The following is a 144,179-nucleotide window of genomic DNA, read 5'->3' as shown; positions in this document are numbered from 1 at the left end:
TCGCCCCATATCACCTCTCCCCTATGCCTCAAAACTCCTGGAACAACACATCCATCTTGAACTATCCTCCCACCTCTCTTCCTGCTCCCTCTTCGACTGCTTTCAATCTCTCTTCTGGCCACATCACTCCACTGAAACTGCCCTAACTAAAGTCACCAATGGCCTATTAACCCCTTTACCCCCAAGGGTGGTTTGCACGTTAATGACCAGGCCAATTTTTACAATTCTGACCACTGTCCCTTTATGAGGTTATAACTCTGGAATGCTTCAACGGATCCCAGTGAATCTGACATTGTTTTCTCGTGACATATTGTACTTCATGAAAATGGTAAAAATTCTTTGATAGTTCCTGCGTTTATTTGTGAAAAAAACGGAAATTTGGCAAAAATTATGAAAATTTCGCAATTTTCCAACTTTGAATTTTTATGCAATTAAATCACAGAGATATGTCACACAAAATACTTAATAAGTAACATTTCCCACATGTCTACTTTACATCAGCACAATTTTGGAACCAAAATTTTTTTCTTTTAGGGAGTTATAAGGGTGAAAAGTTGACCAGCAATTTCTCATTTCTACAACACCATTTTATTTTAGGGACCACATCTCATTTGAAGTCATTTTGAGGGGTCTATATGATAGAAAATACCCAAGTGTAACACCATTCTAAAAACTACACCCCTCAAGGTGCTCAAAAGCACATTCAAGAAGTTTATTAACCCTTCTGGTGCTTCACAGGAATTTTTTGAATGTTTAAATAAAAATGAACATTTAACTTTTTTTCACAACAAATTTAATTCAGCTCCAATTTGTTTTATTTTACCAAGGGTAACAGGAGAAAATGGACCCCAAACATTGCTGTACAATTTGTCCTGAGTACGCCAATACCCCACATGTGGGAGTAAACCACTGTTTGGGCGCATGGCACAGCTCGGAAGCGAAGGAGCGCCATTTGACTTTTCAATGCAAAATTGACTGGAATTGAGATGGGACGCCATGTTTCGTTTGGAGAGCCCCTGATGTGCCTAAACATTGAAACCCCCCACAAGTGACACCATTTTGGAAAGTAGACCCCCTAAGGAACTTATCTAAAGGTGTGGTGAGCACTTTGACCCACCAAGTGCTTCACAGAAGTTTATAATGTAGAACCGTAAAAATAAAAAATCATATTTTTTCACAAAAATTATCTTTTCGCCCCCAATTTTTTATTTTTCCAAGGGTAAGAGAAGAAATTGGACCCCAAAAGTTGTTGTACAATTTGTCCTGAGTACGCTGATACCCCATATGTGGGGGTAAACCACTGTTTGGGCGGATGGGAGAGCTCGGAAAGGAAGGAGCGCCGTTTGACTTTTCAATGCAAAATTGACAGGAATTGAGATGGGACGCCATGTTGCGTTTGGAAAGCCACTAATGTACCTAAATAGTAGATACCCCTCACAAGTGACACCATTTTGGAAAGTAGACCCCCTAAGGAACTTATCTAGAGGTGTGATGAGCACTTTGACCCACCAAGTGCTTCACAGAAGTTTATAATGCAGAACCGTAAAAATAAAAAATCATATTTTTTTACAAAAATTATATTTTCGCCCCCAATTTTTTATTTTCCCAAGGGTAAGAGAAGAAATTGGACCCCAAAAGTTGTTGTACAATTTGTCCTGAGTACGCTGATACCCCATTTGTGGGGGTAAACCACTGTTTGGGCGGATGGGAGAGCTCGGAAAGGAAGGAGCGCCGTTTGACTTTTCAATGCAAAATTGACTGGAATTGAGATGAGACGCCATGTTGCATTTGCAGAGCCCCTAATGTACCTAAATAGTAGAGACCCCTCACAAGTGACACCATTTTGGAAAGTAGACCCCCTAAGGAACTTATCTAGATGTGTGGTGAGCGCTTTGACCCACCAAGGGCTTCACAGAAGTTTATAATGGAGAGCTGTAAAAATAAAACAAAAATTTTTTCCCACAAAAATTATTTTTAGCCCCCAGTTTTGTATTTTCCCGAGGGTAACAGGAGAAATTGGACCCCAAAATTTGTTGTCCAATTTGTTCTGAGTGCGCTGATACCCCATATGTGGGGGGGAACCACTGTTTGGGCACATGGGAGGGCTCGGAAGGGAAGGAGCTCCATTTGGAATGCAGACTTAGATGGAATGGTCTGCAGGTGTCACATTGCATTTTCATAGCCCCTAATGTACCTAAACAGTAGAAACCCCCCACAAGTGACACCATTCTGGAAACTAGACCCCCTAAGGAACTCATCTAGATGTGTTGTGAGAGCTTTGAACCCCCAAGTGTTTCACTACAGTTTGTAACGCAGAGCCACGAAAATTAAAAAAAAATCTTTCCCCCCAAAATTATTTTTTAGCCCCCAGTTTTGTATTTTTCCAAGGGTAAGAGGAGAAATTCGACCCCAAAAGTTGTTTTCCAATTTGTCCTGAGTACGCTGATACCCCATATGTTGGGGGGAACCACCGTTTGGGCGCATGGGAGGGCTCAGAAGGGAAGGAGTGCCATTTGGAATGCAGACTTAGATGGAATGGTCTGCAGGCGTCACATTGCGTTTGCAGAACCCCTAATGTACCTAAACAGTAGAAACCCCCCACAAGTGACCCCATATTGGAAACTAGACCCCCAGGGAACTTATCTAGATGTGTTGTGAGAACTTTGAACCCCCAAGTGTTTCACTACAGTTTATAACGCAGAGCCGTAAAAATAAAAAATCTTTTTTTTTCCCACAAAAAATATTTTTTAGCCCCCAGTTTTGTATTTTCCCAAGGGTAACAGGAGAAATTGGAACCCAACAGTTGTTGTCCTATTTGTCCTGAGTACGCTGATACCCCATATGTTGGGGTAAACCCCTGTTTGGGCACACGGGAGAGCTCGGAAGGGAAGAAGCACTGTTTTATTTTTTCAACGCAAAATTGGCTGGAATTGAGATCGGACGCCATGTCGCGTTTGAAGAGCCCCTGATGTGCCTAAACAGTGGAAACCCCCCAATTATAACTGAAACCCTAATCCAAACACACCCCTAACCCTAATTCCAACGGTAACCCTAACCACACCTCTAACCCTGACACACCACTAACCCTAAACCCAACCCTATTCCCAACTGAAAATGTAATCTAAACCCTAACTGTAACTTTAGCCCCAACCCAAACTGTAGCCCTAGCCTTAACCCTAGCCCTAACCCTAGCCCTAACCCTAACCCTAGCCCTAACCCTAACCCTAACCCTAGCCCTAGCCCTAACCCTAGCCCTAGCCCTAACCCTAGCCCTAACCCTAGCCCTAACCCTAGCCCTAACCCTAACCCTAACCCTAGCCCTAACCCTAACCCTAACCCTAACCCTAGCCCTAACCCTTGCCCTAACCCTAGCCCTAACCCTAGCCCTAGCCCTAATGGGAAAATGGAAATAAATACATATTTTTAATTTTTCCCTAACTAAAGGGGTGATGAAGGGGGGTTTGATTTACTTTTATAGTGGGTTTTTTAGCGGATTTTTATGATTGGCAGCCATCACACACTGAAAGACGCTTTTTATTGCAAAAAATATTTTTTGCATTACCACATTTTGAGAGCTATAATTTTTCCATATTTTGGTCCACAGAGTCATGTGAGGTCTTGTTTTTTGCGGGACGAGTTGACGTTTTTATTGGTAACATTTTTGGGCACGTGACATTTTTTGATCGCTTTTTATTCCGATTTTTGTGAGGCAGAATGACCAAAAACCAGCTATTCATGAATTTCTTTTGGGTGAGGCGTTTATACCGTTTCGCGTTTGGTAAAATTGATAGAGCAGTTTTATTCTTCGGGTCAGTACGATTACAGCGACACCTCATTTATATCAGTTTTTTATGTTTTGGCGCTTTCATACGATAAAAACTATTTTATAGAAAAAAATAATTATTTTTGCATCGCTTTGTTCTCAGGGCTATAACTTTTTTAATTTTTTGCTGATGATGCTGTATGGCAACTCGTTTTTTGCAGGACAAGATGACGCTTTCAGCGTTACCATGGTTATGTATATCTGTCTTTTTGATCGCGTGTTATTCCACTTTTTATTCGGCGGTATGATAATAAAGCGTTGTTTTTTGCCTCGTTTTTTTTTTTTTTCTTATGGTGTTTACTGAAGGGGTTAACTAGTGGGCCAGTTTTATAGGTCGGGCCGTTACGGACGTGGCATTACTAAATATATGTACTTTTATTGTTTTTTTTTTATTTATTTAGATAAAGAAATGTATTTATGGGAATAATATATATATTTTTTTCATTTTTTAGGAATATTTTTTTAATTTTTTTTTACACATTTGGAAAATTTTTTTTTAACTTTTTTACTTTGTCCCAGGGGGGGACATCACAGATCGGTGATCTGACAGTGTGCACAGCACTCTGTCAGATCACTGATCTCACTTAGAGCAGTACAGCCTTCACAGTGCCTGCTCTGAGCAGTCTCTGTGAAGCCACCTCCCTCCCTGCAGGACCCGGATCCGCGGCCATCTTGGATCCGGGTCTGGAGCAGGCAGGGAGGGAGGTAAGACCCTCGCAGCAACGCGATCACATCGCGTTGCTGCGGGGGGCTCAGAGAAGCCCGCAGGGAGCCCCCTCCCTGCGCGATGCTTCCCTGCACCGCCGGCACATCGCGATCATCTTTGATCGCGGTGTGCCAGGGGTTAATGTGCCGGGGGCGGTCCGTGACCACTCCTGGCACATAGTGCCGGATGTCAGCTGCGATAGGCAGCTGACACCCGGCCGCGATTGGCCGCGCTCCCCCCGTGAGGGCCGCCGATCGCGCTGGACGCACTATCCCGTCCGTGGTCATAGGGGCCCACCCCACCTCGACGGGATAGTACGTCTGATGTCAGAAAGGGGTTAACTGCCAAAGCAAAGCAGAACTATTCTGTCCTCCTCCTCCTAGACCTGTCCTCTGCCTTTGACAGAGTGGACCATTCACTACTATTACAGACCCTCTTATCTCTTGGCATCACTGACTTAGCCCTATCTTGGATTTCGTCGTACCTGACAGACCGGACATTCAGAGTCTCCCACTCGCACACCACCTCCTAACCTCGCCCCTTATCTGTCGGAGTCCCACAACGTTCAGTCCTAGGGCCTCTGCTCATCTCCATCTATACCTTTGGCCTTGGAAAGCTCGTAGAGTCCCATGGTTTTCAGTATCATCTCTATGCCAACAACACACAGATCTACATCTCTGGACCAGATATCACCACCCTACTAACCAGAATCTGCTAATATCTGTCTGCTATTTCATTCTTCTCCGCTAGATTTCTAAAACTTAATATGGACAAAACAGAATTCACCAACTTTCCCCATCTCACTTTACTCCCCCAACAGACCTATCAATTAAAGTAAATGGCTGCCCACGCTCCCCAGTCCCACAAGCTCGCTGCCGCGAGGTAATCCTTGACACTGATCTCTCCTTCAAACCACATATCCAAGCCCTCTCCACTTCCTGCTGACTCCAACTCAAAAATATTTCCAAGATCCGTACATTCCTCAGCCAAGAATCTGCAAAAACCCTAGTCCATGCCCTCATCATCTCCCGCCTTGTCTACTGCAACCTCATGCTCTGTGGCCTCCCCTATAACACTCTCGCACCCCTCCAATCTATTCTAAACTTTGCTGCCCGACTAATCCACCTGTCCCCCACTATTTCCCAGCCTCTACCCTCTGTTAATCCCTGCCCTGGCTCCCCATTACCCAACAACTGCAGTTGAAAACCCTAATCAAGACATACAAAGCTGTCCACAACCTGTCTCCTTCATATATCTGGGACCTTCTCTCCTGGTACTTACCTACACGCAACCTCCGATCCACACAAGATCTCCTTCTCTACTCTCCTCTTATCTCCTTCCCATAATCGAATACAAGATTTCTCCCACGCATCCCACATACTCTGGAACTCTCTACCCCAACACATCAGACTCTCGCCTACCGTGGAAACCTTCAAAAAGAACCTGAAGACCTACCTTTTCTGACAAGCCTTCAACCTTCAGTAACCACCGATAGACCAAACCGCAGCACGACCAGCTCTACCCTCGCCTACTGTATTCTCACCCATCCCTTGTAGATTGTGAGCCCTCGCGGGCAGGGTCCTTTCTCCTTATATACCAGTCGTGACTTGTATTGATTAAGATTATTGTACTTGTCTTTTATTATGTATACCCCTCCTTACATGTAAAGTGCTATGGAATAAATGGCGCTATAATAATAATAAATAATAATAATAACAAAAAATATATATATTTTTTTAAATTCCTGCTTAAACCTAAAACAACTGAAAACAATACAAGATAAGTAAAGTATTTAAAAAGTTCCTCTCTGTTTTATTAAGGTTTTCATTTTAATTTGTAAAAAGAGCATAATTTTCCTTTATAAATAGATAATCATTTGTCAGTAACAGCTGGCAAATCCTTTAAAACACATTATTTTATTTTTACAGTTTTTTATGTGTTTTTTTTTGTTCTTGTCAGTCATGTAGTTTCCTTCCCCATTTGGGAATTTAAACTGCACTTATTGCTGCCTTCACACACACACACACACACACACACACACACACACACACACACACACACACACACACTTTAAAATAAAAATGACACTTGGCATTTTTCCTTTTTGATTTTTTGTCTCAATTTTTTGCAGAAAAAAATCACTGCAGCCAGATGTTGGCTGTAAGTATATAGAGAAATATTAAATGAAAACAAACAGTGCATTTTTTATTATTTCATTTTCTTTCAATTGCTTTGCATTTTTTGTGTGGCTTTTTTAACAAACACAGAACTTTTTAGGTTTAGAATTCTTTTACCATTTTTGCTCCATTTTCCTTACATAGATGTACAATACATTCTGTTTTTTACAAGGTGTGAAAATGAATGTGTTATGGTGTCTTTATGGTGGCTTTTTTTGATGCATTTTTCACATTAGAAGTCATGTGAGTCTAACAGAAATCTTTGAGGGTATATGCACAGGATCAGTAAACGCTGCGGGTCGGATGCTGCATACTTGTTTAGCGTCCAGATGCTACAGCATAGTGGATGGGATTTCAAGAATTCCCATGCCCACTATGTGGATCACCCATGGAGACTGACATGCAACGCGTCTTTCCAGATCGCAGCATGTCAATTTCTCTTGCAGAGGCTAGGCTAGAATGTATTGGACGCGGTCAATTTGCATGGATCATTGAACATATGCAGATTCCCCTGCATTCAACAGACAACAGTGCTTTGGACGCAGCGAACATGCGCTGCGTACAAAGCATTGACACTTCCGGATCGTGTACATATGGCCTTAATCACATGATTCACAAAACGCAAGATTTATATTGTGGAAAATATATTTTAAAAACTCTCCCAAACAATGCAAATAATGCAACACAATATTTGTGAATAACTCTACTATAAGCATAGAAAATACTAGGAAAATATAGCCTCTAATGTTTTTACATGCATTTTTTCTTTTACAAAAAAACGAGTATGTTACAATAGTTGTAAAGATTGTTTCTATATGCTTCATCATCACTTTCCATAGTACAGTTGTCCTGGTGACATAAAGCATTGTAAAAGTAAAGTTTTTTTCTTTTAGGCAACATCACCATGATGAGCTTTTGGTGAGTTTTTGGTGCTACGAATTTTTGTTGGGTCAAAAACGCAGCGTCTTAGACTATGTGCACACGTTGCAGATTTTGATGCGTTTCTGCAGCGTTTTTGGACGCACGGAATTGCATCAAACCCACAGTGTAGTGCCCCACCAATGTACAGTATGTCAATGGGAAGTAGAGAATTGGTGTGCACATGCTGTTGAAAAATACTCATGGATTTGCAGTGTTTTATTTTCCGCAGCATGTCAATTCTTTTTGTGGATCTGCAGCATTTCTGCACCCATTGACTTACACTGAGTCAGGTAAATCTGCAGCAAAACCGCAGGTTTAAAAAGATCTGCGGTTTTGCTGCAGAGTTGCGTGCTAGAAATGCTGCAGATCGGGAGGAGGAAGAGTGTGTGGGTGGAGACTATGTGTGTGGGAGGAGACTGTGTGTGAGTGGAGAACATGTGCGTGTCTGTGTGTGAGTGTCTGTGTGTATCTGTGTGCAGGTGTCTGCGGGGGTCTGAAGGTGTGTGCGCGGCTGTGTGTGTGTGTAGGGATCTATATGTGGGCAGGTATCATCCGATGGGACTACTTGTCCCATCTGGCTATGCCTGCTGCAGTGACAGCCAGCCAATGATGGGACAGTAGTAGTCCCATCATCCAGCTGCTGTGTTCAAGTGTAAAAAAAAACCACATACATATACAGTACATTCTCACCATACAGCTAATCCCTGATGCCCTCGATCATCTGTAAAAAATAAAATAATAAACCAACAGTATACTCCAACTTCCGACGTAATCCATTTAATAATGAGTGTCCCACGACAATCTCCTGTGTAGAGCTGTCACATCAGGAGATGTGACCACTCTCCAGGGGTTCCAGTAATACAATGACGGCGGTATCCTCCCTAAGTGGATCACTCTGATATCAGAGGTCACTGGAGTTCATGATGTCACTGGCAATGCTGTGTGGGAAAATTATCATGCAGTGGTGCCGTAAAGTGAGAGCCTGAACTCCATTGAACCTTCAGTGATAACACTGCAGGAGCCATTATCTCCTGTCAGTGTGTCACTGGAGGCCCTGTAGAGCAGTCACATCTCCTGATGTGACAGCTGTAAGGGGGTGTGCAGGCAGCTGGTTTGGGCCCTGCATTCCTGTACATGCCCACCTAATGAAACAGGGTACGTTTTGTGTTTACTGTGTGCCCTGTGTAATATACAGTATGATAGCTGACACTGTATAATATAATAATGGCTGACACTGTTCTGATATTTATATGTTAGGGACAAAAATAAGCACCGTCAGTGGCAGTGGTAAGTCAGCATTAGTAAGGGTTATGGCAGTGTAGTTGTGAGTTAGACACACTGGAGGGTACTATGGAGTTAGATATTAGACTGAGATAAGAACTGGTTTCAGCCGGAGTAGTGACAGTAGAAAAAGGGGGTGGGGCCAGTGTAGTGGTGGGAAGAGTGTCTCCCTGAAGTATTTTGAGTTAGTAGAGTTGAGCAGAGCTGTCAGGTTGTGAGAGGAACGAGCCTGCGAAGAAGATTGTTCTAGAAGATTAGAAAGGTGACACGTCTGTCTTCGTGACTGATGTGATCTGGGCATTTGGAGTGGTCAGCTGTTAGGCCTTTGAGAACTCTCGTGATGTCTGGGACATATGGTCCGACAAGGATTAGAAGCATAATCCTGTAATTTCACCCCAAGGAAGGGGAATGCGGATGGGGAGCACCAGGGATCAGCTAGACCGGTAATTCAGAAACCTGCGGTAATGGAGATCATGGTGCCAGATGAAGTGTTGTTAAAAAAGACCAAGGACAGCTTAGAAGGTGAAATATTCGTGATATGTGAAGACTAGTGTTGAATGATCACCCTAAAAATTGGATCGGAAAGGATCGGTCCAATCACACTTGAAAATCGGGAATCGGGAATTCCGATTTCCGATCCTCATTGAAGTCAATGGGGATAAAAAATTGGAATTCCTAAAACACCTATTTTACATTGTGGTGTTTTCTAAATGACTAAAAACGCCAAAATAACATGTAGAATTAGTAATCAGAGGCAGCGGAGCCAGAGAAATCAAATAATAATGGGTACAAGTAGGGTTGAGCGAAACGGGTCGTTCATTTTCAAAAGTCGCCGACTTTTGGCAAAGTCGGGTTTCATGAAACCCGATCCGACCCCTGTGCGGGGTCGGCCATGCGGTACGCAACTTTCGCGCCAAAGTCGCGTTTCAATGACGCGAAAAGCGCCATTTCTCAGCCAATGAAGGTAAACGCAGAGTGTGGGCAGCGTGATGACATAGGTCCTGGTCCCCACCATCTTAGAGAAGGGCATTGCAGTGATTGGCTTGCTGTCTGCGGCGTCACAGAGGCTATAAAGGGGCGTTCCCGCCGACCGCCATCTTACTGCTGCTGATCTGAGCTTAGGGAGAGGTTGCTGCCGCTTCGTCAGAAGCAGGGATAGCGTTAGGCAGGGTCCATTAACCACCAAACCGCTTGTGCTGTAGCGATTTCCACTGCCCAACACCACCTTCGGTGTGCAGGGACAGTGGAAGCTACATTTTTTTTTTTTTTTCCCCTCAGCGCTGTAGCTCATTGGGCTGCCCTAGAAGGCTCCCTGATAGCTGCATTGCTGTGTGTACGCCGCTGTGCAAACCAACTGCTTTTTTCAAAGCACAAATCCTCTTGTTCCTTCCTTTCTGCACAGCTATCTTTTTTGTTTGTACACACTTTTTATTTAATTTGTGCATCAGTCCACTCCTTATTGCTGCCTGCCATACCTGGCTGAGATTACTGCAGGGAGATAGTAATTGTAGGACACTCCGTTTTTTTTGTTTTTTGTTTTTTTTTTGTGGGAGATTAAGATTGGCATTTCTGCTAGAGTGCCATCCCTGTGTGTGCCATCTCTCACTCAGTGGGCCATAGAAAGCCTATTTATTTTTTTGCTTGATTTGGGTTATAAAATCTACCTGAAAAAATCACTACATCAATCAGTGGGAGAAAAATATTGGCCTCAGGGCTTGTGTGCCACTCTTGACTCCTGTCTGTGCCATCTCTCACTCAGTGGGCCATAGAAAGCCTATTTATTTCTTTGCTTGATTTGGGTTATAAAATCTACCTGAAAAAATCACTACATCAATCAGTGGGAGAAAAATATTGGCCTCAGGGCTTGTGTGCCACTCTTGACTCCTGTCTGTGCCATCTCTCACTCAGTGGGCCATAGAAAGCCTATTTATTTTTTTTCTTGATTTGGGTTCTAAAATCTACCTGAAAAAAATCACTACATCAATCAGTGGGAGAAAAATATTGGCCTCAGGGCTTGTGTGCCACTCCTGACTCCTGTGTGCATCATCACTCACTCAGTGGGCCATAGAAAGCCCATTTTTTTTTTTTTGCTTTATTTGGGTTCTAAATTCTACCTGAAAAAATCAATAAGTCAATCAGTGGGAGATTAATATTGGCCTTTGGGCTTGTGTGCCAGTCCTAAGCGTGCCATCTCTCTCTCTCAGATAGTGGGCCATAGAAAGCCTATGTATTATTTTTTTTATTGGGTTTATAAATTTTCCCTGGAACAAAAAAAAAAAAAGTGGGAGATTAATATTGGCCTCTGGGCTTGTGTGCCAGTCCTGAGCGTGCCATCTCTCTCACAAATAGTGGGCCATAGAAAGCCTATTTATTTTTTTGCTTGATTTGGGTTATAAAATCTACCTGAAAAAATCACTACATCAATCAGTGGGAGAAAAATATTGGCCTCAGGGCTTGTAACATAGTAACATAGTAACATAGTTAGTAAGGCCGAAAAAAGACATTTGTCCATCCAGTTCAGCCTATATTCCATCATAATAAATACCCAGATCTACGTCCTTCTACAGAACCTAATAATTGTATGATACAATATTGTTCTGCTCCAGGAAGACATCCAGGCCTCTCTTGAACCCCTCGACTGAGTTCGCCATCACCACCTCCTCAGGCAAGCAATTCCAGATTCTCACTGCCCTAACAGTAAAGAATCCTCTTCTATGTTGGTGGAAAAACCTTCTCTCCTCCAGACGCAAAGAATGCCCCCTTGTGCCCGTCACCTTCCTTGGTATAAACAGATCCTCAGCGAGATATTTGTATTGTCCCCTTATATACTTATACATGGTTATTAGATCGCCCCTCAGTCGTCTTTTTTCTAGACTAAATAATCCTAATTTCGCTAATCTATCTGGGTATTGTAGTTCTCCCATCCCCTTTATTAATTTTGTTGCCCTCCTTTGTACTCTCTCTAGTTCCATTATATCCTTCCTGAGCACCGGTGCCCAAAACTGGACACAGTACTCCATGTGCGGTCTAACTAGGGATTTGTACAGAGGCAGTATAATGCTCTCATCATGTGTATCCAGACCTCTTTTAATGCACCCCATGATCCTGTTTGCCTTGGCAGCTGCTGCCTGGCACTGGCTGCTCCAGGTAAGTTTATCATTAACTAGGATCCCCAAGTCCTTCTCCCTGTCAGATTTACCCAGTGGTTTCCCGTTCAGTGTGTAATGGTGATATTGATTCCCTCTTCCCATGTGTATAACCTTACATTTATCATTTGGTTATTGTTTCTGTGGCACACTGCCAGTGTGCTTGTTTCAGTTTTATTCCTGCTCTGATTGTAGGATTCACTGGAGTTGCAGATTTACGCTCCTACATCTTTTAGTAAAGATGTAGGAAGTTTTTGTATATTCTGCTGTGGATGTTTTGAAGGGTTTTTTATACTGACCGCACAGAACTCTGTCCTATCCTGTCCTATCTAGCTAGAGTGGCCTCCTGTGCTAATCCTGTTTTTCTGCCTGTGTATGTTTTTTCCTCTCCGACTCACCGCCAATATTTGTGGGGGGCTGTCTATCCTTTGGGGATTTTCTCTGAGGCAAGATAGTATTCCTATTTCTATCTTTAGGGGTATTTAGTTCTCCGGCTGTGACGAGGTGTCTAGGTGTGTTAGGTACACTCCACGGCTACTTCTAGTTGTGGTGTTAAGTTCAGGATTGCGGTCAGTACAGTGGCCACTTTCTCCAGTGAATGTTCTCATGCAGCTCCTAAGTCACCGGATCATAACAGTGTAGTAGGTCTGTTTGGCGAGGTGAAGGGCAGAGTTATAGGTCCCTCTGGTGTGCGAGTTTTCCTCCATAAGCGTTCAGCACACCTAGAGCATCACTGGAGAAATCGGGTTTGCGATGTGAGCCAGGGCTGTTTTACTCTGTGTTTGGAGGTTCTGAGGGTGAGGGGCGCTACTTGGTAAAGGTGGGCTTCTAAGAGTGTCATTGAAGTGATGTACAGCGAGATCAGGACAGCAAATAGAGGAGATGGGGACAATGATGAGTGTAGGGAGTCTGTGACTGTATGAGGGTTAATAACGTGTAGATTTCTGACTGAATGGTAGGTAGGAGTGTGCTGGGGTGGGCGAGGATTTGTGAGCTTGAAGGAGAGAATGTTGTGGTCAGAGAGGGGAAGTGGTGAGTTATATAGGCAGTAGATTGAACAGGGCCGGACAAAGACCAGGTCAAGGGTGTTACCATCCTTGTGTGTCTCAGAGGTTGAGAGCTGTGAGAGGCCGAGAGAAGTGGTTAGTGATAGAAGCTGGGATGCAGATGTGGAAGTGGGGCTGTTAATGGGGATGTTAAAGTCTCCCAGGATAAGGGTTGGAAGTTCTGAGGACATAAAGTGTGGCAGCCAGGCAGAGAAATGGTCCAGGAAGTGTGTGGGCGAGCCTGGGGCCGGTATATCACCGCTACTCTGAGTGAGAGGGGACGAAAGAGCCTGATGGTGTGGACCTCAAAAGAAGGGAATGAGAGTAACGGAACTGGAAGGATGACTTGGAAGTTGCATTGTGGGGACAGGATTATGCCGACTCCACCACTAGGTCTGTTTGTGGGTCTCGGGGAATGGGAGAACTGTAAGCCACCGTGAGAAATGTCAGTGGGGAAGATAGTGTCAGAGTCCTGGATCCAGGTTTCAGTGAGGGCCAACAGATTCATAGAGTTTTTCAGAAAGTAGTTGTGCTGGAAAGGATGCTTGTTACATACAGATCGTGGATTCCAAAGGGCACAATTGAAAGAGAGAGGTGAGGGAGTGCAAGTAATATTAATAAGGTTAGTATGGTTTTGATATGAGGTAGGGTAGCGGTTGAGGTTGGAGGATGGAGGACCGGGGTTGGGGGAGATATCTTCCGAAATCAATAGGAGTAAGAAGATAAAAGACAGGTATTTTTTTTAAGTGTATGAGGTTTTTTGCGCAGTGTGTTTGGGCAAGATGGGCTGAGGTTTTTCAGGAAGGTGAGAAGTGCATGGGAGCTGTACATGAGAGAGGGAAGTATAGTAACATAGTAACATAGTAACATAGTTAGTAAGGCCGAAAAAAGACATTTGTCCATCCAGTTCAGCCTATATTCCATCATAATAAATACCCAGATCTACGTCCTTCTACAGAACCTAATAATTGTATGATACAATATTGTTCTGCTCCAGGAAGACATCCAGGCCTCTCTTGAACCCCTCGACTGAGTTCGCCATCACCACCTCCTCAGGCAAGCAATTCCAGATTCTCACTGCCCTAACAGTAAAGAATCCTCTTCTATGTTGGTGGAAAAACCTTCTCTCCTCCAGACGCAAAGAATGCCCCCTTGTGCCCGTCACCTTCCTTGGTATAAACAGATCCTCAGCGAGATATTTGTATTGTCCCCTTATATACTTATACATGGTTATTAGATCGCCCCTCAGTCGTCTTTTTTCTAGACTAAATAATCCTAATTTCGCTAATCTATCTGGGTATTGTAGTTCTCCCATCCCCTTTATTAATTTTGTTGCCCTCCTTTGTACTCTCTCTAGTTCCATTATATCCTTCCTGAGCACCGGTGCCCAAAACTGGACACAGTACTCCATGTGCGGTCTAACTAGGGATTTGTACAGAGGCAGTATAATGCTCTCATCATGTGTATCCAGACCTCTTTTAATGCACCCCATGATCCTGTTTGCCTTGGCAGCTGCTGCCTGGCACTGGCTGCTCCAGGTAAGTTTATCATTAACTAGGATCCCCAAGTCCTTCTCCCTGTCAGATTTACCCAGTGGTTTCCCGTTCAGTGTGTAATGGTGATATTGATTCCCTCTTCCCATGTGTATAACCTTACATTTATCATTGTTAAACCTCATCTGCCACCTTTCAGCCCAAGTTTCCAACTTATCCAGATCCATCTGTAGCAGAATACTATCTTCTCTTGTATTAACTGCTTTACATAGTTTTGTATCATCTGCAAATATCGATATTTTACTGTGTAAACCTTCTACCAGATCATTAATGAATATGTTGAAGAGAACAGGTCCCAATACTGACCCCTGCGGTACCCCACTGGTCACAGCGACCCAGTTAGAGACTATACCATTTATAACCACCCTCTGCTTTCTATCACTAAGCCAGTTACTAACCCATTTACACACATTTTCCCCCAGACCAAGCATTCTCATTTTGTGTACCAACCTCTTGTGCGGCACGGTATCAAACGCTTTGGAAAAATCGAGATATACCACGTCCAATGACTCACCGTGGTCCAGTCTATAGCTTACCTCTTCATAAAAACTGATTAGATTGGTTTGACAGGAGCGATTTCTCATAAACCCATGCTGATATGGAGTTAAACAGTTATTCTCATTGAGATAATCCAGAATAACATCCCTCAGAAACCCTTCAAATATTTTACCAACAATAGAGGTTAGACTTACTGGCCTATAATTTCCAGGTTCACTTTTAGAGCCCTTTTTGAATATTGGCACCACATTTGCTATGCGCCAGTCCTGCGGAACAGACCCTGTCGCTATAGAGTCACTAAAAATAAGAAATAATGGTTTATCTATTACATTACTTAGTTCTCTTAGTACTCGTGGGTGTATGCCATCCGGACCCGGAGATTTATCTATTTTAATCTTATTTAGCCGGTTTCGCACCTCTTCTTGGGTTAGATTGGTGACCCTTAATATAGGGTTTTCATTGTTTCTTGGGATTTCACCTAGCATTTCATTTTCCACCGTGAATACCGTGGAGAAGAAGGTGTTTAATATGTTAGCTTTTTCCTCGTCATCTACAACCATTCTTTCCTCACTATTTTTTAAGGGGCCTACATTTTCAGTTTTTATTCTTTTACTATTGATATAGTTGAAGAACAGTTTGGGATTAGTTTTACTCTCCTTAGCAATGTGCTTCTCTGTTTCCTTTTTGGCAGCTTTAATTAGTTTTTTAGATAAAGTATTTTTCTCCCTATAGTTTTTTAGAGCTTCAATGGTGCCATCCTGCTTTAGTAGTGCAAATGCTTTCTTTTTTCTGTTAATTGCCTGTCTTACTTCTTTGTTTAGCCACATTGGGTTTTTCCTATTTCTAGTCCTTTTATTCCCACAAGGTATAAACCGCTTACACTGCCTATTTAGGATGTTCTTAAACATTTCCCATTTATTATCTGTATTCTCATTTCTGAGGATATTGTCCCAGTCTAACAGATTAAGGGCATCTCTAAGCTGTTCAAACTTTGCCTTCCTAAAGTTCAATGTTTTTGTGACTCCCTGACAAGTCCCCCTAGTGAAAGACAGATGAAACTGCACAATATTGTGGTCGCTATTTCCTAAATGCCCAACCACCTGCAGATTTGTTATTCTGTCAGGTCTATTAGATAGTATTAGGTCTAAAAGTGCTGCTCCTCTGGTTGGATTCTGCACCAATTGTGAAAGATAATTTTTCTTGGTTATTAGCAGAAACCTGTTGCCTTTATGGGTTTCACAGGTTTCTGTTTCCCAGTTAATATCCGGGTAGTTAAAGTCCCCCATAACCAGGACCTCATTATGGGTTGCAGCTTCATCTATCTGCTTTAGAAGTAGACTTTCCATGCTTTCTGTTATATTTGGGGGTTTGTAACAGACCCCAATGAGAATTTTGTTACCATTTTTCCCTCCATGAATTTCAACCCATATGGACTCGACATCCTCATTCCCTTCGCTAATATCCTCCCTTAAAGTGGACTTTAGACAAGACTTTACATAGAGACAAACCCCTCCTCCTCTCCGATTTTTACGATCCTTTCTAAACAGACTGTAACCCTGTAAGTTAACTGCCCAGTCATAGCTTTCATCTAACCATGTCTCGGTTATTCCCACTATGTCAAAGTTACCTGTAGATATTTCTGCTTCTAGTTCTTCCATCTTGTTTGTCAGGCTTCTGGCGTTTGCGAGCATGCAGTTTAGAGGATTTTGTTTTGTTCCAATCTCCTCACTGTGGATTGTTTTAGAAATGTTCTTACCTCCCTTCTGAGTATGTTTTCCTGGGTCGTCTTTGTTCGAGTCTAATGTTTTTCTTCCCGTCCCCTCTTCTTCTAGTTTAACGCCCTCCTGATGAGTGTAGCGAGTCTTCTGGCGAATGTGTGTTTCCCAGGTTTGTTGAGGTGTAGTCCATCTCTGGCGAGGAGTCCATCATACCAGTAATTCACACCGTGGTCCAGGAATCCAAATCCTTGTTGTCTGCACCATCGTCTTAGCCAGTTGTTTGCATCAAGGATCCTGTTCCATCTCCTGGTGCCATGCCCGTCTACTGGAAGGATAGAAGAAAAAACTACCTGTGCATCCAGTTCCTTTACTTTCTTCCCCAACTCTTCAAAGTCCTTGCAGATTGTCGGTAGGTCCTTCCTTGCCGTGTCATTGGTGCCAACATGTATCAGAAGAAATGGGTGGACGTCCTTGGAGCTGAAGAGCTTTGGTATCCTATCGGTCACATCCTTGATCATCGCACCTGGAAGGCAGCATACTTCTCTTGCAGTTATGTCCGGTCTGCAGATGGCTGCTTCTGTGCCTCTCAGTAGTGAGTCTCCCACCACCACCACTCTTCGTTGCTTCTTGGCTGTACTTTTTGCTGTCACTTGTTGCTGTGTGCCCTTTTCTTTTTTGCTTGCTGGTATTGCTTCATTCTTAGGTGTGCCATCTTCATCCTCTACAAAGATTTGATATCGGTTCTTCAGTTGTGTGGTTGGTGATTTCTCCATGGTCTTCTTGCTTCTTTTGGTCACATGCTTCCACTCATCTGCTTTTGGAGGTTCTCTGACACTTTTTTCACCTTCTGTGACCAGTAGAGATGCTTCTGTTCTGTCTAGAAAGTCTTCATTCTCTTTGATGAGTTTCAAAGTTGCTATTCTTTCTTCCAGACCCCGCACCTTTTCTTCTAAAAGGGCCACTAGTCTACACTTCTGACAGGTGAAATTGGATTCTTCTTCTGGTCGATCTGTGAACATGTAGCACATGCTGCAGCTCACCATGTAGGTTGTCACATCTGCCATGTTGCTCCTAGATCCTGCTGACTTGCTGTGTGTTTTCCTTCTTGTGTAATCTACTCAGCCAAGCTCTCTTGCAATAATGTCCTACAGGCAAAAATTCGCGCGCCGTAAGGCGCGCGGTTTGGTGATGCTTTCGAAGCAGCTGGTCCCGGCTGTACCCAACGATCTTCTAGCTTAGGGAGACTTCGCTTCTCCCAGAAGGCACCTGGAATATGCAAATTAGCCTCCTGAAGCTTGAATCCCTGGTTTGGTGATGCTTTCGAAGCAGCTGGTCCCGGCTGTACCCAACGATCTTCTAGCTTAGGGAGACTTCGCTTCTCCCAGAAGGCACCTGGAATATGCAAATTAGCCTCCTGAAGCTTGAATCCCTGGTTTGGTGATGCTTTCGAAGCAGCTGGTCCCGGCTGTACCCAACGATCTTCTAGCTTAGGGAGACTTCGCTTCTCCCAGAAGGCACCTGGAATATGCAAATTAGCCTCCTGAAGCTTGAATCCCTGGTTTGGTGATGCTTTCGAAGCAGCTGGTCCCGGCTGTACCCAACGATCTTCTAGCTTAGGGAGACTTCGCTTCTCCCAGAAGGCACCTGGAATATGCAAATTAGCCTCCTGAAGCTTGAATCCCTGGTTTGGTGATGCTTTCGAAGCAGCTGGTCCCGGCTGTACCCAACGATCTTCTAGCTTAGGGAGACTTCGCTTCTCCCAGAAGGCACCTGGAATATGCAAATTAGCCTCCTGAAGCTTGAATCCCTGGTTTGGTGATGCTTTCGAAGCAGCTGGTCCCGGCTGTACCCAACGATCTTCTAGCTTAGGGAGACTTCGCTTCTCCCAGAAGGCACCTGGAATATGCAAATTAGCCTCCTGAAGCTTGAATCCCTGGTTTGGTGATGCTTTCGAAGCAGCTGGTCCCGGCTGTACCCAACGATCTTCTAGCTTAGGGAGACTTCGCTTCTCCCAGAAGGCACCTGGAATATGCAAATTAGCCTCCTGAAGCTTGAATCCCTGGTTTGGTGATGCTTTCGAAGCAGCTGGTCCCGGCTGTACCCAACGATCTTCTAGCTTAGGGAGACTTCGCTTCTCCCAGAAGGCACCTGGAATATGCAAATTAGCCTCCTGAAGCTTGAATCCCTGGTTTGGTGATGCTTTCGAAGCAGCTGGTCCCGGCTGTACCCAACGATCTTCTAGCTTAGGGAGACTTCGCTTCTCCCAGAAGGCACCTGGAATATGCAAATTAGCCTCCTGAAGCTTGAATCCCTGGTTTGGTGATGCTTTCGAAGCAGCTGGTCCCGGCTGTACCCAACGATCTTCTAGCTTAGGGAGACTTCGCTTCTCCCAGAAGGCACCTGGAATATGCAAATTAGCCTCCTGAAGCTTGAATCCCTGGTTTGGTGATGCTTTCGAAGCAGCTGGTCCCGGCTGTACCCAACGATCTTCTAGCTTAGGGAGACTTCGCTTCTCCCAGAAGGCACCTGGAATATGCAAATTAGCCTCCTGAAGCTTGAATCCCTGGTTTGGTGATGCTTTCGAAGCAGCTGGTCCCGGCTGTACCCAACGATCTTCTAGCTTAGGGAGACTTCGCTTCTCCCAGAAGGCACCTGGAATATGCAAATTAGCCTCCTGAAGCTTGAATCCCTGGTTTGGTGATGCTTTCGAAGCAGCTGGTCCCGGCTGTACCCAACGATCTTCTAGCTTAGGGAGACTTCGCTTCTCCCAGAAGGCACCTGGAATATGCAAATTAGCCTCCTGAAGCTTGAATCCCTGGTTTGGTGATGCTTTCGAAGCAGCTGGTCCCGGCTGTACCCAACGATCTTCTAGCTTAGGGAGACTTCGCTTCTCCCAGAAGGCACCTGGAATATGCAAATTAGCCTCCTGAAGCTTGAATCCCTGGTTGGTGATGCTTGTGTGCCACTCTTTACTCCTGTCTGTGCCATCTCTCACTCAGTGGGCCATAGAAAGCCTATTTATTTTTTTGCTTGATTTGGGTTATAAAATCTAAATGAAAAAATCACTACATCAATCAGTGGGAGAAAAATATTGGCCTCAGGGCTTGTGTGCCACTCCTGACTCCTGTGTACATCATCACTCACTCAGTGGGCCATAGAAAGCCCATTTTTTTTTTTTGCTTTATTTGGGTTCTAAATTCTACCTGAAAAAATCAATAAATCAATCAGTGGGAGATTAATATTGCCCTTTCTGCTTGTGTGCCAGTCTTGACTCCTGGGTGTGCCATCTCTCTCTCTCTCTCTCCAATTGTGGGCCATAGAAAGCCTATTATTTTTTTAGCTTGATTTGGGTTCCAAAATCTACCTGAAAAAATCACTACATCAATCAGTGGGAGATAAATATTGGCCTCTGGGCTTGTGTGCCACTCCTGACTCCTGTGTGCCTCATCTCTCACTCAGTGGGCCATAGAAAGCCTTTTTTTGTTTTATTTGTTTTCTAAATTCTCCCTGAAAAAATCATTTTATTTTATTTGGTTTCTAAATTCTTCCTGAAAAATCATTTTATTCTATTATTTTTTTTTCCTAAAGTCTCCCTGAAAAAAAAAAAAAAATCAAATCAGTGGGAGATTAATATTTACATTTGTGCTTCAGTGACAGTCCTGCGTGTGTGGCATCTCTCTCATTTGTTGCCACCAACAACAGAGTGTGTAACATTGTGCCTGATTTTCGTTGTGGTCTCACTCACCTGTAAAGGGGTAGCTAAATCATACTGAAGTTATAGCTCACCGTGTAATTTGTGTGACAGCAACAAATACCGTTAGTTTGTTTACGTTTTTAAAACAATGAGGAAGTCTGGTGGAAGAGGTCGTGGCCGGGGGCGTTCATTGTCAGCTGGTAATGAGGGTAGTGGTAGTGGTGGAGCATCAGCTGGTCGTGGGAAAAAAAATATTGCACCTAAGTCTGGAGCTGTGGAGCCAGGTTCGTCGTCTGGCTACACAAGGCCTCGAACGCTCCCTTTTCTGGGAGTAGGAAAACCGCTTTTAAAGCAGGAGCAGCAAGAGCACTCAACACTGCACATGCTTCAGAGACTGTGCGAACAGAGGCGGGCTGTTATGTTTTTGTGGGAGGATACACATACATGGGCAGGCAGTAGGATGGCAGACATGGAGTTGTCAGGTGTGCAGTGGTCGAAGATTCAAGACATGTGTCAAGTCCTTCAGTGTTTTGAGGAATGCACACGGCTGGTTAGTGCAGACAACGCCATAATAAGCATGAGCATCCCCTAATGCGTCTGCTGATGCAAAGTTTGACGCACATAAAGGATCAGGCGTCTGCAGCTGAGGAAGAGGAAAGCCTTGATGACAGTCAGCCATTGTCTGGCCAGGGCAGTGTACAGGACGAGTTAGCGGGCGAAGAGGAGGAGGAGGACGAGGAGGATGATGGGGATGATTATATTTTTAATGAGGAAGCTTTTCCGGGGCCACTGGAAATTGGTGGCGCGGCAAGGCCGGGTTCTGGTTTTTGGAGGGACACAAGTGACGTGGATTTGCCTGAAACTGCCCCTCAACCAAGCACAACCGCAGATTTGAGAACTGGAACTTTGGCCCACATGGCGGATTATGCCTTACGTATCCTCAAAAGGGACACACGCATAACTAAAATGATGAACGATGACGATTACTGGTTGGCCTGCCTCCTTGATCCTCGCTATGAAGGCTAATTGCAAAATATAATGCCACATGAGAACTTGGAACTAATTTTAGCAACCAAACAATCAACTCTTGTTGACCGTTTGCTTCTGGCATTCCCTGCACACAGCGCCCGTGATCGTTCTCACACGAGCTGCAGGGGCCAGCAGACCAGAGGAGTTAGAGGGGCAGAAATCAGAAGTGGCGTTTGCCAGAGGGGTTTTCTGACCAGGTTGTGGAGTGATTTTGCTATGACCGCAGACAGGACAGGTACTGCAGCATCAATTCAAAGTGACAGGAGACAACATTTGTCCAGTATGGTTACAAACTATTTTTCATCCCTTATCGATGTTCTCCCTCAACCGTCATTCCCATTTGATTACTGGGCATCAAAATTAGACACCTGGCCAGAATTGGCAGAATATGCATTGCAGGAGCTTGCTTGCCCGGCAGCTAGTGTCCTATCAGAAAGAGTATTCAGTGCTGCAGGTTCAATACTAACAGAAAAAAGGACTCGTCTGGCTACCCAAAATGTAGATGATCTAACCTTCATTAAAATGAACCACAACTGGATTTCGAAATCTTTTGCCCCACCTTGCCCGGCCGACACCTAGCTTTCCTATGAAAAGGTCTTGCCTGTGGACTATTCTGAATGCCTTTTCCAATCTCGTAATTTTCTGCACCTGATTGTCCAGCATTCGACATGTTTACACCTCACTAAATGGCCAAACTCCCCACACGGGGCCGTGGTATCGACACTTGGCGACAGCACCCGTGAGAGTGCTGTTTGTCTGAAGAGGTGGGTGTGCCCGCTTTTGGTCGACGGCACTGCCACTGGGTCCCTCCTAGTACAATAAAGTGTCTCTGGCGGTGGTGGTGCGCACCCAACGTCAGACACACCGTTGTAATATGAGGGGCCCTGGGCCTGTACCGCCGGCCACAAGACAGTTCCCCCCCCCAGCTCAAACAGTGCTCTACCACTTGCAAAATTATCTCACAGCTCCACCAATGTTTAGTCTATGCGCTGACATCCTTCAATGCCTGCCACTGACAATACCATTGTATTGACATTTTTGTTATGTTAGGCCTTCGAAGCCTGTCTGCGGTCACTCCTTCCACTATGCCTCCACTGACCACACCACTGCTGCCCGTGTACCCCTGGAACCAATTTAAAATTGCCTACAGCCAGCCCAATTTTTTTATTTTAGGCCTTCGATGCCTGTCTGCGGTCCATTCTTTCCACTACTACTACACTGACCAGGCCACTGCTGCCCGTGTACCCCTGGAACCAATTTAAAATTGCCTACAGCCATGTGTTATTATTTTAGGCCTTCGATGCCTGTCTGCAGTCACTCCTTCCACTATGCCTCCACTGACCACACCACTGCTGCCCGTGTACCCCTGGAACCAATTTAAAATTGCCTACAGCCAGCCCAATTTTTTTATTTTAGGCCTTCGATGCCTGTTTGCGGTCACTCCTTCCACTAGGCCTCCAATGACCACACCACTGCTGCCCGTGTACCCCTGGAACCAATTTAAAATTGCCTACAGCCAGCCCAATTTTTTTATTCTAGGCCTTCGATGCCTGTCTGCGGTCCATTCTTTCCACTACTACTACACTGACCAGGCCACTGCTGCCCGTGTACCCCTGGAACCAATTTAAAATTGCCTACAGCCATGTGTTATTATTTTAGGCCTTCGATGCCTGTCTGCGGTCACTCCTTACAATATGCCTCCACTGACCACACCACTGCTGCCCGTGTACCCCTGGAACCAATTTAAAATTGCCTACAGCCAGCCCAATTTTTTTATTTTAGGCCTTCGATGCCTGTTTGCGGTCACTCCTTCCACTAGGCCTCCACTGACCACACCACTGCTGCCCGTGTACCCCTGGAACCAATTTAAAATTGCCTACAGCCAGCCCAATTTTTTTATTTTAGGCCTTCGATGCCTGTTTGCGGTCACTCCTTCCACTAGGCCTCCACTGACCACACCACTGCTGCCCGTGTACCCCTGGAACCAATTTAAAATTGCCTACAGCCAGCCCAATTTTTTTATTTTAGGCCTTCGATGCCTGTCTGTGGTCCATTCTTTCCACTACTACTACACTGACCAGGCCACTGCTGCCCGTGTCCCCCTGGAACCAATTTAAAATTGCCTACAGCCATGTGTTATTATTTTAGGCCTTCGATGCCTGTCTGCGGTCACTCCTTCCACTAGGCCTCCACTGACCACACCACTGCTGCCTGTGTACCCCTGGAACCAACATCAGAAAATATAAAAATAAGTATTTTGCTTATAAAAAAGAAAATACTGGAGAGATATCAAATGCAGACATTTTAACATTAAAAACAAACACATACAACAAAAATCTGGTACAGTACTAAAAATGGCCACCAGCTACAATAACTTTCTCCTGCAAGTAGTTAACTGAAAGTTTTTTTCAATTTAAAACACAGATATGGCATCCACCGAGTGTTGTCCTGTCGCGTCTTCTTTATATTATTGCCAAGAAGATGCAAAACAATGAAAATAATAAAATCATTATTTACCAAAAAAATAGAGTAAGTCAAAACCACATTGCAAATAAACATTCATTACAAATAAAGAAGCAGGGCGCGTCCGAGGGTGAGTATATACCTAATAAGAATATAATCACCCTCGGACGCGCCCTGCTTCTTTCCGACAGCCTTCCTTCCTAAGAATCAGCCCTTCCGTGGTGTAGAGAGAGGGTTTGTTACACTCCAAGGTGTTCCCCAGGTTGCCTTTCCTGAGCTTCGATCTTCCGGCTCTCATTTAGTAGTTGTAGAAAACTACACTGCATTAGGCCTAAAAAATGGGTATCGGGTGGAGAGAGATGGTGTGTTACACTCCAAGGTGTTCCCCAGGTTGCCTTTCCTGAGCTTCGATCTTCCGGCTCTCGTTTAGTAGTTGTTGGAAACTACACTGCATTAGGCCTACAAATTGGGTATGGGGTGTAGAGAGATGGTGTGTTCCACTCCAAGGTGTTCTCCAGGTTGCCTTTCCTGAGCTTCGATCTTCCGGCTCTCGTTTAGTAGTTGTTGGAAACTACACTGCATTAGGCCTACAAATTGGGTATGGGGTGTAGAGAGATGGTGTGTTCCACTCCAAGGTGTTCTCCAGGTTGCCTTTCCAGAGCTTCGATCTTCCGGCTCTCGTTTAGTAGTTGTCGGAAAGTAGGCTGCATTAGGCCTACAAATTGGGTATAGGGTGGAGAGAGATGGTGTGTTCCACTCCAAGGTGTTCTCCAGGTTGCCTTTCCAGAGCTTCGATCTTCCGGCTCTCGTTTAGTAGTTGTCGGAAAGTAGGCTGCATTAGGCCTACAAATTGGGTATGGGGTGGAGAGAGATGGTGTGTTACACTCCAAGGTGTTCCCCAGGTTTCCTTGCCATTGCTTCGGTCTTCCGACTCTCGTTTAGTAGTTGTAGAAAACTACACTGCATTAGGCCTAAAAAATGGGTATCGGGTGGAGAGAGATGGTGTGTTACACTCCAAGGTGTTCCCCAGGTTGCCTTTCCTGAGCTTCGATCTTCCGGCTCTCGTTTAGTAGTTGTTGGAAACTACACTGCATTAGGCCTACAAATTGGGTATGGGGTGTAGAGAGATGGTGTGTTCCACTCCAAGGTGTTCTCCAGGTTGCCTTTCCTGAGCTTCGATCTTCCGGCTCTCGTTTAGTAGTTGTTGGAAACTACACTGCATTAGGCCTACAAATTGGGTATGGGGTGTAGAGAGATGGTGTGTTCCACTCCAAGGTGTTCTCCAGGTTGCCTTTCCAGAGCTTCAATCTTCCGGCTCTCGTTTAGTAGTTGTCGGAAAGTAGGCTGCATTAGGCCTACAAATTGGGTATGGGGTGGAGAGAGATGGTGTGTTACACTCCAAGGTGTTCCCCAGGTTTCCTTGCCATTGCTTCGGTCTTCCGACTCTCGTTTAGTAGTTGTAGAAAACTACACTGCATTAGGCCTAAAAAATGGGTATCGGGTGGAGAGAGATGGTGTGTTACACTCCAAGGTGTTCCCCAGGTTGCCTTTCCTGAGCTTCGATCTTCCGGCTCTCGTTTAGTAGTTGTTGGAAACTACACTGCATTAGGCCTACAAATTGGGTATGGGGTGTAGAGAGATGGTGTGTTCCACTCCAAGGTGTTCTCCAGGTTGCCTTTCCTGAGCTTCGATCTTCCGGCTCTCGTTTAGTAGTTCTTGGAAACTACACTGCATTAGGCCTACAAATTGGGTATGGGGTGTAGAGAGATGGTATGTTCCACTCCAAGGTGTTCTCCAGGTTGCCTTTCCTGAGCTTCGATCTTCCGGCTCTCGTTTAGTAGTTCTTGGAAACTACACTGCATTAGGCCTACAAATTGGGTATGGGATGTAGAGAGATGGTGTGTTCCACTCCAAGGTGTTCTCCAGGTTGCCTTTCCTGAGCTTCGATCTTCCGGCTCTCGTTTAGTAGTTCTTGGAAACTACACTGCATTAGGCCTACAAATTGGGTATGGGGTGTAGAGAGATGGTGTGTTCCACTCCAAGGTGTTCTCCAGGTTGCCTTTCCTGAACTTCTATCTTCAGGCTCTCATTAAATTGTGGTTAAACCGAACAACTGCATTTGGCGTACTAGTTGGTTTGGGGCCTACTATCGGTGTCTGCCACTCCTTGCTGTTCTCCTGGTTTCCTGTCCTGAAATTCTGTTTTCAGGCGCTCGTTAAGTAGTTGTTAATGTTAGACTGCATTTGGCCTACTAGTTGGGTTGGGGCCTACTATCGGTGTCTGCCACTCCTTGCTGTTCTCCTCCACTGAACAAAGCTGTGCCGCCTGTTTACTACGGTTGCCAATTTTGAACTGCATTTCGACTACTTACTGATTTGGGCCTACTCTCTGTGTCAGCCTCTCATTCCAGTTGTCCTCCACTGCAATGCCCCCTGGTTATTCCTGTGTTACCAATTTTGAACTGCATTTAGCCAACTTTATTCTTTGGGCCTATATCTGTGTTTCCTCCTCATCCTGCCCATTGCCCAGCCAGTGATAGATGAGTCTGCTGGTACATTGACCCATAACGCAACATTCCCCGTGCACGCTACACAACAACATTGTGACCCTGCTGAAAGTCAGGTTGCTCTTCCCGCATACCATACCACCTTACACGGGGACAAAGAGGAAGGTGCAGATGAAAGTGCAGGTTCCTTCATCAGGTGGGGGGAGGAATACTAGTTGGCGACGTCACTGGCACAGGGCCTCTCATAGTACGCAAAAGTGTTGCTGCCGGTGGGAGGCGCCCCCGCCGTGCAAACACACCGCTGTACTTTGAGGGGCCCTGTGCCAGTGCCAATGCCAACGAGTGGGCCCCCACTGCTTGCTCAGGTTCACAGCACTTGCAAAGTTGAAATACTTACCTCTCCCTGCTCCACTGCCGTGACGTGGTCCAGATTTCCTGGGCCCACTAATTACTTGAACCAGCCCTACCCACCACAACTTTAGCCAAATGACCCCCAATTTCAAATGCCTTCCAATTATTATAAGGTAAATTACGCTTGACAAGCTTCATTAAGAAGAATGGATGGTTTTGACATTAAAATGGGCACTCTAGGTGTTTTCCTGGCCCCCACTCACTGCCGACTATGCTGCCCCATTGACTTGCATTGGGTTTCGTGTTTCGGTCGATCCCGACTTTACGTCATAATCGGCCGATTTCACTCGACCCGACTTTTGAGATAGTCGGGTTTCGCGAAACCCGGCTCGACTCTAAAAAGGTCAAAGTCGCTCAACTCTAGGTACAAGTACTGTTTTTAGTATGAATAGTGGTCATAATTGGGCACATTTGGTCTACGGGTCAAAATAATAACATAATGCTTGCCAAACTCTTTGGAATTTACTTTTTCTTCATTCATTTCATTTTATTCTTCTACGGTGGGCACGGCGTTGTAGATACCATTATCACGTCTGTGGATCCCCCAGGCCGAGGTGCCTGCTTCGCTCTTTTTTCCGCTAAGATCAAGGGCAAAAACGGTTCTTAAATGATTGTCTGTCGCTTCCGCTGCAATCTACGCCTGAGATGCAGGGTGGCCATACATTGGAACCAGCAGCAAAAGCCATAAAATTCACTATAGATACTGATGACCCGAAATCACATCAACATCTTTCTGACCCACGTCGCACACGACAAGATGCTGAAAGGCTCTAGTCTACAGCTAACGCCTAGTCGCCACAGTCAATAAAAATGTTGAAGAGATCTAAAGCTGCGCACCACAATCCAAAATAGAGTGTGCTGTAGCAAGAGTCCTGCCTATATTTATGTCTGCACATCATTCCGCAGCAGCAGCATTGATGCCATGTTTGGTGCTCCTTGCCCTGGGTACAATAAATGGTACCGAGTTCTACCCACTATTAATTTCAATATTTTTTTGTTACCTTTCATCCTTCTTTTTTAAATAGCTCATTCTGATAGCTTTTTTAAGAAAATGTGTTTATTGTTAAAACAATTAATTCATTAATAATAATCTTTATTTGTATAATAATCTTTATTTTTATATAGCGCTAACATATTCCGCAGCGCTTTACAGTTTTGCACACATTATGATCACTGTCCCCGATGGGGCTCACAATCTAAATTCCCTATCAGTATGTCTTTGGAATGTGGGAGGAAACCGGAGAACCCGGAGGAAACCCACGCAAACACGGAGAGAACATACAAACTCTTTGCAGATGTTGTCCTGAGTGGGATTAGAACCCAGGACTCCAGCGCTGCAAGGCTGCTGTGCTAACCACTGAGCCACCGTGCTGCCCTTTAATTAATTTTGCTTGCCCTTTTCCTCTGTTGTGTCGGAGTAGGTTTAAATATAAGAACTTTGCATGGCTTAGCGACATTTGAAAAATACACCTTCCGGGAGGCCTGTCTCAGGGGACTCTCACCAGGACGGATCCGCGTTCAGCTTGCCCTGCAGAAGCAGGAAGTCTCCAGGGGTACCACGAGGAGGAATGGATTCACCCCCATACACTGTTTCGTCTTCTTCTTCTACTTAGACTTATTTTTTTCTTCTTCTGCATTTTATCATTCTGCTTATTCTTATTCTGCTTATTCTTTTTTTTCCTGGTCTTATGGTATCTGGTTCTTCTGGTTCTGGTACTTTGGGTAATGGTGCTTCTGGTTCTTCCATTTCCTAAACCTTTGCTTCATCTTCTTCTTCCTCTGGTTCTTCTTCTTCTTCTGGGTCTTCTTCCTCTTGTACCAGTTCTTCTTCCTTTGGTTCTTCTTCCTCTGGTTCCAGTTTTTCTTCTTCCTCTGGTTCTTCTTCCTCTTGTTCCGGTTCTTTTTCTTCCTCTGGTTCTTCTTCCTCTGGTTCCGGTTCTTCTTCTGGTTGTTCTTTTTCTGGTTCTTCTTCTTCTAGTTCTTCTTGTTCTTCTTCTTTTGGTACTTGTATTTATAATTGTAATTTGTGAAGCATGTAGTTCAGGTGCACAGAGGAACAGCAAGAAGTACCAGTGTCCAAAAGCACATTCATGGACCAGCTGATGTTAATGGAACCTGGATACACAGTAAAGGAACCTGTGGCAAAGAAATTATCAAGAACCAGCTGGTGGTGCTGGGACTCTGTTATTAATCAGAAGGTATAAGTGCCATTGGCACTAGCGAGAACCATCTGGTGCTGCTGGAACCCTGTTACTAAACAGAATGTATAACTGCCATTGGCACTAGCGAGAACCATCTGGTGCTGCTGGAACCCTGTTACTAAGCAGAAGGTATAAGTGCCATTGGCACTATCAAGAACCATCTGGCGGTTCTGGAACTCATATTGGACTGCAGGGTTAACATGTGTTACTAACCCCTAAAATAAAGGACAGCTTCTGTTACTGGAACCCGGAGCCACATCAGGAGCCACCTGGACTACCTGCACTCTGGATACCCAGCTAACTCTACTGGGGCACAGAGCAGAAGCAGATCAAGTTGTACATCTCCCCGATTACCAGTCTACGTTACCAGAACCCGGAGCCAAGCTAGGAGGCAACTGTCCTGCCGGCACTCTTGAGAACCAGCTAACAGAGGAAACAGTGCAGGGCATCAGCGGGTGGTGCTGAGGCCCAGTGGTACAGGATTCATTGTAGGTGGACAGCAGAATTTGAATTGCCAGTAGCACAGCCAGAGTCCAGCTTGCATTGCTGAACCCAACAACACGGCAGCGGGTGTTCACTGTGTTACGTGCACTTCCGAGCAACAGCTAGCGGTGCTGAGGCCCAGGCAGACAGGATTCATTGTAGGTGGACAGGAGAATTTGAATTGCCAGTAGCACTGCCAGAGTCCAGCTTGCGTTGCTGAACCCCGGACAACACGGCAGCGGGTGTTCACTGTGCTACTGATACTTCCGAGCAACAGCTGACGGTGCTGAAGCCCAGGTGGACTGGAGTATTTGTAGGTGGACTGGAGTATTTGTAGGTGGACTGGAGTATCTGATTTGCCAGTGGTATAGCCAGAGTAAAGATTGCGGTGCTGAATCTTGTAAACAAAGCAGCGGCTGTTTACTGTGCAACTGACACTTCCGAGCAACAGCTGACGTGCTGAAGCCCAGCTGGGCGGATCAATCTAGTGGTGCCAGAGGGCCAAGTGTGGACCTGGAGACTGTTGCCAGACATGTGTTTGTTCAGTCTCATCTGGCACAGGGTTTGCAAAGTCTGGCGAGATCCAGGCCTGGTTCATCTTTATAAAAGTTAGGTGGTCAACGTTATCGGTGGATAGGCGCGTGCATTGGTCTGTTAGGACTTCACCTAGGGCTCTGGAGTCGGAGTCGTGGAGTTGGAGTCGGAGTTAGTTTTGCTTGGAGTCGGAGTCAGAGTCGGAGTCGGTAGAAATGTACCGACTCCAGCTTTAAAAAAAATGTTAAAATAGATAGGACAAAAACGCTAATAGAGACACATTATTTTCTCTCTCTCTCTCTCTGATGACAGAGACAAGCTCTCCCTAACTGAATTCACAGTAGAGTGAACACAAAATGGCGTCGCCAGCCTTTTATAGTGCCTGATCACAGCCAATCACAGTCATGCCAGTAGTTAAAATGCCTACTAGTGTTTCAGGATGTGCACACACTTCACAGGCTCTTCATTGGGTGGTTCATGTGTCAATCACAAGCATTGTGCAAAAAAAAAATACGCACTTCCGATTTCCAATCACATTCAAAGATCAGAATCGGGATTCGGAATTCCGATCATAGTGAAAATCGGTATAATTCCGATCTTACATGATCGGATCGAGCAATCCTAGTGAAGACATAGGATTCCCACATTCCAAAGTCATACTAATAGGGAATTTAGATTGTGAGCCTCAACAGGGACAGCAATGATAATGTGTGCAAAACTGTAAAGCGCTGCAGAATATGTTAGCGCTATATAAAAATAAAGATAATTTATTATTATTTATTTATTATAAGACTGTTGGACTGTGTCTGTAATGAAGCTGAATGAGCTCAGTAAAGTTCTCTTGAAAATGAATCTGGACTTTGAGACACTTTGTGTGTTGCTGAAGAAAGCTGGGACTCTGCAGCTTGAAGAAAACTCTGACCCACAGGTGGATGAAAAGCTCAACACACACAGCACACCAGAGAAAGGACATTTTATTAATGTAGCAGAGTTCTGGGGTGTGTTGGAAGTACAGATGCCCCTTGGCACGACTACCACCCTGGCACCCTTAAAAAATGGCGTAGTCAGCAGGATCCAGATGCCTTGCATTTGGAAAATGGAGAAACCGCAGAAACGGCAAAGATGGAGGCCATTAAAGACTTTAAAATGGCGGATGATGGTGCAGAAACTGAAGATAGCTCTGCCCATCGTGGGTGTTCTAAACTGAAAATTGTCTGGTGGGGAGGGTGCCTTGAGCCTCAGCCCCATCACCTTGGGAGCGGTGCCCGCTCATGGTGGGCACGGCAAAGAAAAAAGAATGCACCAACCTATTGGTATTGTGCTGTTAAATAATTTTTTTTGTATATATATCTAACCTATCTATCTATCTGTGTGTGTAAACATTATTCTTCATTAGAGTATGTAAAAGAAGAGGTTGGACAAGGAAATTATATCACAATTCTTTTTTTTTGTTAAATAATAGATCTTTATTTAGCCTATAAAAACGCATACAAATCAGCATGAAAAAAATGTATGAAAATCAGCATCAAAAACGCATTAAATCCGCACAGATTTTTACCAGCGTGTTCTGCCATGAGATGCAGAATCTGCGTATAAAATTCCACAAGCAAATCTGCAACGTGTGCACATACCCTTGGGGCATGTGCACACGTTAAATAAAAGTTCTACACCATTTCTGTATCTCTTGGCAGGAATAACACAGCTGCAAAACATGCGTTTTTGGTGTGTTTTTGCCGTGTTTATGATTAATCAGAGACAAGATAATGGTGAAAAATGCAGTGCAAGAACACACAGAGGATTGACATGCAGCAGATTATTTTCTACACCGAATCTGCAAGCTAGAAATACTCAACATGTGCATGACATGTCAGGTTTTTCAATCACTTTGCTGGCATTTGGCAACCATTAATAAAATCACTGACAACTGCCAAGGCATGTAAGTGCGAGTATTTCTGTGCATGTCGCTTATACCAAATGATGAATAAATCCAGATATTTTCAAATTTTTGTATTCATTTTTTCATCGTTTGCATATTATCAACAACTAGATGGAGGCCCGATGCTATCGCATCGAGAGGGTGGTAATGTAACGATGAGGGCAGGCTTCGCAGCGTTGAGAATCTCTCCCCCCATGCGCTTACCCACCTATCCACTCTCTCTTTCCCCATGTGCTGACTTCTCCCTTCTGTGCTCTCTTCTTGACCTGTCTATCCGATGTGCTATCCCCCTTGTCTGCGGTCTCTCTCCTTCCTATGCTGTGCTCTCCCCTCATGTGCTGTCCCGTTTGAGCTGTCTCCCCCTCTGCTCTGTCTCTCTCACCCCTGTGCGCTTTCTCTCTCCCCCGTGAACATAACATACCACAGCTCCTGGGCAGGGTAGGAAGCAAAATACAATACTGATATTACAGCAGGAGATCACAGAGGATATATTTTGTGAGGTAAAATAATGTTTAAAAACAGTCAGTGAAATATTTTACCTGGCAAAAGAAATCTTTTGTGATCCCCTGCTGTAATGTCAGTATTGTCTTTTGCTTCCTCCCCTCCCCAGGAGATGTGGTATGTTCCGTACAGGATCAGACACAGCCAGTTTTTAAAATGAACTTTCGTTCATGACCGGCTTCCTCTGCCTGTAGACACGTCGCACATCTGCCGCCGGGATCAGCCAAATGATTCACTGTGCCTGCGCGGATTTTGCGCAGGAGCAGTAAATCAGACTGCCACCCTCTTTGTGCAGACAGATAGTGGTAGTCACATTAAAACTGTGCATGCACTCCTCCTGTACAAAGGTGGCAGTGGTCAGTGAACCATTCAGCTGATCCCAGCGGCGGCTGTGTGTGTGGTGCATATGGCGTATACAGTGTGTGGTGCGCACGGCATTTACAGTGTGTGTGTGTGTGTGTGTGGTGCAATGGTGTTCCGCTGGTTGTACCGCACAAAAGGCTCGTACCACCAGCCGTTTCCATATTGAGACACCCATCACTTGGGTGTCCCAATGTGGAGGTCAGTGAACTTCCACTGCTTGGAATTCTGGGATCTGGACACATCTGGATGGAACAGATGTGAAGACATTAGAAGGTAAGTATATATTAATAACATACAATTTTTTGATGCTCTGATTTCTATAAATGACTTCATAACTTTTTGTTGGTGTTGCAATTTCCGTATTGAAGATTGTACACAGCTCTTTAATGTACGTAAGTTTAGTTTAGCAATCACTTGCGAGAAAACATATTGGCTGTAGTGCCTCACATACTTAAGGTTATGCTCACATCTGCATTGGCGGATGCACCAAAAATCTATGCCACAGATTGTTTCATATTAATGATGGGTCTAATGATCACTGCTGGAGTCTTGTATGCTTCCCTTTGCCGAAAAGATTATTTGAGATGGAAATGCCATTCTCCAGCAGAACTTGGCACCTGTCCACACGGCCAAAAGTACCAATTCCTGGTTTAAAAACAACAGTATCATTGTGCTTGATTGGCGAGCAAACTCGCCTGACCTTAACCCCATAGACAATCTATTGGTTATTGTCAAGAGGAAGATGAGAGACACCAAACGCAACAATGCAGATGAGCTGAAGGCTGCTATCAAAACAACCTGAGCTTCCATAACACCTCAGCAGTGCCACAGGCTGATCGCCTCCATGCCACGCCGCATTGATGCAGTAATTGATGCAAAAGGAGCCCAAACCAAGTATTGAGTGCATTTACTGAACATACATTTTAGTAGGCCAACATTTCGGATTTTAAAATCACTTTTTTAAGCTGGTGTTAAGTATTCTAATTTACTGAGATAATGACTTTGGGGTTTTCATTGGCTGTAAGCCATAATCATCAACATTAACAGAAATAAACACTTGAATTAGATCATTCTGTTTGTAATGACAGATTCTAATTTTTTGAGATGCACCTGTATATTAGGACCACTCTTGTTATTATCCTTAGGTTTTTTTATGTTTTGGTTCACTCACCAACACATGCTAAATTGTGTCCACTGTGTTGAAATATACAGGGTGGGCCATTTATATGGATACACCTAAATACAATGGGAATGGTTGGTAATATCAACTTCCTGTTTGTGGCACATTAGAATATGGGAAGGGGAAATCTTTTCAAGATGGGTGGTGACTATGGCGGCCATTTTTAAGTCGGCCATTTTGGATCCAACTTTATTTTTTCCAATGGGAAGAGAGTCATGTAACACATCAAACTTATTGAGAATTTCACATGAAAAACAATGGTGTGCTTGGTTTTAATGTAACTTTATTCTTTCATAAGTTATTTACAAGCTTACTACCACTTATAAAATGTGTTCAAAGTGCTGCCCATTGTGTTGGATTGTCAATGCAACCCTCTTCTCTCACTCTTGACACACTGATAGCAACACTGCAGAAGAAATGCTAGCACAGGCTTCCAGTATCCAATGTTTCATATGCTGCACATCTCGTATCTTCTCAGCATAGACAATTGCCCTCAGATGATCCCAGAGATAAAAGTCTAAGGGGGTCAGATCAGGAGACTTTGGTGGTCATTCAACTTGAGCTAAAATGGGGTTCAAGAAGTATTGTTTTTCCTTGCAAAGAAAGACATGTTAAGCATGCCGAGATGAGGAGACTTGAAGCCGCAATGCTCCTCTGGGAAATTTGCAAATTGTCTCTTCAGAGAGAAAGATGACTAGAACTTTAGTGCCACTTATAGGAAGTAGCAATCCTAAAAGTCAATGTCGACCCTTTAATGAGCCTTGCCACATGACTTAGGATAAAAGCGAGGGGGCAGCAACCCGAAACACAGTGTCTGCAAATTGAGAGACTGGTTTGGCTTTTAGCCTAAGTCATGTGACAAGGCTCGTTAAAGGGTCAACATTGACCTTTAGGATTGGTACTTCCAATACGTGGCACTAGAGTTCTAGTCCTCTTCCTCTCTGAAGAGACAATTTGCATGCAATAAAATGCTAATTAATTATGCAAAAATCATATGATGTGATTTTGTTTTTAAGTTTCTGTCTCTCACAGTTGAAGTGTATCTACAATACACGGCAGTGTATCAAATATTTATTTTCCCCACTGTATTTACACTTTTGCAAAATAGAAATATAGAACAATCAGCAAAGGTTCCAGAAAACTTCCAATACTAACTTCCAACTCAAATTACATTAAAGGAAACACAATTTTCCCCACTGACATATACAGCAGTTTTAGAGGTCTTACTATATCTTCATCCCATATATTCGTAGATCTTTGTAGAACCCCATAATCCTGTCGAATGTAAGCTCGCAAGGGCATGTCCTCTTAACTCTGTATCAGTCTGTCATTGTTAGTTTTGTTTACTGTAAGTGATATTTGTATTTTGATATAACCCTGTCTAATGTACAGCACCATGGAATTAATGGTGCTATATAAATAATAATAATAATAATTTTAAAAAATAAACAAAATTTTTCTAAACACTTGGAGAAAAGTAGGAACTGAAGGAAGCCAAGAGATGAGCTGTTAACATAGCACCTCAATGAGAAGGAACACGATACCTATGAGGTGCTACATCAGTTCTGGCTTAACCCCTTCATGACCCAGCCTATTTTGACCTTAAAGACCTTGCCGTTTTTTGCAATTCTGACCAGTGTCCCTTTATGAGGTAATAACTCAGGAACGCTTCAACGGATCCTAGCGGTTCTGAGATTGTTTTTTCGTGACATATTGGGCTTCATGTTAGTGGTAAATTTAGGTCAATAAATTCTGCGTTTATTTGTGATAAAAACGGAAATTTGGCGAAAATTTTGAAAATTTTGCAATTTTCACATTTTGAATTTTTATTCTGTTAAACCAGAGAGATATGAGACACAAAATAGTTAATAAATAACATTTCCCACATGTTTACTTTACATCAGCACAATTTTGGAAACAAAATTTTTTTTTCTTAGGAAGTTATAAGGGTTAAAATTTGACCAGCGATTTCTCATTTTTACAACAAAATTTACAAAACCATTTTATTTAGGGACCACCTCACATTTGAAGTCAGTTTGAGGGGTCTATATGGCTGAAAATACCCAAAAGTGACACCATTCTAAAATCTGCACCCCTCAAGGTACTCAAAACCACATTCAAGAAGTTTATTAACCCTTCAGGTGCTTCACAGCAGCAGAAGCAACATGGAAGGAAAAAATGAACATTTAACTTTTTAGTCACAAAAATTATCTTTTAGCAACAATTTTTTTATTTTCCCAATGGTAAAAGGAGAAACTGAACCACGAAAGTTGTTGTCCAATTTGTCCTGAGTACGCTGATACCTCATATGTGGGGGTAAACCACTGTTTGGGCGCACGGCAGGGCTTGGAAGGGAAGGAGCGCCATTTGACTTTTTGAATCAAAAATTAGCTGCACTCTTTAGCGGACACCATGTCACGTTTGGAGAGCCCCCGTGTGCCTAAAAATTGGAGCTCACCCACAAGTGACCCCATTTTGGAAACTAGACGCCCCAGGGAACTTATCTAGATGCATAGTGAGCACTTTGAACCCCCAGGTGCTTCACAAATTGATCCGTAAAAATGAAAAAGTACTTTTTTTTCACAAAAAAATTCTTTTAGCCTCAATTTTTTCATTTTCACATGGGCAACAGGATAAAATGGATCCTAAAATGTGTTGGGCAATTTCTCCTGAGTACACCGATACTTCACATGTGGGGGTAAACCACTGTTTGGGCACATGGTAAGGCTCGGAAGGGAAGGAGCGCCATTTGACTTTTTGAATGAAAAATTATTTCCATCGTTAGCGGACACCATGTCGCGTTTGGAGAGCTCCTGTGTGCCTAAACATTGGCGCTCCCCCACAAGTGACCCCATTTTGGAAACTAGACCCCCCAAGGAACTTATTTAGATGCCTAGTGAGCACTTTAAACCCCCAGGTGCTTCACAAATTGATCCGTAAAAATGAAAAAGTACTTTTTTTTCACAAAAAAATTCTTTTCGCCTCAATTTTTTCATTTTCACATGGGCAGTAGGATAAAATGGATCATAAAATTTGTTGGGCAATTTCTCCCGAGTACGCCGATACCTCATATGTGGGGGTAAACCACTGTTTGGGCACACGGCAGGGCTCGGAAGGGAAGGCGCGCCATTTGACTTTTTGAATGGAAAATTAGCTCCAATTGTTAGCGGACACCATGTCGCGTTTGGAGAGCCCCTGTGTGCCTATGCATTGGAGCTCCCCCACAAGTGACCCCATTTTGGAAACTAGACCCCCCAAGGAACTTATCTAGATGCATATTGAGCACTTTAAACCCCCAGGTGCTTCACAGAAGTTTATAACGCAGAGCCATGAAAATAAAAAATAATTTTTCTTTACTCAAAAATGATTTTTTAGCCTGGAATTTCCTATTTTGCCAAGGATAATAGGAGAAATTGGACCCCAAATATTGTTGTCCAGTTTGTCCTGAGTACGCTGATACCCCATATGTGGGGGTAAACCACTGTTTGGGCGCACGGCAGGGCTCGGAAGGGATGGCACGCCATTTGGCTTTTTAAATGGAAAATTAGCTCCAATCATTAGCGGACACCATGTCACGTTTGGAGAGCCCCTGTGTGCCTAAACATTGGAGATCCCCCAGAAATGACCCCATTTTGGAAACTAGACCCCCAAAGGAACTAATCTAGATGTGTGGTGAGGACTTTGAACCCCCAAGTGCTTCACAGAAGTTTATAATGCAGAGCCATGAAAAAAAAAAAAATTATTTTCTCAAAAATGATCTTTTAGCCTGCAATTTTTTATTTTACAAAGGGTAACAGGAGAAATTTGACCCCAAAAGTTGTTGTCCAGTTTCTCCTGAGTACGCTGATACCCCATATTTGGGGGTAAACCACTGTTTGGGCACATGCCGGGGCTCGGAAGTGAAGTAGTGACATTTTGAAATGCAGACTTTGATGGAATGCTCTGTGGGCGTCACGTTGCGTTTGCAGAGCCCCTGATGTGGCTTAACAGTAGAAACCCCCCACAAGTGACCCCATTTTGGAAACTAGACCCCGAAAGGAACTTATCTAGATGTGTGGTGAGCACTTTGAACCCCCAAGTGCTTCATAGAAGTTTATAATGCAGAGCCGTGAAAATAATAAATACGTTTTCTTTCCTCAAAAATAATTATTTAGCCCAGAATTTTTTATTTTCCCAAGGGTAACAGGAGAAATTGGATCCCAAAAGTTGTTGTCCAGTTTCTCCTGAGTACGCTGATACCCCATGTGTGGGGGTAAACCACTGTTTGGGCACACGTCGGGGCTCAGAAGGGAAGTAGTGACTTTTGAAATGCAGACTTTGATGGAATGGTCTGCGGGCGTCACATTGCGTTTGCAGAGCCCCTGGTGTGCCTAAACAGTAGAAACCCCCCACAAGTGACCCCATTTTAGAAACTAAACCCCCCAAGGAACTTATCTAGATATGTGGTGAGCACTTTGAACCCCCAAGTGCTTCACAGACGTTTACAACGCAGAGCCGTGAAAATAAAAAATCATTTTTCTTTCCTCAAAAATGATGTTTTAGCAAGCATTTCTTTATTTTCACAAGGGTAACAGGAGAAATTGGACCTCAGTAATTGTTGCGCAGTTTGTCCTGAGTATGCTGGTACCCCATATGTGGGGGTAAACCACTGTTTGGGTGCACGTCGGGGCTCGGAAGTGAGGGAGCACCATTTGACTTTTTGAATACAAGATTGGCTGGAATCAATGGTGGCGCCATGTTGCGTTTGGAGACCCCCTGATGTGCCTAAACAGTGGTAACCCCTCAATTCTAACTCCAACACACCCCTAACCCTTATCCCAACTGTAGCCGTAACCCTAATCACAACCCTAACCCCAACACACCCGTAACCCCAACACACCCCTAACCCTAACCACAACCCTAATTCCAACCCAACCCTAGCCCTAAGGCTATGTGCCAACGTTGCGGATTCGTATGAGATTTTTCAGCACCATTTTTGAAAAATCCGCGGGTAAAAGGCACTGCGTTTTACCTGCGGATTTACCGCGGATTGCCAGTGTTTTTTGTCCGGATTTCACTTGCGGATTCCTATTGAGGAACAGGTGTAAAACGCTGCGGAATCCGCACAAAGAATTAACATGCTGCGGAAAATACAACGCAGCGTTCCCGCGCGGTATTTTCCGCACCATGGGCACAGCGGATTTGGCTTTCCATATGTTTACATGGTACTGTACACCTGATGGAACACTGCTGCGGATCCGCAGCCAAATCCGCACCGTGTGCACATGGCCTAATTCTAAAGGTATGTGCACACGCTGCGGAAAACGCTGCGGATCCGCAGCAGTTTCCCATGAGTTTACAGTTCAATGTAGACCTATGGGAAACAAAAATCGCTGTACACATGCTGCAGAAAAACTGCACGGAAACGCAGCGGTTTACATTCCGCAGCATGTCACTTCTTTCTGCGGATTCCGCAGCGGTTTTACAACTGCTCAAATAGAAAATCGCTGTTGTAAAACCGCATTGAAATGCGCAGAAAAAACATGGTAAATCCGCCATAAATCCGCAGCGGTTTAGCACTGCGGATTTATCAAATCCGCAGCGGAAAAATCCGCAGAGGACCAGAATATGTGTGCACATTCCTAACCCTAACCCTACCCCTAACCCTACCCCTAACCCTACCCCTAACCCTAACCCTACCCCTAACCCTACCCCTACCCCTAACCCTACCCCTAACCCTAGTTCTTACCCCAACCTTAGTGGAAAAAAAATATATATTTTTTTTTATTGTCCCTACCTATGGGGGTGACAAAGGGGTGGGGGGGGGGTCATTTACTTTTTTTTTTATTTTGATCACTGAGATATAACCTATCTCAGTGATCAAAATTCACTCTGGAACGAATCTGCCGGCCGGCAGATTCGGCCGGCAGATTCGGCGGGCGCACTGCACATGCGCCCGCCATTTTGGAAGATGGCGGCGCCCAGGAAAGAAGACGGACGGTCCCCGGGAGGCCAGGTAAGTATAAGGGGGGGAGATCAGGGCAAGGGGGGGGCCGTCGGAGCACGGGGGGGGGGGGGGTGGATCGGAACACGGGGGGGTGGATTGGAGCACGGAGTGGGGGATCGCTGTGCGGGCGGGTGGATCGGAGCACGGGGGGGATCGCTGTGCAGGGGGTGGGATCGGAGTGCGGGGGGGTGTGATTGGAGCACGGGGGGTGTGATTGGAGCACGGGGGGAGCGGACAGGAGGACGGGGGAGCGGAGCACAGGACCGAGGGGAGCGGACCACAGATCGGGGGGCTGGGGGGGCGATAGGAGGGGTGGGGTGGGTGCACATTAGTGTGTCCAGCCATGGCCGATGATATTGCAGCATCGGCCATGGCTGGATTGTAATATTTCACCATTTTTTTAGGTGAAATATTACAAATCGCTCTGATTGGCAGTTTCACTTTCAACAGCCAATCAGAGCGATCGTAGCCACGAGGGGGTGAAGCCACCCCCCCTGGGCTAAACTACCACTCCCCCTGTCCCTGCAGATCGGGTGAAATGGGAGTTAACCCTTTCACCCGGCCTGCAGGGACGCGATCTTTCCATGACGCATATGCTGCGTCATGGGTCGGATTGGCACAGACTTTCATGACGCAGCGTATGCGTCAAAGGTCGGGAAGGGGTTAATGTCCTTTTCTACTGTGAAGTCATTGTTCTTGTAAATAAATTATGTGCACGATCTGTGTGAATCTCAGTCAATTTAACTCTCTGGAACACATTGAAGTAGGACTTACTCAAAGTTTTGGAAGCAGCCCAAAAAACAAATGTCACTTAATGTGCTACTGTAAAATAGTCTTTAGACCAGCAAGAGTTCCCCTAAAGAGCTGACAGGTAATGGATAGGTAGGAATCGCATAGACACCAGATGTTCAACATTTCAGTAGCCTTGTATGGCTGGAAAATAGAGACGAAACATTGTATTGTTTTACTTTTCTGATACATGTAACTTTTAAACATGAAAAATATTTAAATGAGTTTAAAATAATAAAGTGAATTTATGCCTTAAATTTAAGAAAAATACTTTGAATTTAAGCAAAATAACATGAAAAAGTTATATGACGTAACACAAACCAAATCGATGTAACGATCATTAATTGACTTTGCTGAGCTTACTGCCATTGTTCTCCATTATAGTTGTTATGATTTCCTTCTGTAGATTACTCTTTTGCCTTTTTTTGCTGGGTGAAAAGGTTTCTTTAAACTGACACCCAACAGCTTTATTCCTGCTAAGAATTTTCTAGACTCTAGAGCTATGTAGTTGGACTTGGGTTTTTATGAAATCATTGTTTAACTTTTGACAGATATATGAAAGGCTATAGGCACCTTCAGCATGGAGAAATAATGTTTACATACTGTACTGTATGTTAGTTTGTTACAGTCTGCAATCTTCATTTCTTTTTTCATTTTCAAACCCTTGATATATAATTTTCAGTCTGATCCAGGTTTTATATTTCTGTCTTATGGGATTATGGGAGTCTCTCCAAGTAATACATGCTGTATGTGTGTTTTATGTGTATTCAGGGTACTGCAGTCTCCTTCAGTTACTATATCAGTGGAACGCCCGCCAGGGCCGTGGGGTACTCGATACCGGGTCAGGTACTCACAGACGGCTGTCTCGGTGGCGGCGACCCAGTCCGTAGCCCTGGGCACCCATGTTAAAGGGATTGTCCTTAATGGGGTTTTGAATAAAGTTTTAGTTCGTGATGCCACCTGTGGTATTCGGTCAGTGGGGATCGACGCTGCTTAAAGGGGTCCACTGGGGTTATGTTAAGGCAGCTGAGATGGTATAACTTCCCACAGGGGAAGTATGTCCTCAGGGCTCCCAGTGTATGGATGAGGATGGTGAGTGGTGCAGTAAAGAACAGAGGACACAGGTTTTCAGTCTCTTTACCTGGTTTACTGAAGACTTCAGGCAGCCACAGTCCAGGGCACCAGATCACAGGGCAGGCAGGGTCCGGCCAGCTTGGAAGCAAATTCAGAGTCCCCCCTTACCAGGTGGAATTAAAAGCCTTCCTCAAAGAGCAGTGGTATTGTAGTCCCTTACTGCCTATGGCTTCTGGCAAGGTCTTCACAATTCTCTCTGTCCTCCATAAAGATGGGACATAAACCCGTATGACAGGTGGCTCAAGCCTTTTTACTTGGTCTCTATCACAACCCGGGCTCTAAGTGTCACTGTGTCTCCTGGGTATTAGGGCAGACAGGTTATGTGTAGTTCAGCTGTCCTGCTGGTTTCTGCTGTAAGTCTAAGAGTCCCTCACAACCTCGGTCTTCCGGCTACCGGTAATCTGCACTTCACAGGGAGATCTCAGCTGTCCATCCCAAATGTCACTCTCCTGTCACTCTCCTGTGCTTCGCTCTCCTGCACGCTCACTAAACAATATTCTTCCTTTCGTGTTCTCTCTCCAGGAGCTGTAGCAACTCTGGCTACACGGCCCTTTCAATCCTTCCGACACTCAATGTCTGACTGCTCTCTTCTCTGACAGACTGACCAACTTCCTTTCCCTCCAGACCAGAATATAGGGAAGTTCCCCTTATTCTGGGTTCAGAGTTTCCCCTTCTGGCCTGGAGTGTGTCATGTTGTGTGCATTGTGGTTACCTGATAAAAGGAATCCTTCATTGCTTCCAAGCGTGACATCACTCTCCCCGTAAGGAAAGCAATGCCACTGTGATGACCAGGACCCTGGGGCGTCAAATCAGCACATCTCCTGTTCTGCACTTATTTCTTTTTGATGCATATTCCATCTTTTCTATAGGATGTTTTCATTGCCTTCCCTGAGACTATAGATGCTTTCTCCATCCTCCATATTGTAAAGTTCTGTGTGCAACACTGTCCTTGCTGCTCTTTTTAAGGCCTCTGTCACACATCAGTGTGTCCAGTACATGTTCACACATACCAGAAACACTGACACACGTAGACCCATTCAAGTGAATGGGTCTGCGCACATATCTGTGTTTTCTCACGGACCGTGTGTCCATGTGCTGCACACGTTGGCATGTCTGTTTTTGTGCAGCAGCACGGATCACACGGACCCATACAAGTCAATTGGTCCGTGTAAACATGTACTGCACATGGATGCTATCCGTGTGCTGTCCGTGTGTTGTCCGTGTGCATTTTAAAGTTTCAAAGTTAGGTAAGTTACCCCATACCTGTTCCTTTTTTAAACTTAAATTGTAATCCTTTAAACATATGAAAATAGTGGTGATTGTGCTGTCTATCTGTCATGTTACATGTCTAACCAACACACACATTACCTCAAGTGTTTCTATCCTTTGTAGGTAAACCACATTATCATATCTAGTTATAATGACTAGTATTATAATGAGATCACTCTATTCAATATCCAAACAAGTCATTAACCAAGATTGTTAGAAATCAAAATAAATCGGCAGTGTGTGTCTGTGGCAGGATTTTAGTGCTGTTATGTTGCTTTAGGACTTTACAACCTTAACCCCTTTCTGACCTCGGACGGGATAGTATGTCCGAGGTCAGAACTCCCGCTTTGATGCGGGCTCCGGCGGTGAGAATGCGGTGTTGGATGTTTTGATCTCCCAGTGGTCATTCATCCTTATGTTTATAGTCCTTTTACTAGGCACTGCTCCTAATAGCCAGTTTCCTACTCCACACTGATGAGGGGCAAATACCCCGAAACAGCTGTCTGTGGATGGATACCATGTTTTGGCATAGGTGGTTTTCCTTTTTGGATGCTGCCCTTTCCGTGGTTGTTCCTTCCTGGTGAAAGACCTGGCTATTTATTGCTTGCATTGAGAAACACGTGATGGTGTCTCCGCGGCTTTTCTACATGCATTTGCATGTTTCCCATAAGGGATGGGAGCAGTGTTCTGGATCACTGCATTGAGAAACACGTGATAAACAGGTTAAACATATGTAAACTTGAGCTTCCCTTTATGGGAGGTAATTTCTTAAACATTACATTAAAGAAGTGCAAACATTTTTCAGGTGCACAACATTACATTAATTACATTTTTTCTTCTTGTTATAGGACAGGTCCTCAGGCCTGCATCCTCCTGCACTGGAGGCTAGCTAGCTCTTTTGGTGGCATTTGCATGGACAGCACAATTTTGGTTAAGGGCATAGTCCTGTATACTCTCCTGCACTCTTTGTCCACATCCAAAGAATCTCATTTTTACTATTGCTGCAGTGCGAGTGTCAAAAGTGTCTTTCAGTTTGGCTAATATTTGCTCAACAGTTCCATTTCCAATATCCGGCCAGGATTTTACTTCTCTTTGTGCCGCACCAATTAATCGGTCAGTTAGGATTTTGACTTTTTGTTGTTCCAACAGGGGGTACACCTGAATTAAGCTGCAGAGTCTTTCTTTAAAGTCATTGAGGATGTGGGACTCCCTTGAATATTGTGGAAGCCAGGCTGCTCCTGATATATAGGGCATGGATAGCGGCATTATTGGAGCTGTTACTGCGGTGGGGTCTGGCCTATTTGCAGGAGCTGCAGACACTGTGGGGACTGGTGGCATTATGGGACCTGCGGCTGCGACCACCGCTGGGCCTGGAGATTCTATGGGCCTGCGGCTGTGACAACTGCCAATCCTCCCCCTGGGGCAGACATGGCTTTTCCCTCCTGCTAACCTTATAGGGGCCAGCGTCTCTCTTCTGGAGGCTGTAGCGGTTCCTCTGGTGCGCGGTCTGAAGCAGTTCGTCTTGTCAGCGGTTGGACGCTTCTCCTGGCCCTCTGTCCAGGGCCTCCGGATGACATCTTCACTCGCCGCTCAGCTGCACAGCTGGTCTCCGCCCACAATGGCACACCCCTCTTTTTCTTGCGCTCCTCACGGCGCTCCTTCTAGCGGCTGTTGGTGGTTATTTTTAAAACAAAGTGCGCACACCGTGTGGTGCAGTTATGATGTGACACAGTTAGGGCGATGTTTTGATGGCGATGTTTTAGAAACCCATTAAAGTCTCTGGCATACAACTTAATAAAGTCTCTCTTTTAAGCACATAAAAACAAACAAAGAGGGGAGCGCACTTGAATGGTATCAGCCGGGAAAAGAATGCAGAAAGGTCATAGACCTACTCACCGCAGACAGTTATGCTGGACAAGCATAACAATGTGGAGTGGCTCGAAAGGATTCCTAGTCCTGTGGGGCAGATGAACGGCAGCTCCCAGACCTCGGCACAGTGATATCTGGAAGGAACAGGACGATGATGGACAACTGAAGTCCAGAGATGTGCCTGCGTGCAGAAGACTCTGAGTACTGCTTCCCACGTGATCAAGGACCTGCTGGTCACATGGTAGAAGGTCCTAGAGCAGCAAAGGTCAATTTGGGTTGTCAGCTGCAGCTCCCACCGAGATCCCTCAAGGAGGGAGCAGTAATGCAAATTGAAAAAAGTAAAGGGGTCTGGATGGAGTTCTGATGACAGAGGCCACCGGAGCACAGGTTAGGGATTTAAAATCTTTTAAAATCACTTTAAGCACAGTCTCTTAGGCGCACAAGACCCGTTTGCTGGGTGGGCCCATCCTGTTTGTGATGCCAAAATGAGTTGCCCTTCAGGGCCATGGGGTGCTCATTGCCCATTAATTTAAGGGGATGTGTCACGGCGGCAGCGACCCAGTCCGTGGCCCTGGGCACCCATGTTAAAGAGATGGTCTTTAAAGGGTTTTTTTTAAATAAAGAAAGTTTGTGATGCCACCTTTATCAGGTGGAGTTAAAAGCCTTCCTTCTAGCGCTGTGTTGTTATAGTCCCTTACTGTCTATGGCTTTGTAGCAAGGTCCTCTCAGTTATCTCTGTCCTTTGTGTAATGGGAAACAAACCCGTATGACAGGTGACTCGAGCCTTTTTACAGGGTCTCTATCACGACCCAGGCTCTATGTGTCACTGTGTCTCCTGGGTGTTGGGCGAATAAGTGATGTATAATACAGCTGTCATGTCTTGGTCTTCCGGCTACCGTTGTCTGCGCTCAATCAGGGATGTAACCCAGTCCCAGCTATTGTCCCCTGTTGTCACACTCCTGTGCTTCACTCTCTGGCACGTTAGCTAAAGGCTGTTCTTCCTTCTGTATCTCCCTATCTAGGAGCTACAGCACTTCAAACTGTATGGCCCCTCACCCATCCTTCTGCCTCAGACTGCTCCAGTCTGCTGTCTGGCACCAACTGTCTAAATCTTCCTAACTGCCTAGGAACTAACTCCTCCTCCCAAACAGAGAGAGCAGCTCCCCTGAAGTTGGGTGCAGAGCTCCCCCTTCTGGCCTGGAGTCAGAATGGTGCTGCATGTGCTAATTACCTGTCAAAAGGAATCCTTCATCGCTTCCAAGCATGACATCAATCTCCCCATGAGGAAAGCAATGCCACTGTGACATATGGACAGCACACGGATCACACATGGATGCTACATATGGACAGACGGATAGCACACGCATGCCACACGGTCGGTACACATGGACACACGGTAACACAGACACAGATATCTCCGATACCGTTTTTTCCGGTACTGGAAATATCAGGACGTGTGAAAGAGGCCTAAAACTGAGAAAATGGAATGGGAAATCTGAGAGCTATCAGGAGGAACAGCTCTAATGGACTTGTATCAGTTTTGCAAAAGCACTTAGGCAAATAAGGATTTACGGACACTCTACTGCAGCAACATAGTGAAAATATTTTTAAAGCTGCTTAACTTGGCAATAAAATAAAATTCTTTTTGAAGATGTACATATTATTTAAGGAACTGAAAGTGACCAATACTTATTCAAAAAGCTTGATTGATTATAGATTCTGTGTACAAAATACCTTGCTTATTTATGATGATATTCTCTCAAATTTTAACTGAGTTGTTTAAGACTAATAAACAGATTCTGCATGTTTTTGTAGTATAATGTCACGCTAGTCCATTTACTTTGACTTGGATTGCAACTCAGCCCAACTGAAGTAAATGAACCAGAGCTACAATATACTACTGATTTCTGGGGATAACTCTATAGTAAGCCCTGTCTTTCAAATTGGATACCAAAACCATTACCACTGCTAGCTGCCTCCAAAATGTGATCTTTAACTTTGAGTCAGCAAAAACAGTTAGTTCATGCATGCTGTCGTCATCACCCACCTACAACGTTTGTGGCTTTCTATGAATAATCTTTTACCATTCTATTCCATTCCAAACACCACTGCCTTTCTCTTCTCACATTTACTAGTTCCTTTCACTTTCGTCCGGAGAATTCACTTCAAAATACTAACCTAGATAATAGAGATGTTCATGACCTGTCCCTTCTATCCATTTCTGACAATCTACTGCAACCTCCAAACTCTTAATCCTCTTTCCTTACAAGACCTTCTTCTATGTTATTCGCATTTGTTGTTCCCCACTAAGTCAAGTGCTAGCTTTCTCCCATGCAATCCCCCTTACTGTGGAACTTGCTACCACAACTAGTCAGACACTCCCTGTTAGGGCTAGCGGAATGCACCAAGTAATAGGGTGATAGACACGAGGTGCGTTCGCAGCCCGGGGTCCACCGTGCAAAGATACCTGCTGCAAGCAATGGTGGATGGATACTGAGCTCACACGTGGGTTAAACTTCAACCCCGTGTGAAATTAAAGCGAGCTCTTTGCCTCACAGAGTCGCGCTGTACACAGGGACTAAAACCCTAACTAAAAGTTGTGCTTGTTCTAGAACTCTTCTGTGCTAACCGCACACATGAAGGAACCAGATGCTAAGCCAAGGCTAATTACCCCACTGATGCTAGCTGCCTGCCTGCCTGACTGTACAGCCCCAAGGCTAAACAGATTCACACCACTTATATACAGTGTGGCAGAGTATCCACTGGCAACTGCCAAACACAAATGATACTAGCCATGCGGCCATGCAAACCTTTTATAGCTGTAGCAGTTCAGGACCTTCCTAGTGGAGCTGCTACAGGACCTGAGCGTGTGACCCCCGTCATCCAATAAGAGGTCTTCCCATGGGCATGCTCAGGAGGGGAAAAGCAGGACTTAGTCCCAGGAGTGCCTGCTCACCACCGAACAGCACTAGTTATAATGGCTGAACCTTGAAGGGCAGCAGTAACCAAACTTGAATTATCTGCCTGGCCAGGCGCTGGGACCAATGTCTCCGCTGAGCAGGCTTCACTGCGGCTGGTGAAGAATGGGAGACCGCAGCGGACATGGCTTGAGATTCCCCCAGTGCAGCTGCAGAAACTCGACACCTAACATTATCCCTCCTCCTTGTGCCCCTCCCTCTTTGGGCCTTGCTACGCTCAAAGGCTGCAATGAGCAGCGGAGCCTGAAAGTGCTCCACAGGCTCCCAGGTTCTATCCTCTGGACCATGGCCCTTCCAGTCCACCAGATAGTATTTTTGCCACGTACCACCTTGCACCCCAAGATAGAGTTCATCTCGTACTCATCCGTGGACAAACCCGATGTCCCGGCAGATGACTCAGAAAACTGGTACATGTAGACGGGCTTTAAGAGGGATACATGAAAATTGTCGGTGAAACCTAGGTGCGGAGGAATAGCCAAATGGTAGACCACAGGGTTGACCTGCTCCAGAATCTTGAAAGGGCATATGTAGTGAGGCGTAAACAGTGAACTCAATTCGCAGCCTGATGTTACGGGCGGAGAGCCACACTAAGTAGCCAGGAGCAAAGGTCAGAATGGGGCGCCGAGGTGCATCAGCAGAAACACTCATTTTCTCCTTGGAGGCCCAGATAGCATCCTGTGTGCGGTCCCAAATGTCACATGCCTCCACCGCCCTGTCTGCCACCCTAGAATCGGTGGATGACATGGGCATGGGCACAGGGACACGCAGATGCTGGCCGTAATTAAGGGAAAATGGAGTCTGCCCAGTAGAGTCGGCTACAGCGTTGTTCAAAGCAAATTCCACCCAAGGTATCAAAGATTCCCAGTCATCCTGCCTGGCGGAGACAAAATGTGGCAACTATGTGACCAGAGTCTGGTTGGCCCTCTCTACCAACGGATTTGTCTCGTGATGGTATGCAGAAGAGAGATTCAGCTCAATGCTGAGATAGCGACAGAGCTCTCTCCAGAACTGAGATGGAAACTGAGGACCCCAGTCACTGACAATTTTGTCAGGCATGCCATGTAGATGGAAAACATGTTTAATGAACAACGCCACTAAGGCCCGTGCAGAAGGTAACCGTAGAAGCGGAACCAAGTACACCATTTTAGAAAAATGGTCGGTGACTACCCAGATAACTGTGCAGCTACGAGACTTGGGTAAGCCTACCACAAAGTCCATCCCAACCATCCCCCAGGGCCTGTCTGCCACTGGCAGGGGGTAAAGTAGCCCAGCAGGCCATTGCCGAGGAGATCGATTCTTGGCACAGGAGACACACGCCCGAATATATTCCTCAATGTCATGGACCATATGCGGCCACCAGTACATCCTCGCCAAAAGCTCAGATTTCCTCTTGTCCCAAAATGTCCACCCACCCTGGATGAGTGAGCCCAAGAGAGAACCTCCGGTCACAACTTAGATGGAATGAAAGTCTTGCCTGGGGGTACAGACTCTAGCGAAACCGGAGCTACAGTTCTCAGGCTCTCTGAAGGGACAATAAGCCGAGGCTCCTCCTCCTCCTCTGATGACAATAAAGAGCAGGAGAGAGTGTCGGAATGAGTGTTCATCTCCCCGTAGAGAAAATGGAAGGTAAAGTGAAACCGAGAGAAGAACAGGGACCATCTGGCCTGACGAGAGTTTAGCCGCTGGGCGGTTTGCAAATGTGGTCGGTGAAAACTTGGAAGGGAAAACGAGCCCCCTCCAGGAGGTGTCTCCACTCTGAAAAGGCCAACTTCATGACTAGCAACTCCCTATCCCCGATGGAATAATTCCTCTCTGCCGGTGTGAAGGTCTTGGAGAAGAAAAAGCAAGGATGCTTCTGACCTTGAGCATCCTTCTGGAAGAGGACTGCTCCAGCATCGACAGAAGAGGCATCCGCCTCCATGATAAATGGTTTATCAACATCGTGGCGATGTAAAATGGGAGCGCCAGCGAAGTGTGACTTGATAGAGAGGAAGGCCTTGGAGACCTCCTCTGACCACAATTTGGGATTAGCTCCCTTCTTGGTGAAGGTAACCAGAGGACCTACCAAAGTTGAGAAGTGGGGAATGAACTGGCGATAGTAGTTGATGAACCCCATAAAGCGCTGCACTGCTTTGAGAGAATGGGTTTCCTGCCAGTCCATCACAGCCTGTAACTTGGCGGGATCAATAGCCAATCCTTGGGCCGAGATGATATAGCCCAGGAAAGGCAAAGACTCCTGCTCAAACACACACTTCTCCAACTTGGCATAGAGGGAGTTTGCCCGTAAGAGATCAAAGACTTTGCAAATATCTCTCCGGTGGGAGTCTGTCATGATCCCAAAGGCAGGGGATCACAAAAGGACAAGCACAAAAACAAAACAAGCTCTAGGGTGATGGAACCTGAGCTGACCGCGATCCTGAACCTAAACACACAACTAGCAGTAGCCGGGGAACGTGCCTACGATGATTCCTAGACGTTTCGCGCCAGCCTAAGGATTAACTTCCCCTATTAGAAGAAACACAGACCTCACTTGCCTCCAGAGAAACGCCCCACAGAAATAGCAGCCCCCCACATGTAATAACGGTGAAATGAGAGGAAAGCACATACGTAGTTATGAAAATAGAATCAGCAAAAATGAGGCCCGCTAAAGCTAGATAGCAGAGGATACAAAAGTGAACTGCGCGGTCAGCGAAAAACCCTTCAAAAAACCATCCTGAAATTACTTGATTACATGTGCCAACTCATGGAACATGAGGAGTAATTTCAGCCCACTAGAGCAACCAGCAGCAAGGAATCACATATCTGCAAGCTGGGCTAAGACAAAAATTAAGCAAAACGTGGAACAGGAAAATCAAAACTTAGCTTGTCCTGAAGATAACAGACGCAGGGAGCAGAGGTAAAAAGACACACTGATTACATTGATAGCCGACGAGGAAATGACAAAAAAGCCAGGTTAAATAGGAAACTCCCATAACCTGATGGAACAGGTGGACACCAGAGACCACAGAGAACACAAGTCACCCAGTACCATCAGTAACCACCAGAGGGAGCCCAAAAACAGAACTCACAACAGGAGTCTATATCTGGAGAGTAGATGAGAATATCATCCAGGTAGACTACAACCGAGGTGGAGAGCATATCCCGTAAGATATCGTTCACAAAGTCTTGGAAAATGGCTGGGGCATTACAGAGCCTGAAGGGCATCACCAGGTATTCATAGTGCCAATCCCTGGTGTTAAAAGCCATCTTCCATTCGTCCCCCTCACGGATGCGAATCAGGTTGTAAGCACCCCACAGATCTAGTTTAGTAAACACCCTTCCTCCCCAAAGCCTATCAAAAAGCTCAGGTATGAGGGGCAATGGGTACTTGTTCTTAACAGTGATGGAGTTAAAGGGACACTGTCACCTAAATTTGGAGGGAACAATCTTCAGCCATGGAGGCGGGGTTTTGGGGTTTTTGATTCACCCTTTCCTTACCCGCTGGCTGCATGCTGGCTGCAATATTGGATTGAAGTTCATTCTCTGTCCTCCGTAGTACATGCCTGCACAAGGTGCAATCTTGCCTTGCGCAGGCGTGTACTATGGAGGACAGAGAATGAACTTCAGTCCAATATTGCAGCCAGCATGCAGCCAGCGGGTAAGGAAAGGGTGAATCAAAAACCCCAAAACCCCGCCTCCATGGCTGAAGATTGTTCCCTCCAAATTCAGGTGACAGTGTCCCTTTAAGACCCCTGTAATCTACGCATGGACGTAATTCTCCGTTCTTCTTCTGCACGAAGTAGAACCCAGCCTGTTATGATACGGTGGTCTAGGAGCAACATGGAACAAGCTCTGAAGGACGTGGTAACTGTATTGACCGCAGTCCCTAAGCTCAACAGAACACTAGAAGTAGCCGTGGAATGCTCCTAACTCTCCCTAGGCATCTCATCACAGCCTAAGAGCTAACTACCCCTAAAGATAGAAGCAGGAAAGCTATCTTGCCTCATAGAAAATCCCCAAAGGCTAGATTAGCCCCCCACAAATAAAGACTGTGAGTGGAGAGGGAAAAGACATACACAGAATGAAACCAGGATGAGCACAGGAGGCCAGTCTAACTAAATAGATAGGACAGGATGGAATACTGTGCAGTCAGTATAAAACACTACAAAAATCCACGCAGAGTTTACAAAAAATCTCCACACCTGACTAAAGGTGTGGGGGGCAAATCTGCCTCCCAGAGCTTCCAGCAAGACAGAATTAATTCACACTATTAAGCTGGACAAACATAGAAAGCACAGAATGGATAAGTCCACAATCTATGGACAGAAAAGGGCAAGCAAAAACTTAGCTTAGCTGAATTGGTCAGGATAACAGGGAACTCCAAAGAGATGTGAATCCAACCAGGAACCATTTACAAGTGGCACTGGCTGAAGATAGAGCCAGACTTAAATAGCCGAGCAGAAGAGAAGATAAGTGGAGGCAGCTGATGACAACTAACTCCAAGGAGCAGCCATACCACTAGAAACCACAAGAGGGAGCCCAAGAGCAGAACTCACAAAAGTGCCACTTACAACCACCGGAGGGAGCCCAAGAGCGGAATTCACAACAGTACCCCCCCTTTGAGGAGGGGTCACCGAACCCTCACCAGAGCCCCCAGGCCGATCAGGACGAGCCAAGTGAAAAGCACGAACCAAATCGGTGGCATGGACATCGGAGGCAACAACTCAAGAATTATCCTCCTGGCCATAACCCTTCCACTTGACAAGATACTGAAGCCTCCGCCTCGAAAAACGAGAATCCAAAATCTTCTCAATCTCATATTCTAACTCTCCCTCAACCAACAGCGGGGCAGGAGGGTCAACCGAGGGAACAACGGGCACCACATATCTCCGCAACAAAGATCTATGGAAAACATTATGAATGGCAAAAGAGGCAGGAAGAGCCAAACGAAAAGACACCGGATTAATAATTTCAGAAATTTTATAAGGACCAATAAACCGAGGCTTAAACTTAGGAGAAGAATCCTTCATATGAACATGACGAGAAGACAACCAAACCAAATCCCGCACACGAAGCCGGGGACCAACACACCGACGGCGGTTAGCAAAACGTTGAGACCTTTCCTGAGACAACGTCAAATTGTCCACCACATGAGTTCAAATCTGCTGCAGCCTGTCCACCACAGAATCAACACCTGGACAATCAGAAGGCTCAACCTGCCCAGAAGAAAAACGAGGATGAAAACCAAAATTACAAAAGAAAGGTGAAACCAAAGTAGCCGAACTAGCCCGATTATTAAGGGCAAACTCGGCCAATGGCAAGGAAGACACCCAATCATCCTGATCAGCAGACACAAAGCATCTCAAATAGGTTCTCAAGGTCTGATTAGTTCACATAGTTTGGCCATTAGTCTGAGGATGAAACACCGAAGAAAAAGACAAATCAATGCCCATCCTAGCACAAAACATTTCAAAAACCTGACCTGCACATCCAAACATAGACTGAGTGTGAACAGGTGCTGAACCCAGAGTCGCCAACTCGTATATAGTTAAATAAATAGGGCAGCACACTGCAGCGCCAAAACATGCAAACTTGAAAAAACGAAAATTGAACTGCATTACTGCACTAGAAATATGAAAAATGAGAGCTTTTAGCGCACAAAAATGGCCAATTTTATGTGTACCTCGTAGCCACGTTGAGGCATCTCTCTTATACGAGGTCCTACGCTTGACCTACCTCACTGAGAATAAACGTCTCCATCTGAATGGGTACATGTAAAAACCTCTTCTTGGACTCAAATTCTCTCTCTATGTGGAGGGGTATTGGACCTACTATAATTAAAACACCTGAAGCTAGGAGGCGGGGAGTGCACGATCAGAAGGCTAGAGAATACATTTCAAAAACCTGACCTGCACATCCAAACATAGACTGAGTGTGAACAGGTGCTGAACCCAGAGTCGCCAACTCGTATATAGTTAAATAAATAGGGCAGCACACTGCAGCGCCAAAACATGCAAACTTGAAAAAACGAAATTTGAACTGCATTACTGCACTAGAAATATGAAAAATGAGAGCTTTTAGCGCACAAAAATGGCCAATTTTATGTGTACCTCGTAGCCACGTTAAGGCATCTCTCCCCGCCTCCTAGCTTCAGGTGTTTTAATTATAGTAGGTCCAATACCCCTCCACATAGAGAGAGAATTTGAGTCCAAGAAGAGGTTTTTACATGTACCCATTCAGATGGAGACGTTTATTCTCAGTTTGCATGTTTTGGCGCTGCAGTGTGCTGCCCTATTTATTTAACTATATACTAGTTGGCGACTCTGGGTTCAGCACCTGTTCACACTCAGTCTATGTTTGGATGTGCAGGTCAGGTTTTTGAAATGTATTCTCTAGCCTTCTGATCGTGCACTCCCCGCCTCCTAGCTTCAGGTGTTTTAATTATAGTAGGTCCAATACCCCTCCACATAGAGAGAGAATTTGAGTCCAAGAAGAGGTTTTTACATGTACCCATTCAGATGGAGACGTTTATTCTCAGTGAGGTAGGTCAAGCGTAGGACCTCGTATAAGAGAGATGCCTTAACGTGGCTACGAGGTACACATAAAATTGGCCATTTTTGTGCGCTAAAAGCTCTCATTTTTCATATTTCTAGTGCAGTAATGCAGTTCAAATTTCGTTTTTTCAAGTTTGCATGTTTTGGCGCTGCAGTGTGCTGCCCTATTTATTTAACTATATACGAGTTGGCGACTCTGGGTTCAGCACCTGTTCACACTCAGTCTATGTTTGGATGTGCAGGTCAGGTTTTTGAAATGTATTCTCTAGCCTTCTGATCGTGCACTCCCCGCCTCCTAGCTTCAGGTGTTTTAATTATAGTAGGTCTAATACCCCTCCACATAGAGAGAGAATTTGAGTCCAAGAAGAGGTTTTTACATGTACCCATTCAGATGGAGACGTTTATTCTCAGTGAGGTAGGTCAAGCGTAGGACCTCGTATAAGAGAGATGCCTTAACGTGGCTACGAGGTACACATAAAATTGGCCATTTTTGTGCGCTAAAAGCTCTCGTTTTTCATATTTCTAGTGCAGTAATGCAGTTCAAATTTCGTTTTTTCAAGTTTGCATGTTTTGGCGCTGCAGTGTGCTGCCCTATTTATTTAACTATATACGAGTTGGCGACTCTGGGTTCAGCACCTGTTCACACTCAGTCTATGTTTGGATGTGCAGGTCAGGTTTTTGAAATGTATTCTCTAGCCTTCTGATCGTGCACTCCCCGCCTCCTAGCTTCAGGTGTTTTAATTATAGTAGGTCCAATACCCCTCCACATAGAGAGAGAATTTGAGTCCAAGAAGAGGTTTTTACATGTACCCATTCAGATGGAGACGTTTATTCTCAGTGAGGTAGGTCAAGCGTAGGACCTCGTATAAGAGAGATGCCTTAACGTGGCTACGAGGTACACATAAAATTGGCCATTTTTGTGCGCTAAAAGCTCTCATTTTTCATATTTCTAGTGCAGTAATGCAGTTCAAATTTCGTTTTTTCAAGTTTGCATGTTTTGGCGCTGCAGTGTGCTGCCCTATTTATTTAACTATATACGAGTTGGCGACTCTGGGTTCAGCACCTGTTCACACTCAGTCTATGTTTGGATGTGCAGGTCAGGTTTTTGAAATGTATTCTCTAGCCTTCTGATCGTGCACTCCCCGCCTCCTAGCTTCAGGTGTTTTAATTATAGTAGGTCCAATACCCCTCCACATAGAGAGAGAATTTGAGTCCAAGAAGAGGTTTTTACATGTACCCATTCAGATGGAGACGTTTATTCTCAGTGAGGTAGGTCAAGCGTAGGACCTCGTATAAGAGAGATGCCTTAATGTGGCTACGAGGTACACATAAAATTGGCCATTTTTGTGCGCTAAAAGCTCCCATTTTTCATATTTCTAGTGCAGTAATGCAGTTCAAATTTCGTTTTTTCAAGTTTGCATGTTTTGGCGCTGCAGTGTGCTGCCCTATTTATTTAACTATATACGAGTTGGCGACTCTGGGTTCAGCACCTGTTCACACTCAGTCTATGTTTGGATGTGCAGGTCAGGTTTTTGAAATGTATTCTCTAGCCTTCTGATCGTGCACTCCCCGCCTCCTAGCTTCAGGTGTTTTAATTATAGTAGGTCCAATACCCCTCCACATAGAGAGAGAATTTGAGTCCAAGAAGAGGTTTTACATGTACCCATTCAGATGGAGACGTTTATTCTCAGTGAGGTAGGTCAAGCGTAGGACCTCGTATAAGAGAGATGCCTTAACGTGGCTACGAGGTACACATAAAATTGGCCATTTTTGTGCGCTAAAAGCTCTCATTTTTCATATTTCTAGTGCAGTAATGCAGTTCAAATTTCGTTTTTTCAAGTTTGCATGTTTTGGCGCTGCAGTGTGCTGCCCTATTTATTTAACTATATACGAGTTGGCGACTCTGGGTTCAGCACCTGTTCACACTCAGTCTATGTTTGGATGTGCAGGTCAGGTTTTTGAAATGTATTCTCTAGCCTTCTGATCGTGCACTCCCCGCCTCCTAGCTTCAGGTGTTTTAATTATAGTAGGTCCAATACCCCTCCACATAGAGAGAGAATTTGAGTCCAAGAAGAGGTTTTTACATGTACCCATTCAGATGGAGACGTTTATTCTCAGTGAGGTAGGTCAAGCGTAGGACCTCGTATAAGAGAGATGCCTTAACGTGGCTACGAGGTACACATAAAATTGGCCATTTTTGTGCGCTAAAAGCTCTCATTTTTCATATTTCTAGTGCAGTAATGCAGTTCAAATTTCGTTTTTTCAAGTTTGCATGTTTTGGCGCTGCAGTGTGCTGCCCTATTTATTTAACTATATACGAGTTGGCGACTCTGGGTTCAGCACCTGTTCACACTCAGTCTATGTTTGGATGTGCAGGTCAGGTTTTTGAAATGTATTCTCTAGCCTTCTGATCGTGCACTCCCCGCCTCCTAGCTTCAGATGTTTTAATTATAGTAGGTCCAATACCCCTCCACATAGAGAGAGAATTTGAGTCCAAGAAGAGGTTTTTACATGTACCCATTCAGATGGAGATGTTTATTCTCAGTGAGGTAGGTCAAGCGTAGGACCTCGTATAAGAGAGATGCCTTAACGTGGCTACGAGGTACACATAAAATTGGCCATTTTTGTGCGCTAAAAGCTCTCATTTTTCATATTTCTAGTGCAGTAATGCAGTTCAAATTTCGTTTTTTCAAGTTTGCATGTTTTGGCGCTGCAGTGTGCTGCCCTATTTATTTAACATCCTAGCACAAAAGGCCCGCCAAAATCTAGAGACAAACTGAGAACCTCTGTCAGACACAATATTCTCCGGAATGCCATGCAAATGAACCACATGCTGAAAAAATAATGGAACCAGATCTGAGGAGGAAAGCAACTTAGGCAAAGGTACCAGATGGACCATTTTAGAGAACGGGTCACAAACAACCCAGATAACAGACATCTTCTGGGAAACAGGAAGATCCGAAATAAAATCCATGGAAATATGTGTCCAGGGCCTCTCAGGCACCGGCAAAGGCAAAAGCAACCCACTAGCGCGGGAACAGCAAGGCTTGGCCCGGGCGCAAGTCCCACAGGACTGCACAAAAACACGCAAATTGCGCGACAAGGAAGGCCACCAAAAGGACCTAGCAACCAATTCTCTGGTACCAAAAATCCCAGGATGCCCAGCCAACACTGAACAATGAACCTCAGAAATTACCTTACTTGTCCATCTATCAGGAACAAACAGCTTCCCCACTGGACAGCGGTCAGGCCTATCAGCCTGAAATTCCTGAAGCACCCGCCGCAAGTCAGGGGAGATAGCAGAAAGAATCACCCCCTCCTTAAGAATGCCAACCGGCTCAAGGACTCCAGGAGAATCAGGCGAAAAACTCCTAGAGAAGCCATCAGCCTTAACATTCTTAGATCCCGGAACATACGAGACCACAAAATCAAAACGGGAGAAAAACAGGGACCATCGAGCCTGTCTAGGATTCAGCCGCTTTGCCGACTCGAGGTAAATCAGATTCTTATGATCGGTCAGTACCACAACACAATGTTTAGCTCCCTCAAGCCAATGTCGCCACTCCTCAAACACCCACTTCATAGCCAACAACTCCCGATTGCCGACATCATAATTGCGTTCCGCAGGCGAAAACTTTCTGGAAAAAAAAGCACACGGCTTCATCAAAGAACCATCAGACTCCCTCTGAGACAAAACGGCCCCTGCCCCAATCTCAGAAGCGTCGACCTCAACCTGAAAAGGAAGAGAAACATCCGGTTGACGCAACACAGGGGCAGAAGTAAATCGGCGTCTAAGCTCCTGAAAGGCCTCAACAGCCTCAGAGGACCAATTCATCACATCAGCGCCTTTCTTCGTCAAATCAGTAAGGGACTTAACCACAGTGGAAAAGTTGGCAATGAAACGGCAATAGAAATTAGCAAAACCCAAAAACTTCTGAAGACCCTTCACAGATGTGGGTTGGATCCAGTCATGAATAGCTTGGACCTTAACAGGATCCATTTGTATAGATGAGAGAGAAAAAATAAAACCCAAAAAAGAGACCTTCTGAACTCCAAATAGGCACTTAGACCCCTTCACATATAAAGCATTATCACGAAGGCTCTGGAACACCATCCTGACCTGCTTCACATGAGACTCCCAATCATCGGAAAAAATCAAAATATCATCCAAATATACGACCATGAATTTATCAAGATAATTGCGGAAAATATCATGCATGAAAGACTGGAACACAGATGGAGCATTAGAGAGCCCAAATGGCATCACAAGGTATTCAAAATGGCCTTCAGGCGTATTAAATGCAGTTTTCCATTCGTCACCCTGTTTAATACGAACAAGATTATATGCCCCTCGGAGGTCAATCTTAGTAAACCAACTAGCCCCCTTAATCTGAGCAAACAAATCAGTAAGCAAAGGCAAGGGGTATTGGAATTTGACCGTGATCTTATTAAGAAGACGATAATCAATACAGGGTCTCAAGAAGCCATCCTTCTTAGCAACAAAAAAGAAACCCGCTCCCAATGGTGACGAAGAGGGCCAAATATGTCCCTTCTCCAAAGACTCCTTAACATAACTCCGCATGGCGGCATGCTCTGGCACAGTCAGATTGAAAAGTCCGCCCTTAGGGAACTTACAACCTGGAATCAAGTTAATAGCACAATCACAGTCCCTGTGCGGAGGAAGGGAACTGGACTTGGGCTCATCAAATACATCCTGGAAATCTGACAAAAACTCAGGGACCTCAGAAGAGGGGGAAGAGGAAATTGACATCAAAGGAACGTCACCATGTACTCCTCGACAACCCCAACTAGTCACCGACATAGTTTTCCAATCCAGCACCGGATTATGTTCCTGTAACCATGGAAATCCCAGTACAACAACATCATGCAGGTTATGCAACACCAGAAAACGGCAATCTTCCTGATGTGCAGGAGCCATGTACATAGTCATCTGTGTCCAGTACTGAGGTTTATCCTTGGCCAAGGGTGTAGCATCAGTGCCCCTCAAAGGAATAGGGCTCTGCAAAGGCTGCAAGGAAAAACCACAGCGTCTGGCGAATTCTAAGTCCATTAAGTTCAGGGCAGCGCCTGAATCCACAAATGCCATGACAGAAAAGAACGACAATGAGCAAATCAGGGTCACAGATAAGAGAACTTTAGGCTGTATAGTACTAATGGTAACAGACCTAGCGACTCTCTTAGTACGCTTAGGGCAATCAGAGATAACATGAGCCGAATCACCACAGTAAAAACACAGCCTATTCTTACGTCTGAATTCCTGCCGTTCTATTCTAGTCAAAATTCTATCACATTGCATAGGTTCAGGACTTTGCTTAGAGGATACTGCCATATGGTGCACAGCTTTGCGCTTGCACAGACGCTGATCAATCTGAATGGCTAGAGACATAGATTCGCTCAAACCGGCAGGCGTAGGAAAGCCCACCATAACATCTTTAAGGGTTTCAGAAAGACCTTTTCTGAAAATAGCAGCCAGAGCCTTTTCATTCCATTTAGTGAGCACAGACCCTTTTCTAAATTTCTGGCAGTATAACTCTGCCGCTTCCTGACCTTGACACAAGGCCAACAGGGTTTTTTCTGCATGATCCACAGAATTACGTTCGTCATACAATAATTCGAGCGCTTGAAAAAATGCATCTACATTCAATAATGCCGGATCCCCTGTTTCAAGAGAAAAAGCCCAGTCTTGAGGGTCACCACGCAGCAAGGATATGATGATTTTTACTTGCTGAATGGGATCACCAGAAGAACGGGGTTTCAAAGCAAAAAACTATTTGCAGTTATTTTTAAAGTTCAAAAACTTGGATCTGTCCCCAAAAAACAAATCAGGAGTAGGAATTCTGGGCTCTAAAGCCGGAGTCTGGACAACATAGTCCTGGATACTCTGTACTCTCGCAGCAAGTTGATCCACACGAGAAAACAAACCCTGAACATCCATGCCAAAGCATATATCCTGAACCACCCAGATATCAAGAGGAAAAAAAAAAGAAAAACCAGAGCACAGAAAAAAAAATGGTTCAGAACTTTCTTTTCCTTCTTTTGAGATGCATTTAATTCATTTTTGGCCACTTGTACTGTTATGATATGGTGGTCTAGGAGCAACATGGAACGAGCTCTGAAGGACGTGGTAACTGTACTGACCGCAGTCCCTAAGCTCAACACAACACTAGAAGTAGCCGTGGAATGCTCCTAACTCTCCCTAGGCATCTCATCACAGCCTAAGAGCTAACTACCCCTAAAGATAGAAGCAGGAAAGCTATCTTGCCTCAGAGAAAATCCCCAAAGGATAGATTAGCCCCCCACAAATAATGACTGTGAGTGAAGAGGGAAAAGACATGCACAGAATGAAACCAGAATGAGCACAGGAGGCCAGTCTAACTAAATAGATAGGACAGGATGGAATACTGTGCGGTCAGTATAAAACACTACAAAAATCCACGCAGAGTTTACAAAAAATCTCCACACCTGACTAAAGGTGTGGAGGGCAAATCTGCCTCCCAGAGCTTCCAGCAAGACAGAATTAATTCACACTGGTAAGCTGGACAAACATAGAAAGCACAGAATGGATAAGTCCACAATCTATGGACAGAAAAGGGCAAGCAAAAACTTAGCTTTGCTGAATTGGTCAGGATAACAGGGAACTCCAAAGAGATGTGAATCCAACCAGGAACCATTTACAAGTGGCACTGGCTGAAAATAGAGCCAGACTTAAATAGCCGAGCAGAAGAGAAGATAAGTGGAGGCAGCTGATGACAGCTAACTCCAAGGAGCAGCCATACCACTAGAAACCACAAGAGGGAGCCCAAGAGCAGAACTCACAAAAGTGCCACTTACAACCACTGGAGGGAGCCCAAGAGCGGAATTCACAACACCAGCCCCTGCAGATGACACTGACTTCCTAATGAATCCTCTTGCCAGATTCTCCTGGATGTACTGAGACATTGCCTCCATCTCCAGGAGAGACAACGGGTAGACTCGACCCTGGGGTGGCTCAGCACCAGGCAAGAGGTCAATAGGACAGTCATAGGGGCGGTGAGGCAGAATGGTCGTTTTGGAGAACACGCCCAGATAGGATCAATATTTCTTGGGGAGAGGGGAAAGATCTGTGGATACCTCAGTAGTAGCAACCTGAACGCATTCCCTCTGACATCTACCCCCACAAGATTCACTCCATCCCAAAATTCTGCCTGTGGACCACTCAATATGAGGGGAGTGGTACTGTAACCAAGGTATCCCTAACAGGACCTCATCAATTCTCTCAGGAATGATGAGCAGAGATATAATATCCTGATAAGATGGTGACATAGATAGAGTAAATGGGATGGTCTGGTGTGTTATCTGTGAGGGCAGTGTCGACCCATTCACCACGGTGTTGTGAATTCTGTGGCTGAGTTCACTTCTGTGGTCACAAGTGGTATTGCAGTCTCTGGGCTTCCTCCCTCAGGTGTTTTGGTGAGCTCGTTGGCTGCCTTGCTATTTAGCTCCACCTGAGTCTGTCTTCCTTGCTCCTTGTCTATGTTCCAGTGTTGGATCTGAGCTACTGCATCTTTCCTTGGGCCTGCTGCTCTGCTAGATAAGTGCTTCTAGTTTGTTTTCTGTTTTTTCTGTCCAGCTTGCTATTAACTTTTGCTGGAAGCTCTGAGAAGCAAAGGGGTGCACCGCCGTGCTGTTAGTTCGGCACGGTGGGTCTTTTTGCCCCTTTGCGTGGTTTTCGTTTTAGGGTTTTTTGTAGACTGCATAGTTCTCTTTGCTATCCTCGCTCTGTCTAGAATATCGGGCCTCACTTTGCTGAATCTATTTCATTCCTACGTTTGTCTTTTCATCTTGCTAACAGTCATTATATGTGGGGGGCTGCCTATTCCTTTGGGGTATTTCTCTGAGGTAAGTCAGGCTTGTATTTCTATCTTCAGGCTAGTCAGCTCCTCAGGCAGTGCCGAGTTGCATAGGTAGTGATAGGCGCAATCCACTGCTGCTTATAGTTGTGTGAGGATAGATCAGGTACTGCAGTCTACAGAGATTCCACGTCTCAGAGCTCGTCCTATTGTTTTTGGTTATTGCCAGATCTCTGTATGTGCGCTGATTACTGCACGCTGTGTTGCCTGATTGCCAGCCATAACAGTACAAGCAGCCCCACCAATGATTCCCAATAGAGGGAAAAAAGAAATCCTGACATCATTTTTTTTTCTTAGCTCTGTCTTCAGTCTTTTTTTTCCCCTAGACATTAGAGTGCTTCAGGACACAGCTGTGGACATGGATATTCAGGCTCTGTGCTCCTCAATGGATAATCTCGTTGTAAATGTACAAAAGATTCAAGATACTATTGATCAGAAATCGATGCTAGAACCAAGAATTCCGATTCCTGATTTGTTTTTTGGTGACAGAACTAAGTTCCTGAGCTTCAAAAATAATTGTAAGCTATTTTTGGCCTTGAAACCTCATTCTTCTGGTAATCCTATTCAACAGGTTTTGATTATTATTTCTTTTTTGCGCGGCGACCCACAGGACTGGGCGTTTTCTCTTGCACCAGGAGATTCTGCATTGAGTAATGTTGATGCATTTTTCCAGGCGCTGGGATTGCTTTACGATGAGCCTAATTCAGTGGATCAGGCTGAGAAAAATCTGCTGGCTTTATGCCAGGGTCAGGATGATGTAGAAGTATATTGTCAGAAATTTAGGAAGTGGTCAGTACTCACTCTGTGGAATGAATCTGCACTAGCGGCTTTGTTCAGAAAGGGTCTCTCTGAAGCTCTTAAGGATGTAATGGTGGGATTTCCTATGCCTGCTGGTTTGAATGAGTCTATGTCCTTGGCCATTCAGATCGGTCGTCGCTTGCGCGAGCGTAAATCTGTGCACCATCTGGCGGTATTGTCTGAGAGTAAACCTGAGCCTATGCAGTGCGACAGGACTATGACTAAAGTAGAACGGCAAGAACACAGACGTCTGAACAGACTGTGTTTCTATTGTGGTGATTCTACTCATGCTATTTCTAATTGTCCTAAACGCACTAGGCGGTTCGATAGCTCTGCCGTTATTGGTACTGTACAGTCCAAATTCCTTTTGTCCATTACCTTAATGTGCTCTTTGTCATCGTATTCTGTCATGGCGTTTGTGGATTCAGGCGCTGCCCTGAATCTGATGGATTTGGATTATGCTAAACGTTGTGGATTTTTCTTGGAGCCTTTGCGGTGTCCTATTCCGTTGAGAGGAATTGATGCTACACCTTTGGCCAAGAATAAGCCTCAGAACTGGGCCCAGCTGACCATGTGCATGGCTCCTGCACATCAGGAAGTTATTCGCTTTCTGGTACTGCATAATTTGCATGATGTGGTCGTGTTGGGGTTGCCATGGCTACAAACCCATAATCCAGTATTGGATTGGAACTCTATGTCGGTAACCAGCTGGGGTTGTCAGGGAGTACATGGTGATGTTCCATTTTTGTCTATTTCGTCATCCATTCCTTCTGACATCCCAGAGTTCTTGTCGGACTTTCAGGATGTATTTGAAGAGTCCAAGTCTGATGCCCTACCTCCGCATAGGAATTGTGATTGTGCTATCGATTTGATTCCTGGTAGTAAATTCCCTAAGGGTCGTTTATTTAATTTGTCCGTACCTGAACACACCGCTATGCGCAGTTATGTGAAGGAGTCCCTGGAGAAGGGACATATTCGCCCATCGTCGTCACCATTGGGAGTCTCATGTGAAGCAAGTCAGAATGGTTTTCCAGGTACTGCGTGCTAATTCCTTGTTCGTGAAGGGATCAAAGTGTCTCTTCGGTGTGCAGAAAGTTTCATTTTTGGGGTTCATCTTTTCCCCTTCTACTATCGAGATGGATCCGGTTAAGGTTCAGGCCATCCAGGATTGGACTCAGCCGACATCTCTAAAAAGTCTGCAGAAATTCCTGGGCTTTGCTAATTTTTATCGTCGCTTCATCTGTAATTTTTCTAGCATTGCCAGACCATTGACCGATTTGACCAAGAAGGGTGCTGATTTGGTTAATTGGTCTTCTGCTGCCGTGGAAGCTTTTCAGGAGTTGAAGCGTCGTTTTTGCTGTGCCCCTGTGTTGTGTCAACCTGATGTTTCTCTTCCGTTCCAGGTCGAGGTTGATGCTTCTGAGATTGGTGCAGGGGCGGTTTTGTCACAGAGAGGTTCTGGTTGCTCAGTGCTCAAACCATGTGCTTTCTTTTCCAGGAAATTTTCTGCTGCTGAGCGTAATTATGATGTGGGTAACCGAGAGTTGCTGGCCATGAAGTGGGCATTCGAGGAGTGGCGTCATTGGCTTGAGGGTGCTAAGCATCGCGTGGTGGTTTTGACTGATCATAAGAACCTTACTTATCTTGAGTCTGCCAAGCGCTTGAATCCTAGACAGGCCCGTTGGTCGTTATTTTTTGCTCGTTTTGATTTTGTGATTTCATACCTTCCGGGCTCTAAAAATGTGAAGGCGGATGCTCTGTCTAGGAGTTTTGTGCCCGACTCTCCGGGGTTATCTGAGCCGGCGAGTATCCTCAAGGAAGGAGTCATTGTGTCTGCCATCTCCCCTGATTTGCGGAGAGTGTTGCAGAAATTTCAGGCTAATAAACCTGATCGTTGTCCGGCCGAGAAACTGTTCGTCCCTGATAGGTGGACTAGTAAAGTTATCTCTGAACTTCATTGTTCGGTGCTGGCCGGTCATCCAGGAATCTTTGGTACCAGGGAGTTGGTTGCTAGATCCTTCTGGTGGCCATCTCTGTCACGGGATGTGCGTGCTTTTGTGCAGTCCTGTGGAATTTGTGCTAGGGCTAAGCCCTGCTGTTCACGTGCCAGTGGGTTGCTTTTGCCCTTGCCGGTCCCGAAGAGGCCTTGGACACATATTTCGATGGATTTCATTTCTGACCTTCCCGTTTCTCAAAAAATGTCGGTCATTTGGGTGGTCTGTGATCGCTTTTCTAAAATGGTCCATCTGGTGCCCTTGGTTAAATTGCCTTCCTCCTCTGATTTGGTGCCTTTGTTCTTCCAGCATGTGGTTCGTTTACATGGCATTCCTGAGAATATTGTTTCTGACAGAGGTTCCCAGTTTGTCTCGAGGTTCTGGCGAGCCTTTTGTGGTAGGATGGGCATTGACCTATCTTTCTCCTCGGCCTTCCATCCTCAGACTAATGGCCAGACCGAACGAACCAATCAGACCTTGGAAACATGTCTGAGATGTTTTGTTTCCGCTGACCAGGATGATTGGGTGTCATTTTTGCCGTTGGCTGAGTTCGCCCTTAATAATCGGGCCAGCTCGGCTACCTTGGTCTCTCCATTTTTCTGCAATTCTGGGTTCCATCCTCGTTTCTCTTCAGGACAGGTTGAGTCTTCGGACTGTCCTGGTGTGGATTCTGTGGTGGACAGGTTGCAGCAGATCTGGACTCAGGTAGTGGACAATTTGACCTTGTCCCAGGAGAAGGCTCAGCTTTTCGCTAATCGCAGACGCCGTGTGGGACCCCGACTTCGTGTTGGGGATCTGGTTTGGTTATCTTCTCGTCATATTCCTATGAAGGTTTCCTCTCCTAAATTTAAACCTCGTTTTATTGGTCCGTATAGGATTTCTGAGATTCTCAATCCGGTGTCTTTTCGTCTGACCCTCCCAGACTCCTTTTCCATACATAATGTATTCCATAGGTCGTTGTTGAGAAGATACGTGGCACCTATGGTTCCATCTGTGGAGCCTCCTGCCCCTGTTTTGGTGGAGGGGGAATTGGAGTATATTGTGGAGAAGATTTTGGATTCTCGTGTCTCTAGACGGAAACTCCAGTATCTGGTCAAATGGAAGGGTTATGCTCAGGAAGATAATTCCTGGGTTTTTGCCTCTGATGTCCATGCCCCAGATCTTGTTCGTGCCTTTCATGTGGCTCATCCTGGTCGGCCTGGGGGTTCTGGTGAGGGTTCGGTGACCCCTCCTCAAGGGGGGGGTACTGTTGTGAATTCTGTGGCTGAGTTCACTTCTGTGGTCACAAGTGATATTGCAGTCTCTGGGCTTCCTCCCTCAGGTGTTTTGGTGAGCTCGTTGGCTGCCTTGCTATTTAGCTCCACCTGAGTCTGTCTTCCTTGCTCCTTGTCTATGTTCCAGTGTTGGATCTGAGCTACTGCATCTTTCCTTGGGCCTGCTGCTCTGCTAGATAAGTGCTTCCAGTTTGTTTTCTGTTTTTTCTGTCCAGCTTGCTATTAACTTTTGCTGGAAGCTCTGAGAAGCAAAGGGGTGCACCGCCGTGCTGTTAGTTCGGCACGGTGGGTCTTTTTGCCCCTTTGCGTGGTTTTCGTTTTAGGGTTTTTTGTAGACTGCATAGTTCTCTTTGCTATCCTCGCTCTGTCTAGAATATCGGGCCTCACTTTGCTGAATCTATTTCATTCCTACGTTTGTCTTTTCATCTTGCTAACAGTCATTATATGTGGGGGGCTGCCTATTCCTTTGGGGTATTTCTCTGAGGTAAGTCAGGCTTGTATTTCTATCTTCAGGCTAGTCAGCTCCTCAGGCAGTGCCGAGTTGCATAGGTAGTGATAGGCGCAATCCACTGCTGCTTATAGTTGTGTGAGGATAGATCAGGTACTGCAGTCTACAGAGATTCCACGTCTCAGAGCTCGTCCTATTGTTTTTGGTTATTGCCAGATCTCTGTATGTGCGCTGATTACTGCACGCTGTGTTGCCTGATTGCCAGCCATAACACCACGGTCACTGGTTTGGCGAGCATCACCAGGGGTATTGCGTGTCATTGGGCGAAGGCAGATGAAAGAAAATTGCCCTCCGCCCCTGACTCCACGCAATGCTCTACCAAATGAGTGGATGAGCCTATGGTAATAGTCCCCATAAAGGACAGTTTGAAGGCAAACATCGCCATGTCTATTGTACCTCCACCTACTACCAATAGACGCTGACATTTCCCCAACCGCTGGGGACATCTGGTGGCAAAATGTCCTGACTGCCGGTAGACATGACAGACCTTGAGTGCACGAGCAGTCTGGGACTTAGATCCCGCTTGTGACACCTCCATGGCCTCATGTGACTCGGGCGCCTGAACCGGAGATTCCAAAGGTTTGGCGAAGGTGGGAGCCAGCCGAAACCTCTGCCTACACTGGGCTCGCTCTAACCTTCGCTCATTAAAATGGAGGTCAATGCGAGTGGATACAGCTATTAGCTCCTCCAGTGTGGCGGGAATCTCCCTAGTGGCAAAAGCGTCCTTCATATGGACAGCCAGCCTCTTCCAAAATATAGAGATGAGGGCTTTATCCGAGCACTCCAGCTCAGATGCTAACATCCGGAATTGGATAGCAAAATGGCTGACCATCGACGAGCTCTGAGTCATTGCCAACAGTTGGAGTTCCGTATCATGGGTGACTCGATGTCCCAAAAAGACCTGGTTCAGAGTGCTCAAGAATAGCGGAGCACTCTGCACCACATGATCACCATGCTCCCACAGCGGCATAGCCCACTCCAATGCCCTGTCCAACAGAAGAGATATAATGAATTTCACCTTTGCCCGCTCTGTGGGAAACCGTGCAGCCAGGAGCACGAGGTATATTGTGCACTAACTCACGAAACCCCTACAAGATGCACTATCACCAGAGTATTTATCTGGCAGCGGGAGGCAAGATAAGGTCAGAACAGGGGTGGCACTGCACAAACTTGCTGCAGCCACACTTTCAGCCTGAACAGCTATGGTGGAAACATCCACAGCTGAGGCTGTGCACTCAAGAGCTGTCAAACTGCCCTTCAGCTGCTGGATGTACCGCAGCAGTTGCTGTTCATCTGCCATTACTAGCCAGACCCTGGCGTTAGTATACTGTTAGGGCTAAGTAATAGGGTGATAGATATGACGTGCGTTTGCAGCCCGGATTCCACCGTGCAGAGATACCTGCTGTAAGTAATGGTGGATGGACACTGAGCTCACACGTGGGTTAAACTTCACCCCATGTGAAATGAAAGCACGCTCTGTTGCCTCACAGAGTCGCGCTATACACAGGGACTAAAACCCTAACTAAAAGTTGCGCTTGCTCTAGAACTCTTCTGTGCTAACCGCACACATGAAGGAACCAGATGCTAAACCAAAGCTAATTGCCCCACTGATGCTAGCTGCCTGCCTGCCTGAGTGTACAGCCCCAAGGCTAAACAGACTCACACCACTTATATATAGTGTGGCAGAGTATCCACTGGCAACTGCCAAACACAAATGATACTAGCGCATGGCCCTGTGGCCATACAAACCTTTTATAGCTGTAGCAGTTCAGGACCTTCCTAGTTGACCAATAGGAGCTGCTACAGGACCTGAGCGTGTGACCCTCGACCTCCAATGAGAGGTCTTCCCCTGGGCATGCTCAGGAGGGGGAAAGCAGGACTTAGTCCAAGGAGAGCCTGCTCGCCGCCGAACAGCACTAGTTATAATGGCTGAACCTGGAAGGACAGCAGTAACCAAACATACAGTATCTGTCATGGCTAGGTGCTAGGACTGACATCTCTGCTGAGCAGGCTCCACTGCGGCTGGAGAAGAATGGGAGACCACAGCAGACAAAGCTCGAGATTCCCACTGTGCAGCAGCAGGAACTCGATGCCTAATATTTTAAATCTTTAAATGAAACCTGAAAACCCATGTCTTCAGAAAAGCCTGCAATAACCTTGGAATCACTACACCCCCATGAATTCTTTTAACCTCACATTCTGTCTCCTTCCCTTGTCCTGTGTAGATTTTAAGCCATAGTGGGTAGAGTACTTTTTCCCTGTGCAGTATCCTGTCATTCACTTAGGTGAATGTTACATACTGTAAACCCTACTTTCACATTTAACCCCTTCACAACAGGCCGACATGCTCTGGCACTAGGCCCACATCTTTCCCAGCATATGTCAGCTGTTTTGAACAGCTGACATGTGCCCCTAACAGCTGCGGGTGGATTTGCGAGCCACCCATGGCTGTGAACCCACTAAATTCCACTGTCAATCGCTGATAGCGGCATTTAATGTGATTGCGCTAGAAGTGCATCACTTATCCCACCCATCAGTGACCCATCAAGAATGGGTCGAAATGACCCAGAGATCTCCAGCATCGGTGGTCGGCGCTCATAGCAAGTAAGCATTTCTGCTACATACAGGCGATCCGATCATCGCATGTGTGTAGCAAGAGGTGATCGGATTATTGCAGCTTCTAGTCTCTGATGGAGACTATTGAAGCATGCAAAAAGTAAAAAGAAAAAAAATACAAATCACCCCCATTTGTCCCATTCAAAATAAAACAATTTAAAAAAAATACATAAATTTGGTATCGGCACGTTCAGAATCGTTTGATCTATCAAGCTATGAGAAGAATGAATCCCATTGGTAAACTGCGTAGCAAAAAAAGGTCAAAACTCCAGAATTACGTTTTTTTGACGACACAGCTTTGCATTAAAATGCAATAATGGGTGATCAAAATATCGTATCTAAACCTATATGGTATAATTTAAAATGTCAGCTCGGCATGCAAAATATAAGCCCTAACCCAGACCCAGATCACGAAAAATGGAGACGCCCGGAAAATGACACTTTTTTTTTAACAAACTGTGGACTTTTTTTTCACCATTTAAATAAAACACAACCTATACATGCTTGGTATCTATGAATTTGTAATGACCTGGAGAATCATAATGGCAGGTCAGTTTTATCATTTGGTGAACATGATAAAAAAAATCCGAAAAACACTTAAGGAATTGCATTTTTTTGCAATTTCACCGCATTTGGATTTTTTTTTTACCATTTTCAAGTAGACAACATGTTAAAATCAATGGTGTTGGTCAAAAGTACAACTCGTTCCACAAAAAACAGCCCACACGTGGCCATATTGACGGAAAAATAAAAAAGTTATGGCTCTGTGAAGAAGGGGAGTGAAGATCAGAAATGCAAAGACGAAAAAGGGCTGCGGCGTGAACAGGTTAAAAATCTTGCAATTGCAGATGATTTTAAAATAAATAATAAAATAATTATAATACAACATTCAGCCGATTATACTGTTTAATCTCTTCCCAACTGAGTGATTTTCCATTTTGCCACTTTTGTTTTTTTTCTCCTTTTTTCCATGAGCCATAACTTTTTCATTTTTCCTTCAACACAGACGTATGTGGGAGGGATGAGTTGCTGCTTTGAAAGGCAACATTACTTTCACCATTCAATGTACTAGTAAACCAAAAAAAGCAGAAAAAAAATTCAAAGTGCTGTCAAATAGTGAAAAAAGCAATACTGCAACTGTTTTTTGAATTTTGTTTTTAGGGTCTTCATTATATTGTAAAAATAACTTGTCAACATAATTCTTTACTTCAGTACAAATACAATGATACCAAACTTTTTTTTTATTTAAGTGGTGTAGTAATATTGGAGATTCATCTACTGTGTAATTGTCTAAGGGTCGCTTCCGTCTTTCTGTCTGTCTGTCCTTCTGTCTGTCACGGATATTCATTGGTCGCGGCCTCTGTCTGTCATGGAATCCAAGTCGCTGATTGGTCTCGCCAGCTGCCTGTCATGGCTGCCGCGACCAATCAGCGACGGCCGCAGTCCGATTAGTCCCTCCCTACTTCCCGCAGTCACCGCTCACACAGGGTTAATGCCAGCGGTATGCTGCGGGTAACTTACTCCGTTACCGCCGCTATTAACCCTGTGTGACCAAGTTTTTACTATTGATGCTGCCTATGCAGCGTCAATAGTAAAAAGATCTAATAATAAAAAAAAAATCATCATATACTCACCCTCCGGCACCTTTCCAGCTCCTCGCGATGCTCCGGTGCTAAGGATGGTATGCGATAAGGACCTTCCATGACGTCACGGTCATGTGACCGCGACGTCATCACAGGTCCTGAGCGCCTGCGCGAGAAGGACCTTCCATAACGTCACGGTCGTGTGACCGCGACGTCATCACAGGTCCTGCGTGCCTACGTGATTTGGCACCTGTCCGCACTGCCAAATGTACCAATACTTGGTTTAAAAACAACAGCATCACTGTGCTTGATTGGCCAGCAAACTTGTCTGACCTTAACCCCTTAACCCCATATGGTATTGTCAAGCGGAAGATGAGAGACAACAGTCCCCACAATGAAGACGAGCTGAAGGCTGCTATCAAAGCAACATGGGCTTCCATAACACCTCAGCAGTGACACAGGATGATCACCTCCATGCCATGCACACGGATGAAGTAATTGATGCAAAAGGAGCCTTGACTAAGCATTGAGGGCATTTACTGAACATACATTTCAGGAGGCCAACATTTCGGATTTTAAAATCATTTTTTAAGCTGGTGTTATAAAGTATTCTAATTTACTGAAATAATTACTTTCGGGTTTTCATTGACTGTAAGCCATAATCATCAGCATGAACAGAAATAAACACATGAAATAGATCACTCTGTTTGTAATTACTCTACATAATATGAGTTTTACTTTTAGTATTGAAGAACTGAAATAAATTAACGTTTTGATGATATTATAATTTTGTGAAAAGCACCAGTATTATATTTTTGTTATTTAAAATTTACTAATACATTGCAGCTCTCCCTAATTGATGATGACACACTACATTATGTACCTCTGTTTATGCATTGCTCATTGTAATGGGGGAGACATTGAATATTAGACATGGACCAGATGTTCTCATATACATGTACATCTATATATATATATATATAGCAGGACATGAAGTATCACACTGTCATTGTTAAATCTCAATGGGACTGCATAAGGGAAGGGGGTTTAAAATGAATTTAAAAAATCTGGGTCAGTGCAAAGAATGAATGCAAATATACTCCCATACATACACTTCTATTCATGTGTGCTCCTGTATCGCAATATAAATCCTGTATAACAATGCAGCTTTAAGTCAAATTATTTTATTAATATTAAATTATCAGCAGATGTCGGTAAAAAATGATCCAATTCACACAGGCAAAGAAATCAAACTATAGAAGTCCATAAAATAAGTTATGTGTAATAATGAGAATGACACAGTGAAAAAGTATTGAACACACTTACTGAAATGTATTTAATATTTTGTACAAAAGCCTTTGTTAGTGATGACAACTTAAAGACAACTCCTGTATAGAGAAACACTCTTCAAATTCTGAAGGTTCTCTGGGCTCCTATGAATGCTGAAATGTAGTTCCTTCCATAAATGTTGTATTGGATTCAGGTCAGTTGATTGACTGGATCATTCTAGCAGCCTTATTTTTTTAACTGAAATCAATTAAGAATTTTCTTGGCTGTGTGTTTGGGATCATTGTCTTGCTGAACTAGCTATCCTTCTTTCATCTTCATCATCCCTGTTGATAGCAGTAGATTTTTATCAAGAATATATCTGTACATTTTTTCATCCATCCTTCCTTCAATCATATCTTCCCTACTTGATCTATCTATCACAATAAATTACATCACACTTTCACCTGTACTTTCAGAAAACACATCCAAGCTCTCGCCACCGCCTGTCTCCTCAAGCTCAAAAGTATTTCCAGAATCTGTCCTTTCCTCAACCCTCAATCTACTAAAATGCTTGTACATGCACTAACCATCTCCCGCCTCGACTACTGCAACATCTTTCTCTGTGGCCTACCTATTTACACTCTCGCACTTCTGCAGTCCGTCCTTAACTCTGCTGCCCGACGAATAAATATCTATCCTCGCTGCTCTCCTGCTTTGCCCCTTTGCAAATCCCTTCACTGGCTTCCAATTTCCCAACGTAACCAGTTCAAACTACTATACTGACCTACAAAGCCATCCATAACCTTTCTCCTCCATGTACTGTATCTCCCAACTAATCTCCCGTTATCTTCTCTCACATTATCTCCATTCCTTGCAAGACCTCCTTCTCTCCTCCACACTTATTCCTTTCTCACCCAATCACCTCCCAAAGACTTCTCCCAAATATCCCCCATCCTTTGGAATACTGTGCCCCAAAACATCTGATTATCCACGACATTCAGATCCTTCAGACGGAACCTGAAAACCCATCTCTTCAAGAAAGCGTACAACCTGCAATGACTACGCTGCCATCTCAACACCATTGGAGCTACTGCTTATTTACATCTGCAACTGACCGCTGATGTCTCATCGGATTAAAGCCATTTTCTTTGTTTCTTCTTCATCTTGTCAAATCTTAATTTCAATGTCTGAAAGCAGTGACTCAGTGTGTTACACACCTGTCCCAGATATCTCAAATACTGCTTCCTTCACCTTTTCCACTGCCCTCTGTTTTGCTCCACATTGGGCTTTGCAGATTGCCCTCAGGCAGAGTATGTTCACATGCGGGTGATAGAAGCCCAAATTGTGCTTTATAAATAAAAAAAATACACTACAGCTTCTAGAACAGGGATGGACATACCCTTGGCGCAACTTGTGCAGCCACACACAGGCTCACGAGGTAAGGAGGCCTACATCCAGCTCCAAAGCATGTGAAATTTTGCATTATGAGATATTAGACTGCAAAGGACCTATATATTGCTCTTGAAGTTTTAAAGAAATCTTCTAAAACATAGTTTTAAAACACAATGTAGTGAAGGTAGCTTCAAGGTTTTAGGGCTCCATTTTTTTTGCCTAGGACCACACTAGGGAAAAAAACTGTCCCTGTTGGGAGCTAAGCATTGATGATAATGTTGCGTCCGCATATATCTGCCAGATCATGTGCATGATTTCCAGCTATTATATACATTTTTATACAATAGAATGCAAATTCTCTCTTCAGAGAGGAAGAGGACTAGAACAATAGTGCCACCTATTGGAAGTAGCAATTCTAACAGAGGATATTTCCCAGAGGAGCATTGCAGCTTTAAGTCTCCTCATCTTGGCATGCTTAACATGTCACTCTCCGCAAGGAGAAATGATACTTCTTGGATCCTGATCAGATGCCTCTCACTCAGCCAAACCAGATCTCCACTTTGCACTGACGAGGGGCAGTACCCTGATACAGTGTCTGCAAATTGAGATTCTGGTTTGGCTTTTATCCTAAGTCATGTGACAAGGCTCGTTAAAGGGTTGACATTGACTGTTAGGATTGCTACTTCCAATAGATGGCACTAGAGTTCTAGTCCTCTTCCTCTCTGAAGAGACAATTTGCATATTTCCCAGAGGAGCATTATGGCTTTAAGTTTCCTCATCTCAACATGCTTAACATGTCACTCTACACAAGGAGAAACGATACTTCTTGGATTCCAATACAATAGAATAAAAGACGTGCTCAAGGCTTTCTGATCATGCAAGTTTTCTAGTAAGAATATGAGGATGCTATGTCATACCCAATGCAAAAGTGCAAATTTTTTTTCAAGTTGATTTAAATTTATTTAATTCCAGAAAAATTGGAGGCAGCACACCATTTGTAGAGAAAAGGAGCTATTTAATCAGCCCAGAAGGCAACCGTTTTGGTCCCAACAGGAACCTTTCTCGGGCTTGAGAAAGGTTCCTGTTGGGACCAAAACATCGCCTTCTGGGCTGATTAAATAGCTCCTTTTCTCTACAAACGGTGTGCTGCCTCCAATTTTTCTGGACTTTTATAATTGAGGTTTGGTATTTGCCTGGGGGGCTCTGCACCCGGACTCTTTCTTTTTGCTGCTCTAATTTTCTTCCTCCTTTTAAATCTATTTAGAAATGTGTGTATTAGGTGGCCCATTTGTTAGCACAGTTGCTTTGCAGCGCTGGGGTTGTGGGTTCAAATACCACCATGGACAACATCTGCAAGAATTTTGAATGGTCTCTCCATATTTGCATAGGTGTCTGCTTGGTACTCCAGTTTTCTTCCACGCTTCAAGATCCAGTGGGGTCAGTGATGACAATGTTTGTAAAGCGCTTTGAAATATGATGGCGCTACATATGAAAAAATAAATTAGTAAAAAATATTGTTTTATACATAACAATGAGTAGCAAGGTGATATGAAAGTTACATTATACAATGCTACAAAATTGCTATCTATAAATAAGCATACCTATGCCATTGCCTAAGCTCATTGAATCACAAATGACCCCCTGACATTGACTCACTGATAATTGTACCAGTACAAGGCACATTTCATCCTTAGGGATTGCACTGACAATAAGCAGACAAGCTAAATGAACAAAAGACAATCTGTGACAGATGTGGCTCTCTGTAAGCCATGTAGAAAGATTTTGGTAGCATAAGACACAATGTCACTGGCTGACTTCAAGGAATGTTCTGCTCTTTAGAATTTGTCACTAGCAATATTGATGACTTCAGTGTAAGTACAAGGTGAAATGCGCTTGTTGTGAGTCAAATATTAGAATACTAAATACAGTATTTCTCATTAACAATTCATCTCAAAGTCATCTTCATAAAGTTAACACAATTAAACAAAACTTGCGTATCTATCATGATAACATAATTATGTTTTGAATTTTTCTACAAGAGGCAGAAAGTCCCAACATGCCATGTAATGTTCATACCTTGAATTTTGAAGATATGGCAATCCTTCGTAGAAAACTGCAGCTTAAAATCACATTTTTACAGCAGTTTGGTATGCAGATCAGCACATAGGTTTGTTCTATTGTTATTAATTTCAGCAAATCTGAGCCTTTTCAAAATGTAAAATTGCTAACAATAATAAAAGTGCAGTACAGTATGCTATATATGACATGTGGTCCTCAGAATGGGTTTTATATTGTAGTTTTAAATTAACAGAAATTCTATGAATTAAATGGGTTTTCTGAGGTTTTTTTTATTTTACATATGACATCAGTGTGGTAAAAAAAAGTAAGCTATATACTCACCTATCAATCTCTCACCTCTTGTCCACCCCACTGAAACTGTCCCTGCTGGTCTCCTCTCATTCTGATCCGATATTGATGGCACGTGACCAGGGCCGGCGTCAGCACCTGGGCAAGTGCTGGGAACCTGGCGAGATGGGGGCCCATTCATTGTACGGAACACTGAGGCTCCTGGGGGCCCCTGCAGACAGGGCCAGCATTAGGGGCAGGCAGGTGTCTAGGGGCCCCTGTGAGGCAGGGCGGCCCACCTGCCACCAGCGCTAGCTCCCCCGCCACTGCTGCATTGAACTATAATGGCGTCTGCAGGAGGAGAGAACGTCAGCTGATGCTTCCTCTCCCTCATTCCCCGCTCTGCCTTTGACACTGCGGGTGTGCGATGAAGTAATCGCACACTCACTGTGTGCCAGGCTGTGCTATATGCTATATGGGCTGTTTTATATACTATGTGGGCTGTGTATATGCTACGTGGCTGTTATATGCTATGTGGCTGTACTATATACTATGTGTGCAGTATTATATGTTATGTGGCTGTGCTATATACTACGTGGGCTGTGTTATATGCTACATGGCTGTGCTATATACTATGTGGGCTGTGTTGTATACTATGTGGCTGTGCTATATACTACATGGCTGTGCTATATGCTACGTGGGCTGTGTTATATACTACATTGGCTGTGTTATATGCTACGTGGGCTGTGTTATGTGCTACGTGGGCTGTGTTATATGCTACATCACTGTGCTATATACTATGTGGGCTTTGTTATATGCTACGTGGGCTGTGCTATATACTATGTGGCTGTGCTATATACTACATGGGCTGTGTTATATACTATGTAGGCTGTATAATATACTATATGGCTGTGCTTTATACTACATGGACTGTGTTATATTCTCCCTGGGCTGTGTTATATACTACATGGGCTGTGTTATATACTGCGTGGCAGTGTTATAAGCTACATAGGCTGTGTTATATACTACATGGGCTGTGTTATATGCTACGTGGCTGTGCTATATACTACGTGGCTGTGCTATATACTAAGTGGGCTGTGTTATATACTATGTGGCTGTGCTATATACTACATGGCTGTGCTATATACTACGTGGGCTGTGTTATATTCTATGAGGCTGTGCTATATACTACATGGCTGTGCTATATACTACGTGGGCTGTGTTATATACTATGTGGCTGTGCTATATACTACGTGGCTGTGCTATATACTACATACTATGTGGGCTGTGTTATATGCTATGTGGGCTGTGTTATATACTACGTGGCTGTGCTATATACTACATGGGCTGTGCTATATGCTACATTGCTGTGCTATATATTACGTGGGCTGTGTTATATGCTATGTGGCTGTGCTATATACTATGTGGCTGTGCTATATACTACATGGCTGTGCTATATACTATGTGGCAGTGCTATATACTACATGGGCTGTGTTTTATGCTACGTGGTTGTGCTATATACTACATGGGCTGTGTTATGTGCTACATTGCTGTGCTATATATTACGTGGGCTGTGTTATATGCTATGTGGCTGTGCTATATACTATGTGGCTGTGCTATATACTGCATGGCTGTGCTATATGCTACGTGGCTGTGCTATATACTTTGTGGGCTGTGTTATATGCTACGTGGCATTGCTATATACTATGTGGCAGTGCTATATACTACATGGGCTGTGTTTTATGCTACGTGGTTGTGCTATATACTACATGGGCTGTGTTATGTGCTACGTGGCTGTGATATACTACGTGGGCTGTGTTATATGCTATGTGGCTGTTCTATATACTATGTGGCTGTGCTATATACCACATGGCTGTGCTATATGCTATGTGGCTGTGCTATATACTATGTGGGCTGTGTTATATGCTACATGGCTTTGCTATATACCACGTGGCTGTGTTATATACTATGTGGGCTGTGTTATATGCTATGTGGGCTGTGTTATATGCTACGAGGCTGTGATATATACTATATGGCTGTGTTATATGCTACGTGGCTGTGTTATATTCTATGAGGCTGTGCTATATACTAAGTGGCTGTGCTATATTTTACATGGGCTGTGTTATATGCTACGTGGCTGAGCTATATACTACGTGGCTGTGCTATATACTACATACTATGTGGGCTGTGTTATATGCTATGTGGGCTGTGTTATATACTACGTGGCTGTGCTATATACTACATGGGCTGTGCTATATGCTACATTGCTGTGCTATATATTACGTGGGGTGTGTTATATGCTATGTGGCAGTGCTATATACTATGTGGCTGTGCTATATACTACATGGCTGTGCTATATGCTACGTGGCTGTGCTATATACTATGTGGGCTGTGTTATATGCTACGTGGCTGTGCTATATGCTACGTGGCTGTGCTATATACTATGTGGGCTGTGTTATATGCTACGTGGCTTTGCTATATACTATGTGGCAGTGCTATATACTACATGGGCTGTGTTTTATGCTACATGGTTGTGCTATATACTACATGGGCTGTGTTATGTGCTACATGGCTGTGATATACTACGTGGGCTGTGTTATATGCTATGTGGCTGTGCTATATACTATGTGGCTGTGCTATATACCACATGGCTGTGCTATATGCTACATGGCTGTACTATATACTACGTGGGCTGTGTTATATGCTATGTGGCTTTGCTATATACTATGTGGCAGTGCTATATACTACATGGGCTGTGTTGTATGCTACGTGGCTGTGCTATATACTATGTGGCTGTGCTATATACTACATGGCTGTGCTGTATGCTACGTGGCTGTGCTATATACTATGTGGGCTGTGTTATATGCTACATGGCTTTGCTATATACCACGTGGCTGTGTTATATACTATGTGGGCTGTGTTATATGCTACGTGGGCTGTGTTATATGCTACAAGGCTGTGATATATACTATATGGCTGTGTTATATGCTACGTGGCTGTGAAATATCCTACGTGGCTGTGCTATATACTACGTGGCGGTGCTATATACTACGTGGCTGTGCTATATGCTACCCTTTTTGCACTTTTACAAATGTTCAACGTTAATACTTTCTAATGTTTACTTTAAAAAGTTTTCTATAAAAAAATTGTCATATTCAATGTATGCAGTTTTTTCTTTGCAGCAAGTTCAGCTAACAATAAAATGACTACTGGTAACTGAGGAGGATGGAGTAGGTCACAAAAATTGGCATACAAGGGGTTGGTTTATATAAAGCCTCTCTACTGTATGGTATTGTAGAATCTAGCTATCACTCATGTAAGAAGTGAAATCTGGCATTGTAGTATACCTATATTTCTCTGCTGCATCTGTGCATCATGAATCGTTGTATGTGTGAAAGGGGGGGCCACTGAGACTCTTTCGCCCAGGGCCCTCAAAACCTGGAGCCGGCCCTGCACGTGACTGCTGCAGCCAAGGCATCTCTATCCCTCAGTTCTCATTAGCTGTTATTACTAGAGATGAGCAAGTGTGCTCGTTACTCAAGTTGTCCAAACATACTCATGTGTTCTCTGAGTGTCTTTGGCATGCTCGTAGATTTTGTTTGTGTCCCCGCAGCTGCATGATTTGAGGCTGCTAGACAGCCTGAATACATATGGGGATTCCCTTGCAAACAGGCAATCCCTGCATGTGTTCAAGTTGCAGGCCAGAACCCTGGTCTGTGACATAACATCCCAGAAGGGAGGATGAGCACTAAGGAGCAGATCCCCTTTCACAATTGATTGCAGGTATTGTCAGCATTAGAAACAGCACTATTCATGTTATCCTTATAGTTTATGAAGGCATGGTCACTAGTATACTTTTTTTAATCTCCCTGGAGTACCCCTTTAATATGCGAGTGATGTGTATTATTTATCTAATTTGTAAATTCCATGCGACATGTGTGACATGTATCTAATATATGAACTACATTTACAATACACTGTGTATGTAATGTGTGAGTGGTGTATGTATGACATACAGTATATCTACCTAATAAGTGTTTGATAAGTGTATTATGTTTTTAAAGGAGTTATCCATGACTTTGTTTTTTTGGGGGGGATGATTGAGTTTTTTGCCCATCCGAATTTTGCAGTCTAAGCTTTGCTTCTAAAAGACTTTCTAATTGGAATGTTCTCAATTTTACAAAATGATCTTGATTTAATTTGTTAGGAAAATTGCTTTTCAGGATATGCAAAATAACAAATCTTTCTTGCAATCAATGTATGCAATTATTATTATCTAATCTGTGAGGGTGATATATGTATTAACCCTCTTCTAAACTGATGATAGCTTTACACACCATTGGCATTCTGTCAAGCAGCTTTATCAAGTAGTCACCTGGAATGACTTTCCAACAGTCTTGAAGGAGTTCGCAGAGGTGCTGATCACTTGCTGTTATTATTTCTACTATTATTATTTATTTATAAAGCACCATTCATGCTGTACATGTAAAGAGGGTTTACATAGATATAAAACATACATATACAAAATACACAAAACGACACACCCTCATATCCAATAACAGGATCCCTTCATAAGCAGATACTGCAAACCAATAGAGAACTATGAAGACTCTGGATCATAGAATAAATATTAAAAAACCACAACTTTTATTACAAACAATCTAAAATACATATAAATCAAATAACATACTGGTGAGACGTTACAATAAACGGATACAGGATCGGAGCAGAAGCTACAGACTGATTAGACCCCTACTATGTATCACATGTCAGATAGCGAGTAACCATAAAATATATATAATCATGACATGCTAGCAACTCCCTGGTATTACTACATGTGTGGCATGTAATATCTGTATACACTTAGATATTAGTCTTCTATCGGTACCTGTGAGCGCACGGTGCGCATGCGCTGTTGTGCCGCCATGGGGAAGCGCTCTTCTGATGTGCTTCGTCGCCTTGGTTACGTGCCCGGTCATGTGACCGGAACACGTGACCGGGTGACGCGCACATTGAGCGCGGTCCCCTAGGTGACGCCGCAACATGGCGCTGGTGCGCTGCCATACAGGTGCCGGACATTTACACATTAGGGTCTAGGATATAAGGGCTTCAGCAACCATGGAACCTTACCTCCTGACGAAGCTGCTGTCGCAGTGAAACGCGCGTCGATGTGCGCTCAGTCTGTACGACCCCTCTCTCCCTGGTTCAAGTATGACCACAGGTAGATATTACTCTTAGCTGTGACTTATCATATCATTGTAGATTACTGCACTTACTATGGGATGCTAGAGTCGAGTGTGGTTACACGCATGCTGTGGTCCTGCCACACATGTAGTAATACCAGGGAGTTGCTAGCATGTCATGATTATATATATTTTATGGTTACTCGCTATCTGACATGTGATACATAGTAGGGGTCTTATCAGTCTGTAGCTTCTGCTCCGATCCTGTATCCGTTTATTGTAACGTCTCACCAGTATGTTATTCGATTTATATGTATTTTAGATTATTTGTAATAAAAGTTGTGGTTTTTTAATATTTATACTATGATCCAGAGTCTTCATAGTTCTCTATTGGTATGCAATATACAAAATACAGTAAGCAAAATACAATAAACTAACTAACCTTGCAAAACTTGCGAGAGAAGACCCTACCTTCACTGCTTTTACAATGTAAAGGAAATGATGGCTAGTTGAGGGGTTGGTGCTGCTCCAGTGGTATTAAACTCGCAGATGGGTTTTTGCAGGTTGTACTGCATGTGTTTTAAAGTTGTGTCTAAACATTTAAATTGTTTGAGACAATTGGATGTGTTGGGGTGCAGAATTCCAAAGGATGAAAATGACCGGGAAAAGTCTTGAACATGATTGGGAGAGATATATACAAGGATGAGGGGAAAAGGAGATCTTGTGAGGACCCGAGACTACGTGTTGGTATTTTATAGGGAGACTAGTTTGGAGATGTATAGGGGAGACATTATGGACAACCTTAAAAGACATTGTTAGTAACTTAAACTGGATTTACTCTAGAACTGGATGCCTGAAGGGACTGGCAGATAGGAGAGACAGGGGAGTAGCGAGAGGAGAGGTGGATTCATCAAATTGCAGAGGGTGGACTGGAATTATATGAGAGTTAAGGGGCATCAAAGGATGATATTTGAAAATTCAGGTGGATTATGAGGACATGAACTAACATTTTAGTTAATTCAGGGTTGTGGAACAAACAGATTCTGAAAATATTTTTGAGTTAGAGGTGACAGAAGGTGGCAAGGGCTTGGCTGTGTGGGTTGAAGGACAAAGCAGTGTCAAAGGGTTAAACTTTGGCAGTGGACTTGTGTTACAGGGCAAAGCATGATATAATTTATTATGGTAGATAGGATGATAGTGGAGGGTTAGTGAGATGGAGAAAAGATAATGATTTTGGTTTTGTTCTCATTGTGTGTTAGGTAGCATGATGACAAGTAGGATATGGCATTAGATGGAACACCCGGGGTCCAATCATGGGGTGGGAAATGAGCTATAGAGCCATAGGCATATATAGTGGAATTAGAGAATCTACACACTCCTGTTAAAATGCCAGGTTATTGTCATGTAAAAGCAATCATAACAAGAAGAAGAACTTCAGAACTTTTTCCACCTTTAAAGTTACCCATCATCTGTATAAATCCATTGAGAAACAATCAGAAATCATTTGGAGGGAAAAAATGAAAATAACAAAACTAAAATAATGTGGCCGCACAAGTGAGAACACCCTCTTGTAATTAAGGATGTGGTTGTGCTCAGAATTATCTGATCACATTTACATTCTTGTTAAATAGTAGTCAATACACAATTGCCACCATTTAAAGTGATTCTGACTAACTTCATTTATAATTTAGCTTAGTTGCATTTTACAGGAAAAGCCGTGATCCCTCAACAGCTTACAACACAGCCACAAAGGGATCTTGATGTTGAAAGTTATCAGCCAGTACAAAAAAAATCAAAGGTATTAGATATACCATGGAACACTGTGAAGATGTTCATCAAGAAGTGACGTAAGTTTGGCACAACAGTGAAAATACCTAGAACTGGATGTCTTTCAAAAAGACAAAAAGAAAATTGGTCCAGAAGGCGACCATGAGGTCAACAGTAGTGCTAAAGGAGCTGAAGGAATTTCTGGAAAGTATTGGTTATGTATTGCATGTGCCAACAATCTCCCATCTTGTTCATTTGTCTGGCCTGTGGGGTAGGGTGGCAAGATGGAAAAATATCCATGACCTGTTATGTTTTTTCAAAATCTATATCTAGTTTGCCAATAGCATGTTCAAAAAGGTGTTATGCTCTGGTGAGACCAAGTTGTACTTTTTGGCCATAATTCCAAAAGATATGTTTGGCACAATGCCAACACTGTACACCATCAAAAGAACACTATACCCACAGTGAAGCATGGTGGAGAAAGCATTATGCTTTGGGACTGTTTGGGGCAGCTAGAGCTAATATTTTAGTCAAGATGGAGGAAATTTTGAACAGTTTCAAATATCATAAAACTTTCAGGCTTCTGCTAAAACACTTAAGATGAAGAATTATTTCATGTATGAGCACAAAAACGACCCTAAGCACACCTCTAATTCAGCAAAAGAATGGCCTAGCCAGAAGATCACGATTTAGATTGGCCAAATCAGAGCCCAAATCTGAATCCAATTGAAAATGCTGTGGATTGACCTGTACACCGGAGATACCCTTGCAATCTGTAAGATTCAGAGTTCTACTGCAAGGAAGATTGCCAATTATAGATGTGCCCTGCTGAAGAATTCCTACCCAAAAAGACTGACTGCTGTCAGATATTCAAAAGATGCTTCAATAGTTAAAGTTAGTTGAAAAGTTAGTGTAAGGGTGTGCAAATTTATGTAAACATATCATTTATGGTTCTCCATTTTCTTTTTCTACCAATGATTTTAGTTTATTTTCATTTTAATTGTATAGATTTTGGGTGACATTAAAGGTGGAAAATCTCTGAAATAATTCTTCTTGGTATGATTTTTTACATGGCAAAAACCAGGCATTTTTTCTGAGGTGTGTAGACATTGTATATCCCCCTGTACCTCTCGAAAAGTCAGCTGTGAAAATTGGCATGTATGATTAAATACCGCCAACTATTTAGCTGTCTATATTGCACAATATTTTATATATGCTAATGAAAGACACAAACTACTACCTACCTAGTAAAAGAAGTCTGTTAGCAGTTTTGTATTCTCAAAACTGCTGACATCACTAGATGGTTGAGTGATAAAGTAGGTTGATAATACCTTTGTGGAGGCCCATCCTAATTGGATTACTTAGAAATTTGAAAAGTTTCAAAATTATTGTTCATTGATGAGTTATGTAAAAATTTAGCAATTTTTGGCATTCACACAGCAGTTTTTGGCAGCTCTGCCAAAATGTGTGGATCTGGGAGGAGTTGCAATTGGAAGGCGCGTGGTAATCCTTATCTGTCAAATTAATCAATAGTGGCGGCATTTCTAATACCACAAATGTTACTCCATTTCCCAAATAGAGTAACTTTTTTGGTGAGTTGCACAGAGGTGCGCAGAGAAGATCTGCTGAACTCATTTAGTGGCATACGTCTCTTAGCGAATTTGGCACATCTTATTGCTGCGCGCCTCTCATTAAGGCTGGCATACAAAACATCAGTCTTAATGAATTGGGTTGTAAGTATCAATCTGTTGCCTGGGAAATGTCATGGAGTGCTTCTTTCATTTAAAGTCTCCAGCATTCTCTACAATGAAGCCTCAACTGTCTCTTGCCTCTGCTCTTAAAGGAAGACTGTAGTGTTTTCGCGGATAACTACTACAGCGGTCACTCAAAAGCAAGGGAAGTCTTTTGTATAGTCTGCATCATGATAATACTCTGCACAACATATGTGTAGATGTGATATATAACCAATACATGATTAATATATGGTACCACTTGTGTTGATGTGGGAGCTATCTAATAACTACCTAGTTAGTATATGGCAGCATTAGTGGCTATGCTGCTGCTTGTATAATTTTATTGTACACTTAGTTTTAACTATAGATTTAGCAGATTCAAACAAAAGTTTGACAGTATGATTATGAATGTCCTCTATATGTAGCTGATGTAGCACAGAATAAGAGCTCTACTCATTTATTACAAGTCACATTAGTTTTACTCAATTAGCCAAGTAGACTTTTATTAAGGGCACAAATTATAAGGTTATAATTTATGCCAGCTTGTGGGGACTCGCAACCATCTTCACCTCTTAGAGGTTGTGTAAAATGATTGGGGGGTTATTACTATTTCTCCAAGCTCTGCTCTCATTGCATGAGTATCACAGGAACTGTATTTTTTTATATGAAATGGATTTATCAATTATCATGTTTTTTTCTCAGAAAATCAGATAGCATAGTTTACAAAGTTGCACTATAACAATGGATGACTTGAAATTCAAAAATGAACACAGTTTCCTAGAAATGCATTCATTAAATGGGTTCTCCAGAGATGATAAAAAAATCTCTGAAATAATTCAAACAGCAGCCCGCCTCTAGTCATGTGTTAGTACGGGCTCCAGAGTGAAGAAATACATCCCTTGTATGTCTCAACTGACAAGAGCTGTATCACACATACCTCATTCAGTGGCCAGCTGCACAGCTGTCATATGTTATTATTATTATTTATAATTATAGCGCCATTTATTCCATGGCGCTTTATATGTGAGGAGGGTATACATAATAAAAAAACAAAAAAACAGGTACAATAATCTTATTCAATACAAGTCACGACTGGTACAGGAGGAGAGAGGACCCTGCCCGCGAGGGCTCCAAATCTACAAGGGATGGGTGAGGATACAATAGGTGAGGGCAGAGCTGGTCATGTAACGGTTTGGTGGATCGGTGGTTACTGCAGGTTGTAGGCTTGTTGGAAGAGGTAGGTCTTCAGGTTCCTTTTGAAGGTTTCCACAGTAGGCGAAAGTCTGATATGTTTGGGTAGAGAGTTCCAGAGGGGGGATGCGAGAGAGAAATCTTGTATGCGATTGTGAGAAGAAAAGATAGGAGGGGAGTCGAGAAAGAGATCTTGTGAGAATCGGAGGTTGCGTGCTGGTAGGTATCGGGAGATCAGGTCACAGATGTATGGAGGAGACAGGTTGTGGATGGCTTTGTATGCCATGGTTAGGGTTTTGAACTGGAGTCTCTGGGTAATGGGGAGCCAGCGAAGGGATTGACAGAGAGGAGAGGTCGAGGAATAGCGGGGGGATAGGTGGATTAGTCGGGCAGCAGAGTTTAAGATAGATTGGAGCAGCGCGAGAGTGTTAGACGGGAGGCCACACAGCAGGAAGTTGCAGTAGTCAAGTCAGGAGATGAGGAGGGCATGCACTAGAGTTTTTGCAGATTCTAGGTTGAGGAATGTACGGATCCCGGAGATGTTTTTGAGTTGAAGTCGGAAGGAGGTGGAAAGGGCCTGGATATGTGGTTTGAAGGAGAGATTAGAGTTAAGGATTACACAGAGGCAGCGAGCTTGTGGGACTGGGGAGAGTGAGCTGCCATTTATTTTAATGGATAGGTTTGTTGGGAGAGTCGAGTGAGATGGGGGAAAGATGATGAATTCTGCTTTGTTCATGTTAAGTTTTAAAAATCTAACAGAGAAGAAGGATGAAATAGTGGAGATTTGTGTGTCATCAGCATAGAGGTGTGTAACAATATATAGGTACTAAGGAATCTGATAGCGTGGGATAAAACCAGTCTGAGAGCAAAGCTGCAGTAAAAGATGTATTTAAACAAAACAGAAATGCAAAAACTAACATAGATATTCCTGCAATTGTAATGAGGTGCTCAGCACAGTATGGCAATCACAGCACAGTGAATAGCAGGACGCGACCGCTAATATGAACCAGTCCAGCAAGGATATGACGAGGGGGCGAACAAGACACTTGACAAGGAAGTCCAGTAGGTTATTAGTGGAAATGCACACAGTACTTAACAAGGAAGTCCAGCAAAACTCGATCCCACGTGCACACAGCACTTGTTTGTGGAAGTTCAATAACAAGCAGGTGGTGCATTGAGCATGAAGTCCTGGTAAAAGAGGATGAAGGGAAAAAGAGGGAAAGCGCTATCTAAGCGTAGTAGATGAGTACAAAACTCTCTTGGTGAGAAAAGCAACACTGGAAAGTTGCTCACCTGGTGTGGTTGTGCAAAGAGGCACAACACTGGGAAAAGCTTAGCAAACAAGGGAAATCCTTCCACAGGTGTGTTGCCAGTCGCAGGAGTTCCAGAGGTGAGATGCAGCTCAAAGGGGTGAGGCAGACCGCCGAGTATTGAGCAGCTGAAGTAGGGAGTTCTCCAGATCACAGGCAGAAGCTCAGGAGCCAGCAGCACAAAATACTCAAGCACAGAACACCACATGCCTCGGACTTAAATAATCAAGACAGACAGGAAGTTCCATGACAGGGTGAGATCCAAGACTCCATCTTGGATCAGGGCGAACAGTAACAAGGGAAGTCCTGAATCCTTACAAGGTGATACTAAAAGCCGTGAGATTCTATGAGCTGTCCCAGTCTGAAGGTGTAAATGGAGAAGAGCAGGGGCCCTAGGACTGAACTTGTGGGACTCCGACAGATGGGGGGCGAGGTGAGGAGGTGGTGTGTGAGTGGGAGACACTGAATATCCGGTCTTTTAGGTATGATGTGATCCAGGATAGGGCCAAGTCTGTGATGCCAAGAGATGAGAGGGTCTGTAGTAATAGTGAGTGGTCCACTGTGTCAAAGGCAAATGTCAGGTCCAGGAGAAGGAGAACAGAGAAGTGTCGCTTAGCTTTGGCAGTCAGTAGGTCATTGGTGACTTTAGGTAGGCAAGTTTCAGTAGAGTGATGCAGCCGAAAGCCAGATTGTAAGCTGTTGAAGAGGGAGCAGGAAGAGATGTGGGAGGACAGTGAAGAAATGTGAAGAAATATATCTCTTCCTCGATGAGCACAAAGTGGGTTATTTCCTGCTTCATCCTCGTCAATGTTCATTTTCCAGTTGGGTACAGTCAGTCTCAGTGCACCGCTATAACACTGTCTAAGTGATGGAGGAGAAGGATGAAACTAGAGATCTCCTCTCCAAGCATGACATGAGTTAAGACATATTTCTTCATATATTGCAACCGTGCTTCTGGCAATCTATGGGTTATGTGTGATACAGCTCTTGGCAGTTGAGACACACAACTCGGGAGCTGTATGTCTTCAGTCTGCAGCCTGTCCTGATACATGACTAGGACGAGCTGCAGTTTGAATTATATCAGGGATGCTACTATTGGAAAAAACCCTAATAGAGGTAATAAATAGAAGTTTAAAAAGTCGTCCACATCATACTTTTAAAATATTGTTGTGTGCATTGATGTAAACATAGCTACATCCCAGACATGCTGCTTCTGTAACAGTGGTGGAAGGAGTTTGGTGTCATGCTCACTTTACAGACAGCATTGTGTTTTGTGCCCTTGTATTTATTTATCTGAGGCAGTATCGATACTTCAAGTAATACATTATATTCTATGTAATTTGCATTCTGAGTTACACTTTTAAGCATACAGTATGTTACATATAAAAGTGCCATACCATCACTTTAGAAAAGAACAGATTTGCTGTCTCTGGGGAGCGCTGAAGATGAGGCCAGAGGGATTGGATAGATTAAATTAGCAGTAAGTCCGTAGCAACTCCAGCCGTGAGCCCTCTGAGAGGGAAGAAACCTGCAGGTACTAAGGAACGCGGTCAAAGGAGGGCTCCTTTGACCGCGTTCTTTAGTACCTGCATACCATCACTTTAGGTTCTTAAGGGATTAATAGAATTAATAGAATGCTGATGACATGTGATACTGTTATGGCTTGAAAGTATTTTGAGTGATGGGAGCATAGATGGCACATGTCTGAATATGAAAGATGATGTTGTGTTAAGGCCAGAGGCAGAAGAGTTATGATCATGTTGGGAGAATACTTGATGTCATACAGTATGCCCTCTGTTATATGCAAAAATTCATACATCTCTCTCTAGATCCAACCTTCCATTAAGCCATCTAGCCATCCATCCTTTCACAGTAGAACATGATTAGTCAGCGAGGGGGAGTAGGGGGATAAACTTTATTGCCAGGGCTGGTGTTATGGTGCTTTGTATTACTTCTATGCATTTATCAGTAACTTGCCTGCAGTGCCCTGGAAAGGATATTATGTGGCCATGTGCGAAGTTAGGGGAGGAGTGGAGGGGATTCAGCCTAGCACAAAGATGATGGGAAATGTAATCAGAACAGAGCAGGGGTTCTGTTATGATGCGGTGGTCTAGGAGCAACATGGAACGAGCTCTGAAGGAAGTGGTAACTGTACTGACCGCAGTCCCTAAGCTCAACACAACACTAGATGTAGCCGTGGGATGCTCCTAACTCTCCCTAGGCATCTCGTCACAGCCTAAGAGCTAACTACCCCTAAAGACAGAAGCAGGAAAACTATCTTGCCACAGAGAAAATCCCCAAAGGATAGATTAGCCCCCCACAAATAATGACTGTGAGTGGAGAGGAAAAAGACATACACAGAATAAAACCAGGATGAGCACAGGAGGCCAGTCTAGCTTGATAGATAGGACAGGATGGAATACTGTGCGGTCAGTATAAAACACTACAAAAATCCACGCAGAGTTTACAAAAAAAAATCTCCACACCTGACTAAAGGTGTGGAGGGTAAATCTGCTTCCCAGAGCTTCCAGCAAGACAGAATTAATTCATACTGATAACGCTGGACAAACATAGAAAGCACTGAACGGATAAGTCCACAATCTGTGAACAGAAAAGCGCAAGCAAAAACTTAGCTTTGCTGAACTGGTCAGGATAACAGGGAAATCCAAAGAGATGTGAATCCAACCAGGAACCATTTACAAGTGGCACTGGCTGAAGGAACAGCCAGGCCAAAATAGCCGAGCAGAAGAGACGATAAGTGGAGGCAGCTGATGACAGCTAACTCCAAGGAGCAGCCATACCACTTGAAACCACAAGAGGGAGCCCAAGAGCAGAACTCACAAAAGTGCCACTTACAACCACCGGAGGGAGCCCAAGAGCGGAATTCACAACAGTACCCCCCCCTTGAGGAGGGGTCACCGAACCCTCACCAGAGCCCCCAGGCCAATCAGGACGAGCCAAATGAAAAGCACGAACCAAATCGGTGGCATGGACATCGGAGGCAACAACCCAAGAATTATCCTCCTGGTCATAACCCTTCCACTTGACAAGATACTGAAGCCTCCGCCTCGAAAAACGAGAATCCAAAATCTTCTCAACCTCATATTCCAACTCTCCCTCAACCAACACCGGGGCAGGAGGGTCAACCGAGGGAACAACGGGCACCACATATCTCCGCAACAAAGATCTATGGAAAACATTATGAATGGCAAAAGAGGCTGGAAGAGCCAAACGAAAAGACACCGGATTAATAATTTCAGAAATTTTATAAGGACCAATAAACCGAGGCTTAAACTTAGGGGAAGAAACCTTCATAGGAACATGACGAGAAGACAACCAAACCAAATCCCCCACACGAAGCCGGGACCAACACACCGACGGCGGTTAGCAAAACCTTGAGCCCTTTCCTGAGACAACGTCAAATTGTCCACCACATGAGTCCAAATCTGCTGCAGCCTGTCCACCACAGAATCAACACCAGGACAATCAGAAGGCTCAACCTGTCCAGAAGAAAAATGAGGATGAAAACCAAAATTACAAAAGAAAGGTGAAACCAAAGTAGCCGAACTAGCCCGATTATTAAGGGCAAACTCGGCCAACGGCAAGAAAGACACCCAATCATCCTGATCAGCAGACACAAAGCATCTCAAATAGGTCTCCAAGGTCTGATTAGTTCGCTCAGTTTGGCCATTAGTCTGAGGATGAAATGCTGAAGAAAAAGACAAATCAATGCCCATCCTAGCACAAAAGGCCCGCCAAAATCTAGAGACAAACTGAGAACCTCTGTCAAGAGACAATATTCTCCAGAATGCCATGCAAACGAACCACATGCTGAAAAAGTAATGGAACCAGATCTGAGGAGGAAGGTGTTAGGAGTCGAGTTTCCTCTGCTGCACAGGGGGAATCTTGATCCGTCTCCGCTGCGGTCTCCCATTCTCCTCCAGCCGCAGTGGAGTCTGCTCAGCAGGGACGTCGATCCCAGCGTCTCGCTCAGTCTGACTCTGTGCGAAGAGTTGCTGCTGCTTCTCCAGTCTCTGCCATTAAAGTCAGTGCTGGTCAGCAGCGAGCGGACTTCTCTGGGACTAAGTCCTTGTCTGCACGTACTGAGCATGCCCAGGGTAAGATCTCCCGTTGGAGATCGAGGGTCATGTGCTCAGGCTCTGCAGCACATTCCATTGGTCCTCTTGGCAGGTCTTGGAAGGGCAAAAGTGCTGTAGCCACTTCCTGTGCTGCAACTATATAAACTGCGCATGACCGCACGGCCATGCGCTAGTATTGTCTTGTAAATATGTGTGTGTGTTGTGAGTGAAAGTCGCTTTTTAAATAACCCTCCCTATTGAATGTCTGTTCGCGGAAGGTGTATGTTTGCTATCTAGCGCCCGACTTATCCAACAGCACGAAACACACATTACAGCGTCCTCTTGCTGTGTCCGCCTGTACGGCGCCGTGCGCTTGCCTCGCGCTTTCCATACCCAAGCCAGTGTGGTTGGTGGCGTCCGTCAGTGCGTCATTGCTCGCACTCCTGTGCATTTATATATTCATACTTTGTTTCCTTACACACCCAGTTGTGGTGTAGTGCCAGCGAGGGTCTAATCGGACTTCAATCCCAGTTGGGGTTAAGTACGCTGACTACTCGCTCGCGCTTTAGGTGCGGTGCTGCGATCCTGTGATGCAGCAGGATTGCTCCCTTCACGCTGGGTGAGGTTGAACCCACGTGTTTATACTTTAGTGTACCGCCATATAGTCTGTATTTACTAGCAGCAGGTTTTCACCTGCACGGTGGACCCCGGACTGCGAACGCATCTATATCACCTTTCTTGGTGCGTTCCGCCAGTCCTAACAGAATACTAGCGCCAGGGTCTGGCTAGTAAATGATGGACGATCAGCGTTCACAGCGGTACATCCAGCAGCTGGAGGGAAGGTTGGCGGCTCTTGAGCGTTCAACTTCTGCTGTGGATGTCACTGCTGTCGCTGTTCAGGCTGCTAGTGTTGCTGCAGCCACCTTGTCCACTGCCACTCCTGTCCCGACTCTAACTCGCCTCCCGCTTCCAGAGAAATTCTCTGGTGACAGTAAGTCTTGTAGGGGTTTCGTGAGTCAGTGCTCTATCCATCTCGAGCTTCTGGCCTCTCGTTTCCCTACAGAGCGGGCTAAGGTGGGATTTATAGTGTCTCTTCTGTCGGACAGAGCGTTGCAGTGGGCTACGCCACTATGGGAGCGTAGCGATCATGTGGTGCAGAGTGCTCCGTTGTTTCTGAGCACTCTGAAACAGGTCTTTTTAGGACCTCGTGTCATCCATGATACGGCGCTCCAATTGTTGGCATTGACTCAGGGCTCGTCCTTGGTCAGTCATTTTGCCGTCCACTTCCGCACCTTAGCATCTGAGCTGGAGTGGTCGGATAAAGCCCTCATTCCTATATTTTGGAGGGGGCTGGCTGACCACGTTAAGGATGCCCTGGCCACTAGGGAGATTCCCGCCACACTGGAGGAATTAATTACTCTATCCACTCGTATTGATCTCCGTTTTCACGAGCGGAGGTTAGAGCGAGCCCAGTGTAGGCAGAGGTTTCGGCTGGCTCCCACCTTCGCCAAACCTTTGGAATCTCCAGACCAGGCTCCTGAGCCCCATGAGCCTGTGGTAGAGTCTCGAGCAGGATCTAAGTCCCGGACCGCTCGTGCACTCCAGATTTGTCATCTTTGCCAACAGTCTGGACATCTTGCCTCCAGATGTCTCCAGCGGTCTAGGAAACGTCAGCGTCTAGTGGTAGTTGGTGGAGGTGCACTAGACACGGCGACGTTTGCCTCCAAATTGTCCTTTAAGGGGACAATAACATATGGCTCATCCTCTCACTCGGTGGAACTCTGCGTGGATTCTGGGGCGGAGGGCAATTTTATGTCTTCAGCCTTCGCCCAACGTCACGCAATTCCTCTGGTCATGCTATCTCAACCAGTAACGGTACGAGTGGTGAATGGGTCGACACTGCCCACACAGATTACACATCAAACTATCCCTTTTACTCTGTCCATGTCACCATCTCATCAGGAGATTATATCTCTACTCGTCATTCCTGAGGGAATTGATGAGGTTCTCTTGGGGATACCTTGGTTACGGTACCACTCTCCTCACATCGAGTGGTCCTCAGGCAGAATTCTGGGATGGGGTGAATCTTGTGGGAACAGGTGTCATCGAGAGTGCGTTCAGGTTACTACTACAGAGGTACCCGCAGATCTCTCCTCTCTCCCCAAGCAATATTGGTCTTATGCAGACGTATTCTCCAAAAAGGCAGCGGAGACTCTTCCGCCCCATCGCCCCTATGACTGTCCTATTGATCTCTTGCCTGGTGCTGAGCCTCCCCGGGGTCGAGTCTATCCATTATCTCTCCCGGAAACGGAGGCAATGTCTCAGTACATACAAGAGAATCTGGCAAGAGGGTTCATCAGGAAGTCAGTGTCACCTGCTGGGGCAGGGTTCTTTTTCGTGCAGAAGAAGAATGGAGAACTACGTCCATGCATAGACTACAGGGGTCTTAATGCTATCACAGTTAAGAACAAGTACCCTTTGCCGTTGATATCTGAGCTTTTCGATAGGCTTCGGGGAGCTAGAGTGTTTACTAAACTAGATCTGCGGGGTGCTTATAACCTGATTCGCATCCGTGAGGGGGACGAGTGGAAAACGGCATTTAACACCAGAGATGGGCACTATGAGTATCTGGTGATGCCCTTCGGGCTCTGTAATGCACCTGCCGTTTTCCAAGACTTTGTCAACGACATCTTCCGGGATATGCTTTCCACCTCGGTTGTAGTCTATCTGGATGATATTCTCATCTTTTCTCCAGATATTGAATCCCACCGGAGAGATGTTGGCAGAGTCTTCGACCTCCTACGGGCAAACTCTCTTTATGCAAAGTTGGAGAAGTGTGTGTTTGAGCAGGAGTCCTTACCTTTCCTGGGCTATATCATCTCCGCCCAGGGATTGGCTATGGATCCTGCCAAACTACAGGCTGTGATGGACTGGCAAGAGCCCCATTCTCTTAAAGCGGTGCAGCGCTTTATGGGGTTCATAAACTATTACCGCCAGTTCATTCCCCACTTCTCAACTCTGGTAGCTCCCTTGGTAGCCCTCACCAAGAAGGGAGCGAATCCCAAATTGTGGTCGGAAGAGGTCTCCAAGGCCTTCACTTCTATTAAGTCCCACTTTGCTAGCGCTCCCATCTTACATTGTCCCGATGTGGATAAGCCATTCCTACTGGAGGTGGATGCCTCGTCCATTGGTGCTGGAGCAGTCCTCTACCAAAAGGATGCTCAAGGTCGGAAGCATCCATGCTTCTTCTTCTCCAAGACCTTCACGCCAGCGGAGAGGAACTACTCCATCGAGGACAGGGAGTTGCTAGCAATGAAGTTGGCCTTTTCGGAGTGGAGACACCTTCTGGAAGGTGCGCGGTTTCCCTTCCAAGTTTACACGGACCACAAAAATTTGGTCTATTTGCAGACAGCCCAGCGGCTAAATTCTCGCCAGGCCAGATTGTCCCTGTTCTTCTCCCGGTTCCACTTTTCCCTTCATTATCTCACCGGGGAGAAGAATATCCGTGCTGACGCTCTCTCTCGCTCCCTTATGTCAACTGAGGAGGAGGAAGAGGAGCCTCGGCTTATTGTCCCTTCCGAGAGCCTGAGAACCGTGGTGCCGGTTTCGCTAGAGTCTGTGCCTCCGGGCAAGACTTTTGTGCCCATTAATTTGCGACCGGAGGTTCTCTCTTGGGCTCATTCGTCCAGGGTGGGTGGACACTTTGGGACAAAGAGGACATCTGAGCTACTGGCGAGGACGTACTGGTGGCCGCATATGGTCCGGGATGTCAGGAATTATGTTCTGGCGTGTGTCTCCTGCGCCAAAAATAAATCTCCGCGTCAAAGGCCAGCTGGTTTGCTCTATCCCTTGCCAGTGGCAGATAGGCCCTGGGAGATGGTCGGGATGGACTTTGTTGTGGGTTTGCCCAAGTCTCGCGGCTGTACCATCATTTGGGTCATCACCGATCATTTCTCAAAAATGGTGCATTTGGTGCCGCTGCCGCGGTTACCTTCTGCACGGGCCTTGGCAGCGTTGTTCATTAGACATATCTTCCGCCTGCATGGTATGCCAGACAAAATTGTCAGTGACCGGGGTCCCCAGTTTGCATCTCGGTTCTGGAGAGAGCTCTGTCGTCTTCTCAGTATTGAGTTGAATCTCTCTTCCGCTTATCATCCCGAGACGAATGGGTTGGTAGAGAGGGCCAACCAGACCTTGGTCACATACCTGCGACATTTTGTTTCAGCCAGGCAGGATGACTGGGCATCCTTGCTATCATGGGCAGAGTTTGCACTGAACAACGCCGTAGCCGACTCCACTGGACAAACCCCATTCCTCCTCAACTATGGTCAGCATCCACGGGTACCTGTGCCTATGCCCGTGTCTTCCGCCGACTCCAGGGTGGCAGACTGGGCTGTGGAGGCACGGGATATTTGGGACCGCACTCAGGATGCCATTCGGGCCTCTAAGGAGAGAATGAGGTCCTCCGCCGATGCTCATCGGCGCCCCGCTCCGACCTTTGCTCCTGGCGACTTGGTGTTGCTCTCCGCCCGTAACATCAGGCTGCAAGTTGAGTCCACTAAATTTGCTCCTCGCTACTTGGGCCCATTCAAGGTCCTCGAGCAGGTTAATCCTGTGGTCTATCGTTTGGCCCTTCCGCCACGCCTGGGTATCACCGACACCTTTCATGTGTCCCTCTTGAATCCCGTGTTTATGTCCCGGTTTTCCGAGTCATCTGCTGGGACATCGGGTTCGTCTACGGACGATTATGAGGTGAACGCTATTTTGGGGTGCAAGGTGGTGCGTGGTAAAAAATTTTATTTGGTAGACTGGAAGGGTTATGGCCCCGAGGACAGGTCCTGGGAGCCTGTTGAGCACATTCGGGCTCCGCAGCTCATTGCTGCCTTCGAACGTAGCGAGGCCCAAGGAGGGGGGGGCCCTAGGGGGGGGTAATGTTAGGAGTCGAGTTTCCTCTGCTGCACAGGGGGAATCTCGATCCGTCTCCGCTGCGGTCTCCCATTCTCCTCCAGCCGCAGTGGAGTCTGCTCAGCAGGGACGTCGATCCCAGCGTCTCGCTCAGTCTGACTCTGTGCGAAGAGTTGCTGCTGCTGCTTCTCCAGTCTCTGCCATTAAAGTCAGTGCTGGTCAGCAGCGAGCGGACTTCTCTGGGACTAAGTCCTTGTCTGCACGTACTGAGCATGCCCAGGGTAAGATCTCCCGTTGGAGATCGAGGGTCATGTGCTCAGGCTCTGCAGCACATTCCATTGGTCCTCTTGGCAGGTCTTGGAAGGGCAAAAGTGCTGTAGCCACTTCCTGTGCTGCAACTATATAAACTGCGCATGACCGCACGGCCATGCGCTAGTATTGTCTTGTAAATATGTGTGTGTGTTGTGAGTGAAAGTCGCTCTTTAAATAACCCTCCCTATTGAATGTCTGTTCGCGGAAGGTGTATGTTTGCTATCTAGCGCCCGACTTATCCAACAGCACGAAACACACATTACAGCGTCCTCTTGCTGTGTCCGCCTGTACGGCGCCGTGCGCTTGCCTTGCGCTTTCCATACCCAAGCCAGTGTGGTTGGTGGCGTCCGTCAGTGCGGCATTGCTCGCACTCCTGTGCATTTATATATGCATACTTTGTTTCCTTACACACCCAGTTGTGGTGTAGTGCCAGCGAGGGTCTAATCGGACTTCAATCCCAGTTGGGGTTAAGTACCCTGACTACTCGCTCGCGCTTTAGGTGCGGTGCCGCGATCCTGTGACGCAGCAGGATTGCTCCCTTCACGCTGGGTGAGGTTGAACCCACATGTATATACTTTAGTGTACCGCCATATAGTCTGTATTTACTAGCAGCAGGTTTTCACCTGCACGGTGGACCCCGGACTGCGAACGCATCTATATCACCTTTCTTGGTGCGTTCCGCCAGTCCTAACAGAAGGCAACTTAGGCAAAGGTACCAGATGGACCATTTTAGAGAACCGGTCACAAACAACCCAGATAACAGACATCTTCTGGGAAACAGGAAGATCCGAAATAAAATCCATGGAAATATGCGTCCAGGGCCTTTCAGGGACCGGCAAAGGCAAAAGCAACCCACTAGCGCGGGAACTGCAAGACTTGGCCCGGGCGCAAGTCCCACAGGACTGCACAAAAGCACGCACATCGCGCGACAAGGAAGGCCACCAAAAGGACCTAGCAACCAAATCTCTGGTACCAAAAATCCCAGGATGACCAGCCAACACTGAATAATGAACCTCAGAAATAACCTTCCTTGTCCATCTATCAGGAACAAACAGCTTTCCCACTGACTGACTGATAAGTCAGGCTTATCAGCATGAAATTCCTGAAGCACCCGCCGCAAATCAGGGGAGATAGCAGAAAGAATCACCCCCTCCTTAAGAATGCCAACCGGCTCAAGGACTCCAGGAGAATCAGGCGAAAAACTCCTAGAGAGGGCATCAGCCTTAACATTCTTAGATCCCGGAAGATACGAGACCACAAAATCAAAACGGGAGAAAAACAGGGACCATCGAGCCTGTCTAGGATTCAGCCGCTTGGCCGACTAGAGGTAAATCAGATTCTTATGATCGGTCAGGACCACAATGCGGTGTTTAGCTCCCTCAAGCCAATGTCGCCACTCATCAAACGCCCACTTCATAGCCAACAACTCCCGATTGCCGACATCATAATTGCGTACTGCAGGCGAAAACTTTCTGGAAAAAAAGCACACGGTTTAATCAAAGAACCATCAGACTCCCTCTGAGACAAAACGGCCCCTGCCCCAATCTCAGAAGCGTCGACCTCAACCTGAAAAGGAAGAGAAACATCCGGCTGACGCAACACAGGGGCAGAAGTAAACCGGCGTTTAAGCTCCTGAAAGGCCTCAACAGCCTCAGAGGACCAATTCGTCACATCAGCGCCTTTCTTCGTCAAATCAGTAAGGGGCTTAACCACACTGGAAAAGTTGGCAATGAAACGGCGATAGAAATTAGCAAAGCCCAAAATTTTTTGAAGGCCCTTCACAGATGTGGGTTGGATCCAGTCATGAATAGCTTGGACCTTAACAGGATCCATTTCTATAGACGAGGGAGAAAAAATAAAACCCAAAACAGAGACCTTCTGAACTCCGAATAGGCACTTAGACCCCTTCACAAACAAAGCATTATCACGAAGGATCTGGAACACCATCCTGACCTGCTTCACATGAGACTCCCAATCATCAGAAAAAATCAAAATATCATTCAAATATACGACCATGAATTTATCAAGATAATTGCGGAAAATATCATGCATGAAAGACTGGAACACAGATGGAGCATTAGAGAGCCCAAATGGCATCACAAGGTATTCAAAATGGCCTTCGGGCGTATTAAATGCAGTTTTCCATTCGTCACCCTGTTTAATATGAACAAGATTATATGCCCCTCGGAGGTCAATCTTAGTAAACCAACTAGCCCCCTTAATCTGAGCAAACAAATCAGTAAGCAAAGGCAAGGGGTATTGGAATTTGACCGTGATCTTATTAAGAAGACGATAATCAATACAGGGTCTCAAGGAGCCATCCTTCTTAGCAACAAAAAAGAAACCTGCTCCCAATGGTGACGAAGAGGGCCGAATATGCCCCTTCCCCAAAGACTCCTTAACATAACTCCGCATGGCGGCATGCTCTGGCACAGACAGATTGAAAAGTCGGCCCGTAGGGAACTTGCAACCAGGAATCAAGTTAATAGCACAATCACAGTCCCTGTGCGGAGGAAGGGAACCGGACTTGGGCTCATCAAATACATCCTGGAAATCCGACAAAAACTCAGGGACCTCAGAAGAGGGGGAAGAGGAAATTGACATCAAAGGAACGTCACTATGTACCCCTTGACAACCCCAACTAGTCACCGACATAGTTTTCCAATCCAGCACCGGATTATGTTCCTGTAACCATGGAAAACCCAGTACAACAACATCATGCAGGTTATGCAACACCAGAAAACGGCAATCTTCCTGATGTGCTGGAGCCATGTACATAGTCATCTGTGTCCAGTACTGAGATTTTTCCTTGGCCAAGGGTGTAGCATCAATACCCCTCAAAGGAATAGGGCTCTGCAAAGGCTGCAAGGAAAAACCACAGCGCCTGGCGATTTCTAAGTCCATTAAGTTCAGGGCAGCGCCTGAATCCACAAATGCCATGACAGAAAAGGACGACAATGAGCAAATCAGGGTCACAGATAAGAGAAATTTAGGCTGTATAGCACTAATGGTAACAGACCTAGCGACTCTCTTAGTACGCTTAGGGCAATCAGAGATAACATGAGCAGAATCACCACAGTAAAAACACAGCCTATTCTGACGTCTGAATTCCTACCGTTCTGTTCTAGTCAAAATCCTATCACATTGCATAGGTTCTGGACTCTGCTCAGAGGATACTGCCATATGGTGCACAGCTTTGCGCTAGCGCAGACGCTGATCGATCTGAATGGCTAGAGACATAGATTCGCTCAATCCGGCAGGCGTAGGAAAGCCCACCATAACATCTTTAAGGGCTTCAGAAAGACCTTTTCTGAAAATAGCAGCCAGAGCCTCTTCATTCCATTTAGTGAGCACAGACCATTTTCTAAATTTCTGGCAGTATAACTCTGCCGCTTCCTGACCTTGACACAAGGCCAACAGGGTTTTTTCTGCATGATCCACAGAATTAGGTTCGTCATACAATAATCCGAGCGCTTGAAAAAATGCATCAACATTCAATAATGATGGATCCTGTTGTGAATTCTGTTGTCGGGCTCCCTCCTGTGGTCGTGAATGGTACTTCGACTGGTTCTGTCCATAGACTTCCTCTGGTGGCTGTGGGTGTTTCTGAGTTTCCTTCCACAGGTGACGAGGCTAAGTCGTTAGTGGGCTGCTCTATTTAACTCCACTTAGATCTTTGCCCCATGCCAGCTGTCAATGTTGTACTATTGGTCTAGTTCGCTCCTGGATCGTTCTGTTACCTGTTACTCCAGCAGAAGCTAAGTTCCTCTTTGTTATTTTCCTGTTTGCTATTTTTTCTGTCCAGCTTGCTATTGTGAATATTTCCTTGCTTGCCGGAAGCTCTGGGACGCAGAGGGGCGCCTCCGCACCGTGAGTCGGTGCGGAAGGTTTTTTTTCCCTGCACTCTCTGCGTGGCTTTTTGTAGGTTTTTGTGCTGACCGCAAAGTGACCTTTTCTATCCTCTGTCTGTCCAGTAAGTCGGGCCTCTCTTTGCTGAATCTATTTCATCTCTATGTTTGTGATTTCATCTTAACTCACAGTCATTATATGTGGGGGGCTGCCTTTTCCTTTGGGGAATTTCTCTGAGGCAAGGTAGGCTTTATTTTCCTTTCTTAGGGCTAGCTAGTTCTGATGCTGTGTCGAGTTGCATAGGGAGCGTTAGGAGCAATCCACGGCTATTTCTAGTGTGTGTGATAGGATTAGGGATTGCGGTCAGCAGAGTTTCCACTTCCCAGAGCTTGTCCCGTGTTTTTGTAGCTATCAGATCTTTCCGGGTGCTCTTGATCATCAGGTTCATTATTGTCCTAACCACCAGGTCATAACAGTACAGCTGGCCCAAAATATTAATGCATCTCAATAGAGGGATAAGAGAAGTTCTGAGACCATTTTTTTTTCTTCTTTGCAGTGTGTTTTGTCTCTCTTTTCCCCTTTACCTCTGGGTGGTTCAGGACATAGGTGTAAACATGAACATTCAAGGTCTGTCATCTTGGATGGATAATCTCACTACAAGGGTACAAAATATTCAAGATTTTGTGGTTCAGAATCCGATGTCAGAGCCTAGGATTCCTATTCCTGATTTGTTTTTTGGTGATAGATCTAAGTTCTTGAATTTCAAAAATAATTGTAAATTGTTTCTTGCCTTGAAACCTCGCTCCTCAGGTGACCCTGTTCAACAAGTAAGGATCATTATTTCTTTGTTGCGTGGTGACCCTCAAGACTGGGCATTTTCCCTTGCGCCAGGAGATCTGGCATTGCGTGATGTTGATGCGTTTTTCCTGGCGCTTGGATTGCTTTATGACGAACCTAATTCAGTGGATCAGGCAGAGAAAATCTTGCTGGCTCTGTGTCAGGGTCAGGATGAAGCGGAGATATATTGTCAGAAGTTTAGAAAGTGGTCTGTGCTCACTCAGTGGAATGAATGTGCCCTGGCAGCAATCTTCAGAAAGGGTCTCTCTGAAGCCCTTAAGGATGTCATGGTGGGATTTCCCATGCCTGCTGGTCTGAATGAGTCTATGTCTTTGGCCATTCAGATCGATCGACGCTTGCGTGAGCGTAAAGCTGTGCACCATTTGGCGGTACTATCTGAGCATGGGCCTGAGCCTGTGCAATTTATAGAACCTTGACCAGAGCTGAACGGCAAGAACACAGACGTCGGAATGGGCTATGTTTTTACGGTGGTGATTCCACTCATGCTATCTCCGATTGTCCTAAGCGCAATAAGGGGTTCGCTAGGTCTGCCACCATTGGTACGGTACAGTCTAAATTTCTATTGTCCGTTACTCTGATTTGCTCTTTGTCATCCTATTCTGTTATGGCATTTGTGGATTCAGGAACTGCCCTGAATTTGATGGACTTGGAGTATGCTAGGCACTGTGGTTTTTTCTTGGAGCCCTTGCAGTATCCTATTCCATTGAGAGGAATTGATGCTACGCCTTTGGCCAAGAATAAGCCTCAGTACTGGACCCAATTGACCATGTGCATGGCTCCTGCACATCAGGAGGATATCCGCTTTTTGGTGTTGCATAATCTGCATGATGTGGTCGTTTTGGGGTTGCCATGGCTACAGGTTCATAATCCAGTATTGGACTGGAAATCTATGTCTGTGTCCAGCTGGGGTTGTCAGGGGGTACATGGTGATGTTCCATTTTTGTCAATTTCATCTTCCACTCCTTCTGAAGTTCCAGAGTTTTTGTCGGATTATCGGGATGTATTTGATGAGCCCAAAGCCAGTGCCCTACCTCCTCATAGGGATTGCGATTGTGCAATTAATTTGATTCCTGGTAGTAAGTTTCCTAAAGGCCGATTGTTCAATTTATCTGTGCCAGAACACGCCGCTATGCGGAGTTATATAAAGGAATCTTTGGAGAAAGGCCATATTCGCCCGTCGTCATCACCGTTAGGAGCAGGTTTCTTTTTTGTGGCCAAGAAGGATGGTTCTTTGAGACCTTGTATTGATTACCGCCTTCTTAATAAAATTACAGTCAAATTTCAGTATCCTTTGCCGTTGCTGTCTGATTTGTTTGCTCGTATTAAAGGGGCTAGTTGGTTCACCAAGATAGATCTTCGAGGGGCGTATAATCTTGTGCGTATTAAACAAGGCGATGAATGGAAAACAGCATTTAATACGCCCGAGGGCCATTTTGAGTACCTGGTTATGGCATTCGGGCTTTCCAATGCTCGATCAGTATTTCAGTTCTTTATGCATGACATCTTCCGAGAGTACCTGGATAAATTCCTGATTGTGTATTTGGATGATATTTTGGTCTTTTCGGATGATTGGGAGTCTCATGTGAAGCAGGTCAGAATGGTGTTCCAGGTCCTTCGTGCGAATTCCTTGTTTGTGAAGGGGTCAAAGTGTCTCTTTGGAGTTCAGAAGGTTTCATTTTTGGGGTTCATTTTTTCCCCTTCTACTATCGAGATGGACCCTGTTAAAGTCCAGACCATTTACGATTGGACTCAGCCGACATCTGTGAAGAGCCTGCAAAAGTTCCTGGGCTTTGCTAATTTGTATCGGCACTTCATCGCTAATTTTTCTAGTGTTGCTAAACCGTTGACTGATTTGACCAAAAAGGGTGCTGGTGTGGTCAATTGGTCTTCTGCAGCTGTAGAGGCTTTTCAGGAGTTGAAGCGTCGTTTTTCTTCTGCCCCTGTGTTGTGCCAGCCAGATGTTTCGCTCCCGTTTCAGGTTGAGGTTGATGCTTCTGAGATTGGAGCAGGGGCTGTTTTGTCGCAAAGAAGTTCTGATGGCTCGGTGATGAAGCCATGTTCTTTCTTTTCTAGAAAGTTTTCACCTGCTGAGCGCAATTATGATGTTGGTAATCGAGAGTTGTTGGCCATGAAGTGGGCATTCGAGGAGTGGCGTCATTGGCTTGAAGGAGCCAAGCATCGTGTGGTGGTCTTGACAGATCACAAGAATTTGACTTATCTTAAGTCTGCCAAACGGTTGAATCCGAGACAGGCTCGATGGTCGTTATTCTTCTCCCGTTTTGATTTTGTGGTTTCGTATTTTCCAGGCTCTAAGAATGTGAAGGCTGATGCCCTGTCAAGGAGTTTTGTGCCTGACTCTCCGGGTTTTCCTGAGCCGGCGGGTATTCTCAAAGAGGGGGTAATTTTGTCTGCCATCTCCTCTGATTTGCGGCGGGTGCTGCAAAAATTTCAGGCTGATAGACCTGACCGTTGCCCAGCGGAGAGACTGTTTGTCCCTGATAGATGGACTAGTAGAGTTATCTCTGAGATTCATTGTTCAGTGTTGGCTGGGCATCCTGGAATCTTTGGTACCAGAGATTTGGTGGCTAGATCCTTTTGGTGGCCGTCTTTGTCACGGGATGTGCGTTCTTTTGTGCAGTCCTGTGGGACTTGTGCTCGGGCTAAGCCCTGCTGTTCTCGTGCCAGTGGGTTGCTTTTGCCCTTGCCGGTCCCGAAGAGGCCCTGGACGCATATTTCTATGGATTTTATTTCGGATCTTCCCGTCTCTCAAAAGATGTCGGTCATTTGGGTGGTTTGTGATCGCTTTTCTAAGATGGTCCATTTGGTACCCTTGTCTAAATTGCCTTCCTCCTCTGATTTGGTGCCATTGTTTTTTCAGCATGTGGTTCGTTTGCATGGTATCCCGGAGAACATCGTTTCGGACAGAGGTTCCCAGTTTGTTTCGAGGTTTTGGCTATCCTTTTGTGCTAGGATGGGCATTGATTTGTCTTTTTCCTCGGCTTTCCATCCTCAGACAAATGGCCAAACCGAACGAACTAATCAGACTTTGGAAACATATCTGAGATGCTTTGTTTCTGCTGATCAGGATGATTGGGTGTCCTTTTTGCCATTGGCTGAGTTCGCCCTTAATAATCGGGCCAGCTCGGCCACTTTGGTTTCGCCGTTTTTCTGCAATTCTGGTTTCCATCCTCGTTTCTCTTCAGGGCAGGTTGAGTCTTCGGACTGTCCTGGTGTAGATACTGTGGTGGATAGGTTGCAGCAGATTTGGACTCATGTGGTGGACAATTTGACATTGTCCCAGGAGAAGGCTCAACGTTTCGCTAACCGCCGGCGCTGTTTGGGTCCCCGACTTTGTGTTGGGGATTTGGTTTGGTTGTCGTCTCGTTATGTTCCTATGAAGGTTTCCTCTCCTAAGTTTAAGCCTCGTTTCATTGGTCCGTATAAGATTTCTGAGGTTATCAATCCTGTCTCATTTCGTTTGGCCCTTCCAGCTTCTTTTGCCATCCATAATGTGTTCCATAGGTCGTTATTGCGGAGATACGTGGCGCCTGTGGTTCCATCCGTTGATCCTCCTGCCCCGGTGTTGGTTGAGGGGGAGTTGGAGTATGTGGTGGAGAAGATTTTGGATTCTCGTATTTTGAGACGGAAACTCCAGTACCTGGTCAAGTGGAAGGGTTCTGGTCAGGAAGATAATTCCTGGGTTTTTGCCTCTGATGTTCATGCTGCCGATCTGGTTCGTGTATTTCATTTGGCTCATCCTGGTTGGCCTGGGGGCTTTGGTGAGGGTTCGGTGACCCCTCCTCAAGGGGGGGTACTGTTGTGAATTCTGTTGTCAGGCTCCCTCCTGTGGTCGTGAATGGTACTTCGGGTGGTTCGGTCCATGGACTTCCTCTGGTGGCTGTGGGTGTTTCTGAGTTTCCTTCCACAGGTGACGAGGCTAAGTCGTTAGTGGGCTGCTCTATTTAACTCCACTTAGATCTTTGCCCCATGCCAGCTGTCAATGTTGAACTATTGGTCTAGTTCGCTCCTGGATCATTCTGTTACCTGTTACTCCAGCAGAAGCTAAGTTCCTCTTTGCTATTTTCCTGTTTGCTATTTTTTCTGTCCAGCTTGCTATTGTGAATATTTCCTTGCTTGCCGGAAGCTCTGGGACGCAGAGGGGCGCCTCCGCACCGTGAGTCGGTGCGGAAGGTTTTTTTTTCCTGCACTCTCTGCGTGGCTTTTTGTAGGTTTTTGTGCTGACCGCAAAGTGACCTTTTCTATCCTCTGTCTGTCCAGTAAGTCGGGCCTCTCTTTGCTGAATCTATTTCATCTCTATGTTTGCGATTTCATCTTAACTCACAGTCATTATTAGGGTTGAGCGACCTTTACTTTTATAGGATCGGGTCGGGTTTCACGAAACCCGACTTTTTCAAAAGTCGGGTCGAGTGAAATCGGCCGATCCTATAAAAAAGTCGGGGTCGGGGTCGGCCGAAACTCGAAACCCATTGCAGTGCATTGGGTTTCCAATGGTTCCCAGGGTCTGAAGGAGAGGAAACTCTCCTTCAGGCCCTGCGATCCATATTTAAGTGTAAAATAATGAATAAAAATAAAAAATATCACAATACTTACCCTCTGACGCGCCCTGGTACTAACCGGGAACCTTCCTTCCTTCGAATCAGCGCCTTCAGGACCTCGCGGTGACGTCGCAGCTTGTGATTGGATGCGCGACCGCCCATGTGACCGCCGCGCGACCAATCAGAAGCCGTGACGTCACCGCGACGTCACCGAAGGTCCTGGAAGCGCTGATTCTTAGGAAGGAAGGCTGCCGGAAAGAAGCAGGGCACGTCCGAGGGTGAGTATATTCCTAATAGGTATATACTCACCCTCAGACGCGCCCTGCTTCTTTCCGGCAGCCTTCCTTCCTAAGAATCAGCGCTTCCAGGACCTTCGGTGACGTCGCGGTGACGTCACGGCTTCTGATTGGTCGCGCGGCGGTCACATGGGCGGTCGCGCGACCAATCACAAGCCGCGACGTCACCGCGACGTCGCCGAAGGTCCTGAAAGCGCTGATTCGAAGGAAGGAAGGTTCCCGGTTAGTACCAGGGCGCGTCAGAGGGTAAGTATTGCGATATTTTTTATTTTTATTCTTTATTTTACACTTAAATCTGAATTCCGATACCAATTCCCGATATCTTAAACATATCGGGAATCGGTATCGGAATTCCGATTCCAGATTCAGAAGATCGCCGACTTCATGGCCAACCCCACACAGGGGTCGGGTCGGGTTTCATGAAACCCGACTTTGCCAAAAGTCGGCGACTTCTGAAAGTGGACGACCCGTTTCGCTCAACCCTAGTCATTATATGTGGGGGGCTGCTTTTTCCTTTGGGGAATTTCTCTGAGGCAAGGTAGGCTTTATTTTCCTTTCTTAGGGCTAGCTAGTTCTGAGGCTGTGTCGAGTTGCATAGGGAGCGTTAGGAGCAATCCACGGCTATTTCTAGAGTGTGTGATAGGATTAGGGATTGCGGTCAGCAGAGTTTCCACTTCCCAGAGCTTGTCCCGTGTTTTTGTAGCTATCAGATCTTTCCGGGTGCTCTTGATCATCAGGTTCATTATTGTCCTAACCACCAGGTCATAACAGGATCCCCTGTTGCAAGAGAAAAAGCCCAGTCTTGAGGGTCACCATGCAGCAAGGATATGATGATTTTTACTTGCTGAATGGGATCACCAGAAGAACGGGGTTTCCAAGCAAAAAACAATCTGCAGTTATTTTTAAAGTTCAAAAACTTGGATATGTCCCCAAAAAACAAATCATGAGTAGGAATTCTAGGCTCTAAAGCCGGAGTCTGGACAACATAGTCCTGGATACTCTGTACTCTTGCAGCAAGTTGATCCACATGAGAAAACAAACCCTGAACATCCATGCCAAAGCATATATCCTGAACCACCCAGATATCAAGAGGAAAAAAAAGACAAACCAGAGCACAGAAAAAAAATGGTTCAGAACTTTCTTTTCCTTCTTTTGAGATGCATTTAATTCATTTTTGGCCACTTGTACTGTTATGATGCGGTGGTCTAGGAGCAACATGGAACGAGCTCTGAAGGAAGTGGTAACTGTACTGACCGCAGTCCCTAAGCTCAACACAACACTAGAAGTAGCCGTGGAATGCTCCTAACTCTCCCTAGGCATCTCGTCACAGCCTAAGAGCTAACTACCCCTAAAGACAGAAGCAGGAAAACTATCTTGCCTCAGAGAAAATCCCCAAAGGATAGATTAGCCCCCCACAAATAATGACTGTGAGTGGAGAGGAAAAAGACATACACAGAATGAAACCAGGATGAGCACAGGAGGCCAGTCTAGCTTGATAGGACAGGATGGAATACTGTGCGGTCAGTATAAAACACTACAAAAATCCACGCAGTTTACAAAAAAAAAATCTCCACACCTGACTAAAGGTGTGGAGGGTAAATCTGCTTCCCAGAGCTTCCAGCAAGACAGAATTAATTCATACTGATAACGCTGGACAAACATAGAAAGCACTGAACGGATAAGTCCACAATCTGTGAACAGAAAAGCGCAAGCAAAAACTTAGCTTTGCTGAACTGGTCAGGATAACAGGGAAATCCAAAGAGATGTGAATCCAACCAGGAACCATTTACAAGTGGCACTGGCTGAAGGAACAGCCAGGCCAAAATAGCCGAGCAGAAGAGACGATAAGTGGAGGCAGCTGATGACAGCTAACTCCAAGGAGCAGCCATATCACTTGAAACCACAAGAGGGAGCCCAAGAGCAGAACTCACAAAAGTGCCACTTACAACCACCGGAGGGAGCCCAAAAGCGGAATTGACAACAGGGTTCCTGAGGAGGAAGTGATGGCTGAGACAGCAGAGCTAGTGCCAGGGAACAGGAAGGGAAGCGGAAAGGCATGGTACAACAATTGCCAGAAAAGGTATACGGGGTTCTTTAAGGGCATTATTTGTAGGCATTTATGGAAAAAACAATAACTGATTGGAAAAATAGACAACTTATTTAATATAAATAATTTGGGAAAATGGGTTGTAAGTAGGGATGGGCGGACTGGTGGAAGTTCGGGTTCGTTATCTGACCCAAACTTTAAAAAAGTTTGGAACAGAAAAGTACATGAACTTCTATAAAAAGAAAAAAAATCTCTCTCTCTCTCTCTCTGTCTCTATGTCTCTCTCTTGTATTGAAAATCAGTGGTAAACCATACAAATAGACACACTTTGGTGTAACATACATCAGTTATTATTATAATTATTATTATTACTAGGGTTGAGCGAAACGGGTCGGCCATTTTCAGAAGTCGCCGACTTTTGGCAAAGTCGGGTTTCATGAAACCCGACCCCTGTGTGGGGTCGGCCATGAAGTCGGCGATCTTCTGAATCTGGTATTGGAATTCCGATCCCGAGTTCCGATATGTTTGCAATATCGGAAATCAGTATCGGAATCCATATTTAAGTGTAAAATAAAGAATTAAAATAAAAAATATCGCTATACTTACCCTCTGACGCGCCCTGGTACTAACCGGCAGCCTTTCTTCCTTCGTATCAGCGCTTGCAGGACCTTGCGGTGACGTCGCGGCTTGTGATTGGTCGCGCGACCGCCCATGTGACCGCTCACGCGACCAATCACAAGCCGCGACGTCACCGCAAGGTCCTGCAAGCGCTGATTCTTAGGAAGGAAGGCTGCCGGAAAGAAGCAGGGCGCGTCCGAGGGTGAGTATATACCTAATAGGAATATACTCACCCTCGGACGTGCCCTGCTTAAGTAAAAGTCGCTCAACCCTAATTATTACTATTATTATTATTATTTTACTCCTTATAAATGTATTATATTTGTTCAATAATGCATTATTTATGCTATGAGTGTAAATATACATTTTCAATTATATTTATTTATGATTGGTCTCATTCTATACATATTTCGGGACATTGATTTTTTATTAATAATTGTTAAAGAACCCAGCAAGTTGTATAAAGAACAATAATGCTTTCAAAAACTACTGCAAGTGCATGCATCAAAATTCCTACTTTGTGAGGAGGAAATAACCAAACAATTTAGATGGATATTGAAAGGAACATGGTGACAGGACCAAGGGATGTATGAAAAAAACAACTGCAAAAATCCATTTTGCTGTAGGGTATGCCCGAAGAAACACACAGATGATGTAAAAGACTTGGTCAGATGCAAAAAAGCATGTCAAATATTAAAAGCATTAGTGAGTTGTTATGCCTCAAAGATAATTTCTTCTGAGTTTATTTATTATGGCACAGATCAACATTTTCAACCTTATAGGGCATTGAATGCTAAAATCTGAATTGATCTAATATGAATTTAACCCAGTAAATACCCTGCATAGCATAGAGCGTGTGTGTGTCGGTATATATTTGTAGATGGCAAGAGATAAATGTCCTATATAATATAAACATACACTATCTAACAGTGAGGTCAACACTACGGTTTATCATTTTTTTGGAATTCTGTTTCATTAACATGAATAGCTATTATAATTTTTAACGTTTAGAAGTGGCAAACCTTTGAAACAAATTTAAATATAAGCAAAACAATAAACCAATGAAAATAAATCTGTGAAAATGTGTATAGCCTTGAAGAATTCTATTATCCAACATAATCTCCAGGATTATATCAAGCTACGTATGTCAAAAAATTAACTTAACAATTTTTAAATCTCACGTAACTTAATTTGTGTCATCTGTGTATTTCTAATATCCCCATAAAATGATCCTCAGTCTACAATTTTCCAATTCTTTTTCACATTTAGAGGTTTTTAGTGACCTGAGAGAAACACTACTTCTATACATAAAACACTGAGGCCATACCGTTTTAAAAACAGCAATAACCCACAAGGGGCACAATGATGCAATCAAGATAAATCACTAGCAGCATAGATCCAATATATACCAATAAGAGAGAGAGAGCGGTGCTGTGCCTAGAAAAACACTTCTCTTTCACTAATCTGGCTCGCCCTTGTATCCTATTATCTCCTTCTCTGCCTCTGCTTCACTTACACCTTCCCAGTGAGGTGCCCCCCCTCACCTCGTCATTGGGGTCGCTCCCCCCACAATATGTGGCGACCGCAGATTACTACGCACCTGCCCTATAAAACGACACCGGACGTATAAGACGATACCCGACTTTTGAGAAGATTTTCAAGGGTTAAAAAGTAGTCTCATACACCAGAAAATACAGTAATTATAAAGTACATTTTAATAGATAATTTTAAAACTGAAGCTAAACCAACAAATAGCCATCTAAACAGACACAAAACAAGTATATAAAGTGTAAAAGTGAGCCACTGCAATAACAAAAATGGTACGGCCTCAAAACTTGTAGTCTTGTGAAGAGGCCGTCCATACATTCAAGAGGAGACATGCTGTGCCTCAAGCTTGTCTCCTATCCTGACAAGGACAGCACCCAAGTGTGGTCTATCTCTCTAGTAACGTCCCTATATAAAACGTCCCTCATGACTCCTCAGGGGGGATTGGTGTTCATGTAGACCAAAAATAGATAAAAAAACAGGGTCCCAAGTTAAGATTTCCTAGGAAACTTAGAGGGTTACTTGTTCATCATGTGCCCTTGTTTGCTGACAGAGTGGTGTGCAGCAGTTAAATAAAAAAGATACATCTTTTTTGGACACATTCCTAGGTAACCTTAACTTGGACCCTGTTTTTTATCTATTTTTTGGTCCACATATACATATACCCCTGAGGAGTCCTTCATCACTGGTGGATGAAACTCATAGTGAGGGTTTGTATAGGGACATTACTAGCAGGATAGACCACACTTGGGTAATGTCCGTGTCAGGAAGGGAGACATGCTCGCGGGATGATAGGGAAATTAGGGTGCCCTTATATCCATGCCCCCTCCTGAATGTATGGATGGCCTCTTCACAAATTTTTTTTAGGATCCATATAGACCTATAGTTTATTGTTGATCACTATCACCCCGAAAAAATGTCACAAAAACATTAATTATGCAAATGCCAGATCAACTACAGTGTAAATACAATTCAGAAAACCTTATTCTCTACAGTATACTATCCGGCAGCTGTGGCACATTAGAAAATCCCTTACACTGCTATTTTTTGTATTTTGCTGTCGTATGCTATTTGAAAAGTCTTTCGCTTACACGTCGCTCTTTTTTCCCATCATAGTTGTTGCAGGTGTGTTTCTTGCCTGCTATTTTTCCTTTCATCTAATCCTATTGATAGCATCTACCTCTTTACTTACAATTACAGATGTCTATAATGGCAATAATCACATAGCACATACATACACCATTGCCTCCTTCATAAACTAGGGTATTATGTTTGAGCAATTTTCCTTATTTCTGACTATTATAGACATAAAGCGCTATAAGAGATGTGCACTTTAGAGTTTGAGAAAGTAAATGTAGAGTTTAATAAAGTTAATTGTAATTACAGGACTTATACAATAAAGTGTATCCTTATGATTCACACGTGAAAGTTCCAGGTTTTTGGCTATTAGAGAGATATTTGTATGGTATAAGGATTAGGGTAATACAGGTCTTTATCAATAGTATTGGCTAAAGAAAATTGAAGGCTACTCCAAAGAAGACCTGCCCTTACAGAAATCAAAAGGATTATCTTATACAGACAACACATTTTTACATTTTAGTTGGCGTGTTCAAGGTCTGGTTTTAGAAGCTGTGTAAGGCAATGTTATTATTATTTATAATTATTGCGCCATTTATTCCATGGCGCTTTACATGTGAAAAGGGATATACATAATAAAACCGAGTAGAGTAATCTTAAACAATACAAGTCATCAACTGGTACAGGAGGAGAGAGGACCCTGCCCGTGGGGTGGTGACAGTCTACAAGGGATGGGTGAGGATACAATAGGCGAGGGCAGAGCTGGTCGAGCAGCGGTATGATGGAACAAGGGTTACTGCAGGTTGTAGGGCTTGTCGGGAGAATTGGGCCTTCAGGTTCCTTTATGCATTTTGCAGCGATTTTCCAAATATAAATCTCCACGATTTTACAATGTCTTGCCTAAAAATTCAATGTGTAACCACTGTCCTTCTAGTAATATTTGGCAGTGTCAAATTGGCCATAATAACTCTGCTCTGGGTTATAGAGGGGAATACCAAGCAAAAGCCCACCACCTCACCCTCTTCCTCCATAATATCATTTTAGCCTGGAAAGGGGTTCCTTTCATGAGAAATTCCCTTAACTTACAGTTACTAATCAAATCTAGTGCTGATACGTATAGACATTTCTTATTCTTATGCACATCATGCTGACATCCATATAGAGTAAAAGATGAATATCTTTACAATAACCTCTATTTAAAAGAGCTAGCCAAGCAATATTAATTTAATATCTATCTATGTACATCCCCGCAAGACAAATGGGTTGTATTTGCGGCTATGATGCATGAAAAGGCAAGAAAGGTCAATGCATTCTGAGAAACTAAGATCGGAACGCTACAGCTGTGAAGCACAAACATTTACTTTAGTTGCAGCAACGCTTTTTTTTCCATAGCGGTGCTGTAATTGTGCTCAGTGAGACCTTGTTAACATCCCAGAAGGAGATAGTTAAACAGAGGCACTGCTGGTGGCTGACAACAGATTGCCTCCCCCGAAGGGTTGAAAAGTCTCTGTAGATTCATGGAGTTTGGAATATTGCCAAGATACAAGCCCCATGTCAGGGCTGACAAGAAAACATAAAGAGCACAGATTAATTTTTCACAAGCATTACCTCTGTATACCATAATTTCTTGGCAGAAATCCTGCTGGAATGCTACCAGTTACAAATCTACGAGAGCTCACATTACTAAACAAAAACATTCATATTTCTGTGAGTCTTCACGCATAACATACAATGGTGGGAGATTTTCTTACCATAAATAAAACTTACAAAAAACACACACCTTCTCAAACTGGTTCTTGGAGATCACATAAAGAAAAGCTTAAATAATTTCCTAATACCACGTCTCATTCCTAAAAACTGACCTAAGGGACCAAAGTTGCTTTGTGCAGACGAAGGGGTGAAGTGAATTGTTTACATAAATCTCCCATATCGAATTATACATACTGTAGACATGGCTTACCGAATCGGGGACCTACTATTGTAAGCAATCCATCTTATACTCTAGCATTCGCGTACTTCGGGCAGCATGCATGATTATAATTGGTGGAGAAAAGAAAAAGGGTAAAATACAGCAGAATTCTATTTCAATATAATCAAGTCGTGACAAACATGTCTAGTGCCAGATTTATTATTTGTTTCAGACATCTTTTTGTGCCACACAGCATGAAAATGTGTCTAGAAAAGGTAATGTGGCAAACAAAAAAGTACAATAGCTTAAAATGCACTAAATTATACCAACATTTTTATGTAAGACATACTGAAAGGAAAATTAGATCAGATTAGATGGGGACAATGCTGATAATGTCTATAAAGAGCACTGGAATCCATGGTGCTATGTAAGTGAGTAAAATAATTAAATAAAAAGTAAGAAATTTGCCTAAATCACCTATCACCTTATACCCGGCTTTCAGCGCTGCTCCATATGGCTTCTGAGACATGTGACACCTGTTCTAACTTGCCAGTTCACACTGGGCTTAATATGTGATAAGGAAGTTACTTTTATAATGTAAGCCCGTGGAGCCTGGTTCTGGAGATCCATAGACTTACTTTATAAAAGCCACTTCCAGCTCACACGTAGAGCACTGTGGGAGACGGACAGTTGAAATAGAAGTTACATGAGTGAAGAGAGGACTGGAGTGATGCTGGAAAACAGGGAAGTTGGCGATTGATAAACACTAAAATCCCACATACTAGATATCACTGAATGAAATATTCCAGTTGTAAATCTTTATTCATTACATAGTGGAATGTGTTGAGAATAGGGTTGAGCGACCTTTACTTTTATAGGATCGGGTCGGGTTTCACGAAACCCGACTTTTTCAAAAGTCGGGTCGAGTGAAATCGGCCGATCCTATAAAAAAGTCGGGGTCGGGGTCGGCCGAAACCTGAAACCCAATGCAGTGCATTGGGTTTCCATGGTTCCCAGGGTCTGAAGGAGCGGAAACTCTCCTTCAGGCCCTGCGATCCATATTTTAGTGTAAAATAAAGAATTAAAATAAAAAATATCGCAATACTTACCCTCTGACGCACCCTGGTACTAACCGGGAACCTTCCTTCCTTAGAATCAGCCTTCCAGGACCTTGCGGTGACGTCGCGGTGACGTCGCGGCTTGTGATTGGCCGCGCGGCCGCCCATGTGACCGCTCGCGCGACCAATCACAAGCCGCGACGTCACTGCGACGTCACCGAAGGTCCTGGAAGGGCTGATTCTTAGGAAGGAAGGCTGCCGGAAAGAAGCAGGGCGCGTCCGAGGGTGAGTATATTCCAATTAGGTATATACTCACCCTCGGACGCGCCCTGCTTCTTTCCGGCAGCCTTCCTTCCTAAGAATCAGCCCTTCCAGGACCTTCGGTGACGTCGCGGCTTGTGATTGGTCGCGCGAGCGGTCACATGGGCGGCCGCGCGGCCAATAACAAGCCGCGACGTCACCGCGACGTCACCGCAAGGTCCTGGAAGGCTGATTCTAAGGAAGGAAGGTTCCCGGTTAGTGCCAGGGCGCGTCAGAGGGTAAGTATTGCGATATTTTTTATTTTAATTCTTTATTTTACACTAAAATCTGAATTCCGATACCAATTCCCGATATCTTAAGCATATCGGGAATCGGTATCGGAATTCCGATTCTAGATTCAAAAGATCGCCGACTTCATTGCCGACCCCACACAGGGGTCGGGTCGGGTTTCATGAAACCCGACCTTGCCAAAAGTCGGCGACTTTTGAATATTTTCGACCCATTTCGCTCAACCCTAGTTGAGAACAATAAAACCTAAAACTTATCAACGTAAATCGCATCTAATATCCCACGGAGGTCTGGAGTTGGAATAATGCTCAAAATCAAAGAGCAAAATGAAGTTACAGGCTGATCCAACTTCAGTGGAAATGCCTCAAGACAAGGAAATGATGCTCATTAGTGTGTGTGTGGCCTCCACGTGCATGTATGACCTCCCTACAAGGCCTGGGCATGTTCTTGATGAGGCGGCAGATGGTCTCCTAAGGGATCTCCTCCCAGACCTGGCGTAAAGCATCCGCCAACTCCTGGACAGTCTGTGGTGCAATGTGACATTGGTGGATGGTGCGAGACATGATGTCCCAGATGTGTTCAATCGGACTCAGGTCTGGGGACCTGGCGGGCAAGTCCATTGCTTCAATGCCTTCATCTTGCAGGAACTGCTGACACACTCCAGCCACATGAAGTCTGGCATTGTCCTCCATTAGGAGGAACACAGGGCCAACCGTACCAGCATATGGTCTCACAAGTGGTCTGAGGATCTCATCTTGGTACCTAATGTCAGTCAGGCTACCTCTGGCGAGCACATGGAGAGCTGTACAGCCCTCCAAAGAAATGTCACCCCACGCCATTACTGACCCACTGCCAAACCGATCATGCTGAAGGATGTTGCAGGCAGCAAATCGCTCTCCACGGTGTCTCCAGACTTTGTCACATCTGTCACATGTGCTCAGTGTGAACCTGCTTTTATCTGTGAAGAGCACAAGGCGCCAGTGGTGAATTAGCCAATCCTGGTGTTCTGAGGCAAATGCCAAGTGTCCTGCATGGTGTTGGGCTGTGAGCACAAGCCCCATCTGTGAACGTCAGGCACTCAGACCATCCTCATAGAGTTGGTTTCTAACCGTTTGTGCAGACACATGCACATTTATGGCCTGCTGGAGGACATTTTGCAGGGCTCTGGCAGTGTTCCTCCTGTTCCTCCTTGCACAAAGGCTGAGGTACTGGTCCTGCTGCTGGTTTGTTGCCCTCCAACGGCCCCCTCCACATCTCCTGGTGTACTGGTCTGTCTCCTGGTAGCGCCTCCAGCCTCTGGACACTACGCTGACAGACACAGCAAACCTTCTTGCCACAGCTTGCATTGATGTGCCATCCTGGATGAGCTCCTCTACCTGAGCCACTTGTGTGGGTTGTAGAGTCTGTTTCAAGCTACCATGAGTGTGAAAGCACAACCAACATTCAAAAATGACCAAAACATTAGCCAGAAAGCATTGGTAATGAGATGTGGTCTGTGGTTCCCACCTGCAGAACCACTCCTTTATTGAGTGTGTCTTGATAATTGCCAATAATTTCCATCTGTTGTCTATTCCATTTGCACAACCGCATGTGCAATTGATTGTCAAACAGTGTTGCTTCTTAAGTGGACAGTTTGATTTCACAGAAGTTTGGTTTACTTGGAGTTATATTCTGTTGTTTAAGTGTTCCTTTTCTTTTTTTGAGCAGTGTATATTATTATAGTAGATGGTGGCTCGATTCTAATGCATCGGGTATTCTAGAATCTGTATGTAGTTTATTTACAAAGTTTTCAGAATAAAGCAATTTACACAAAGGGTTCGGCCGGCTGGGCACGACCAATTAGCGAAGCGTGATTCAAATTGCCACATAGTATATTGCACAGCCACGTAGTATGTAGCACAGCCCACATAGTATATTGCCCAGCCACGTAGTATATTGCTCAGCCACGTGGTATATTGCTCAGCCATGAACTATATTGCTCAGCCGCATAGTATATAGCACAGCCACGTAGTATATTGCCCAGCCACGTAGTATATAGCACAGACACGTAATATTTAGCACAGACACGTAATATATTGCCCAGTCATGTAATATATTGCTCAGCCACGTAGTATATTGCCCAGCCACGTAGTATACTGCTCAGCCACGTAGTATATTGCCCAGCCACGTAGTATATAGCACAGACATGTAGTATATTGGCCAGCCACGTAATATATTTCACAGCCACATAATATATTGCACAGCCATGTAGTATACAGCACAGCCACGTAGTATGTAGCACAGAGACGTAGTATATAACACTGCCCATGCAGTATATAACACAGCGATGTAGTATATTGCCCAGCCACGTAATACATACCACAGCCACGTAGTATATAGCACAGCCACGTAATATATTGCACAGCCATGTAGTATATTGCACAGCCACGTAGTATATTGCACAGAGACGTAGTATATAACACAACCCATGCAGTATATAACACAGGCCATGTAGTATATAGCACAGCGATGTAGTATATAGCACAGACATGTAGTATATAGCACAGACACATAATATATAGCACAGACACGTAGTATATTGCACAGCCACATAGTATATAGCACAGAGACGTAGTATACAACACTGCCCATGTAGCATAGAGCACAGCGATGTAGTTTATTGCCCAGCCACATAATATATTGCCCAGCCACGTAGTATATAGCACAGTTAACATAGTATACAGCACAGAGATGTAGTATATAGCACAGCCCATGCAGTATCTAACACAGCCCACATAGTATATAGCAATGTGGGCATCATATCACTGTTAAAAAATAATTAAAATAAAAAATAGTTATAAACTCACCCTCCGCTATGTCATCATTTCGCGAGACCGCAATACATGGACGGGTCACCGGAGCGTCGCGAGGAGCGGGAAAAGCACCGGAAGGTGAGTATATGATGATTTTTTATTTTTTTAATTATTTTTAACATTAGATCTTTTTACTATTAATGCTGCATAGGCAGCATCAATAGTAAAAGTTGGTCACACAGGGTTAATAGCAGCGTTAACGGAGTGCGTTACACCGCGGCTTAACGTGGACCGTTAACGCTGCCATTAACCCTTTGTGAGCACCGACTGGAGTGGATTATGGAGTGGGCACTGACGCATGTAGTAAAGAGCGGCCATTTTGCCGCTGGACTGTGCCCATCGCTGATTGGTCATGGCCGTTTTGCCGCGACCAATCAGCGACTTGGGATTTCTGTGACAGACAGAAAGACAGACAGAAGGACAGACAGAAAGATGGAAGTGACCCTTAGACAATTATATATTAGATGTTAACACACACTACAATAAGTACACATAGGTTTAGGCACATATGAAAAAGTATGGGTGCTTTTTTAAAGGGAACCTTTCACCAAGTTTTTCCAACATACAGTCGGGCCACCATCTGTAAGCCTTATTCTAGAATGTCCTCAATACCGTCTACATAAAGCAAAAAAATAGATTTCATTATGCTTACCTATGGGTCAGTCAGGTCAGATGGGCATCGCTGGTCTTGGTCTGGCGCCTCTTCTCTTCTTGCTTGCCAAAGCAGTCACACAGGGCTCTTAGGTTCTGGCCCTACTTAATACAGGAAAACCTATTGATAGGTTCTTTCTACATCTACTAAAAAGTGGAGTAAAGGAAAAAAATGGAATTAACCATGTCTAGCAATATGTGCCAACTGACAAATTATTCATTTGGCATGCACTGCTAGCTACTCCATCTGAGAGCAGTATGATGTAGCATAGACCAGGGTTGCCAGCAGTCCAGAATTCCAGGACAGTCCATAAAAGTGTGGTACCTTTTTGCCCTGCTCTTAAAAAAATGTTTAAGTCGGCGATGACTTTATTCAATTTGAAGAAACTTTTTGACTATTATTATCATCATTTTACAGTTTACAGTGAATGCAGCTGATGTGTTCAGATCAGAATTTTGGGCTGAAGACCTCTATCACTTATAATCATAATGATTTATTATAGTTTTCCAATGTGCACTTAAAAATACTGTCTGTCTGTGATTTATTGATAAGCTGTCCAGAGACAAATAAAAGTAAAGTTGGCAACCTTGGCAAAGACCCTTATACTAGTGATATATTCCATATTGGGCTGTTTGCTGCAGTTTTGATAAAATTACTGTTTTATCTGCTGATACACCAGTTTTCTCAACTTTATATATCATCAGCCACGCCACCATCTTTCTATGTATGCTGTGCATAGGCAAAAAGCTGCCAATCAGAGGGGGGTGCGAGATTATAGAGAAATCATAATTATGGAGGACTACATAGCAGCAGGCTAACTAGTTGATTTGTGATAATTATGGGATGATAAAACAGTGATTTTATCAAAGCTACTGCAAGCAGCTCAGTAAGGCTGGGTTCACATTGCGCTAGGTGTGTCCGTCTAACGGACTCGTTTTTAAGTAGTAAAAACGCAATGTAACGCACATACTAACGCGCCCATAGACTTGCATTGTCTGACGCATCGTGACGCATCCCTAAATTGGTATGCGTTTGTCACATAACGCTTTTTTTCTGACGGACCTTCAACGCGGCTTGCAGCGTTTTCGGGTCCGGCCAAGCTAACGCACTACTAACGGAAGCGTTCATTCTGCCATAGAAGGCTATGGCAAACGCAGTCAGACGCAAATCATGAAAAATTTCCAAATAGGACCACAAGTTTTAATAGCGTTTGAGGGTGGTCACATGTGGTCATGTGACAGGAAATGTGATTTCGGCCATTAAAATATCCCACTCACACAAAGTCTCCTGCACGTGACAGAGTGTTTTGCCGTAGCTCTTATAAAATGTAAGTACATTTCTATATATTATATATCTCTGTATACATCATGGGAGTCTGTAATGTCCGTCGGATGTGTGTGTACTAAAAATGTATTGTTTTGTTGCACACAGATGTCGGATACAGATGTCAGCAGCAGCAGCAGCGTGTCTGCGATTTTTTCTTCTGAGTCGGTAGGCTTGCACTTTAAAAAACCATGTTGTGTGAAACTCCATTGTATTGAGCTAGGCATAACAATCCTATTTATTGTTTTATTGTGAATAGGAGTCTTCTGAGCCCGAGGCTGCTAGACCTCCCCCCAAAAAACACGCAAAAACAACAAAGGTACATAGCACACATGTTGAATTTTTCAGGCATAAATTTATTGATCCAATGAATGTTAACATTATTTAATGTTAAAATATTTTTTTTTACATTTTACATACACAATAGGTTGTGGCACAAGGAGGACAAAAAAGAAAAAAGGTCCCTAGACGTCTGTCGTCGCCACAACTGCCAGTGGTAAATATAAAACTAGAAATATTCTATCCAATATTTACCAACAATCTATCTATTCACTTTCTATCTACTATATCTATAAACTATCTATCAACTATCTATCGCTCCATCTATTTGTCTATCTATATCTATGTATCTATCTATCAATATCTATGTATCTATCTATCTATCTATCTATATCTATCTATCTATATCTATGTACCTATCTATATATCTATCTATCAATATCTATGTATCTATCTATCTATCTATCTATCTATATCTATCTATCTATATCTATCTATATCTATGTATCTATCTATATATCTATCTATCAATATCTATCTATCTATCTATCAATCTATATCTATCTATCTATGTATCTATGTATCTATCTATCTATCTATCTATCTATCTATCTATCTATCTATCTATCTATCTATATATCTATCTATCAATATCTATGTATCTATCTATCTATCTATCTATCTATCTATCTATCTATCTATCTATCTATCTATATATCTATCTATCAATATCTATGTATCTATCTATCTATCAATCTATATCTATCTATCTACATCTATCTATCTATCTATATATCAATATATTGCTATATCTATGTATCTATCTATCTCTGTATATATGAATATGGCCATCCAGTGAAATTGACACTATCAACATAACGTTTTGTGTTTACATAGTCCAAGTCAGCGACAAAAAAAAAAAGGATTGTCGTTGACGAAGAGCCATTGACTATCCACAATGAGACACTTATTAACCTTGTGGAAGCCAACCCCTCCATATGGGACCAGAGCGACAGCTCCCACCATGACATCGTGAAGAACCGGAAGTTGTGGGATCAAATAATCTGTCACTTTGATCCCCGATACATGGAGAAGTCGACAACCTCAAAGAAAAAAATTGGTAAATATTGGTGACGTAACATCGGAAAATGTTTAAAAAAAAAAAAATGTTCTATCCTATCAACCTATCCACTTGTTGTCTGCTATCTATCTCTCAATTATCAACTATCTGTACACTATATATCTATCTATCTATACACTATTTCTACACTATTTCTTATCTAACAACTATCTATCTACTATTTATATATCAACTATCGTAGCAAACTATGAACAATTTTTCCTATATCTTAACACAATCTACTATTTTTATATATTTTTTTTATTTTTTATTTAAAGCCGATGCTGTCCATACCCGTTGGAAGTCCATCCGCGATCGCTTTGTCCGTGACTACCGAAACAGTCAGAATGCACCAAGCGGATCAAGTGGCAAACGGGTGACACCGTATGTGCATTATGACCAACTGCTCTTTCTTCAGAAAACAGTGTCTCAGCGCTCGTAAGTACAAGAAGGTCTGTGTGCGAGACTAAATTGTTTAAAGGAAAATAAGTAATTTTTGTTTTTGGGTTACAGCACGATATGCAGTACCGCTGCTCCTAGACCAGCAGAGGAACTTGAGCCTTCTTCAGTGGAACCAACGCAACCTGAAGATGTGTCTGGCATCAGCGAGCCACGATCTGCGGATAGAAGCACTGTTGCTGCAGGTGTGAGTGCCCGGTTGCAATCACAGCGTGGACGCAAGCGAGCATCTCAAAAAGATGAAGCAGATGCAATTATCGTGGATGGACTCCAACGGGTAGAGGACATGTGTCGCAGTGAGCTCAAAGACCTGAGACGAGAAATTACCGAGCTGCAAGCACGCGAGTCTGTCTACTCTGCTAATGAGTGGAAGCTACTTTTATTATCCTATGTGCCTGTAGTACAAAATATCCCGGCACATAGAAACCTTATGTTTCGACAAAGACTTAACGAGCTTGTAGAGGAATTGGTGGGCACCGAGGAACCCGCTCCATCGGGAAGAAGACTGGACATGCCGCCCTACAACCCTCAATATAGAGGCCGGGGTGAAACGAGCGTGGAACCTCAAAGACAATGCAGCAGTCCATCATATAGTTGGGCAGACAATACTCCCGTGCAGTACCAAAGTCTTTAGTACAGTTCACTGTCCACAGCCAGGTGCAATTACCGCGTTGCAATTTTTTTTTTTTTGGGGGGGGGGGTTTGTTGTTAATTTCTATTTTCCTTTTTTTTTTCATCCCTATGGGATATCATATGTTACACCTGTGTACCAACAGTTTGTTGGGAAAATACAAAAACATTTAGTAAACTGTTTCAAATTTCAGATTCTTGTATGACTTTAACTTTAACTTTTTACACGACATCAGGTTAAACAACATAACTTTTTACACTACGTAACTTTTTACACGACATCAGGTTAAACAACATAACTTTTTACACTACGTAACTTTTTACACGACATCAGGAAGACTTTAAATTATTTTCACACGTGTCTGTCTTGCCATGGAACCTGGCCTTCATGTGTGAAGTAGTGTGCAAATTGATCACGAATCCTCATTATTTGTGATGCAGAATGAACTGTAGTCGATTCAATGCTACTGAGGTTCGACTCACAATCATTGGGATCTACCAACTGGGGTTCATGTCTCGCCACAAAATTGTGCAGACAGATGCATGCCTTCACAACACGGTCCACATTGTCTGGTTGCAGTTGCATGCAGGTTAGTAAAATCCGCCATTTTAATGTCAAAATCCCAAAGGCACACTCCACATAACGTCTAGCCCGGCTCAAGCGATAATTAAAAATGCGCCTGCTGGAGTCTAGACTACGGCTTGAGTAGGGCTTGAGGAGATTTTGTCCTAGTTGGAAGGCCTCATCACCAACTAAAACATAGGGCAAACTTGGGCCTTCGGTCCCCGGAAGAGGTCGTGATGACGGTATGTTTAAACTTTGGCTATACAAACATTGGCCCATGTTGGAGTCTCTGAATACTCTGGAATCGTTAGTCCGGCCATAAGCTCCAATATCCACAGCAACAAAACGGTACCTGGCATCCGCAATCGCCATCAATACTATAGAAAAGTATTTCTTATAGTTATAGTAGAGGGAACCACTATGTGCAGGTTTCTGAATCCGAATGTGCTTTCCGTCCACGGCACCAATACAATTGGGGAAATTAGCCAAATCCTCGAACTGTTGGGAAATTGCTAGCCACATTTCTGATGTTGGTGTTGGTAGCACAAGTGGTTGCAAGTTGTTCCAAATGGCATCACAAGTTTCCCGAACCAGTTGACAAATTGTTGACTTCCCAAGTCGAAACTGGTAATGCAGTGACGCAAAAGTTTCTCCGGTAGCCAGATATCTGTTGACATTCAAAAACAAAAAAAAAAAAATTAGGATTTTAATGATCATCTAAAGGCTAGTTTACAATATAATATACAATTGCAAAATGAACATTAGGCCACACGATACCGAGATCTAGTCTTTGTCAATAGAATGATAAAAAAATGTATAATTACCTCACAGTCACTACTAAACGTTGCTCCGCACTGATGCTTTCACGAAAAGTGCTGCGATGATGATGTATCTCATCCTTCACATGTGAGAGCAGAACATCAAAGGTCTCAATGGACATCCGTAGATAGCGTTGGAATTTGAAGGGATGATCCCGAAGCTGCACATACAGGGTGTGAAAGGCACCATATGTACTCCACAAGAAATTCACTTCGTGGATCCAATGTCTCCTTTGCGAACTACGCTTTCTCTGCCGAAGTCGCAACCGCATCAAGCGAAATCTGACGAGCTCAGACACAAACATCTTGCTAGCAGAAGTTCACTCAATGCTTTCAAAATGGAGAATGAGTCTGTGCCCACACCCGACAATGACAAAAGGGAGAAAAATAAAAAAGAACAACTTTATTGACAGTGACAAACGCAGACAAACGGATACTTCGTAAACGGACATCAAAATGAAAAAACGCGATCACATGCGTTAACGCTAGCGTTACCGTGACGACGAATTTCACATATTTTTGCTCCGTTTCTGTACATGCGTTTAACGCATCCGTTTAACGCCATGTACTTGACGCAATGTGAACCTAGCCAGTGACACATCATTCGAAACAAGATATCTATCTCCACATCAGGCCTCTCTCAGATTGCATAGAAAAACCTGGTGACAGATTCCCTTTAAGCTTTCTAGTGTCTATTTTTAAAGACTGCATATCATCTGTCAGGATTTACCCCTTTTTTCAACTTTTTGTCAACATTGGATGGTACATTGTATGTTAGGTCCCCATGTATGATGCTGGCTCAGGAACTGAGCCTGAATCAAACTTGGCATATCATGTCAGTTTAACACAGTCAGTTGTCGCCTATAACAGCAGCAAGTGCATCTGTGTTCCACCTACTGCTAGCCCCTTAAATTTTGCCATCAGTCTCTGACAGCGACATTTTCACCTCACTGTCTCCGGAGGTTCCATTCTGCCCACTCATCTCCTTTTCCCAGCGATACGATCATGTGGTTTTGATGGGTTGCCATGGCAGCTGGAGGCCCTCTTGGAGAGTCCCGTTTCTTCCATGATGGCGCTCCTATGAAGCCCAGTCAATTTTTTTTGTATACACAACTCCAGCAAAACATGTACTAATAAATCATCAAAATGTCACATCTACCTGAAAATGATTTAAAAAAAATATGTCAGCTTGCCAAGTGAACACGAACCTTCATATGGCTCCGTTGACATAAAAATGAAAATGTCTTATGTCACAGAAAAGGATGACACAAGCAAAAAAAAATAAAAAAATTTCTGAATGTTTTTGCGATACTTAAAAAACCTATACAAGTTTGTTATCTCTGTAATGTGCTAATCTAGAGAATCATATCGTCATTTTTACAGCATAATGAATGATCTTTTTCACATTCATTAAATGGTAAAAGGAATATCATAATTCATAATAGCAACTCATTCGCCAAAAACAAACCCTCATACTGCTATGTTGACCGAAAATACAAAAGTTATGGCTATTTGAAGATGGGGAGGAAAAAATAAATTTGTCTGGTTAGGAAGGAGGGAAACAAAACAGTTGGCAACCATAGAGTTGCCGTAGAGTTTTACTAAATAACATTAATTAGGAAAGATGCAGAAAAGTGGTGCTAATTCTACTCTAAAAGATCCAACTTTTTAGCAAAAATCGAGTCAAAATTTTCTGGTTGTGAAATCTTGGCATGCAGAGGCAAGATATCAAAACTCTCCGCATCACCCTTTACTGGCAAAGGACGAGAGCTTGCATGTTATCCCAAAATGTTGCGCTTTTCTTTGAAACAGCAGCTCACAATTGGGAACAGTTACAGTGGTTGTGCAGTCCATTATAAGGAACAAATGACATTTGGGTTTTTACCTCGAAAAAGGTGCCTATCTGGCACTAAAACACTTCGGTTGAATAAAAGCCTTAATTTTATGCCATCGAGGATTCATCATTCCTACAAGTGCGGCCCAGGTACTGTGATAGATCCACTGAAGTAAGTTTCTATCTGGAAGACTTTATCCTTCAACCAGCAACTGCAGGTTGCTCTAGGTGTTGTATACCTACATAAGACCCCCATGTGAGCACCACTTCACTCTCACCCTGTATAATTTCTCTTGTGGTATTACCCTATTGTGCTCTTCAGTCCATCCAACTCTCAACAAAATGAATAAATTCATCTAGCTCCATCAGGATGTAGAATAATAGGTTTATGTAAAGCTAACTGTGAACCAAGAGCCAATAATACTTTTTGATGGCTGAAAGGCCTGGTCTGCTAAACATTTCAAGAATAAGTAGGGTTGTTCTGTTTATTTCAAGGATCTGCAAAGCTGTTACAGAGATACTCAGAAACTTAGAACCCCAAATAATATTATTTAGACTTTTTTTTATACTTGTGATAGCTTATATCCTGAATGTATATATAGGGGTTGCTTGAAAGTGAGATTACACAGAAACAATATTTTAGATACCATAAAGCAAGTGACATTTACCAATAGACAATATCATAGACACGATGAGTTAAAGTTGACCACCTTAACATTATAGAAATATTCCCGAGAAGGAGAGCTTAGTTGGCGTAAAGTTTTATAAGAGGTTTATAAGAATTTGTAAAAATAATTCCCAAAATGGAACATTGAACCCCTCCAATTGAAATTAAAATATTGCCACAGTAATTTAGCAATTACAACAGACTGCAAGATTTTGATACTCCGCTTACTTTAAAAGATAACACTGTGATCATTTTGGGTTCATAATGGGCAGCATGGTGGCTCAGTATGAAATCCAAACCAAGGACAACATCTGCACATAAAGTGTATGTTCTCCCCGTGTTTGCGTGGGTTTCCTCTGGGTTCTCCGGTTTCCATCCACATCCCAAAGACATACTGATAGGGAACTTAGATTATGAGACCAGTGGATACAGTGATGATGATGAAGAAGTCTGTAAAGCTCCATGGAATCAATATATACAGCGTCTTGAAAAAGTATTTATAAACTTTTTGACATTTTTGCACGTTACACCCACAAACTTAAATGTATTTTATTGGGATTTTATGTTATATACCAAAGTAGCAAGTATTGAAAAATGTAAAGGAAATGATACGTGGTTTAATAATTATTTTCAAAATTTAAATCTGAAAATTGTGATGTGCATTTTTATTCAGCCCCAAGTAGTCTGATATCTTTAAATAAAATCCAATTGCCCCAAGAAGCCACATGATAAAATTGAGTCCACATATGTCAAATTTATTCTCAGCATAACTATAGCTGTTCAACAGAGGCTTTCCTTCTAATCTCACTGAGGTAAAGCTAGTTTGCAATGTAGAATGTGCAAAAACTGTCTGCATGTGTAAAGCTGACAGAGACATACTCCCAAAAGACTTACAGCAGTAATTGCAGCAAAAGGTGGACCTACAAAGTATTGACTCGGGGGGACTAAATACAAATGCACATCCCAATATTCAAATTTATATTTTTAAAATAATTAGAAAACCCTTTACACTTCACAAATACTCACTACTTTGTATTTGTATATCTCATAAAATCCCAATAAAATGCATTTAACGTTGTGGGTGCAATGGGAAGAAATACTGGTAAGTTCACAAGCTATGAATAATTTGTCATGTCACTGTGAGTAATAATAAAAAAAATCAATATTTATAGCATCTGTTGTCCGACAGAGCCTAAGAGGCCTATAGCTATCAAATGACTTTAAGGGGTAATCTAACAGCTGCATGTGTATGGAGTCCTGAAGAAGGCAATAGGTAATACTTGAATCTAGTGGTGAAAACTATTTTGCCTTGTGACAAGAATATTTTTTGCTTTTTTATAGCACCAGTTTGTGAAAATAGAATCCTAGCATTGATGTAGAATTAATAGGGACTTTATTTAATATGTGATTTTAGCAGCACGTGGTTTTCTTATTGTGATTACAGTATATATTTTTTTTGCTTCCATCCTGTTTGCTAATGCCACTCAGTTACTATATGAGCTTGTGCACATGATGCAGATTTGGTGCTTTTTTTTGGTGCATTTTTGCCATGCAGATTTGCTAGGGAAACCTGAAACAATCCTGATTCCAGCAAAGTGAAAGAAAAACCGTAAGTGTCATGCACACGTTGAATATTTTTGACGTGCAGATTTGATGCAGAAAAAATCTGCGGCATGTCAATTCTTTGTGTTTTTGCCCTGCGTTTTTCATCATTGACCTCCTTCAAATCAGTAAAAGCACGCATGCCAAAAACACATAAAAAATATGTGCTTTTGGCACTGCGTTTTTTCTGCCAAGAGATGCAAAGTGGTGCAGAAATTTCTGCTTCCATTTACTCAACATGTGCACATAGCCTAGGTCCTATTGCCTCGAATATAGTTGTCCTAGCAATCAAAGACTGAAGCTCTCCAAGGTGCTGCAGGTAGAAAACTGTCTCTTTATCTGACCTCTATCCAAGGTCGTGCCTTCTGAGTTACTCAATCTTATTTGTAATTGATTTCTGAAAAATATGGCCTGAAACATGAATACTGCATTTCTACAGTCACATTTCTAAGTTCATCGTGGCCGGACCTCACTGATCGTTGTAACATTTCAATTCCTTCTCACTGCGGTTGTGCAGTGAAGCAAAACAGCGGTGGTTTCCATGATTGGGCAGATATCTTTTGGGCAAATGTCCTTTATTATCCCTTTAACTCTTATGCCTTCAACAAATTTGTAAACGCTTTTATCTGAGTTTTGAGAAATTGTAGTAATGTAAATAAATAAAAAAGTGAAATTCCCCTGCTCTAAAGGGCTGATGGTTTGGTGGTCTCGTTGGTCATGATGCAACAATGAGGTCATTTGCATTCATGTGCCCACTGCGGTCAACCCCTGGCCTCATCCGTCTTGTGTCATTCATGTAGGCATCACTTCTGAGCAGTGGGGGATTATGCAGGTGAGTAATGTTTCTTTCTTATTACTTAATCCAATTTGCAAAACTTCAGAAAATCCCTCACCACCGCCTTAATGCCCTCAATATTATGGCGGGTCTTTATGTACCCTGTACATATACAGGAAGCTTGGGTGCACTCCATAGGAAGGCATTGGTGTGTGAGTGCCTCATCACATGCAGGAATGACAGGTGGTAATAAGAGACAGAGTTTTCTCCTTGTCTGAGCAGTGCTAATCTTTCCTGATAGGCCAGGAGCTTCTCCATACCCTGCACCCCACCCTGAATCTTGATCTTGTAAGCCTCTCTTTTGCCCAGCAAGTGCATGTGTCCATCTTAGAATTAGACTTGCTTACATTATACCTTTCTGATAGAAACATTTCTAAAGAAAGAGACACTTTACAATCCTTTCAAAGGATAATAATAATGTTTATTTTTATATAAACGCTAACATATTCCGCAGCGCTTTACAGTTTTGCACACATTATCATTACTGTCCCTAATGGGGCTCACAATCTAAATTCCCTATCAGTATGTCTTTGGAATGTGGAAGGAAACCAGAGTACCCGGAGGAAACCCATTCAAACACAGGGAGAACATACAAACTCCTTGCAGATGTTGTCCAAGGTGGGATTAGAACCCAGGACTCCAGCGCTGCAGTGCTAACCACTGAGCCACCGTGCTGCCCATTTATTCAAGAAAACACAATGGTGATTTAGGTCTATCTACAGTGTGCCTTCCGCATATAGTTCTTTTTGATATGTCCAAAAGTTGCATTGTTAAAGGAAAGTAAAAATCAAAAATGACCTTTGTGTAAATTACAGTCATGGCCAAAAGTATTGACACCCCTGCAATTCTGTCAGATAATACTCATTTTCGTCCTGAAAATGATTGCAAACACAAATTATTTGTTATTATTATCTTCATTTAATTTGTCTTAAATGAAAAAACACAAAAAGAATTGTCCTAAAGCCAAATTGGATATAATTCCACACCAAACACAAAAAAAGGGGTGGACAAAAGTATTGGCATTTGTTCAAAAAATCATGTGATGCTTCTCTAATTTGTGTAATTAACAGCACCTGTAACTAAGGCTACGTTCACATTTGCGTTGCGCGCTGGTGCGTCGGCGACGCAACGCACGACGCACAAAAAACGCGCGCAAAACGCGCGCAAAAACGCTGCGTTTTGCGACGCGTGCGTCGTTTTTTGACGAAAATCGGACGCACGAAAAATGCAACTTGTTGCATTTTCTTGCATCCGACGCTAGCGTCGGAAACGACGCACGTGTCGAAAAACGTGACCAAAAAAACGCACGCGTCCCCTATGTTAAACATAGGGGCGCATCGCCGCTGCGTCGCCGCTGCGTCGCCGACGCAACAGCGACGCACATTAGCGTAACGCTAATGTGAACGTACACTTACCTGTGGCACCTAACAGGTGTTGGCAATAACTAAATCACACTTGCAGCCAGTTGACATGGATTAAAGTTGAATCAACCTCTGTCTTGTGTCCTTGTGTGTACCACAATGAGCATGGAGAAAAGAAATAAGACCAAAGAACTGTCTGAGGACTTGAGAAACTAAATTGTGAGGAAGCATGAGCAATCTCAAGGCTACAAGTCCATCTCCAAAGACCTGAATGTTCCTGTGTCTACCGTGCACAGTGTTATCAAGAAGTTTAAAGCCCATGGCACTGTGGCTAACCTCCCTAGATGTGGACGGAAAAGAAAAATTGACAAGAGATTTCAACGCAAGATTGTGCGGATGTTGGATAAAGAACCTCGACTAACATCCAAACAAGTTCAAGCTGCCCTGCAGTCCGAGGGTACAACAGTGTCAACCCGTACTATCCGTCGGTGTCTGAATGAAAAGGGACTGTATGGTAGGAGACCCAGGAAGACCCCACTTCTTACCCCGAGACATAAAAAAGCCAGGCTGGAGTTTGCCAAAACTTACCTGAAAAAGCCTAAAACGTTTTGGAAGAATGTTCTCTGGTCAGATGAGACAAAAGAAGAGCTTTTTGGGCAAAGGCATCAACATAGAGTTAACAGGAGAAAAAAAGAGGCATTCAAAGAAAAGAACACAGTCCCTACAGTCAAACATGGCGGAGGTTCCCTGATGTTTTGGGGTTGCTTTGCTGCCTCTGGCACTGGACTGCTTGACCATGTGCATGGCATTATGAAGTCTGAAGACTACCAACAAATTTTGCAGCATAATGTAGGGCCCAGTGTGAGAAAGCTGGGTCTCCCTCAGAGGTCATGGGTCTTCCAGCAGGACAATGACCTAAAACACACTTCAAAAAGCACTAGAAATGGTTTGAGAGAAAGAACTGGAGACTTCTAAGGTGGCCAGCAATGAGTCCAGACCTGAATCCCATAGAACACCTGTGGAGAGATTTAAAAATGGCTGTTTGGAGAAGGCACCCTTCAAATATCAGGGACCTGGAGCAGTTTGCCAAAGAAGAATGGTCTAAAATTCCAGCAGAGCATTGTAAGAAACTTTACAAAAAAGAAAAAAAAGAGCATGAACCGCACATCCCAAAATCATACGTTGATCTAAAGCCGCTAGGCAAAAATTAATATACCGTATATACTCGAGTATAAGCCGACCCGAGTATAAGCCGACCCCCCTAATTTTGCCACAAAAAACTGGGAAAACTTATTGACTCGAGTATAAGCCTAGGGTGGAAATGCAGCATTTACCGGTGAATTTCAAAAATAAAAATAGATAATTATTTCCCCATAGCTGTGCCCCATATAGTGCTCTGCACCGTTCATTGTGCCCCATAGCTGTGCCATATACGGTGCTCTGCACCGTTCATTGTGCCCCATTGCTGTGCCATATACAGTGCTCTGCACCGTTCATTGTGCCCCATTGCTGTGCCATATACGGTGCTCTGCACCGTTCATTGTGCCCCATTGCTGTGCCATATACAGTGCTCTGCACCGTTCATTGTGCCCCATTGCTGTGCCATATACAGTGCTCTGCACCGTACATTGTGCCCCATATCTGTGCCCATATACGGTGCTCTGCACCGTTCATTGTGCCCCATATCTGTGCCCATATACAGTGCTCTGCACCGTTCATTGTGCCCCATATCTGTGCCCATATACGGTGCTCTGCTCCGTTCATTGTGCCCCATTGCTGTGCCATATACGGTGCTCTGCACCGTTCATTGTGCCCCATATTTGTGCCCATATACGGTGCTCTGCACCGTTCATTGTGCCCCATTGCTGTGCCATATACGGTGCTCTGCACCGTTCATTGTGCCCCATATCTGTGCCCATATACGGTGCTCTGCACCGTTCATTGTGCCCCATTGCTGTGCAATATACGGTGCTCTGCACCGTTCATTGTGCCCCATTGCTGTGCCATATACGGTGCTTTGCACCGTTCATTGTGCCCCATTGCTGTGCCCATATACAGTGCTCTGCACCGTTCATTGTGCCCCATATCTGTGCCCATATACGGTGCTCTGCACCGTTCATTGTGCCCCATATCTGTGCCCATATACAGTGCTCTGCACCGTTCATTGTGCCCCATATCTGTGCCCATATACGGTGCTCTGCTCCGTTCATTGTGCCCCATTGCTGTGCCATATACGGTGCTCTGCACCGTTCATTGTGCCCCATATCTGTGCCCATATACGGTGCTCTGCACCCTTCATTGTGCCCCATTGCTGTGCCATATACGGTGCTCTGCACCGTTCATTGTGCCCCATATCTGTGCCCATATACGGTGCTCTGCACCGTTCATTGTGCCCCATTGCTGTGCCATATACGGTGCTTTGCACCGTTCATTGTGCCCCATTGCTGTGCCATATACGGTGCTCTGCACCGTTCATTGTGCCCCATAGAAATCTCTGCCGCCGCTGCTGCAATAAAAAAAAAAACCACATACTCACCTCCCTTGATTGCAGCTCCCGGCGTCTCGTTCCGGCGCCTCCATCTTCCCGGCGTCTCTGCTCTGACTGATCAGGCAGAGGGCGCCGCGCACACTGTATGCGTCATCGCGCCCTCTGCCTGAACAGTCAGAGTGCAGACGCCGGGAAGATGGAGGCGCCGGCCGGGAAGATGGAGCGGCGCCCGGCGGCTGGAACGAGGACAGGTGAATATGCTATACTTACCTAGTCCTGGCGATCCTCGCGCTGTCCCTCTGCCTGGTCTTCGGTGCCGCAGCTCTTCCTGTCAGCGGTCACCGGCACCGCTGATTAGAGGAATGAATAGGCGGCTCCGCCCCTATGGGAGGTGGAGCCGCTTATTCATATCTCTAATGAGCGGTCCCACGTGACCGCTGAAGAGGGGAAGAAGCTGCAGCACAGAAGCCCGTGGGACGGCAGGGACAGCGCGAGGATCGCTGGGACTAGGTAAGTATACCTCAGCGCCCTCACCCCCTCACCCGCCGACCCTGCCACCCACATTGACTCGAGTATAAGCTGAGAGGGGCACTTTCAGCCCAAAAATTTGGGCTGAAAATCTCGGCTTATACTCGAGTATATACGGTAACTGAATATGAGGTTTTCAGTTTAACATTCTGATCAGACTGTATGAAGCCCACTGCCCCTTCACGGCAAACCTCGTAGTGGGTCCTATCGCCCTAATGGAGCGGAGCCGTGCGGCGCCCACCGCCACAGCGGCCATGCACCAGCAGGGCGGACGGCCTGTTGCCCCACAGCACCCATGCTGCAAGACTGAGTCCCCAAGACTCCAGACCGCGCCGCCCCACCAGCACCAAGCCACAGCAACAATGGCCACCACACAGCACCAACACCAAAATGAAAGGAGCACTTAAACTCACCTTCCTCCAGCTCTTCAGTGAGAGCCAAAATGGGCTAGACCCCTTACTTTGCAGTCTCCTGCTAATTAAAATCACCTGAGCCAAATGGGAGGAGTGCTGGTCCAAGAAGAAGACTAGAACATGCTTTACAAAAAAGAAAAAAAAGAGCATGAACCGCACATCCCAAAATCATACGTTGATCTAAAGCCGCTAGGCAAAAATTAATATAACTGAATATGAGGTTTTCAGTTTAACATTCTGATCAGACTGTATGAAGCCCACTGCCCCTTCACGGCAAACCTCGTAGTGGGTCCTATCACCCTAACGGAGCGTAGCCGTGCGGCGCCCACCGCCACAGCGGCCATGCACCAGCAGGGCGGACGGCCTGTTGCCCCACAGCACCCATGCTGCAAGACTGAGTCCCCAAGACTCCAGACCGCGCCGCCCCACCAGCACCAAGCCACAGCAACAATGGCCGCCACACAGCACCAACACCAAAATGAAAGGAGCACTTAAACTCACCTTCCTCCAGCTCTTCAGTGAGAGCCAAAATGGGCTAGACCCCTTACTTTGCAGTCTCCTGCTAATTAAAATCACCTGAGCCAAATGGGAGGAGTGCTGGTCCAAGAAGAAGACTAGAACATGCTTTACAAAAAAGAAAAAAAAAGAGCATGAACCGCACATCCCAAAATCATACGTTGATCTAAAGCCGCTAGGCAAAAATTAATATAACTGAATATGAGGTTTTCAGTTTAACATTCTGATCAGACTGTATGAAGCCCACTGCCCCTTCACGGCAAACCTCGTAGTGGGTCCTATCGCCCTAACGGAGCGGAGCCGTGCGGCGCCCACCGCCACAGCGGCCGTGCACCAGCAGGGCGGACGGCCTGTTGCCCCACAGCACCCATGCTGCAAGACTGAGTCCCCAAGACTCCAGACCGCGCCGCCCCACCAGCACCAAGCCACAGCAACAATGTTGCCCCACAGCACCCATGCAAGTAGCCCATGTGTTTTTGCTTTATGATTGTTCTCTTGTTTCTACAAGACTGGGGAGTCCACTACTCCTCTGTGGGTCATTTGCATTGTAGTTGTTCCATACTGCTTGTTCTACATGGATATTTTCTCTCTGAACCCTGCTCATACAGGTACTATACAGATGATCAGGTTTTTAAATACATCAGATAGGGATTATATACATTAGATAGGACTGCTCTATTATGGGTATACCTTGGCGATTGGTGGAGCAGCTTAACATACTTTTTTTGCAGAAGAACGTATTAACTAAATACCCTGTATTTTTTCATTTTTTGACTGGCACTTGCTTATTTACTGTGACTTTTTTACAACGGAGTATTTTTTTACCACTCTGTGCGCTTTTGTGTCTTCAAGTTCTTTGGTGGTGTGAACAGGTTTCTACAGACTTGTTCACTGTGCAAGTAGCCCATGTGTTTTTGTTTTATAATTGTTCTCTTGTTTCTACAAGACTGGGGAGTCCACCACTCCTCTGTGGGTCATTTGCATTGTAGCTGTTTCATCCTGCATGTTCTACATGGATATTTTCTCTCTGAACCCTGCTCATACAGGTACTATACAGATGATCAGGTTTTTAAATACATCAGATAGGGATTATATACATTAGATAGGACTGCTCTATTATGGGTATACCTTGGCGATTGGTGGAGCAGCTTAACATACTTTTTTTGCAGAAGAACGTATTAACTAAATACCCTGTATTTTTTCATTTTTTGACTGGCACTTGCTTATTTACTGTGACTGTTTTACAACGGAGTATTTTTTTACCTCTCTGTGCGCTTTTGTGTCTTCAAGTTCTTTGGTGGTGTGAACAGGTTTCTACAGACTTGTTCACAGTGCAAGTAGCCCATGTGTTTTTGTTTTGTTACATGTATTTAGAAAAATAATATTTTTTTCATATTATGATCTTCCTTTAAAAAGAAAGTGACCAGTAGAGATTTTTTCTTAGGGTATGTGCACGTCAGGATTTCATGCAGAAATTTTCCTGACAAAAACCGGACATTTCTGCCAGAAATCGGCATGCGGATTTTTGCATTTTTTTTTCATGCGTTTTGACGCTTTTTTGATGTGTTTTTGGTGCGTTTTTGGTGCGTTTTTTTCCAAATGCATAGAATAGTGGGAAAAACGCAGAAAATCTACAAAATTAATGAACATGCTGCTTTTTGAAAAAAAAACACATCATGTCCACAAAACATGCAGAATGCATTCTAAATGATAGGATGCATAACGTATGCGTTTTTAATGAGTTTTATAGCGTTTTTATCGCAAAAAAACATGAAAAAAACGCGAAAAAACCTGAACGTATGCACATACCCTTAGGCTCATACTCACTGTCCATTCAGGAAGTGTTTTCAAGAGGGCTCCATATTCAGAGGCAGGATTACACTGACAGGTATCATCTTTGGATACAACTGATTATACAAGATCTCTCAATCCCAATAGGCAATGTCATTAGAAACTTCAATACAAAAGGTGGTGTTGGAACCTGACCATTATGGCTAATGCTTGTGTTATTTCCCAAAACAACAACAAGAAGCTGGAGTCCAAAAAAATAGAAGACATGGGCTGCACAGTGGCTCATGGGTTATCACTGCAGCTCTGGGATCCTGCATTCAATTCCCACCAAGGACAACATCTACAAAGAATTTATATGTTCTCTCCATGTTTCCATGGGTTTCCTCCCAGACCCTAAAGACAAACTGATAAGAGACTTAGATAGTGAACCCCATTGGGTACAGTGATTATGACTATGTAACTTATAGCGCTATGTAAGTAAGTAAAAAAAACAAAGATATTTCTAATTTGTACTTTTAATAAAGATTGTAATTAGTGATGAGCGAGTGTACTCGTTGCTCGGCGCTCGGGTGGTATCCGAGTATTTGTATCTGCTCGGAGACTTCATTTTTGTTGACGCAGCTGCATGATTTACAGCTGCTAGCCAGCCTGAGTACATGTGGGGGTTGCTTGGTTGCTAGGGAATCCACACATGTATTCAAGCTGTCTATCAACGGCATTTAACAAGTGCTTCCGGCAATCGCGCCAGAAATACGCACAGCCGGGGACCCGTTATGTGATCGCGGGTCACCGGAGGGTTGGCATGACAACCAGAGGTCTCCTGGAGACCTCTATGATTGTCACTGCCGGCTTGCTGTGAGCACCGCCCAGTGGTCAGTGCTCATAGCAAGTGAGTAATTCAGCGATCTGATCATTGCCTATATGTAGCTGAGCCGATCGGGCTATGGCAGCTTCTAGTCTCCCATGGAGACTATTAAAACATGCCAAAAGCATAAAAAAATTGTTTTTAAAAATATTTTAAAAAGTTTAAAAATATAAAAGTTCAAATCACCCCCCTTTTGCTCCATTCAAAGTAAAACAATAAAAAAATTGCCCGATCTATCAATAAAAAAAGTATTAAACTGATCGCTAAACAACATAGTTAGAAAAAAAGTCAAAACGCCAGAATTACGTTTTTTTGGTGCACTAAAACGGTACCATTAAAAACATCAGCTCGGCACACAAAAAATAAGCCCTCACCCAACCCGAGATCACAAAAAATAGAGACGCTATGGGTATCGGAAAATGGCGCAAATGTTTTTTTTTTAACAACGTTTGGAATTTTTTTCACTATTTAGATAAAAAAAGAACCTAGACATGTTTTATGTCTATGAACTCAGAATGATCCGGAGAATCATAATATCAGGTCAGTTTTAGCATTTAGTGAACCTAGTAAAATAGCCGAACAAACAACAAGTGTGGGATTGCTTGTTTTTGCTATTTCACCACACTTGAAACTTTTTCCCAGTTTCTAGTATGCAACATGGTAAAATCAATGGAGTCGTTCAAAAATACAACTTGTCCCGTAAAAACAAGCCCTCGCATGGCTATTTTGATCAAAAAATAGTTATGGCTCTGTGAAGAAGGGGATGCAAAAAAATGAAAATGCAAAACCAAAAATACCTCTGGCCATTAAGGGGTTAAAAACAGTGCTGCAGTCGCAGAGTACGCTAAAGGAAAAGCTGGAAATGGTAAAATATCCTGTTGTTGATATCTTCGGAATGAAGAAATCTTCATTCGGATGATATTGGGAAGATGATATTGCAGCATGTCCAGCTTTTCCTCCAGTGTGCTCTGCAATCAGTGGAGGAGGACAGAACCAGAATAAGGGGTTACATCAGTAATTATATCTTACCCTGATTGCTGCATAGCATGCGGAGCGCATTTCCATGAAAACGTAGAATCCATTAGAACCACAATACGACAATAAAGTTATTTGTAGTTTCGGAACGAAAACGTACCAATTTTGTTATTTACTTATGTTCCATGCTGTATTTGAACTTGTTCAAAATATATTGTTTACTGTATATAATGGAACAATGTATAGTAAAACTACTCGACAAGGCCACTTGAACGCAAGACAGATAAACGAGGACAAAAGATAGAAGGCAGCTGAACAATCCTGTCAAGTTTGTTTATATAAAGCACTGCGGAAAGGTTAATGGATCAGATGATGCATGCACTGTATGCGGGCAGGTGTTATATTAAAAAGGCACATACAAAGTCATTTTGCTTGCTAAGAATTCTTCATCAGAGGGGCATAAGTGGTGCTGTTAATGTGTCTTACCCTTCTTTGACATTTAGGGCTTGTCTTATTGCCGATGAAAAACTGAGAAAAAAAAGACACGTCCTTATAATACCGAGAGTTTAAGAAGGGCAAAGCATTTCCCAAGAAGTCGGTAAAAGCAGTAATGGCCATTAATGATTGCAGTAGAGAGGTTTTCTGAGTGCCCTACTAAAAAGCTCTTTGTCCCATTCTCAACAAGAGTATGATCTTCTGCTCAGAGCACCTTCCCTGTACTTTGGTTATAATGAGACATCTAATGAGTACAAAGTGTTTATGTTTCCCGGAGAGACTCATCACCATTCTCATCCCAGGCTGGTTTTGAATATATGGAATGGAAAAGATTTTTTTTTTACTTCAACATAACTTTTTTTGGATGGCATATGGAGTCCTCAAGGACAAAGTGTTTAAATGTGAAAGAGCTAAGGGAAATGTACTGAATATATTTCTTTTTTTTCTGATTCAAAGTTAAATGTTACACATCTGAGCGTAAGGAGAAAAGAAATGCCCAAAAGCATTGAGAAATATGGCTTACTTTGTACATTATGAAAAGACTTTTCTTTTGTTTAGTTAAAGCTTCATTTGAGAAATTTCCCTGTGGCTAATTACTGATTTGACATTGAAATGCAGAAGCCTAAATGCGTTTTTTTTTTTTGTGTGTGAATAATTCTAATATACGGCAAAATTAAAAATAGTTCATATTGAATTACATCGCGCTTTCTATTGCTTTCTTATTATGTGCCTCAGTGTGTTCTTCCATTGATGTTCATCTTTATAAGAAAATGCAGAATTCTTTGAAAGCCTTTGTTATTATCAGAATATATATTTTTTTCATCTCTGTTTATAAAATGGCAGGCTCAAATGAGAGGAGGAAGGAATCGGGTATTTGAATTTTAATTAAGACATTTTCTATTTCAAAGACACATCATGAAAACAATTTTAAGCACAGTGCAGCTATCCACATTTCTCACAATAGAACACAAGATCAAATTGAATCTAAGATTTCCAGCTATTTATTATTCTCTGCAGAGCATTAAAATGTCCACAACGTACACTTGTTGTGTAAACCAGGTAAATCAGAAAATAATAAAACTTAAGTAATCAGCAAAGACCTTATTTACGTGATGACTTTATAAATTTTCCAACAAAACAGATTTGTAAAATCTATGAATGCAGAACTTATACTTAAGAGTTCCTACCCAAAATCCCTCTTTATTTTATACATCTCTGGGAGTATTGCTATTGCTGTTATGGTATTCAATGTTATATGTACTTGCATGCATTATGACATATACTATGCTTTTAGAATTTTATTAATCACTGAAAAATCAAAACTTTTAATATGATTCACTTCAATCAACCATAATGTTAAAACCACTGAAAAGTGAATTAAACAGCTTGATTAACTTGTGACAATGAAATGGGATATTTTGCAGAATTCAGTTCTTGAAATTGATGTGTTTGAAGATGAAAATATGGGAAAGCTAAAAATTCTGAGCAACTTTGTCAAGAGTCAATTTTAACAGCTAGTCAACTAGGTCAGAGCATGTCCAAACTAGCTGGTTTTGCAAAGTCTTCCTGGTATGTCATGGCACTGTTGCAGGATTTCCCAGGGATAGCTGCTCCTTCCCCATCCCTATCCCTAGCTATCCATGCTCCCTGGATTACTTCTGATGTTGAAAATGCCGGGGCCATGTGCCTTGCTGAGCTCCTAAAACAGCCCTTATCAATCCCCTCCCCCACCCAGGGAAGTGTGGAGTTGTAGTGTATAAGAATACACAAACCAGAGTAACAAGGGAAGACATACAGGGAAAAATGAAAATACCAATCAAACAAAAATGCACTCACAAACAATAGAGTGGAACACCGGGAAGTAAAGAAAGGAAAAAAGAAATATAAGAGGATGAGGATTTGCACTTATCAAATCACCAAGCAACAGTCTTCTGAACAACACTCCAATCACCTCCTCAAACAGCTAGCAACGCCCCCAGGGCATTTTTTAAGTAAAAGAGCCACCTTCAGCAGCACTAAGGCTGCATTCTGTGAAGGTGGCTCTTATGTGTCTGATCCCTAGTAACTCTGTAATATTGACTTTTATAAATTGTGCCCCATACCTGTATTGAGTCCCAGAGGTATGGCATCTCCCCCTGTTTCAGCCGCCTCCCAGCCATCCATCATCCAGCTCTTGCATCTGTGCACTGCCTCCTGTGTTGTGGTTACATGCTCTGGTGCCTGTGCTGTGCCAACAGTTCTCGGGCATGCGCAGTGCGTGCTGCCTGGGAACTGACATCCGGCTATCGCTCCTGCATGTTGCTGAGGCCCCAGATCCCACCCTGCAGTGTGTTATGATGTATTCACACTGTGGGGCTGGGAATCTGGCGCCTGCACAGTGGAGCGGGTCACCATGCTCCATTCAAGATAGTGCCAAAGTCTCACGAGTAGTGTTGAGCGATACCTTCCGATATTTGAAAGTATCGGTATCGGATGGGATCGGCCGATAACCAAAAAATATCGGATATCGCTGATACCGATACCCGATACCAATGCAAGTCAATGGGACACAAATATCGGAAGTGATCCTGGATGGTTCCCAGGGTCTGAAGGAGTGGAAACCCTCCTTCAGGCCCTGGGATCCATATTCATGTCAAAAATAAAGAATAAAAATAAAAAATATGGATATACTCACCCCTCCGACGAACCCTGGCTGTCACCGCTGCAAGCGTCTGCCTCTGTTCCTAAGAATGCAGTAAGTGAAGGACCTTCGATGACGTCGCGGTCAGTTGAACGGTCACCTGACTGCAACATCATCGAAGGTCCTTCACTCTCTGCATTCTTAGGAACGGAGGCAGACGCTTGCAGCGGTGACAGCCAGGGTTCGTCGGAGGGGTGAGTATATCCATATTTTTTATTTTTATTCTTTATTTTTTATATGAATATGGATCCCAGGGCCTGAAGGAGAGTCTCCTCTCCTCCAGACCCTGGGAACCATGCGCACCGCACACGCCGAAGATGACTGGGAACTTATAGGAACTTCCGATTCCGATTTCCGATATCGCAAAAATATCGGAACTCGGTATCGGAATTCCGATACAGCAAATGTTGGCCGATACCCGATATTTGCAGTATCGGAATGCTGAACACTACTCACGAAACTTCACAAATCTCGTGAGATTTCGTCACTATCTTTAATGGAGCACGGTGACCCGCTCCACTATGCAGGCACCAGATTCCCAGCCCCACAGTGCGAATACATCATAACACACTGCTAGGCGGGATCAGGTGCCTCCACAACATGCAGGCGTGATAGCCTGATGTCAGTTCCCAGGCAGCGCGCACTGCGCATGCCCGAGAACTGTTGGCACAGCGCAGGCGCCGGGCATGTAACCGCAACACAGGAGGTGGCGCACAGATGCTAGAGGGGGATGATGGACGGCTGGCAGGCGGCTGAAGCAGAGGGAGACACCATACCTCTGGGACTCAATACAGGTAAGGGGCGCAATTTATAAAAGTCAATATTTCAGTGTTACTAGGGATCAGAAACATAAGAGCCACCTTCAAAGAATGCAGCCTTAGTGCTGCTGAAGATGGCTCTTTAACTTAAAAACACCCTGGGGAATGACAAGTTCCCTTTAAGACAGTGAAAACTTAGACTAGACATTTTTCAAATGCTCTAAATTCTAGTACAAGTTTACATGAACTATTAGTTAACGTACTTTGTGACAGAACTATGTACCAGAATTTTAGCACACTGTTTGGTGCATTATGTTGCACGGTTGCTCAATGGTTACCACTGTTGCTTTTGCAGCGCTGGGGTTCTGGGTTCAGATTCCACCAAAGTCAACATCTCCAAGGAGTTTGTATGTTCTCCCCATATTTGGTGGGTTATCTCTGGGTATTCTCGTTTCCTCCCACACTCCAAAGACATATTGATAGGGAAATTAGATTGTGAACCCCAATAGGGGCAGTGAAGACAATGTTTGCAAAGTGCTGTGGAATTTAATGGCGATTTATAAGTGTGGAGAAACGGGGTCAGTGGGTGCTCTCGTCCGCTGGCCCGGCTGTCTTTAGCAAGACTGCATGGACCACGGCTCATACCACTGAACGCCCGCTCTATTTCCCAGTGGGCAATACACTACACAGACAACACAGGGTTAAGGTAAAACGGTGTGGCAATACTTTATTGAACCACAGCACACAGTAGTAAACGGAACAATCCCAACATGGCTGGAATTGCTTGATTACATGGGCGCATATAAAAGATCACTGCGTCTCCCCGTAATTCCAGTATGACATGATGTCAGAGCTCCCAGGGTCACTACTTCATCTTTGGATTCACGCACAGAGAAGAGGTAATGACAGGCATAGGGAGATGACCAAGAACTGTCCATAGAGGCCATACAAGGTCTAAAGCCAGTTGACACGAGAGTCACCACCTGGCTTATCTGACCATCTCGATGGAACCAGGCGACCAGTGCGTCCCATACCTGGCTTTCTCCAAACATATCCATGGTTCAGAGATGGTCACTGGATCAGATCTGTATCCTTCCAACTGGAGCCAAAAACCCCTAGGTTGTTTCCTATAGAATCATAGATCAGTGTCCCTCGTGATGGTGCCATGATGAATTGGCTGCAGTCCTTTGTCTTGTCTGTTGGGTGGTTTACAGAATGTCTGGCTGATAGCTCTGTGTTACTTCAGTCTCCCAGGATGTGATCTCTGAGTCTTTTTATACTCAAGGCATGTAAGCTATTTTTAGAATTACCCAGGGTCTTTCAGTCCAACATCAAGATAAGGTAAACAATGGTGATGGGATTAAGTAGCACTATTAGCATATAAGAACACATCAATAAACAAAGCTTAACACATCCTATGCACAGTCACTATTACAGACTTACACACTATGTTAGATAGTATATCAGTTGGCAAGTCTGTCTTCTTGACCCACCAGACATAAACATTTAAATTCACAAGCCAATATATAGATAAAAAGACAGTTCTTTTGGTTTGCAAAAAACATGGTTGTCTGGGAAATTAATATACAATCTGGTTTCTTCACATTCCTCCCCCATCTTAACTAACCATACATGATAGGCTTCTGATCATCCAGTTTCCTTAGAGCATATTCTATATGCTCCTTTGGAAAATAAACTCCATACGTAATTGAAGAGTAACAACTGGTATTCATTGGGTCCACGCATGGCTTCCTCCACATTCCGTAGCTCCTGCATTAAATTCTATTCAATCCTTTGAAGCTGGAATATCTCCTGTAGTTTCCGTTTCTTGTTGAGGTCATATAGCTACTCTGGTCCTCTTCCCAAGGCCGATTTGGTGTGGTTGGATATAGTGGCATCCGAAACCTGCTGTGCATGCCTCATCAATGGTCTGCTGGGTCTGTCTGTATACCTCCCTGGTTGTGAAGCCCTGGACGGTGTCTATGAACACCAGTCCCCTGCAGCTTCCCGATTCCGCCGGGATGAGTAGTGTCCCACTGCTGCCACCAATTGTGGAGAAACGGGGTCAGTGGGTGCTCTCGTCCGCTGGCCCGGCTGTCTTTAGCAAGACTGCATGGACCACGGCTCATACCACTGAACGCCCACTCTATCTCCCAGTGGGAAATACACTACACAGACAACACTGGGCAACAAAGAAAAAACCACGACAAAAAAATTCCAAATACAGAAAATAATTAGCAAAACATTATTTTATTAAAGTGACCAGGTATAGGTGACATGGGAGAACAAATAGAGGGGGAAGAAGAGAGAGAACAACACCCTCTCACACATGTCAGAGTTGAAACGCTCACAGAAAAACATTACATTCCAAATAGGTAAATGGGTATGAATATATTGTAAAATAAACTGGCCA

This window comes from Ranitomeya imitator, chromosome 6, assembly GCF_032444005.1.
Source record: "Ranitomeya imitator isolate aRanImi1 chromosome 6, aRanImi1.pri, whole genome shotgun sequence".
Lineage (NCBI taxonomy): Eukaryota > Metazoa > Chordata > Amphibia > Anura > Dendrobatidae > Ranitomeya > Ranitomeya imitator.
The sequence above is the reverse complement of the archived record's forward strand: the minus strand, read 5'-3'. Positions refer to the sequence as shown.